Genomic DNA, 144,179 nt, shown 5'->3' on the forward strand with positions numbered 1-144,179 from the left:
GCGGCTGATTGTCCATCATGACGTCCTTGTAGAGATCCTTGTGTCCTTCTAAATACTCCCACTCCTCCATGGAGAAATAGACAGTGACACCCTGACACCTTATAGGAACCTGACACACACAATGATACAGTCACCATCCAGACACATCCCTTGTCTGTTACTGGAGAATGTCCCAGAATTCCCGGCACCGCTCACCTCTCCTGTCAGCAGCTCCATCATCTTCTTGGTGACTTCTAGAATCTTCTCCATGTTGTGTCTCTCAGGGTTTAGGGAGTCACATGGAGGCACTGTGATGGTCATATGATCACCTGACTTCAGAAGAGGAAATCTCTGTATTGAGGAACCAATAGGAATATCATGTTAGACTCCCAGAATCCTCCTCACCTCTCCGGTCAGGTCTGTGTTTTATTAATAGAGATGAGAGTGATGTCATGTGACCTCCCAGAATCCTCCTCACCTCTCCGGTCAGGTCTGTGTTTTATTAATAGAGATGAGAGTGATGTCATGTGACCTCCCAGAATCCTCCTCACCTCTCCGGTCAGATCTGTGTTTTATTAATAGAGATAAGAGTGATGTCATGTGACCTCCCAGAATCCTCCTCACCTCTCCGGTCAGGTCTATGTTTTATTAATAGAGATGAGAGTGATGTCATGTGACCTCCCAGAATCCTCCTCACCTCTCCGGTCAGGTCTGTGTTTTATTAATAGAGATGAGAGTGATGTCATGTGACCTCCCAGAATCCTCCTCACCTCTCCGGTCAGATCTGTGTTTTATTAATAGAGATAAGAGTGATGTCATGTGACCTCCCAGAATCCTCCTCACCTCTCCGGTCAGCAGGTAGATGATCTCCAGGGTGAGGTTTAGTATCTTCTCAGTCATGTGACTCTGGTCCTCCTCCATCCTCATTGGTGGGGTCATGTAATTTTCTCTGTAGATGGATAGCGGTGAATTATCTGGACTGTATTGGTTGTATAATATCAGGATGGGGATATAAGGGGGTAATAGACAGGCTGCTCCCAATGGGAATTGGAACATGTAGATCGGCTTACTTAGTGTTTGTTGTGTTTCCTGCAAGCCTGTAGAAAGCCACAAAATATTTTTTAAACCACTTGTCTACCGGACACTTTCACATTTTCCTTCCCAGGCCAGTTTTCAGTACTGTCGCACTTTGAATGACAATTGCGCGGTCATGCAACACTGTACCCATTTTTTGAGACAGATAGAGCTTTCTTTTGGTGGTATTTAATCACCTCTGAGTTTATTTTTTGCTAAAACAAATCAAAAACAACTGAAAATGTTGAAAAAATAAGTTTTTTTCTCAGCTTCTGCTATAAAATGTTGTAAATAAGTAATTTTTCTCCTTCACTGATGTGCGCTAATGAGGCTGCAATGATGGGCACTGATAGGTGGCACTGTTGGGCATTGACAGGCATCACTGTGGGCACTGAAAGGCAGCACTTATATATGTCACCTATAGGCGGCACTGACTTGAACTGTTAGGTGGCATTGATGGGCACTGGTAGGCGGCACTAATAGTTGGCACTGAAAGGCAGCTCAGATTGGCACTGATATGTGGCATTGATGGGCACTGGTAGGTACTGATATGTGGCATTGATGGGCACTGACAGGTGGCATTGGTGGGCTACACTGATCATCAGTGACCTGATGATCAGTGTAGATGTCCCCTCTGAGGATTGCCGATTACCAACTCTCCTCTCCTCACGAGCTGTCAACGTGACCAGCATTTCCTTATTTACATGCAAACAGCTGTGATTGGACACAGCTGATCACATGACAGAGTCATCGGCTCTTTCCACTGATCGGTGATCCGCTGTGTCCCAGCACTGCGGTTAGAGTGGAAGGACATCATATGACATCCTTCCAGAATGAGAGAACCTCCACCTGTCCGTCATTTCCTGATATGGAGGGCGGGAGGTGGTTAATATAAGAGAAAAGGCTCATCTCTTGTCCTTTGACTGGAGACAGATATGTGTATATGAAGCTCCAACAGGCTAAATACAGAGTCAGAAGCTGCAGACATCACAGGGGGCCCCTATACCTGGTGGGGGGTCTGAGAGCAGCCATGATGTCAGTACATTGGAGTTGGTGATAGTGAAAGGTATTGAGGAGCCAAATGTACCCGGTTCAGTCTAGTTTGTAAATAGAGCGATCTGGGATTCTTTTATCCATACCGGACCCTTGTCCAAGATGAGGATCTGCTATACATGGTAATAGGGAACTGAAACAAGATTGTGTGGGGTCATCCATAAAATCCATAGCAGACCCTTATCCTGGATGGGAGTCTGGTATGGATATAAATGGGGGAAGCCCACACAATAAAGAAGGCTGGGGGTCCTCCCCAGAGCACGCACCCCTCCCCTAAACCATGCCAGCCATGTGCCCTCAACATGGGGAGTATATCTTGCAAAGGACCTCTTCCCCACAACCCTGACCTTGGGGGAGGGGGTCTCTTGGTGGTGTACTTATTGGAATCTGGAATCCCCCTTCAAATAAGAGGGCTCTCAGCTACCTCCCCCACATGAACGCGTAAGGGTACGTATACCCCGGGTTACTCATTCTGAAAGAAATTTTGTAAATAAAAAAAAAAAAAAAAAAAAAAAGGACGTCCACACCACATGACTAGTCCTTTATTAATAAAAAAAGATTTCCCCAATGTAAAATGTCACGGATAAGGCACGCCCATGGTGACTAATCAAAGCGTGGTCCGTGACTGGGGTAAAGAGGGAGTGAGGGGGACTTACTTTGGGCATATAAGACTGATGGTGATACACTTTCACAGCCCGCACTACCTCTGGCCACCACTAGAGGGAGTCTCCACTCCAATCTAGCTGGCTGATCACACACAGACAGATATGAATCTTACATACAATCTGGTGCACTCTAAGGGTGGGGGAGCAGTCTAGCATTTAGCACACTCCTCTAGGATTCCTCCAGCTACCCTACAAGATAGAACCCCAGTGTTAATCACTGTTCCTACTGTATACACACCCCCACACCAGACACACAACTGTCAGGGCTCCGGGAATGACCAGAGGTGTGTGGACCGACACAGGGAAACACAGACTTCAGGTATAGCGTGTAAACAAGATAATTTATTAAGGACAACACAAACATAAATGCAGTGCAACAAACCAAACCCAAAACTAACACAAATACATACAAGGTGAAACAAACCCAAACCTAAACTGATATATATATATATGGAGAACAACGTAGTCAGGGGGGCCGGGTTGGTAGCTAACGGGCAAACAGGGTACCAGGAGCGAGTGGAAGAGTGTTCAGGAATAGCCGAGGTCAGGACAGGTGGAGTTCGTTCAGAGTCAGGTTCAGAGTCAGGATCAAGTCAGGATCAAGTCAGGATCAGGCAGGAAGCAGACAGGATGCAGGTACAGGGGCTCATGGGAAACATACACCAAGGCACTGATCACAGGCCTGGTCCTGCTTAAATACACCTCCTGCAATCAGCCTCAGGTGATGGCCTGATTGCAGGAGTGAGATTCTGGCTGCTGGGAGAACCCGCTGGCCAGCCTTGGTACTGCAGCCCACAAGGCAGGTGAGTCCCATCACCATTGGCGAGTCCATTCCTGACAACAACACACAGTAGCTTGCCATGACCCAACAGTTTGTCCACAGACTGGTCTGCTGGGACACCACACACACACACAGATCTCTGTCCGGCAGATCTGCTACTTTACAATCTGCATTCAATCTGCCAACACACACAGTACAATTGCATACAGATTGGCAATGAACTTAGACCGAGCACATAGACACTACAATACAGATATGAGCTCAAGCTTAGTAAACAGAAGTCACTTATTAATTGTATGACTTAATATCCTGAAAATGGGCAGGGCATAAAATATGTACAAAGAAAAAAAAGTTACCAAGAATACAAAAATACACACAATTGGCTATTCACTATAAACTAAAAGAGAATAAAAACAGAAATAAAACTTTTGCCAAGATTTATCCTGCAGTTGGAGCAAGTCAATGAAAGTCCGCGATTCGCCAGCCAAATAGAACCGGCTCCGTACGAATCACACTGTCCGTATCTCAGGGTACCAAATTTATTGAAAAACGGATGGTGGGTGGGACTTTAACCCTTGGCCAATCAACCCTCAGGGGTGTTCCTGTACCAGCCCACAGGACGTTCTGTGTTTTAAAGTGCGCAATCTTGAATGGACCAGGAACGGTTCAGATCTCTGAGTCAGGGATAGAATTTCCAACACCAGCGCATCAGTCCAATTGCGACAGTACCAATCACTGTTCAGCTCAATCAGGCACCATATAACCATTCTGTGCGTTTCTCTGGGATTCTACAGAGGCTACAAATACAGTTTTACATGTAGATGGAGCCTACAGTGTGTCCAATCAGAAGGAAGTATTTCCATTTCTGTGCAACTAATATTTTAGCTTTTATGAGAGATGAAACAGATTCCTCTTATCTGTGGATGTAAATCAAAGCTGGCAGACATTTCAGAACCTTCTCCTGGTCCACTGCTGTTTCTAGCCAAAATGGCTAGAGCTCTTCTTTTAGAATTCAAGGTGAGAACTGCTTGTCTACTTAGATAGCAAAGCTCCATTGGCATCCAGGTGACACCGCTAGCCTAGAAGCTACTCTGTCCTTCCAGATGCTGATTGGTGAATATACAGTTATGTTCAAAATAATAGCAGTGTGTTGAAAAAAAGTGGATAAAGCTCAAAATCCTTCTAATAGCGTTTATTTCCATCCACACAAATGCATTGGGAACACGACACATTCTATTCCAAATCACAACATGAAGGAAAATAGATCACATTTGTGTTGTTCCTCTAAAAAAATGGAAGAAAAGGTGAATATTAGACGGTTCAAAAAAATCGCAGTGTTTGTATTCTTCTTTACAAACTCAAACATTCACTATATAAACTGAGAAATGTTTGAAGATTTTGCTTTCCTTTGAATAACTTCATGAATATTTGGTTGTAGTCGCACTGTTTCTGAGAACTGCTGTACATCTGTGTTGCATGGAGTCCCCCAACTTCTGGCCCCTGTGATCAGGTATTCCAGCCCAGGATGATTGGACCACATTCCACAGTTCTTCTCTATTTCTTGGTTTGGCCCCAGAAACTGCATTTTTGATGTCACCCCACAAGTTTTCTATTGGATGAAGATCCGGGGATTGGCCTGGCCACTCCATAACGTCCATCTTGTTGGTCTGGTATGCGATAAATAGGCCCAACACCGTAGTATGAGAAACATCCCCATATCATGATGCTTGCACCACTATGCTTCACGGTCTTCACAGTGTACTGTGGCTTGAATTCAGTGTTTGGGGGTCGTCTCACAAACTGTCTCCGCCCACTAGACCCAAAAAGAACAATCTTACTTTCATCAGTCCACAAAATGTTGCGCCATTTCTCTTTAGGCCAGTCAAAGTGCTCTTTGGCAGATTGTAACCTCTTCAGCACGTCTTTTTTCCAACAGTGGGACTTTGCGGGGACTTCTTGCAGATAGCTTGGCTTCACATCGGCGTCTTTTAATTGTAACAGTCCTCACAGGGAACGTCACACCTTCTTTCATCTTCCTGGAGCTGATTGTTGGCTGAGTCCGCCCCATTTTGGCTATTCTTCTATCCATTCCAATGGTAGTTTTTCGCTTTCTTCCACGTCTTTCAGTTTGTTGCCATTTTAAAGCATTTGTGATCATTTTATTTGAGCAGCCGATCATTTTCTGCACTTCTTTATATGTTTTCCCCTCTCCAATCAACTTTTTAATCAAGGTACGCTGTTCTTCTGAACAATGTCTGGAACGACCCATTTTCCTCAGAATTTCAGAGAGAAATGCACTGTAACCAGCATGTACAACATTTGCTGTCTTCCTTCCTTGCCAATAATTGCCACCTGTTTTTCAAAGAATGAATGACCTCACTAATAGAACTCCACACGGCTATTATTTTGAACACGCCCCTTTCAATGAGTGATTCAATGACACAGAATCAGCAGCATGCATGTCATGACTGTTGGATTTCTATGACTCTACTACACCTGCTAGTAAATTATTTGCCATGTAGGAATATCATTTCTACCAAAAACAGTGATTGATCCGGTTAGTGATGTCTGACTGCTAGTATTTTGAACACAACTGTATATCTGTGAGTGAATACTGAACACTGATCTGTAATAACATGGAATGAGACAAGATTGACAATTACATATTTCTACTGATCACCTCACATCTCACCTACTGATATAATGATTCTGCTCTTACATTTACTTTACAGTAAATCCCTCGTCAATCATCCAACAATGCAGATATACATCATTAACCAGTTGCCATCCGGCCAATAGCACAAAGGCAGCCTGGTGAGCAGCACATACCTCCGGGTGGACGCCATATGGCATCCTTTCAGACATGCAGTTTGCCTGGCCACAAAGCCGTGCAGCGTGATCTGTCATCAGCCATGTACCTCAGACATGGCTGATGACAGATCTGTGTACAGGACCCATTGTCAGTACCATGTGACCTGCTGTGACCAATCACTGCAGGTCACATGACAGTTTTATACAATGCATGGCTTCCTTTCATACCATCCATTGTAAACAAGTGTGTCTAGCTGTGAATGGTCACAGCGATCACATGCACAAGCTGGGCCAAATCACAGTTAAGCATTAAACAAAACCCTGAATGAATCGATTTCAGTTAGGTAAATGCTTGCGTATAGGAAAAGAAATTCTTTGCTATAAGAAAATTGTGTAAAAAAAAAAAAATATTGACCACTTCCCCAAAGTAGTACAATATTACTATGGTAACATTATACCAGTTTGCTCATAGTGAAATATGAAAAAAACATCTTAAAAATAGAGAGAAAAATGTAATAAAAATCTATTTTTTTTCATACGGTTACCAGTCAGTATCCCTGACTTGCAGGATATGTGTCCCGTCCTGACATTTGGGGGATAACTGTCCCATCCTGACATTTGGGGGATATGTGTCCCGTCCTGACATTTGGGGGGATATCTGTCCCGTCCTGACATTTGGGGGGATATCTGTGCCGTCCTGACATTTGGGGGGATATCTGTGCCGTCCTGACATTTGGGGGGATATCTGTGCCGTCCTGACATTTGGGGGGATATCTGTGCCGTCCTGACATTTGGGGGGATATCTGTGCCGTCCTGACATTTGGGGGGATATCTGTCCCGTCCTGACATTTGGGGGGATATCTGTCCCGTCCTGACATTTGGGGGGATATCTGTCCCGTCCTGACATTTGGGGGATATCTGTCCCGTCCTGACATTTGGGGGATATCTGTACCGTCCTGACATTTGGGGGATATCTGTCCCGTCCTGACATTTGGGGGATATCTGTCCCCTCCTGACATTAGGGGGATATCTGTCCCCTCCTGACATTTGGGGGATATCTGTCCCGTCCTGACATTTGGGGGATATCTCTACCGTCCTGACATTTGGGGGATATCTCTACCGTCCTGACATTTGGGGGATATCTCTACCGTCCTGACATTTGGGGGATATCTCTACCGTCCTGACATTTGGGGGATATCTCTACCGTCCTGACATTTGGGGGATATCTGTACCGTCCTGACATTTGGGGGATATCTGTACCGTCCTGACATTTGGGGGATATCTGTACTGTTCTCACATTCTTGGATCTCAAGAAATTAGATTGGCTGTCAGTACTTCATGATTGATCAATATTCAGATATCTCCCATAGTTTGTGAACTCTCTAACTTCATTACAGACTAAATAATACATCCTAATTTGGGTTATTTTCACCAAAGACATGTAGCAGAATACATCTCAGCCTAAATTTATGAAGAACAATTATTTATTTGCAAAACTTTTATAACAGAAACAAAGAAAAACGTGTTTTTTTTCAAAATGTTTGGTCTTTTGTTAATTTAGCAAAAAATAAAAACCCCGGCAGTGATTAAATACCACCAAAAGAAAGCTCTAGCTGTGTGAAGAAAACGATAAAATTTTAGATTGTGTACAATGTTGTATGACCGCGCAATTGTCATTCAAAGTGTGAGAGCGCTGAAACCCAAAAAATTGGCCTGGGCAGGAAGGGGGTAAAAGTGCCCAGTATGGAAGCGGATAATAATGAACAATGCCCAATGAAAAAACACATGCTGACCACCAACATGATCCATTTCCAGTGACTACTCACCATGATTGATAACTCACAGTGACTAAGGATGGACATGACAGGGGTTACTGGGTGTAAATAGAAAATAACATCTTATCACCTCCTCTGCTGCCACTTCCACCAATGCCTTCTCTCTACTTCCTACCACATGGAACTTCCTCTCTATATATGTCTGTACCTGACATCACTTCCTGTCTTCCATAGAGACTTCCATTTTGGGTATAAGTGAGATCACCACCTTGTGGAGCTCAGAGGAAATGCAATGTGAGCGATCCCTGCTGAACCAGCTGAATTTCCATGGATCTATGGTCACCTTCAATAACTTCCTCCCCTCCCCCTCATCTCCTTCATGATGGAAGTCATGCTGAGATCATCTCCATTGGCTGAGCAATATTCTCATTTGTCTCTCAGCTCCTTCTTGCTATTCCTCGTCCTGCCTGTTGTTTCCTTGGATTGATTTTCTGTGTAGTGACCCCGGCTTGGTCTCTTGGATGCGCTCGTCTGTTGCTTGCCCTGACCTTTCTCCTGGTTCCTGGATCTCCTACTCATCTTTCCTCCATATCCTCATACACAGCTTTTCTCCACACCTGCAGTGACCCTGGGGGGAGGAGACTTGGCACCAGCATGACGCCAAGTCCTGGTTTGGGGGAACCAATCAGCTCCTGTCTAGTAATTCTCTTTGTCTTTGTATTTTAGTCCATGGCCGGGAGATGAGGAAAACCTCTGAGGATTGTCTCACTTTGTCTCCAGACTGGAAAGTAGAAGATGAGGACATCACACAGTATAGTCCAGGAGAAAACCCAGCTCACTCTAATGTCCATCCGGCACCACCCAGTGTAGATGGACCATCGGATTCCTCGTATCCTGAGGAACCTCAGACTGTGCGGGACCGGGCTGTCTTTTCAACAGGGAAGAGCTTCTCCTGTACTGAGTGCGTAAAATGTTTCCATTCTAAATCCCTTCTTAATAGGCATAAAAGATGTCACATGGATAGAAGCCATATTCCTGTCCTGAGTGTGGGAAATGTTTTACACAACAATCAGTTCTTGTCACACATCAAAGATCTCACACAGGGGAGAAGCCACATTCCTGTCCTGAGTGTGGGAAATGTTTTTCAGTGAAATTCAATTTTTACATACATCAGAGATCTCACACGGGGAGAAGCCGTATTCTTGTTCTGAGTGCGGGAAATGTTTTTTACAGATGTCCAATCTTTACACACATCAGAGATCTCACATGGGAGAGAAGCCATATTCTTGTCCTGAGTGCGGGAAATGTTTTTCAGTGAAGTCCCGTCTTCACTCACATCAGAGATCTCATACAGGGGAGAAGCTGTATTCATGTCCTGAGTGCAAGAAATGTTTTTCAGTGAAGTCCCAACTTAACCCACATCAGAGATCTCACACGGGGGAAAAGCCATATTCCTGTCCTGAGTGAGGGAATTGTTCCTCTCTGAAGTCCTGTCTTCCTGTACATAAGGGGTCTCACACAACCCTGGAGGTGTATTAGTTCCTTGAGTGCGGGAAATGTCTTCTAGATGAATGTTGCTGGACATACCAGCTCTCATGTGGGGAAGAAGCACACCCTGATATACACCTCAGATATACTCCATGGCTGATCTTCATCATGGAAGAAACAGTTCATAAGGAGATCAGAGGTCCCCAAAGACATGGATGAAGTGTGGGGCTGGGTCTGCCATTGATAGCAGAAGAATAAAAATGGAGTCCTGCCCTAGATCACTGGGCTGACTTCTCATTGGGGTGCAGCCTATATGTTAGAGATGGTTTGCACCTAAATGGAAAGGGGTCTGCTGTGCTAGGGGAGGGGTTTATGGGAAGGCTGGAGGTGTATATAAACTAGGATGGAGGGGGGAGGGAGAATTCAATTATAATGGGGTAGACAGATCAGACAGGGGTCAGTACTTATTGGGGGGTGGAATGGGGAAAGATTGGGGGAGGGCTATGACAGATGATAAGAAGGTTCCCATGTTAAAAACAACCAGTGAAATTGGTACCATTTGTATGAAAATAAAAAATACACAAAATTTGTGTGAACAAGGTGTCAGTGAATGAACAAGGTGTCAGTGAATGGACATGGTGTCAGTGAATGGACCTGGTGTCAGTGAATGAACAAGGTGTCAGTGAATGAAAGTGTTTGTTCCCCAATGCCAGAAGTGTGCGCAGCACAATAGGTGAGTTGGAAGGTTTGGTGCATGAAGAGAACTAGGATTGAATTGGTATTGCTGAATCTTGGCTTCATTCCTCACATGACTGGGCCATTCATATTCCTGGCTAGGTTCTCTTTCGGAGAGACGAGGGAAATAGGAAAGGTGGTGGTGTCTGTCTCTATGTGAGAAGTGATCTCAGAGCGAGTGTGAAAGAGGACCTAGATGATGGAGAGTGTGATGAGACTGAAGTATTATGGGTGGAACTGCACATGGGGGGCGGTACTACAAAGGTAATCATTGGAGTTTTGTTATAGGCCTCCCAGTGTTAATGAGGAGGTGGAGACTCAGCTCCTCCCACAGATGGAAAGGGCTGGGACAGTGATAATGGGGATGGTAACTACCTGGAAATTGACTGGAGTAATGGTACTGCAGGGACAGTTAAAGGGCAAAAATATTTAAATCTACTACAGGACAATTTTATGGTGCAGTTCATAGAGGCCCCAACTAGGAATAATGCTCTGCTGGACCCGGTCATCTCCAACCATGCAGATCTTATTACGAATGTCCATATAAAAGAACATCTGGGTAGCAGTGACCATAACATGATTTCATTTATTGTTAGTTGTAAACAGCGAGCACATACAGGAAAAATAAAATCGCTCAACTTTAAGAGAGTTAATTTTCCAAGGCTGAGAGGTGCTCTCCAAGACTTAGACTGGGAGGGAATATTGGCATCAATGAACACAACACAGAAATGGGAGTTCTTCAAAAAGACTGTATGTGACCACACTGCAAAATATATTCCCATGGGCAACAAGTATAAAAGGCTAAAAATCAAACCTACAGTCAGGTCCATAAATATTGGGACATCGACACAATTCTAACATTTTTGGCTCTATACACCACCACAATGGATTTGAAATGAAACAAACAAGATGTGCTTTAACTGCAGACTGTCCGCTTTAATTTGAGGGTATTTACATCCAAATCAGGTGAACGGTGTAGGAATTACAACAGTTTGCATATGTGCCTCCCACTTTTTAAGGGACCAAAAGTAATGGGACAATTGGCTTCTCAGCTGTTCCATGGCCAGGTGTGTGTTATTCCCTCATTATCCCAATTACAATGAGCAGATAAAAGGTCCAGAGTTCATTTCAAGTGTGCTGTTTGCATTTGGAATCTGTTGCTGTCAACTCTCAAGATGAGATCCAAAGAGCTGTCACTATCAGTGAAGCAAGCCATCAGTAGGCTGAAAAAACAAAACAAACCCATCCGAGAGATAGAAAAAACATTAGGCGTGGCCAAAACAACTGTTTGGAACATTCTTAAAAGGAAGGAACGCACCGGGGAGCTCAGCAACATCAAAAGACCCGGAAGACCACAGAAAGCAACTGTGGTGGATGAGCGAAGAATTCTTTCCCTGGTGAAGAAAACACCCTTCACTACAGTTGGCCAGATCAAGAACACTCTCCAGGAGGTAGGTGTATGTGTGTCAAAGTCACCAATCAAGAGAAGACTTCACCAGAGTGAATACAGAGGGTTCACCACAAGATGTAAACCATTGGTGAGCCTCAAAAAAAGGAAGGCCAGATTAGAGTTTGCCAAACGACATCTAAAAAAGCCTTCACAGTTCTGGAACAGATGAGACCGAGATCAACTTGTACCAGAGTGATGGGAAGAGAAGAGTATGGAGAAGGGAAGGAACTGCTCATGATCCTAAGCATACCACCTCATCAGTGAAGCATGGTGGTGGTAGTGTCATGGCGTGGGCATGTATGGCTGCCAATGGAACTGGTTCTCTTGTATTTATTGATGATGTGACTGCTGACAAAAGCAGCCGGATGAATTGTGAAGTGTTTCGGGAATATTATCTGCTCATATTCAGCCAAATGCTTCACAACTCATTGGACGCTTCACAGTGCAGATGGACAATGACCCAAAGCAGACTGCAAAAGCAACCAAAGAGTTTTTTAAGGGAAAGAAATGGAATGTTATGCAATGGCCAAGTCAATCACCTGACCTGAATCCGATTGAGCATGCATTTCACTTGCTGAAGACAAAACTGAAGGGAAAATGTCCCAAGAACAAGCAGGAACTGAAGACAGTTGCAGTAGAGGCCTGGCAGAGCATCACCAGGGATGACACCCAGCGTCTGGTGATGTCTATGCGTTCCAGACTTCAGGCTGTCATTGACTGCAAAGGATTTGCAACCAAGTATTAAAAAGTGAAAGTTTGATTTATGATTATTATTCTGTCCCATTACTTTTGGTCCCTTAAAAAGTGGGAGGCACATATGCAAACTGTTGTAATTCCTACACCGTTCACCTGATTTGGATGTAAATACCCTCAAATTAAAGCTGACAGTCTTCAGTTAAAGCACATCTTGTTCGTTTCATTTCAAATCCATTCTGGTGATGTATAGAGCCAAAAATGTTAGAATTGTGTCCATGTCCCAATATTTATGGACCTGACTGTATGTGGCTTACGGCCAAAGTTACAAAAGCGATAGATAACACTGTTCGACAAATTTTTATTTTTTGCCAGTTTTGGAAACAAAAGGATCCATTTCTTAATGAATTTCACATTCTGAGTTCAAATATAACAATGAAATTTGTCAATTGGCTCTAGTTTTTCTGTAAACGGAAAGTTTTCTACTATAGGCGTAATGACTACATAATGCACAATAATTATATAGATAGATGTCTTTCCACAAATATAAAGCAAGTGATATTGACTACATAACAAAGCCTAAATGGCAGAATATATTGCATAGGATTACCAAGAAAAATTATAGCCATAAGCTAAGTTGAATCATTTTAATACTTCGGATTCTCACTAGTTTTGTCTTCAGTTTGTGTCGGTTTTGCTTCTCTTGGCTTTTCTCTTGTATTTGAGGAAAGGGCTATCTCTTACAACTGTCCAGCAATAGTCAGCAAGCATTGATGGGCTCCATTTACCTTGATATCTTCTTTGCATAGCTGCAATGTCTTGATGGAAGCGCTCTCCGTGTTCATCACTCACTGCTCCACAGTTTGGTGGGAAAAAATCCAGATGCGAATGTAGAAAATGAATTTTTAGAGACATGTTGCAACCCAGATTTCTGTAAGTCTGGATGAGTTTTTCTACCACTTTCTTGTAGTCTGGTGTTTTATTGTTTCCAAGAAAATTTGATGTCACGGATACAAATGCTGTCCAGGCAGCCTTTTCCTTTCCACGCAACATAGAAAGAAACTCATCATCATGAATAAGTTTACGAATCTGTGGCCCAACAAAGACTCCTTCATTTATTTTTGCAGCACTAAGTGCTGGAAATTTGCTAATCAGGTACTTGAAACCTGCTTTATTCTTGTCCATTGCCTTAACAAAGTTTTTCATTAATCCCAACTTGATGTGTAATGGAGGTAATAAGATCTTATTGCTGTCTACAAGTGCTGGATAGTTAACATTTTTTCTCCAGGCTGCAATGACTGGCGTAATGGCCAGTCTCTTTTGGCATAGTGCATTTCTCTCGCACGACTGTCCCACTCACAGAGGAAGCAGCAGTACTTAGTATATCCACCTTGAAGTCCAAGTAGGATAGCAATCACCTTCAGGTCACCACAAATCAACCATTGATGTTCATTATAGTTGATGCACCTTAAAAGCTCTTTCAAGTTTCACCGCAGATATAGCAGAAATTATCTGCTTTATTCACACAAGTTCGAGGCATTACTGAGTAGCCTATATAAGCATAAAACGAAATGTAAAGACGAACTCCAATCAGCTACAGATACTGCAGCTTTTATGCAGTGAAGTGATGCAATTAAAGGCTAATATTGCATCATCTCAGTATACATGCAATTTTCTATTAGTCACCAGTATCAATTGCGCAATATGCAGCTGAAGTTGCATCATAATTTTGAATGGCTTACGTCATTAGATGGGTGAATATATCATGGAAACTAGAGCCAATCAACATTTTTTAGGGTCATTTTCGTTTTCAGCACCACAAAATTATGTAAGATTAGCTAATTTTATGCCCAAAACGTTTTACCTGTTGAACAGTGTAATAAACAATACAAGATAACAGTACAATGATCTAATCCACAATAATGGGGAGAAATACAAGCCAGCAATTACTTCCAAATATTAATGAATTACATCCAACTGTCTGGAAATGTCGTGTAAGAAATCAGTAACTCAGCAACATGTGACAACAGATATACAAATCCCCCCCGTGATCTCTCTACACCCAGATATTCAACGCTCAACGTGTACCTTGCCATGACTTGATCTGGAATCCCATACACAGGCCAATCCAATCCGCTTACAATCTGAGATGAAGATGTAATGTTACATGAAGTAGTCTACCTTGTCATATATATACTGTATACATCCGGATAAACCATTGACTAGAAGCCAGAATCAGCCTACAGGGCACTTCTACCCCCTTCCTGCCCAGGCCAATTTCTAGCTTTCAGCGCTGTCACACTTTGACAATTGAGCGGTCATACAACACTGTACCCATATGAAATTTTTTATCATTTTTTCTGATAGATAGAGCTTTATTTTGGTGGTATTTAATCACCTCGGGGTTTTTTATTTTTTCCTAAACAAACCAAAAACCACTGAACATTTTGAAAAAAAAAATTGTTTTCTTAGTTTTTGTTATAAAATTTTGTAAGTAAGTGAATTTTCTCCTTCACTGATGTGTGCTAATGAGGCTGCAGTGATGGGCGCAGATGAGAAGGCACTGGTAGGTGGCACTGATGGGCACTGAAAGGCAGCACTCATATACAGCACTGATAGGCAGCACTGACTGGCATTGATAGGCGGCACTGATTGGATTGATAGGTGGCACTGACTGGCACTGATTGGTGACACTGAAAGGCAGCTCAAATGGGCACTGAAATGTGGCATTGATGTGCACTGGTAGGCAAATATGTGGCATTGATGGGCACTGGAATGTGTCACTGTTCAGCACTGACAGCTGGCACTGATGGACACTGGCAGGTGGCACTTCTGGGGCCACACTGATCATCAGGGGACACTGATCATCAGGGGACACTGATCATCAGTGCCCAGATGATCAGTGTACATGTCCCCTCTGCAGAATGACGATTACTGGCTCTCCTCTGCTCTGTCAGCGTGACAGCTCGTGAGGAGAGAAATGCCAATAACCGGCATTTCCCTGTTTACATGTGATCATCTGTGATTGAACACAGCTGATCACATGACCAAGCCGACATCTTCAGCTCTTTCCAAGGGACACAGCGCACCGCCGATCGCCGTGCTGCACGCTCCCAGAGCCACACATGCGTGGTGAGAATGGGAGGACATCATATGACATCCTCCCAGAATGAGAGAACCACTTTGCGCCCATCATTGGACTATATGGCGGGCGGGAGGTGGTTAAAATAAATCTTCCCCAGAGGAGTAAACCGAAAATAATTTATACTGCAGGTAAAATGACTTCACATTGTAGCAATCGTGCACACCGAGATGGACACGGTCATCCATCTTCTTAAGAATCTTCCAAGCTGTATCATCTCTACTCCCAAATCAGCTTTCCTCATCCCCCCTCCCTCTCTGTTGAGTGACATGTGGTCTGTTTGATGCAGATCACAGGGAGCAAACTCCATGAGAGGGCATCATGGCTATAAATCCCACAACTGAGCTGGGGCCTAGATGTCTGTTAACTTTGCAATCTGGGCTCGTAAAGCCATAAACCAAGTCCTTCACTGAGTTCAAAAGACATTCCAAGGGGTCGTAAAAACAGACTTACATTTAAAAACTCACTTTTCATATAAGTTTATATCTTCAAATAGGACATAATTACCTAAATATGGAGCCCATATTCGGACAGCTTAATTTAAGACCATTCTGGTATATTACACCCCCCTAGCTGGCATATACAGGAGAGCTGAAAATTACATCTTCTTAACCATTCCAGTGGATATTTCATATTTCATATCTATCCGTTCAGCCAAAGATTCTGCGTAATAATCTACTCGTGGATATGTATCCAGAATAAGTTATGAACCATAATATAATTTTTGCAGGCTTTGGTCATAGCCTAAGGTCTCCACCTACAACTCCCTCCCCAAATGAGGCGATTGGTTTACTGCTCCAGTCAGACACCCTGTGGAGTTGCTAGAAAAAGCTAAGCTAGGCTGAGGTGGGTGAGCGTTGAAGATTCTCCCTTTAACATTGGAACCAACTTTGGGAAAAACGCCCTTTTGCTCAGAAAAGCTGCTTAACCCAAGGCTTTTGGCAAGTACTTTATCCCTCTAAACTCCTTTCCGTTATCTCTTTGCTGTGTTATTGTTCTCTGTATATTTATATATATATTGGCTACATCTTTTTCTGTAAATATTTTTATTGCACCCTTTTGACCTTTTAGTAATAAATCTTACTTTCTGAAAGTGTTGAACTGTTTCTAAAGCTCTTTAATGCAAACTATGTATTCCTGCCTCTGAAGAGCGCTACTGTGTGTGTTTAACCCTCTGTATAACCTGCCTGCGGTGACAGTGGTGTACAGACAATTATTCAACCATCCTAGTGTTATTGCTGATATTGCCGAGTTTTCTCTTTCTCTGTACAAAAAGGAGGTGGTGGCAGTGTGAAGGGTTAATTGTGTAATTAACCTGACCCAGTAACAATCGCTCAGGCTTCCGGTACATCGATTGTGGTCCAGTGAGCTGGAAAATCATTGTGCAGGGTGCAGCTGTGCATGACATTGTTACGCACATGACAGCGCGGTTTTAGATTGGCTAGTCCTTTGGTCATGAGTTTGGTGAGAAGGTCAGGGGTCTGACGCCGCGCCAGTCACATATTGGATGGCAGCGTATGTGGGATAGTTGCATTAAGAGCTTCGGTGAAGTGTTAGGAATTAGCTCTGCACTGAAGGATTGTAACCTTTGTGGAAACAGTCCTTAGAGACAAGCGGTGCATATGTTTCATATACAGTTGTGTTCAAAATAATAGCAGTGTGTTGAAAAAAGTGAATAAAGCTGAAAATCCTTCTAATCCTTTTATTTCCATCCACACAAATGCATTGGGAACACGACACATTCTATTCCAAATCACAACATGAAGAAAAATACATCAAATTTGTGTTGTTCCTCTAAAAAATTTAAAGAAAAGTGAATATTAGACGGTTCAAAAAAATGGCCGTGTTTGTATTCTTCTTTACAAACTCAAACATTCACTATATAAACTGAGAAATGTTTAAAGATTTTGCTTTCCTTTGAATGACTTCATGAATATTTGGTTGTAGTCGCACTGTTTCTGAGAACTGCTGTACATCTGTGTTGCATGGAGTCCCCCAACTTCTGGCCCCTGTGATCAGGTATTCCAGCCCAGGATGATTGGACCACATTCCACAGTTCTTCTCTATTTCTTGGTTTTGCCTCAGAAACGGCATTTTTGATGTCACCCCACAAGTTTTCTATTGGATGAAGATCCGGGGATTGGGCTGGCCACTCCATAACGTCCATCTTGTTGGTCTGGAACCAAGATGTTGCACGTTTACTGGTGTGTTTGGGGTCGTTGTCTTGTTGGAACACCCATTTCAAGGGCATTTCCTCTTCAGCATAAGGCAGCATGACCTCTTCAAGTATTCTGATGGATTCAAACTGATCCATGATCCCTGGTATGCGATAAATAGGCCCAACACCGTAGTATGAGAAACATCCCCATATCATGATGCTTGCACCACCATGCTTCACGGTCTTCACAGTGTACTGTGGCTTGAATTCAGTGTTTGGGGGACGTCTGACAAACTGTCTCCGCCCACTAGACCCAAAAAGAACAATCTTACTTTCATCAGTCCACAAAATGTTGCGCCATTTCTCTTTAGGCCGGTCAATGTGCTCTTTGGCAGATTGTAACCTCTTCAGCACACGTCTTTTTCCCAACAGTGGGACTTTGCGGGGACTTCTTGCAGATAGCTTGGCTTCACATAGGCGTCTTCTGATTGTAACAGTCCTCACAGGGAACGTCACACCTTCTTTCATCTTCCTGGAGCTGATTGTTGGCTGAGTCCGCCCCATTTTGGCTATTCTTCTATCCATTCCAATGGTAGTTTTTCGCTTTCTTCCATGTCTTTCAGGTTTTGGTTGCCATTTTAAAGCATTTGCCATCATTTTAGCTGAGCAGCCGATCATTTTCTGCACTTCTTTATATGTTTTCCCCTCTCCAATCAACTTTTTAATCGAGGTACGCTGTTCTTCTGAACAATGTCTGGAACGACCCTTTTTCCTCAGAATTTCAGAGAGAAATGCACTGTAACCAGCATGTCCAACATTTGCTGCCTTCCTTCCTTAAATAAGGGCAATAATTGCCACCTGTTTTTCAAAGAATGAATGACCTCACTAATAGAACTCCACACTGCTATTATTTTGAACACAACTGTATATAGAGAGAAAGACATATAGCAACAGCTCCTTCCTTTTTCTGCTTCCTATTCTATCTTTGCTTGCAATTATGCCCGGTGACGCAGAATGCAAGAAAATGAGCAAAAGTAATTTGAGTGCTGAATGTGCCTCATGAGGAATGGACATCGGTTGCAAAACTCGTAAAGATTTGATTTGGCACCTACAGGAGCATGATAGCCGAGCAGACCAGAACTCGAGGGAACCTGACCATGATGGGGTTCCCGCCTCCTCAGATCCCAGGGGCTCAGAGATAGCCTCGCAGGATGGGCATACAGAGACTGACACTGGAGTATCATCAAATATTATCTTCACACCACCACCTGAGTGGGCCAGCACCAGAGAGCCTGTAACCAGTAGAGATTCTCCTCAGATGCAGGAAGCCCTGAAATGCATCATGGAGACAGTTCCTGGGGCATACCTAAAGTTCCTTGACTGCCAGGCAGAGAGGAAGGCCTTGGTATATGACATACTCCTGACCACTGCACTCTATACACAGGGCTGTATATGACATACTCCTGACCACTGCACTCTATACACAGGGCTGTATAGGACATATTCCTGACCACTGCACTCTATACACAGGGCTGTATATGATATACTCCTGACCACTGCACTCTATACACAGGGCTGTATAGGACATACTCCTGACGACTGCACTCTGTACACAGGGCTGTATAGGACATACTCCTGACCACTGCATTCTATACACAGGGCTGTATAGGACATACTCCTGACCACTGCACTCTATACACAGGGCTGTATATGATATACTCCTGACCACTGCACTCTATACACAGGGCTGTATATGACATACTCCTGACCACTGCACTCTATACACAGGGCTGTATATGACATACTCCTGACCACTGCATTCTATACACAGGGCTGTATATGACATACTCCTGACCACTGCACTCTATACACAGGGCTGTACATGACATGTTCCTGACCACTGCACTCTATACACAGGGCTGTATATGGCATACTCCTGACCACTGCACTCTATACACAGGGCTGTATATGACATACTCCTGACCACTGCACTCTATACACAGGGCTGTATATGACATGTTCCTGACCACTGCACTCTATACACAGGGCTGTATATGACATACTCCTGACCACTGCACTCTATACACAGGGCTGTATATGACATACTCCTGACCACTGCACTCTATACACAGGGCTGTATATGACATACTCCTGACCACTGCACTCTATACACAGGGCTGTATATGACATACTCCTGACCACTGCACTCTATACACAGGGCTGTATATGACATGTTCCTGACCACTGCACTCTATACACAGGGCTGTATAGGACATACTCCTGACCACTGCACTCTAGGCTGATGACCTGGGAAGGCTCTCAATGTGTCATCTATGAACAATTTATGATGAAGACGTTTGTCACTCACAACACAATTTTGTTTTTTCATTCAATAAACTTTTTATTGTAATTATATTTTTAACAAGATTGTAATCATAGAATCGGGAAATAACAAAGGAAGAAATCTGATTGGTCAAGAAGATCCCTTGTCTGGAATGTGGGGGCGGAGTCATTATTATTGGTGTACAATACAATACACAACGTGTTCCATTATTATAACAAAGTATTGTAGAAAAGATCCCAACATAGAAAATGGGGGAAAGGAGGAAATAAAGGCGGATATGAAGGGGAATCTGTGTACGGGGAACACCTTAACAATCACCACCATTTTATTCTCCAGGGCCTCTGATGTCACAGAATAGATGTTTGGGGGTTTATCTCATCTTCAGGACCAAAATCTGCATTTTCCCATGTGTGCAAAATCATGCAGAAACAGCTCTGGCAGTGAGAGGGTTAATGTGGGCTAGATGGGATCCCTCTGCTGGGGTGACATTAGAGCTCCCCCTAGCTGCAGCCTGGTAATAACATTGCTGGGAGGTCTCTTCATTTCTCTGCTCCATACTTCCCGTCTTTATAGAAACGTCTCCTGACATTTGGGGGTCTATTCATAGAATGTTTGTATAGCAATTCCCTCAGTGAGAGTTCATGTCCATTCCTCCTGTGTGAATGGGGGAACCAATGTTATTAGGATCACATCTGAGCTGCTGGAATGTCTTCCATTCATGGAAAATACATTGAAAACTTCTCCTGCCATCAATGGCCGACCCGGTCCCACACTTCATCCATGTCTTTGGGGACCTCTGATCTCCTTATGGACTGTTTCTTCCATGATGAAGATCAGCCATGGAGTATATCTGAGGTGTATATCAGGGTGTGCTTCTTCCCCACATGAGAGCTGGGATGTCCAGCAACATTCATCTAGAAGACATTTCCCACACTTATTATTATTATTATACAGTATTTATAAAGCGCCAATAGTTCACTCAGTGCTGTACATTACAAAGGGAGACAGAACATGTGACAGAACAATACCAATACAATGCAAAACATGAGGGGATCGAGGGCCCTGCTCTTTCGAGCTTACAATGTAGGAGGGAGGGGATGGTGGCACAGGAGGAGATAGCTGTGGGGGATGGAGTGGTAGGAAGAGTGGAGGAGGTCGGCAAGTTAGCAGGGGGTGGGGTAGGCTTCCCTGAAGAGATGGGTTTTCAGGGTGCGCCTAAAGGAGAGGAGAGTAGGTGATAATCTGATGGGTTGGGGCAGGGAGTTCAGGAGGATGGGTGACACCCTGGAGAAGTCCTGGAGGCAGGCATGGGAGGAGACCAGGGAACTAGAGAGAAGGAGGTCTTGTGAGGAGCGGAGTGTGCGTGTTGGGCGGTACTTGGATATTAGGTCAGTGATGTAGTTCGGGGCAGTATGGTGGACGGCTTTGTACGTCAGTGTTAGGATTTTGAATTTGATCCGTTGCGCAATCGGAAGCCAGTGGAGGGATTGGCAGAGGGGGGTGGCGGAGACAGAGCGGTTGGAAAGGTGGATGAGTCTGGCAGCTGTATTCAGGATGGACTGAAGTGGGGATAGCCTGTGGTGAGGCAGGCCAGTGAGGGGGGAGTTGCAGTGGTCGAGTCGTGATATGATGAGGGAGTGGATGAGCTGTTTAGTGGTTTCTGGAGTTAGGAACGTGCGGATTTTGGCGATGTTGCAGAGGTGGAGTCTGCATGAGAGAAGGTGACCCACACAAATGCATGTTTAGAAACTCTGACCTATTAAAATGGATACATGCTTTATTAATAACATTAAAAAAATGTTGGCCTATAGAACTTAAAGCACTAATACACCTCCAGGGTTGTGTGGGACCCCTGATGTACAGGAAGACAGGACTTCAGAGAGGAACATTTCCCTCACTCAGGACAGCAGAGTGGCTTCTCCCTCGTGTGAGATCTCTGATGTCTGTAAAGATTGGAGTTCTGTGAAAAACATTTCCCACACTCAGAACAAGAATATGGCTTCTCCCCTGTGTGACATCTCTTATGTTTGTAAAGATATCTGTTCTGTGAAAAACATTTTCCGCACACAGGACAGGAATATGGCTTCTCCCCCGTGTGAGATCTCTGATGTGTGTGAAGACGGGACTTCATTGAAAAACATTGCCCGCACTCAGGACAAGAATAGAGCTTCTCCCCCTTGTGAGATCTCTCATGTTTATGAAGAAGGAACTGCCGCACAAAACATTTCCCACACTCAGGACAGGAATATGGCTTCTCCACTGTGTGTGATCTCTGATGTGTGTGAAGATTGGATATCTGTGAAAAACATTTCCTGCACTCAGGACAGGAATACGGCTTCTCCCCCGTGTGAGATCTCTGATGATTATGGAGTTTGTACTTCTCTAAAAAACATTTCCCACACTCAGAACAGAAAAATAACTTCTCCCCCGTGTGAGATCTCTGATGTCTGCAAAGACTGGACTTCACTGAAAAACATTTCCCACACTCAGGACAAGAATACGGCTTCTCCCCCGTGTGAGATCTTTCATGCACCTTAAGCTCTGATTTATGCCAGAAACCCTTCCCACACTCAGAACAGGAATGTGGCTTCTCCCCCGTGTGAGATCGTTGATGTGTGTAAAGATTGGACTTCACTGAAAAACATTTCCCGCACTCAGGACAGGAATAGGGCTTCTCCCCTGTGTGAGATCTTTCATGCACCTTAAGCTCTGATTTATGCCAAAAACCCTTCCCACACTCAGGACAGGAATACGGCTTCTCCCCCGTGTGGGATCTTTGATGTGTGTAAAGATTGAACTTCACTGAAAAACATTTCCCACACACAGGACAGGAATACGGCTTCTCCCCCGTATGAGATCTCTGATGACTATGAAGTTTGGACTTCACTGAAAAACATTTCCCGCACTCAGAACAGGAATACGGCTTCTCCCCCCTGTGAGATCTTTCATGCACATTAAGCTCTGATTTATGCCGGAAACCCTTCCCACACTCAGAACAGAAAAATAGCTTCTCCCCCGTGTGAGATCTCTGATGTGTGTAAAGATTGGACTTCAATGAAAAACATTTCCCACACTCAGGACAGGAATACGGCTTCTCCCCTGTGTGAGATCTCTGATGTCTGTAAAGATTGGACTTCAGTGAAAAACATTTCCCGCACTCAGGGCAGGAATATGGCTTCTCCCCTGTGTGAGTTATTTTATGCCTATTAAGACCAGATTTATAAAGGAACCTCTTCCCACACTCAGTACAGGAGAAGCTCTTCCCTGTTGGAAGGCCGGCCCGGTCCCGCACAGTCTGAGGTTCCTCAGGATATGAGGAATCTGATGGTCCATCTACACTGGGTGGTGCCGGATGGACATTGGAGGGAGCCGGGTTTTCTCCTGGACTATACTGTGTGATGTCCTCATCTTCTACTTTCCAGTCTGGAGACAAAGTGAGACAATCCTCGGAGGTTTTCCTCATCTCCCGGCCATGGACTAAAATACAAAGACAAAGAGGATTACTAGACAGGAGCCGATTGGTTCCCCCAAACCAGGACTCCGCCCACATCAGGCAGCTTGGTCTCTGAGGAGCTTACAATTCCACCCTCAAGGGAACTAGGAAATGGCTCCTCTAATCTCCTACCAGGTCATTTCTTTATTCATGGACCTTAGTCAGAGAGTGAGGAAACAACCAGAACTGTCTTTTATAGGAGGGACAGTGATGAGGGGATTATAGGACGAGGGTCCCCACCCCCTCTATCACTCATCGCCATCTTCCCAACACCAGAAGTACTGCACTTCCTTATTTAGTCCATGATTTAGTCATGAAGAACAGCGGGGCTGAGCCCCACCAGAGGTCAGAGAGTGAGGATGGGGGGAGAACAACCAAGATGAAGACTGGACTGATCCTGAAGACCACCATCATTGGGGTATTGACTCCTCCCTCATTATCACTTTCTGTTTAAGGGTCCAAAGTTGGAGGATGTTATCACATTATTATCACCATGTAAAAGTCTGTGCTCCAATCACATCATCCGATATAAAATGTCCAGCTGGGAGGAAATGGGGGGAACATTAATATAATACATAAGGGGGGATATGATCTCCATGTATAATACATAAGAGGGATATGATCTCCATGTATAATACATAAGGGGGGATATGATCTCCGTGTATAATACATAAGGGGGGATATGATCTCCGTGTATAATACATAAGGGGGGATATGATCTCCATGTATAATACATAAGGGGGGATATGATCTCCATGTATAATACATAAGGGGGGGATATGATCTCCATGTATAATACATAAGGGGGAATATGATCTCCATGTATAATACATAAGGGGGGGATATGATCTCCATGTATAATACATAAGGGGGGGGATATGATCTCCATGTATAATACATAAGGGGGGGATATGATCTCCATGTATAATACATAAGGGGGATATGATCACCATGTATAATACATAAGGGGGGGATATGATCTCCATGTATAATACATAAGGGGGGGATATGATCTCCATGTATAATACATAAGGGGGGGATATGATCTCCATGTATAATGCATAAGGGGGGATATGATCACCATGTATAATACATAAGGGGGGATATGATCTCCATGTATAATACATAAGGGGGGATATGATCTCCGTGTATAATACATAAGGGGGGATATGATCTCCGTGTATAATACATAAGGGGGGATATGATCTCCATGTATAATACATAAGGGGGATATGATCTCCATGTATAGTATATAAGGGGGGGAATATGATCTCCATGTATACTACATAAGGGGGGATATGATCTCCATGTATAATACATAAGGGGGGGGATATGATCTCCATGTATAATACATAAGGGGGGGATATGATCTCCATGTATAATACATAAAGGGGATATGACCTCCATGTATAATACATAAGGGGGGATATGATCTCCATGTATAATACATAAGGGGGGATATGATCTCCATGTATAATACATAAGAGGGATATGATCTCCATGTATAGTATATAAGGGGGGGGGAATATGATCTCCATGTATACTACATAAGGGGGGATATGATCTCCATGTATAATACATAAGGGGGGATATGATCTCCATGTATAATACATAAGGGGGGGATATGATCTCCATGTATAATACATAAGGGGGGATATGATCTCCATGTATAATACATAAGGGGGGATAAGATCTCCATGTATAATACATAAGGGGGGATATGATCTCCATGTATAATACATAAGGGGGGGATATGATCTCCATGTATAATACATAAGGGGGGATATGATCTCCATGTATAATACATAAGGGGGATATGATCTCCATGTATAATACATAAGGGGGGATATGATCTCCATGTATAATACATAAGGGGGGATAAGATCTCCATGTATAATACATAAGGGGGGATATGATCTCCATGTATAATACATAAGGGGGATATGATCTCCATGTATAATACATAAGGGGGATATGATCTCCATGTATAATACATAAGGGGGATATGATCTCCATGTATAATACATAAGGGGGATATGATCTCCATGTATAATACATAAGGGGGGATATGATCACCATGTATAATACATAAGGGGGATATGATCTCCATGTATAATACATAAGGGGGGATTGCTGTAGGAAAGTCCTGGATTCTTTCTTGGATACACAGAATATAACTGGATATAACATTTATAGGGAACGTTGATCCAGGGGATATCCGATTGCCTCTCGGGGGGTCAGGAAGGATTGTTTCCCCTGCAGGAGGAGATCGGATCGCGCTTTTCTGGGTTTTTGCTTTCTGGTGGATCAGCTGTGGGTGTCGGATTATAACTTTTATTTTTATTGGTACAACTAGATGGAATGTCTGTTTTCAGCCAGACTAACTATGTAACTATGTAGGTCCCACACCGCTGCCTCCCATCTCCTGAGACTGCACTCAGTGACTTGGGTCTGAGACACTACAGACATATCCCTCCACCCGGCACAGCCAGCAGATAACAGAGAAGGTCCCCTGGAGGAGTCAGGCACAAGGCAGGAGACCCCAGTCACATGTCCTGGGTGCCTACATTATGCAATGCTTATAGGAAAAATCAACATTTTGCTGCCAGCTGAACCCCAGAACCTCCATAAATCCAGTCTAGAGACATAAATTGTGTCTGCAGCACAGAGAAGGAAGATTATCCGAGAGAAATCCAGGAATACAGGACGGGGAACACAGCTCAGGAAAGTGACCAGGGGATTACAGGCTGATATCACCCAGTCCCCGCCCTACTCTGGACCAATCAGTGAGCAGTATGGGTGGAGGAATGGATTTAGTGTTCATGACCCACCTGTGCTGATCTCTGTAGGAGTGTCCTCCTCTATAAATGTCCCCGTTATTCCATCCTCCTCCATAGACTGCTGATCATCCCTCACATACGCCTCTTCTTCTTCTGCTTTCACCTCAAATTCTATATCGATTGGATCTCCACTCTAAATCAAGGAAATGAGAGAAAATATCATCTGTAAAATTTAAGGTCACATACACTTCCACATATCATCTCCACAAGTCCATGTTCTAGATGCTCCATCCCACCAACCTTGCAATGGTGAGGGATGGTGTGACCTTCCTGTGTGGAATCCCGGGAATACAGAGGACGGGGACATCTCTCTGGTGGGTTCCCATGACTGGATCCATCTGTAGGAAACACACACACTGACTGAATCCATTGTTTCTATGTGTTTATCAGATGATGGGGGATCTAGGTGGATCCTCCGTACTGCTCTCTCCTTTACAATAAAGTCTCCTCTTACCCGGTGATGTGAGGGGCGGCTGATTGTCCATCATGACGTCCTTGTAGAGATCCTTGTGTCCTTCTAAATACTCCCACTCCTCCATGGAGAAATAGACAGTGACACCCTGACACCTTATAGGAACCTGACACACACAATGATACAGTCACCATCCAGACACATCCCTTGTCTGTTACTGGAGAATGTCCCAGAATTCCCGGCACCGCTCACCTCTCCTGTCAGCAGCTCCATCATCTTCTTGGTGACTTCTAGAATCTTCTGTGTCTTCTGTCTTGTAGGGATCAGGGATGGAGGAGGGGGGATGGTGATGGGATTCTGGATTCTCGAGGATCTTGTGGTCATACGATGAGATCTCCTTCTGGTGTCATTGTCGGTAGATTTCTTCATGACTCCTGTACAGTTCTGTGTGATACAAAGATAAATCTCACTCTCCCATAATCCCTCACTTCTATGGTCAGCTCTAGATTTATTCTCCAGGGATTGGCCACAATGTGCCGACTCAGCAAAGGACAGACATCTCCATCCAATGATATGATGACAATGGGGTCAGATTTATAGCTCCTTCTAGAAGTCATATAATAGAGTCACTAATGGTTTACTAGTAAGGCTCACTGACCCACCAGGAAATGTCACCCATGGATTTAGTGGTCAGTGGGCGTGGCATGCTGGTAATCATGGGTCTCTCTGATTGGACTAAAGCTGAGATTGTTCTCTTCTATAACCAATGCCGCCATCTTGTGCTATAACCAAATCTCATAGAGTCCGGACACTTTATGTATTCATAGTACTTGTGTGGATGTCGTTATTGATTACAGAACATCAGAAGACTTCAAGTGACTCTGAATCCCTCCCAGTGTACAGCCGAGTCAGATTTAACCCCTTCATTACACTCACCTCTCCAGTCAGCAGGCTGAGGATCTCCAGGGTGAGCTTCAATATCGTCTCATTCCGGGGAAATTCCTTCCTTACAATCTTCACAAAACCCAAAGTCTGCTGATTGTCCATCATGACGTCCTTGTAGAGGTCCTTGTGTCCTTCTAAATACTCCCACTCCTCCATGGAGAAATAGACAGTGACACCCTGACACCTTATAGGAACCTGACACACACAATGATACAGTCACCATCCAGACACATCCCTTGTCTGTTACTGGAGAATGTCCCAGAATTCCCGGCACCGCTCACCTCTCCTGTCAGCTGATGGACCATCATGGTGGTCAGTTCCAGAATCTTCTGCTCTTTCTCCCTCTCAGGTATCAGAGAATGAGATGGAAGCACCATGGTGAGGCTCCGGGTTCTGCTCCATCGTCCTGAGATTGGCTCCCCACTAGACTTCTTCTTTACAACATAATCCTACAGATCAGGAGACAAATAAAACAATATCAACCACCTGACATCATCTAAATGTGTGCAAAAATAAAATGGTCTATTGACCAGAATAGACAAGAGTGATGTCATGTGACCTCCCAGAATCCTCCTCACCTCTCTGGTCAGGTCTGTGTTTTATTAATAGAGATAAGAGTGATGTCATGTGACCTCCCAGAATCCTCCTCACCTCTCCGGTCAGGTCTGTTTTTTTTAATACAGATCAAAGTGATGTCATGTGACCTCCCAGAATCCTCATCTCTCCTGTCAGGTCTGTGTTTTATTAATAGAGATAGAAGTGATATCATTTGACCTCCCAGAATCCTCCTCACCTCTCCGGTCAGGTCTGTGTTTTATTAATAAAGATAAGAGTGATGTCATGTGACCTCCCAGAATCCTCCTCACCTCTACGGTCAGGTCTGTGTTTTATTAATAGAGATAAGAGTGATGTCATGTGACCTCCCAGAATCCTCCTCACCTCTCCGGTCAGCAGGTAGATGGTCTCCAGGGTGAGGTTTAGTATCTTCTCAGTCATGTGACTCCGGTCCTCCTCCATCCTCATTGGTGCCATCATGTGATCTATACAGGTCTCCTTGTAGACGGATAACTTTGGGAAATGAAAGTAAGAATGATTTGGATGGTATTGGTCACACAATAATAGGATGTGGATGTGAGGGGGGAATAGGAGGGTTGCTGGACATTGAAGAACTACTCCCCCCATGGGAAGACATTTTGTTTGGACTGTTTAGTGTTTACTACAATTTTGAGGTCCGGGGCCCCTTTTCTCTGTTGGGTTTGTTTGGTCTCTGAACTGGTTTTGATGAGTTTTAGATCTGCAGACAAGGAATGATAAATCTGATCCTTCTTTTGACTAGTTTGCTCTGAGGCAGTGCTGTGAGGTCAATGTCGGCTCATCATGCAGGGATGGTCACTTTACATCACCCGACGCCCGGGACATGTAGTTCTGGGGGCCGGGCAAGTATTGTATTTAATCTTTATCCCTGCTGAGGGCAAGCCGCAGGGCTCTCCTTTCAGGTGCCAGCCTCTGCCACCCCGTGTGTGTGATCCTCTCCTGTACCTACTATGCTTCCCCGGCTCTGCTTGCCCATCTGTGGGCCCGGGTCAGCGGGTGTCGGAGGGTAGAGGGGATGGAGGAGAGCGGACATGTTCACTCCCTTCTTGTCCTGACCCAGAAGTGACTTTATGACAGATTTCCCGACCATCGAGGCCAGCAAAGAATGTAATGCGGTGCGATGTGCACTACATTACATCCAATGGAGTACAGGGGAGACATTGGGGGTCTTTTAGACCTTGGATGTCTCAATAAAGAGAACCTGTCATCAAAAGTCATCTCATAGAGGATTTTGTCCCCTTAAGCAAAAATGCTTTTTTTTAATTGTAAAGAATTAAAGTTACACCCAAGTACATAACTCCTCCCCTTAAAAAATTTTGAGGCCCCCCCCCACCCCCACATATATGCACGCCCAAATGTAAGAGCACACGCTGGAGCGCCTACACGTGATAACATTGATTGTGATACACGTTACATATCGCCGGTCACACCAGAATGAGAGGATAATTCTAGGAGCAGACCTCCTCCGTACTCTATACTGATGACCTAGAAGGGGCTATAAATGTGTCCCCTATAGATAATAACGGGGACTAAAGGTTGTCACCATTTCAGCACACACAACTTAAGGTTTGACATGTTGGATATCTATTTACTCGCTGCAACCTCGGCTTTTATATTTTTACACATAAATGGGTCATTTATTGCTTTTTTGTGCCCTGAAATCAGCTTAAGTGTATTTTTTAATGAAATTTTGCATTTCCTAGACTTTGTGATAATATTTTGTGACATAAAATATTGGAACTGCCGCTATTTTATTCTCTAAAGTCTCTACTTTCAGAAAATCGATATTTTGGGGGTTTTGCGTCATCTTTAGGCCCAAAATTATTTTTTAAACGTGTGCAAAAAAATGCAAAAACGGCTCTGGGAGTGAAAGGATAAGCAGGACACTCCCCTTTCCTGAGGAGCAGCCAATCGGTTCTCATTACACTGCAAGGTCTCTCCCCTCCCTGCTAGTCCCCGGGTGCGGTGCTGGAGACAGGCGGGGGAGGGGAGGAGGAGATAAACAGCACAATGTTACACATATTACACATTTAAGTTGCTATAAAGCCCCTTTCATTTTTTAAAGCCCCAACATTCCTAAAAGAGCCTCAGATTTATATACATTTGTTGTAAATAGGAAATAACATCTTATTACCTCCTCTGCTGCCACTTCCACCAACGTCTCCTCTATACCTCCTCCTGCCTCACCTCTCATCTGAAACTTCCTGTCTGTGCCTGACATCACTTCCTGTTTGTACCTGACATCACTTCCTGTCTGCAACTGACATCACTTCCTGTCTGCATTCCATAGAGACTTCCTGTGTGAGTATAGGTGAGATCAGCACCTTGTGGAGCTCAGAGGAACTGCAGCCCCGAGATCCATCCCATAATCCCCCTTCCTGTATAATATGTACCTTACAGGGATACTACGGGAGATGAAACATTACTGAATAAAGGAAGAAGAAATAAATGTAACTCTTATGTAACCAACTGTTCAACAAACATCTCTTATTACATATAGAAAAGTCTTACAAACACAGAACACAAAATACAAATGTATAGCTAATGAGAGCGATCCCGCCAAACCTGATCCTTCTGGGGGGGACAATGCAAAAATATATATCAATCCACTCATAATGACATCATCTTCTGGGAGTGTCTGCACATCCATCCATTTCATACACATTTCACTGTCTCAGCAGATCCCCTGCAGCCTATTATCACCCATTTCCCTCTCTATGTCTCAGCAGATCTCCTGCAGCCTATTAGCACCCATTTCCCTCTCTATGTCTCAGCAGATCTCCTGCAGCCTATTGGCACCCATTTTCCTTTCTATGTCTCAGCAGATCTCCTGCAGACTATTAGTGCCCATTTCTCTTTCTATGTCTCAGCGGATCTCCTGCAGCCTTTTAGTGCCCATTTCCCTCTCTATGTCTCAGTGGATCTCCTGCAGCCTATTAGCACCCATTTCCCTTTCTACGTCTCAACAAAATGGTGCAATTAAAATATTTACAGAAAAAGATGTAACAAAGATATAAAGAACAATAAAACAGCAGAGAAATAAAAGAAAGGAGTCCTGAAGGCAGAATACTTGCAATATCCTTGGTTTAGCAGAGTCCAATTGTCCGAACAAAAGGATTGCCTTGGCTCTCAAGTCTCTGAGATGGTTCCTGATTGATGTTACACGAGAGCTGTCTTCTCCAGGCTGTCAGTCTTTTTCTATCATATCAAAGGGGTGTCTCCTGAGAACAAATGACCAATCATCCAGTTTGGGGAGGGGTGTTAGGCGGTAACCAAGGTTATGACCAAATCCCTTCCAATTTCATACTAAGGTCAATAACCTCCAATAGGTACAGGCAGCATCCTAGCAACTGGCAGATTAATATTCAGAATTATATTCCAAACACAAAGATACCAAACATAGCGCACCCTTGTCACCCAGGAGGGAAGAGACTGCTTCTTCTCTCTTGTAGGTACTAATATAGTGATGTAAGGTCTTGTGTGACTCACATTAAAGTGATCTATCTGTATATATACTTCATATTAATGTGCCCAGTTCCTGCTGAAGTGTATGAATTGTATGAAAAATTACTGTTGTGGAATGTACGTTTTATGGCACGCTCTGCCCTAATGGCCTAACAGGTCATGACTGACTGAGTTATTGTTTTATGATCCAGCAGAGGAAAGTGATTTTCCAGCAGACCCCCTGGAACCAGACTAATTCGAGGTTTACAGCCCTGGAGATGATCTATCTGTGTTTTATTTAGGATAAGAGATCCTGTTGACCTCCGTTCAGCTTGTAGCAATGCATTCCATGGACAAAGGAGGGGGGAGGACAGAAGGGAACATGGCTGAGACCTAACAAGATGGCTGTCATGTACAGCGTCCATGCCTCTATGGCGCACATTCGTCACAGAAGGAGGTCCTGATTCCTCTATATAGATCTTTATATCACTAGAGGGGTCACCGGCAGGAGGAAGGGGGGTCCCGATTCCTCTATATAGATCTTTATATCACTAGAAGGGTCAGCGGCGGGAGGAAGGAGGTCCCGATTCCTCTATATAGATCTTTCTATCACTAGAGGGGTCACCAGCAACCTCATGTAGAATACTGTGTCCAGTTCTGGAGACCTCACTTACATAAAGGTATTGATAAGATAGAACGAGTCCAGAGACGGGGAATACAAATAGTGATATCAGGAGAGACTTCAGGAACGTAACATGTCCAGTCTGGAGGAGAGAAGGGAAAGGGGAGACATGACTGAAACCTTTACATACAACAAGGGAGTGAAGAAGGTTCAGGAGGGCAGGATTTTCAATATGAAACCAAAATGAAGAACACGAGGACATGACCTCCAACTAACTGGAAGAAAGTTCACAACTAATCTCAGAAAATATTATTTTACTGAAAGAGTAGTTGATGCTTGGAATAAATTTCCAGTAGAGGTAGTGAGCCAGTGACAAATCACAGAGATCATCACAATTGTACACAATGGATGGCTATGAATGAAAGCCATTCATTGTGTACAACTGTCATGTGATCACTGTGATTGGTCATAGCAATCACATGGTACTGGGCTGGCCTGGTACAATGATCTGTCATCTGGTGGACACAGCAGGTGACATATCAAGATACAGCAGAGCCACTAGACTTGGAGGACTTCATATGATGTCCACCCAGGATGGGAGAGATCCCGCTCAGCTGTCATTCTGCTATAGGCCTGGTGGGAAGCAGTTCATTACAGGGGACACTGTACAGGTTCTATATGTAGTCTCGGGGTCCCTGTGGAAGTCCATGTGTGGACATGTCTACCTATGATAAATGACAGGCTAAACCCACCTGGAGACTTTCTCCACACCTGGAGTGTGCTGAGTTCTTGGAGAACGTCTACACAGTGTTTCCAGATTGGCTTTATCACCCCAACGAGCTCGCTCCAGTTCATGGATGTCATCATTATGTTTGGAGGATCTCACCAGTCAGGAGCCTTTCCTGTCATCCTACATGTTCCCTTCTGAGGATTGTTCTATCCTTCCAAACAAATGTATGAAATCATGGATGAGTCCTCCTTCTATGTGATCTAGAAGATCTTCAATCACAATGTCTTTATGGATGAAGTGGATGGCCCAGTTTATATATTATTTATTGCTTTACAGCTTTATTCCCTCCAGGATTCATTCTTTATTTATAGAACCATTCAAGGAAGTGTTCTTACTGTGAGAGATCTCCACCACCATTCCTCTGTGACCATTACATCCTTGTCATTTATGTCTGACATCTTCATTATGAGTGGATTGATATTTATTTTTATGCTTTTGGATGTATTTTTGCATATTTTTTTACCCAAAAACATCTGTTTTGGAGGTCTCTGTTTTATTATGTATACCTTTGTTTTTATCTTGTGTTCTGTGTCTTTAAGTCTTTTCTATCTGTAGTAAAATATCTTTTTTAAACAGTTGGTTGCATAAGAGTTAGGTTTATTGTTTCTTACTGTTTTTTAGTTCTTTTTGATCTTCCCTGGTATCTCTGTAAGGTAGATACAATGCAGGAATGGTTAGTAGGGGACATTTCTCGGGCTGCAGTTCCTCTGAACTCCACAAGATGGTGATCTCATTTCTCCCCAGACAGGACTTCTCTATGGAATACAGACAGGAAGTGATGTCAGGTACAGACAGGAAATGATGTCAGGTACAGACAGGCCATTCCGAGAGGTGAGTTGGGAGGAAGCAGAGCAGACATTTTGCGGCACTTGGCAGCAGAGGAGGTAACAAGATGTTATTTCCTATTTACACCCACTAACCCCCGTCACATCCGTCCTCTTCCTCCATCATCATGTCCGTCCTCTTTCTCCATAGTCACGTCCGTCCTCTTCCTCCATAGTCACATCCATCCTCTTCCTCCATCATCACGTCCGTCCTCTTCCTCCATAGTCACGTCCGTCCTCTTCCTCCATAGTCACGTCCGTCCTCTTCCTCCATAGTCACGTCCGTCCTCTTCCTCCATAGTCACGTCCGTCCTCTTCCTCCATAGTCATGTCCGTCCTCTTCCTCCATAGTCATGTCCGTCCTCTTCCTCCATAGTCACTGTGACGTCTTTTATCTCCAGCAGATGATGATACACACATATATAGTGTGGGAACCCAGATGAACCCCTTCAGGGGCAGAACATTCCCCCACTTCCGGGGCCGGAACATTCTCCTCATTGTGGAGATAAATTCTAGTAATATGGTCCTCTAAACAAACAGCACTGACAATAAATAGACAAGACAAGGACCATCCTGACCATACATGGCCTACAAAGGGCAATGATGACACTACACAGGCAGCCAATGGGCAATCATTACACTATGCAGCCAACACAATGATGGAGTGCCGGGGTCAGGAGTATGGAGCATAGAGCCCCTTACATTGCTGCTCAGGAGGAAGGAAACATTCCTTTTTAACAGAAAATGTATATAAATCTGAGGCTCTTTTAGGAATATCTGGGGGTTTAAAAAATAAATGGGGCTTTATAGCGACTAAAACATTTAATATGTGTAACATTGCACTGTTTATCTCCTCCTCCCCTCCCCCGCCTGTCTCCAGCACCGCACCCGGGGACTAGCAGGGAGGGGAGAGACCTTGCAGTGTAATGAGAACTGATTGGCTGCTCCTCAGGAAAGGGGAGTGTCCTTCTTACCCTTTCTCCCTTTCACTCCCAGAGCCCTTTTTGCAAACATTTAAAAAATCATTTTAGCCCTAAAGATGACATAAAACCCCCAAAATATTTTGTGAAAATAGAGACTTTAGAGAATAAAATAGCGGCAGTTCTAATTTTTTATGTCACAAAATATTATCACAAAGTCTAGGAAATTCCAAATTTCAGTAAAAAATACACTTAAGCTGATTTCAGGGCACAAAAAAGCAATAAATGACCCATTTATGTGTAAAAATATAAAAGCCGAGGTTGCAGCGAGTAAATAGATATCCAACATGTCAAACCTTAAGTTGTGTGTGCTGAAATGGTGACAACCTTTAGTCCCCGGTATTATCTATAGGGGACACATTTATAGCCCCTTCTAGGTCATCAGTATGGAGTACGGAGGAGGTCTGCTCCTAGAATTTAATGGTGTGAACCTCCTGCACTCCTAACTCAATACTGATGACATAAAACTCCTAATAAGAGGAAGCTGCTGCCATCTATCATATACCTTATGACAGGGAAATAACCAAAAACATAATAAATTGATGCAGCGCTACCTAATATATAAATAATAAGTGAATAGAAATACTGAATATACAAACATATACTAATGAGTGATCATCATAGAATTATATACAGTGAAACCAATACATGTGTAGAAGTGACGGGATCCTCTAGGGATCCAATGAAAGTGAATACAGATCCACTAGGGGATCTAATGTGATATCAATAGCATGAAGTGTATTCACACATACAGAAATAATAATGATGTGTACGTGAAGTGATCCACTTCATGGATCTAACAGTGATAATCAGATAAGAGATCATTTCAACCAATAGGTGAGAACATAAAACCTGTCCAAATGGGACTATATAATGAGCACTGTCACTAACAGACTGAGGACTGGAGGAACCACACAGATGTCAAGGAAAAACATCCTTAATTGGATGTGAGCAGTCACTCCCCCACAAATAAAAAAACAAACGCACATAAAAAAACTAGTGACATAAAAAAACAGTGGAAAAAAATATATACCACGTGACAGAAAAAACAAAAAATGTGAGTGAGAATTTGTGAATCGGGATCTGTTTTTTACTCAATTAAAGAGGTATTACTCTATGGGAGATTGTGTTTATGTCTTTTAATGGGTAATTGCCCATACTCACCCTTGTCTCTATTAATGAAACAGACCTGACCGGAGAGGTGAGGAGGATTCTGGGAGGTCACATGACATCACTCTTATCTCTATTAATAAAACGCAGACCTGACCGGAGAGGTGAGGAGGATTCTGGGAGGTCACATGACACCACTCTTGTCTCTATTAATAAAACACAGACCTGACCAGAGAGGTGAGCAGGATTCTGGGAGGTCACATGACACCACTCTTGTCTCTATTAATAAAACACAGACCTGACCAGAGAGGTGAGGAGGATTCTGGGAGTTCACATGACATCACTCGTATCCCTTAATAAAACACAGACCTGACTGGAGAGGTGGGGAGGATTCTGGGAGGTCACATGACATCACTCATCTCTATTAATAAAACACAGACCTGACCGGAGAGGTGAGGAGGATTCTGGGAGGTCACATGACATTACTCTCATCTCTATTAATAAAACACAGACCTGACCGGAGAGGTGAGGAGGATTCTGGGAGGTCACATGACATCACTCTCATCTCTATTAATAAAACACAGACCTGACCGGAGAGGTGAGGAGGATTCTGGGAGGTCACATGACATCACTCTTATCTCTATTAATAAAACACAGACCTGACCGGAGAGGTGAGGAGGATTCTGGGAGTCTAACATGATATTCCTATTAGTTCCGCAATACAGAGATTTCCTCTTCTGAAGTCAGGTGATCATATGACCATCACAGTGCCTCCATGTGACTCCCTAAACCCTGAGAGACACAACATGCAGAAGATTCTAGAAGTCACCAAGAAGATGATGGAGCTGCTGACAGGAGAGGTGAGCGGTGCCGGGAATTCTGGGAAATTCTCCAATCACTGATAGTATCATTAGGATCTGTACATTATCTGCATTGTTACCATTGATGGCATTTTTATTATATATTCAGAGTGGAAACCTGAGAGATCCTAAAGTTGAGGTTAAAGAAGAGATAAAAGAGGATGAGGATGAGGATGGGGGGATGGAGGAGTCAGAGCTTCTAAAAGAACACAAAGATCTGTACCAGGATACCATGGTGGAGTCATCCAGCTACAGGAACCCACCAGAGAGATGTCCCCGTCCTCTGTATTCCCGGGATTCCACACAGGAAGGTCACACCATCCCTCACTATTACAAGGTTGGTGGGATGGAGCATCTAGAACATGGACTTGTAGAGACAATGTGTGGATTGTTTATGTGACCTTACATTTTACAGATGATATTTTCTCTCATTTCCTTGATTTAGAGTGGAGATCCAATCGATATAGAATTTGAGGTGAAAGCAGAAGAAGAAGAGGCGTATGTGAGGGATGATCAGCAGTCTATGGAGGAGGATGGAATAACGGGGACATTTATAGAGGAGGACACTCCTACAGAGATCAGCACAGGTGGGTCATGAACACTAAATCCATTCCTCCACCCATACTGCTCACTGATTGGTCCAGAGTAGGGCGGGGACTGGGTGATATCAGCCTGTAATCCCCTGGTCACTTTCCTGAGCTGTGTTCCCAATCCTGCACATTAGATATTTTTCTTTCTGAGACTGTATTTATGTACATTATGTAGATTCAAGTTGCTAGCAAAATGTTGATTTTCATCATAAGTGAAATATATCATTTATATTTCATTTTACATTCCCCTGACCCCTGCACTACACACTTTATGCTGTGCATTACATAATTCTGATACTATATAGACCTAACTGTTATTCTCTTTTGTTCCCCCCATTTCCTCCCAGCTGGACATTTTATATGGGATGATGTGATTGGAGCACAGACTTTTACATGGTGATAATAATGTGATAACATCCTCCAACTTTGGACCCTTAAACAGAAAGTGATAATGAGGGAGGAGTCAATACCCCAATGATGATGAAAAAAAACTCCTGCGCTCAATGGAACACCTATTAATAAGCAGCACACACTCACCTCAACCACAAGGAAAGAACATAAAAATACAAAAAAATACAAAAAATAGTGCAGCGCTAACAACCTATACTAAAATACAAATGAGATAAATGGAAATATCACATATAGAATGCACAATAAATATTCAGTGTTAGGTGCTCATAAAATGAATACTATGTTCAGCAGTCCATCAATGCCAATAATGGTGAAAAATCACAGCAAAACTCCGTGAGGTGATCACAGTGCCACTCAGTGTGCGGTCAATCCACAGATGGCCAAGATGGCCCCTCACCTCCTTGATGCGACCCACTGGGCCAAACAGCTATGTAGGTGACCTTATACACCCAATAAGGTATCATCAAAGGATGGAACGTATGGACAGATCCCTCCAATATCTTCTCCTATCTCCTAGGTACTCGATTCCAGTAAGTCACTTACTCTGAGGAAGTCACGTGGATCGTGACGTAAACGCGTTAAGGTACGCACTTTCTTAGCATGAGAACCATGGAAACACACCCATGATATGGGAAAAAGCTGATCTTTGTCATTTTACATGTGAGTGGGCATTTTATTTATATTCATGTTATTATTAAAACTGGATTACACTATGGAGAATCTTCTTTGTTTTTAATGGTATCTTAAACGGTTTTGTGGAATCAAGTACCTAGGAGATAGGAGAAGATATTGGAGGGATCTGTCCATACGTTCCATCCTTTGATGATACCTTATTGGGTGTATAAGGTCACCTACATAGTTGTTTGGCCCAGTGGGTCGCATCAAGGAGGTGAGGGGCCATCTTGGCCATCTGTGGATTGACCGCACACTGAGTGGCACTGTGATCACCTCACTGAGTTTTGCTGTGATTTTTCACCATCATTGGCATTGATGGACTGCTGAACATAGTATTCATTTTATGAGCACCTAACACTGAATATTTATTGTGCATTCTATATGTGATATTTCCATTTATCTCATTTGTATTTTAGTATAGGTTGTTAGCGCTGCACTATTTTTTAATAGCCCAATGATGGTGGTCTTCAGGATCAGTCCAGTCTTCATCTTGGTTGTTCTCCCCCCATCCTCACTCTCTGACCTCTGGTGGGGCTCAGCCCCGCTGTTCTTCATGACTAAATCATGGAGTAAATAAGGAAGTGCAGTACTTCTTGTGTTGGGAAGATGACGATGAGTGATAGAGGGGGTGGGGACCCTCGTCCTATATTATTATTATTATTATACAGTATTTATAAAGCGCCAATAGTTTGCTCAGTGCTGTACATTACAAAGGGGGACAGAACATGTGACAGAACAATACCAATACAATGCAAAACATGAGGGGATCGAGGGCCCTGCTCTTTCAAGCTTACAATCTAGGAGGGAGGGGATGGTGGCACAGGAGGAGATAGCTGTGGGGGGATGGAGTGGTAGGAGAGTGGAGGAGGTCCGCAAGTTAGCAGAGGGTGGGGTAGGCTTCCCTGAAGAGATGGGTTTTCAGGGTGCGCCTAAAGGAGAGGAGAGTAGGTGATAATCTGATGGGTTGGGGCAGGGAGTTCCAGAGGATGGGTGACACCCTGGAGAAGTCCTGGAGGTGGGCATGGGAGGAGGAGACCAGGGAACTAGAGAGAAGGAGGTCTTGTGAGGAGCGGAGTGTGCGTGTTGGGTGGTACTTGGATATTAGGTCAGTGATGTAGTTCGGGGCAGTATGGTGGACAGCTTTGTACGTCAGTGTTAGGATTTTGAATTTGATCCGTTGCGCAATCGGAAGCCAGTGGAGGGATTGGCAGAGGGGGGTGGCGGAGACAGAGCGGTTGGAAAGGTGAATGAGTCTGGCAGCCGTATTCAGGATGGACTGAAGCGGGGATAGCCAGCGGCGAGGCAGGCCAGTGAGGAGGGAGTTGCAGTAGTCGAGTCGTGATATGATGAGGGAGTGGATGAGCTGTTTAGTGGTTTCTGGGGTTAGGAACGTGCGGATTTTGGCGATGTTGCGGAGGTGGAGTCTGCATGTTGCGGAGGTGGAGTCTGCACGAGTTTGTTAATGATTGGACTTGGGGCTGGAAGGATAGGTTGGAGTCCAGAATGACACCAAGTACTCTGGCCTGCGGGGCGGGTTTGATGGTAGCGTTGTTGGATGTGACGGAGAAATCAATGGGGGGTGGTGTCTGGGCTGGGGGGAAGACAAGAAACTCGGTTTTGGAGAGGTTCAGTTTAAGGAAGTGGAACGACATCCAGTCAGATATGTCGCTCAGTAGGTGTGTGATTCGGGCAGAGACCAAGGGGGTGAGGTGGGGGGTTGAGAGATAGATTTGTGTGTCGTCGGCATAGAGGTGGTAGTTGAAGCCGTGAGAGTGTATGAGTTGGCCAAGGGAGGAGGTGTAGATGGAGAAGAGAAGGGGCCTAAGGACGGAGCCTTGAGGGACCCCAACAGAGAGGGGGAGTGAGGGGGAGGTGGTAGCATTATAGGTAACGCTGAAGGAGCGTTGTGACAGGTAGGATGAGAGCCAGGAGAGAGCAGAATCTCTGAGGCCGAGGGAGTGTAGTTTTTTGAGGAGGAGGGGGTGGTCAACTGTGTCGAAGGCCGCAGAGAGGTCAAGGAGTAGGAGCACTGAATAGTGGCCATTAGCTTTGGTGGTTAGCAGGTCGTTGGAGAGTTTGAGTAAGGCAGTTTTGGTGGAGTGTAGGGGACGGAAGCCGGACTGTAGGGGATCGAGGCGGTTGTTGTCATTGAGGTGAGAGCATAGGCGGGTGTAGACTAGGCGCTCGAGGAGTTTAGATGTAAATGGGAGCAGGGAGATGGGTCTGAGGTTGATCGGGTCATTGGGGTCCAGGGAGGGCTTTTTAAGTATGGGGGTGATGTGTGCATGTTTCAGAGGGGAGGGGAAAGTGCCGGAGGGGAGGGAGAGATTGAAGATGTGGGTGAGGGAGCGTAGGATGGAGGAGGAGGGAGGTCGTAGGAGTTGTGAGGGGATAGGGTCGAGGGGGCAGGTGGTGAGGTGGGCATCAGAGAGGATCTTGGAGACTTCCTCGATGGTAGTAAGGTCAAAGGTGCGGAGTGTTGGGGGAGCTTCAGTATGAGGAATGTAGGGTGGGGTGGAAGAGGAGGTCAGAGCAGTGGTGGGGCCGTGGGAGAGGGGTGAAGAGGGGGTAGCTGAGTGAGGGTGAAGGGGGTTGGAGAGAGTTTGAGCAGCGACGAAGTCCCTGCGGGTTATGTCGAGGGGGAGGGGGGATAAGAGGGTAGCTGTGTGAGAGGGAACGGGTTGAGAGGGTGTGTGAGTTGCGGCAATGTCCTTGCGAATTGTGTCAATCTTGTTTTTGAAGTGATTGGCAATCTCAAGGGCAGTGAGTGAGGTGCTGGGTGGAGGTGGGGGTGGAGAGAGTAGAGAGTTGAAGGCAGAGAAGAGTCGGCGGGGATTGGAGGAGAAGGCCTTGATGAGGGTCAGGAAGTAGGCTTGTTTGGCAGCATGGAGGGAGGAGGTGTAGGTGCGGAAGGCAGATTTGTAGCGGGTGAAGGCTTGTTGGGATTTGGTTTTGTGCCATAGTCGCTCCAGGGCACGACTGTGTCGTTTGAGGGTTTTGGTGTGATCAGTCTGCCAGGGCTGGAGCGGTCGGGGTCTGATGTTGCGTGTGGTTAAAGGCGCTAGTGAGTCAAGGGCTGTTGAGAGCGCATTGTTGTAGGCGGTCAAAGCCAAGTCGGGGCAGGACAGGGGGAGGATGCGGTCGTAGAGTTGATCAGCTGCAGAGTGGAGGGGGGCAGGGTTAAGGTTGCGGAGGTTACGGCTGGTAGTAGTGAGACATTTGGAGGGGTAGGCGTTGGAGGACGAGGAGATAGAGAAGGTGATCAGGTTGTGGTCAGAGAGAGGGAAGGGGGTGTTAGTGAGGTTGTGGGGAGCGCAGCGGTTGGAGAAGACAAGATCAAGGATATTACCGTCGGAGTGGGTGGTGGATTGTATGCACTGTGCAAGTGCAAAGGAGGAGGTTAAGTGGAGGAGACGGGCTGTGTCTGGGTTGTCGAGGTTGACAGGGATGTTGAAATCCCCAAGGATGATGGTGGGTAGCTCAGAGGAGAGGAAGAAGGGTAGCCAGGAGGAGAAGTCATCCAGGAAGCGGGGTATGGATCCAGGAGGCCGGTATATCACAGCAATCTTCAGGGGGGTTGGGGAGAATAGTCGGATGCAGTGGGCCTCGAAGGAGGAGAAGGATAGGGAGGGGGGGTTTGGGAGGACTCGGAAGGTGCTCTGCGGTGACTGGAGCAGACCAACCCCACCACCTTTACGACCGTCAGGTCTGGGTGAGTGGGTCCAGGTGAGACCTCCATAGGAGAGTGCAGCAGGGGAGGTAGAGTCAGTGGGCTGGATCCAGGTTTCCGTGATCGCTAGGAGGTTGAGGGAGCGGGAAACAAAGAGGTCGTGGATGGCGGTAAGCTTGTTGCACACCGAACGGGCGTTCAGGAGTGCACATGAAAACGGGGGGGAGATTTTAGGGAGCAGGGGGACAGATACTAAGTTGCGGGGGTTGCAGTAGGACGTGGAGGCGGGAGGGTGTTGTGCGGGTGAGGGAGGTGGTGGAGGGCCAGGATTCGGGGAGATGTCCCCCGCGGCTAGGAGGAGGAGAAGGGTGAGAAAGGTGGCATGGGAGCGGGATGTGCAGGAGCGTGAGAAACCACTAGTGGAGGTGTTCGGGTCAGTGGGAGAGTGGAGTAATAGGAGGAAGTGGTGGGTGCCGTAGGGGGGAGAAGGAAGCAGTGAGGACACAATATACAATTGTTTGGGAGGAGCAGAGGGATATAGTGAATGGATTTTGGGAACGGAGGAGAGGAAAATGATCCCCTCATCACTTTCCCTCCTATAAAAGACAGTTCTGGTTGTTTCCTCACTCTCTGACTAAAGTCCATGAATAAAGAAATGACCTGGTAGGAGATCAGAGGAGCCATTTCCTAGTTCCCTTGAGGGTGGAATTGTAAGCTCCTCAGAGACCAAGCTGCCTGATGTGGGCGGAGTCCTGGTTTGGGGGAACCAATCAGCTCCTGTCTAGTAATCCTCTTTGTCTTTGTATTTTAGTCCATGGCCGGGAGATGAGGAAAACCTCCGAGGATTGTCTCACTTTTTCTCCAGACTGGAAAGTAGAAGATGAGGACATCACACAGTATAGTCCAGGAGAAAACCCGGCTCCCTCCAATGTCCATCCGGCACCACCCAGTGTAGATGGACCATCGGATTCCTCGTATCCTGAGGAACCTCAGACTGTGCGGGACCGGGCCGGCCTTCCAACAGAGAAGAGCTTCTCCTGTACTGAGTGCGGGAAGGGTTTTCCTTCTAAATCCCATCTTAATGTGCATAAAAGATCTCACACGGGAGAGAAGCCGTATTCCTGTCATGAGTGCGGGAAATGTTTTTCACAGAAGTCCCATCTTTACATACATCAGAGATCTCACACTGGGGAGAAGCCGTATTCCTGTACTGAGTGTGGGAAATGTTTTTCACAGAAGTCTCATCTTTACACACATCAGATATCTCACACAGGAGAAAAGCCGTATTCCTGTCCGATGTGTGGGAAATGTTTTTCACAGAAGACCAGATTTTACTCACATCAGAGATCTCACACAGGGGAGAAGCCGTATTTCTGTCCTGAGTGTGGAAAATGTTTTTCATGGAAGTCCAGTCTTTCCAAACATCAGAGATGTCACACAGGAGAGAAGCCGTATTCTTGTCCTGTGTGCGGGAAATGTTTTTTAGATAAGTCTGGTCTTTACAAACATCAGAGATCTCACACAGGAGAGAAGCCATATTTTTGTTCAGAGTGTGGGAAATGTTTTTCAGACAAGTTCAGTATTCAGAAACATCAGAGATCTCACACAGGGGAGAAGCCATATTCCTGTCTTGAGTGCGGAAAATGTTTTTCAGACAAGTCCTGTCTTAACAAACATCAGAGATCTCACACAGGGGAGAAGCTGTATTCCTGTCCAGAGTGAGGGAAATGTTTTTCACAGAATTCCAGTCTTTGCAAACATCAGAGATCTCACACAGGAGAGAAGCCATATTCCTGTCTAGAGTGTGGGAAATGTTTTTCAGACAAGTCCAGTCTTCACACGCATCAGAGATCTCACACAGTGGAGAAGCCATATTTCTGTCTTGAGTGTGGGAAATGTTTTTCATGGAAGTCCACTCTTTCCAAACATCAGAGATGTCACACAGGGGAGAAGCCGTATTCCTGTCCTGAGTGCGGGAAATGTTTTTTAGATAAGTCCAGTCTTCACAAACATCAGATATCACATACAGGTGAGAAGCCGTATTCCTGTCCATAGTGTGGAAAATGTTTTTTACGGAATTCCAATCTTTCCAAGCATCAGAGATGTCACACAGGTGTGAAGCCGTATTCCTGTCCTGAGTGTGGGAAATGTTTTTCAGACAAATTCAGTGTTCACAGACATCAGAAATCTCACACAGGGGAGAAGCCGTATTCCTGTCCTGAGTGCGGGAAATGTTTTTCAGACAAGTCCAGTCTTCACAAACATCAGATATATCACACAGGGGAGAAGCCGTATTCCTGTCCAGAGTGCGGTAAATGTTTTTTACAGAATTCCAGTCTTTGCAAACATCAGAGATCTCACACAGGAGAGAAGCTGTATTCCTGTCCAGAGTGTGGGAAATGTTTTTCAGACAAGTCCAATCTTCACACACATCAGAGATCTCACACAGGGGAGAAGCCATATTTCTGTCCTGAGTGCGGGAAATGTTTTTCACAGAAGTCCCATCTTTCCAAACATCAGAGATCTCATGCAGGGGAGAAGCCACTTTCCTGTCCTGAGTGAGGGAAATGTTCCTCACTGAAGTCCTGTCTTCCTGTACATCAGGGGTCCCACACAACCCTGGAGGTGTATTAGTACCTTGAGTGCGGGAAATGTCTTCTAGATGAATGTTGCTGGACATCCCAGCTCTCATGTGGGGAAGAAGCACACCCTGATATACACCTCAGATATACTCCATGGCTGATCTTCATCATGGAAGAAACAGTTCATAAGGAGATCAGAGGTCACCAAAGACATGGATGAAGTGTGGGACCGGGTTGGTCATTGATGGCAGGAGAAGAATAAAAATGGAGTCCTGCCCTTTCATTGGCTGAGTACATTTTGTGGTGGGAGATTTCACAAACACTTGGAGGTCTTGTCACACGTCTCTCTAACACAGGTAGTCGGACGCTATATCTGGCTTCTGTGGTCCTTACCTATAGCAGCCCCTTTCCCATAAGGTAGGCAGGCCTACTGGTACTCGGTGCCCCCAGGACTGATACACAATGCTATAGTGCCTGGCTACCACACCAGGGCAGGTGCAAACTGAGCACAGCAACAGGTACTTGTGATTGGCAGACAGGCAGAATGGTTCAATGACAGTCCAGGTACAAGGTGAGTTCATCTCCCGAAATGCATCAGTTTTCCCAACCAGGCAGTATTTGGGACAGGACTCCATTGTCCGGGACTGAAGATCTGGCTCTATGTCTGTTTTTATGGTCGGCTTACGAGATTCTATTTGTGATCTTTTAATAAATTTGGTATTACGGTAATGCACCCTCTTGTGTGTTGTCTTTGACAGTTCCCAGATTCCCCCATCTGTGGAGGGCTGAACCCCATCAAGTGACAGATACCGTGTGGAATTGTGACGCACCAAGATTTGAGCGCTGTTGTGTTTGGCAACATTTGATTGACAAGGCAGGCAATATTCAGAGTAATCAGGGTCCAATCCCTGGTCCAAAGACAGGCAGAGTTCAGAGAGTAATTGATATCTGATCCAAGGTCATAAACAGAGGAATCCAAACAGCAGAGCAGGACAGACAGACAGGGAGCTTAAACACGTATTACACACACTATCACCCACGGACCCTTAAATGCATGCTGGGCATCCGGCACAGGACCATCAGGCTGGGCATAGGACAAAGGACCATCAAGCTGGACTTCCGGCAAAGGAGTATCATGCTGGGCAATGGTCAGGGGATCAGCAAAGTCAGGTTGGTTAGCAGGCAGAGAGTTTATGGAGCCAAACTGGACAGCAGAGAACCTGTAACATCAGGTTAGATAGCAGGTGACATGGTACTGAATGCAGGCTGGATGCAGTGTGGCCTGAAGAAAAAGTTGCGGGCCCCAAATGGCTGAATGAGGCGGTTTATCCAAAGGCTGGATGGAAATTCTTAGACAGGTTTAAGTAGATGCAGTTGCAGTAGGGTGAGGCCCGGTTACTGAAAGCCCCAAAAATGCGGTTCGGTGTCACGTACCCGATGGGAGACTGAAATGACGAGGTCGACCTCACTTGTGTCACTAGTCCTGACCCCGCTGGAGTAGGAACAGAGGGTGTCTAGGACCCAGGGGAACAAGAGTGCCAGTAGTTGTTTGCAGCTCTTGCTGAAGAATATCTTGAAAGGCTGATGATCCTCTGATTTTGGCACAGTAGTAGTAGGCAGAGCGGGTCCTGTAGATTGCCAGGCGTGCACCTGAGCAAGGCAGGTAGTGAGGACAAGAGATAGGAGCAATGTCATGGAATAGCCAGGGTCGTCAACAGTCGGGCAGCGCGGTACAGAATCAGAAGGAAAAGCCAAGGTCAGGAGCAGAGCCGAAGTCAGGAAACAGTATCAGGAGAGCAATCAGAGTCAGGTGAGGAACAAGCTGGGTCAGCAACAAAGGAATCATACAGGAACAAGCAGGACACAGGGGGGAGCTGAAGACCAGTCAGCACTCAACATGAGCAGAGACAGTCCTTAAATAGGCTGTCTGGTGCCAATCTTCACCATGTGTGTGCGCGATCGTGCATTTCCAGTCACAATTCGTCTTGCTGGAAATCCCTTACATTGCCCCCCCTTAGGGGCAGCCTCCGGCTGCCCACTAGGGCTTCTTTTTCAGGGTGACGACAGAGATAGGCTTGAACTATCCGTGGGGCATGGACATTAGTAGACGGTTCCCAGGAGTTATCCTCTGGTCCATAACCTTTCCATTTGATGAGGAACTGGGTCTGTCTGCCCCTCTTTCTACAATTCAAGATTGCCTCCACCTCGTACTCTTCATTTCCCTCAACCAGCAGTGGAGCGGGCGCCTCCGAATTCCGGTTGGGAAACCCACTTGGGATATATGGTTTTAACAGGGAGCAATGGAATACCGGGTGAATCTTCATGTTAGCAGGTAGTTCCAATTCAAAGGCCACAGGGTTCACCTTTCTCTTGATAGTGAATGGTCCCAGGTATCTTGGACCAACTTTCTTTGATGGACAACTTAATTTCAGATTAGCCGTGGATAACCAGACTTTATCCCCTTGTTTCAGTTTCAAGTTGCCCCTTTTCTTTCTGTCAAAACATTTTTTGTTACTCGCCTTTAGAAATCATCTTCTGTAATACTTCCCCGTTCCTCCTGAGGAACTCCATCCTTTCTTGTACTGCTGGAACAGCGGCCTCCACTGGTATTTCTGGAAGAAAGGAGGGATGGTATCCGTAGTTAAGAGTAAAAGGGAGATTGCTTGGTGGTGGAATGAATGGAATTATTGTATGCAAATTCCGCTAATGGAAGGAGCGATGCCCAGTCATCCTGTGAATATGAGGAGAAGCATCGGAGGTATTGCTCCAGAGTTTGGTTTGTCCATTCGTTTGTGGGTGATAATCAGAGGAGAAGCGTAACTTGATCTCTAATGCCTCACACAGAGCCTTCCAGAATTTGGATGTGAACTGCACTCCTCGATCAGACACAATATTCAGGGGAATGCCATGTAGTCTTACGATCTCCTTGATGAAAGCGGAGGCAGTTTCTGTGGCAGAAGGAGTCCCTTTCAAGGAATGAAGTGGGCCATCTTGGACAGGCGATCAATTACTACAAAAATAGTGGTGAATCCCTCTGATGGGGAAAGTTCAACAATAAAGTCCATGGAGATCATACTCCAAAGTTTTTCCAATACGGGCAAGGATTCCAACAGGCCCCAAGTCTTGGATTTATCAGACTTGTTCCTCAGACAGACTGTGCAAGATTTCACATAGTCCTGGAAATCCTTTATTGCGTTTGGCCTTCAGAAAGAGTGAGAGACCAAATCTAAAGTCTTGTGAATCCCAAAGTAACCTGCTAAGGGATGGTCATGACATCTCTGGAGAATAACAGTCCAAAGTTTTTCGGGCATAAATATCTGTTCCTTGTGGAAGTACAGACCGTCCTTTAATTGCAGGTATATGGGAGGTGGATGATTATCCACGGCTTCTTTTATATCCGTTACAAGGTCTGTCTGGGGAAGTAAGAAGTTCTTGGCTGGCAAAATCGTGTCGGGTTCAGACTGCACAATTGGGTCAGGAAACATACGGGAGAGTGCGTCAGGTTTACCGTTTTTTGATCCAGGATGGTACGTCAGATGGAAGATGAAGAGAGAGGAAAAATAATGCTCATCTTGCTTGTCGTGGCCTGAGGCATTTTGCGGTCTTTGGTACTCTAGGTTTTTATGATCCGTGAAGATGAGAATAGGATGGGATGCTCCCTCCAGTAAGTAGCGCCATTCTTCCAATGCTACCTTGATGGCTAGTAATTCTCTGTCTCCCACATCATAATTCCTTTCCGAAACACTTAATTTCCGGGAGAAGAAAGCGATAGGGTGTAGAAGGGATTTGAGTCTCTGTCTTTATGACAATATGGCTCCTACCGCATTTTCCGAAGCGTCCACTTCAAGGACAAAGGCTACGATGCTTCAGGATGGGTGCGGACATGAACATGGTTTTCAATTGCTCAAAGGCTGTTTTGGCCTCAGGAGTCCACTTGAAGGGAATATTCTGCCTGGTGAGCTGTCTCACTGGTGTGATGATTCCAGAGAAGTTTTTGATAAATTTCCTATAGAAATTTGCGAACCTTATAAAGCGCTACACTGCTTTCCCGTCTCCTGGAATGGGCCATTCTAAGATGGCGGACACCTTTTGGAGGTCCATAGAGATGCCCTCAGAAGTGATCACAAGCCCAAGGAACTGGATGGATTGCCTCTCGAATTCACATTTCTTGGCCTTGGCGTAGAGATGATGCTGGCGTAGTCTATCCAGAGTTTTCTTTACGTGAACCCGATGACTTTCTATGGAACTGGAGAAAACCAGGATGTCGTCCAGATAAACGATTAGAAATAGATCCAGATAATCCCGAAATATATCGTTTACCAGGTGTTGGAAGGTTGCTGGGGCATTACAGAGACCAAAAGGCATTACCAGATATTCAAAATGCCCAAATTGGGTTCGAAAGGCCATTTTCCATTTGTCACCTTCCCGGATTCTCACTAGTTTGTAAGCGCCCCTCAGGTCCAATTTTGAGAAACAACATGCTCCTCGCAGCCTTTGAAATAATTTGGGGATCAATGGAAGGGGATAACGATTCTTGACCGTTATCTTGTTTAGGTCACGGTAGTCTACACAAGGTCTCAGGGTGTGATCCTTTTTCTCAACAAAGAAGATGCCGGCTCCTGCTGGTGATGTAGAAGACCGAATAAACCCTTTTTCCAAACTTTCGTCTATATACCCCCCGGAGGACCTCTAATTCGACTTCGGATAGTCATAGGAGCAATGAGGAGGGAGAGTGTTGGCACTCTTTTTATTGAACACGTCCAGATACTCGTGATATACCATAGGAATGAGTTTCATGGTCTCAGGATCAGAGTGAATACTGAGAAGAGGAGTTGTCACACTTGTCTCTAGAGGAGTACAGTGAGTCAGACAATATTCTGAAGGGAAAGAGATTTCTCCAGACAACCAATTGATGGTTGGATTGTGTGCTCTTAGCCAAGGCATGCCATGAATAACTGGAAAAATCGGGGAGGTGATAATATCCAGACAGAAATTCCTGGTGCCCTGAAGGAGAGTAGCAGAATATTGGCATGGTTTCCTGTGTTAAAGGGCCAGAACTGATACCAGACCCGTCTGCCATATGAACTGCAAGTCTTTGTGCTTTGGTACGGAGTGGAATCTGATTCTGAGTACCGAAGTGAGCATCCATAAAACAACTAAAAGCCCCTGAGTCTATGATGGCTGGGACCGTGATTGTCCTTTTGGCCAGTTGTAGTTGCAATTGAAAAGAGAGGTGTGCCCGGCTTGTTCCTTGAGGTTTCATCATGTAAAAACAGTTGGGGGAGGGCTTATGAGGTCTTATTGGGCAGGTAGCCATGACATGACCCACATCACCACAGTAGAGGCAGAGCTTGGACTTCTGCCATCAAAGACGTTCTGCTATGGATAATTGTGGTCTCCAAAAGCTCCTCCGAGCTGGATTGGTGGGTGATTTTGATGAATCAACATTCGTAGAGGGCCCAATTTCAGAGCATATCAGAATCTTTCCGTTAGTCCTCTCATCCTGTCTTTCCTGAATCCAACGGTCAATATGGATCGCCAGGTCTATCAGACTCTCCAATCTGGTAGGTACCTCCAGTCGGGCCAGCTCATCCTTCAGGGTATCAGAAAGACCAAGACTAAACTTATAGTGGAGAGCAGACTCATTCCACTGAGTATCCGAACTCCAGATGCGGAAATCAGTAACATATTCTTCCACAGGCCTCTGGCCTTGCTGTAGTCTACTGAGCAAAGCTTCCGCGGTTTGGCGCCGGAAGGGATCAGCATAGATTTGTGCCATTGCGGTAAAAAATGAGTCCATTGAGGTTAGGGCTGGATCATGTTGTTCACGGAGATGGTAGGCCCAGGACTGAGGTTCATTTCTAAGAAGTTTGATGATAAATCCCACCTTGGTATTTGATGAAGAGAAGGTCCTGGGGAGCAGGGAGAAATATAACTCACAGGAGTTTCGAAAAGTCCTGAACTTCCGGCGGTCTCCTGTAAAGACCTCAGGCGTAGGCACCCGGGGTTTCGGTAGGGCAGAGGTTTCAAGGATCATACTGGTCTCTGTTTGAGTGGCTGAATTGAAGGCTGCCGTGAGATCTGTGTCTGTGAGGGCATTAGAGTCGGTTAGCAGTTTACTCTCCAGATGTTCGAAGTTTCTCTGCAGGTCGTGTATCACGTTATACAAGGTAGTTACTGCTTGGCGAATGTCCCCCATTGCGTGTGCATGTGCACGTGCGTGCATTCCTGCGTGCATGCACACAACCAGCAATTCTGCAGGAATTCCTGTGCGTAAGCATGTTCCCGATCGTGATTCTCCTTGCCGGAAATCCCTTACAACAACTCTACACAAGGGAGCTTTTCTGGTGAAGCTTTGAGATGTCAGATCCATCAAGCCTCACCCTCCACGAATTTTGGAGAGACCATTTTGACATCGTGAGCTGTCTACAGATTATCACCATTGCCTGGGCCGGGGTCAGCCCGAGAAACCTAAATTATGCTTGGCGCAACTTGTGGCCAGATTGTGTTGTGACACCTGACTCCGATGCTTCTGCACCTGCACCAGAGTCAACAGTGTTGGAGGAGATTGTTTCCTTGGGGAGAACCACGGGGCTGGAGGTGACTGAGGAGGATGTCTGCGAGCTGGTGGAGGGACATGACCGTGAGCTAACCACAGAGGACCTGGTGGAACTGCAGAAGGAGGCAATGGTGAAGTGGATCTCATTTCACAGGAGGAGGAAATGAGTGAGGAACAGCTCTCTTCCAGGGAACTGAAGGAGGCATGACAAATGTGGGTAAACCTACAGACTTTAGTACAGCAGCACCACCCAGATAAGGCTCTAGCCCAGTGAACAGTTTTGACACCGACGTCATCTCCACTTTCCGAGGGATGCTTAAAAGGCACCAGAGGCAGCAGACAATGGAAAGGTTTCTATCAAAACAGCCTAGACATGAAAAAGAACCTGCTTGTGTTAGTGCTGCCCAGTTGCCCTCCTCCTCCTCCTCCTCCTCTTCCAAAAAGTATTGAAATTGTTTTGAAAAGGTTTTTAAACGTTGAACAGTTGAAGTTTGCCATGTTTTCCCTGTTGAAGTGTGATTTATGTAGCGTTGACGTGTACTGTGCCATGTTTGAAATGTTTGCCATGTTTTAAAGTTGAATTTGGATGTTTGAAATGTTATTGCTTGATTAATCATGTCCCTGTAGGATTGATGCCTTTAAAGTGTATTTTATAAAGAGTTTTGAACAGATAAAAGACTCTTTTTGACTTTTTTCTGACCTCGGGAATGGATTAATTGGTTTTCAATTCATTCCTATGGGAAACCGCGTTTCAGTTTACAAATTTTTCACAATATGAAAAACATTCTGTAGAATGCATTAAATTTGTAAACCGAGGGACCACTGTATATTCAAAAAGACATTGTGGTAAAAGAATTATCAGCTTTATTACATACGCATTATTTGTATAAAATACATAATATTCTAAAGGAAACATCACTCTGACAGTGTTCTTACAAAAAGACTCTTTGCACAAGGTCAAAGGCCACACAGATAGGAAACAAACTTACCCCAACGTGTTTCGATCATTCCGCATTTTAGATCTTCAGGGGGCATAAAGACAAGGAAACTTTCTAGTAAACATGTAAACAGTAATAGGTAAATATACCAGAAAATAAACAAATGGTCAATAGAATTTTTATCTCATATCCCAAAATAATACTTACAACAACATATGTCAGAGCAATATGTAAAATAGATGACATCTAAGATGAGAGACATGATTCCAGGTCCCGGAGGAATGTACCATCCAAGAAAGCAAGAGTGGTCAGATGTAAATCACCAGGAACCAAGGGCAACTAGGGAGCACCAAAACAACCCCCAATGGGACTGTAAGTAGTATAGAGAACAAAGTAAATTAGATTTCAAAAAATCAAACCAATTGAATAGACCTGATAAAAATACATTCAAAATGGTCCATAAAGAATATACCAAAAAGTGGAACTGACCAAATTAATAATACAAAAAACAAACAGTGAAAATGATTATCAATCCGAGCACCGGATGTTATCAATTAGCGTGTATCAAGTATCTGGTGTTATCAATTAGCGTGTATCAAGTATCTGGTGTTATCAATTAGCATGTCGAGTATCAGTATTTGTCCCAGAATGATGTGTGTTCTGTACAGGAATTTCAGTATTTGGGACAGGATCTTCAACAGTTAGGGTGTACAGTTATATTTTCAGAGGTCTTACCTGTCCATAAAGGACAACAAGAGGAAGTACTTGGTATAGCAGAGTCCAATGTTTGGTGAAAGGATTGGTGCAAAGCTGAAGGTTTTGGTTCTGTTAGTCATGATGCCATCAGGTGGTCTGACATTGAGCTGTACAATAGAGAGGGTCTGCATCCCTCACACAAGGGCGCTCAGCTCCTTACTATGGAATTTAGGAGGTTTTTGGACATGCATTTAAACTGAGAAATGGGGGCAGAGATGTCGTTGTTGAGAATCATTTCTGTCCCCAGCAGGCTGAAAAAAATGTGAGGTTGGTGTTGCTCAGGACATAGCATAAGGAGAACATTAATTCAAACAACAAATGAAATACTGGAAACCCTCTGGGTCTGCCTTCCAACCAGAGAGGGATCTTCCCTTAGAATTGGTGTCATATACAGACCCCCAGGACAGGCTGAAGATTAGGAGGACTTCTTGATTGATGAGATAACTCAAATGGCAATGAAGGGGGAGGTTTTCATTATGGGTGACGTCACCACGCCTGACATTATCTGGAAATCTCAAACTGCTATTACAAGCAGGAGCAGGGATGTAATGGAAGCACTGAATGGGGCTTCTCTAAAACAGTAAAAAGTCCAACCCAAGGCGATCATATTCTAGACCTAGTACTGACAATTGGGGATCGACTGTCTAATATATAACTCATGCCGGAATGTAGTAACTGAGCGGGATCTCACCACATACTCAGATGCTGGAAGATACTGCTTCGTACAGTATATTGTTCATGTTAAAAGTTTGTGGTTGAACACTCTGTAGGTTTGGATGTTCGATTGTGAACCAAACAGGGGGGTGTTCAGTCCATCACTATTCAATATCCTTTCCATGAATTTCCTCCCATAGGGCAACATAATCTCAGATCTCTATGCTCCTTTCTGGAGAGCTGGGACCAAGCTTTATTCAGTCCATCACAATGATCATCTTGTCTATTGTTTCTAGAATGTAATGCTTTCAGGGCCAACATACCGGCAAATAAATACAAATCTTTAACTGCTTCCAAGCACTTTGGAAAGGTCAATGATTTTAAAATCACTTTCCTATATTGTTTATCCACCCTGTGCAAATCTTGTTCTCCCCGGACTCTTGTGCCTGGGGCCTCCCTGTCCACTCTGTGCTGTGTGGTTACACTTCGAGTGAATACCCCCAATTGTGGAGAACCCCCCTCCCCCTTACTTCTTATACCTACTCCTTGACTAAGGTCTTTCCTCTTTCTCCTTCTTCTATTCCTCCCCCCTCCCCTCCCCCATGCTCCCATTTATTGTGAGTGATCCACCAATACCAACTTGGTGCTTATGTGCAAAAAATGAACAATGTGACTGGATTGAAGTTCCTTCAGTCTGAAGTTCCATGACAGTGAGTGGGCTTTTATATCTTTCTGTGGTCATGTGCTTTATGGACTCCTAGTAATATGGGTGATGTCCAAGCCATGCATAGATGGCATTGATGGTCCCTGTAAATCCATATATATGGACATTTGTGCATTATTAATTACAGGATAAATCCACTTGGAGACCTGGGGACACTGTACAAGTTCTATATGTAGTCTCGGGGGTCCCTGTGGAAGTCCATGTGTGGACATTTCTACCTATGATAAATAACAGGCCAAACCCACCTGGAGACCTGGGGACACTGTACAGGTTCTTTATGTAGTCTGGGGGTCCCTGTGGAAGTCCATGTGAGGACATGTCTACCTATGATAAATGACAGGCTAAACCCACCTGGAGACTTTCTCCACACCTGGAGTGTGCTGAGTTCTTGGAGAACGTCTACACAGTGTTTCCAGATTGGCTTTATCACCCCAACGAGCTCGCTCCAGTTCATGGATGTCATCATTATGTTTGGAGGATCTCACCAGTCAGGAGCCTTTCCTGTCATCCTACATGTTCCCTTCTGAGGATTGTTCTATCCTTCCAAACAAATGTATGAAATCATGGATGAGTCCTCCTTCTATGTGATCTAGAAGATCTTCAATCACAATGTCTTTATGGATGAAGTGGATGGCCCAGTTTATATATTATTTATTGCTTTACAGCTTTATTCCCTCCAGGATTCATTCTTTATTTATAGAACCATTCAAGGAAGTGTTCTTACTTTGAGAGATCTCCACCACCATTCCTCTGTGACCATGACATCCTTGTCATTTATGTCTAACATCTTCATTATCAGTGGATTGAGATATATTCTTATACTTTAGGATTATTTTTGCATTTTCTTCAACAAAAGGATCAGTTTTGGTGTTATCTGTTTTATTAACTATACATTTGGCTTTTGTGTTCTGTGTTTTAAGACTTTTCTATATGTAATAAAATATCTTTATTAAACATAAGAGCTATTTATTATTATTATTATTATTATTATTATTATTGAACTTCCCCAGTAGTCCTGTAAGGTAGATATAATACAGGAATGGATATTCTGAGATGTTTCTGCAGTTCCTCTTTGCTTGAGATGATTGTAGCCGTATTAGTGCACTTGTGACAGAAACAATTGAGTACTGTCTGTGATACTTTTTTTATTTGCACTAACATACAATTTTGAGGACAAGCTTTCGGGGTATGTCCCCTTCTTCAAGGTCCAAGCAGTGCTGCTCGGACCTTGAATAAGGGGACATACCCCGAAAGCTTGTCCTCAAAATTGTATGTTAGTGCAAATAAAAAAAGTATCACAGACAGTACTCAATTGTTTCTGCAGTTTCTCTGAAATCCACAAGGTGGTGATCTCACTTATATCCAAACAGAAGGTCTCTATGGAATACAGAAAGGAAGTGATGTCAGGTACAGACAGGAAGTGATGTCAGGTACAGACAGGAAGTCATCTGGAATAAAGACAGGAAGTTCCATACAGTAGGAACGAGCAAGAAGACGGTGGAAGTGGCAACAGAGGAGGTAATAAGATGCTATGTTCTATTTACACCCAGTAACCCAACGTCATATCCGTCCTCTTCCTCCATAGTCATATCCGTCCTCTTCCTCCATAGTCATGTCCGTCCTCTTCCTCCAAAATCATGTCCGTCCTCTTCCTCCATAGTCATGTCCATCCTCTTCCTGCATAGTCATGTCCATCCTCTTCCTCCATAGTCATATCCGTCCTCTTTCTCCACAGTCACATCCATCCTCTTCCTCCATAGTCACGTCCGTCCTCTTCCTCCATAGTCACATCTGTCCTCTTCTTCCATAGTCATGTCTGTCCTCTTCTCCCATAGTCATGTCCATCCTCTTCCTCCATAGTCACGTCCATCCTCTTCCTCCATAGTCACATCCATCCTCTTCCTCCATAGTCACATCCATCCTCTTCCTCCATAGTCACGTCCGTCCTCTTCCTCCATAGTCACGTCCGTCCTCTTCCTCCATAGTCACGTCCGTCCTCTTCCTCCATAGTCACGTCCGTCCTCTTCCTCCATAGTCACGTCCGTCCTCTTCCTCCATAGTCATGTCCGTCCTCTTCCTCCATAGTCACTGTGACGTCTTTTATCTCCAGCAGATGATGATACACACATATATAGTGTGGGAACCCAGATGAACCCCTTCAGGGGCAGAACATTCCCCCACTTCTGGGGCCGGAACATTCTCCTCATTGTGGAGATAAATTCTAGTAATATGGTCCTCTAAGGGTTCTGATGGATGAAGGGGAGCTGAGGGATCTCTTTGGGGGTACAGAGGATGGAGGACTTTGGGGCCCCTTGGAGGATAGTGGATCCCAAGTTCTCTGAGGGGGTAGAGTAGCTGAAGGACTTTGGGTCCTTGATAGGAGATCTCTGAGAGAAGAGGACTTACTATGGCTCAGGGAATCGCTGAGTTAGGGAGGGGGCTGTTGGTCTATGATGGTCCTCCTACCTGAACTTACTTTCAGACCTCCTTACAGAACTCCAGCCAAGAAAAGAAGGCGACCTTCACCTTCTTACCATCTCACCGGTCAAATAATATTGTCCAAGTGGAATGAAGGTCAGTCTTCACCCCTTGGTGGGCACTTGTTTCTAAAGGAGGTCTGTATGCTCAGCATAGACTAACAGGTAGTCAGGGGTCAGTGCTATACATCTTTCAGAGACAGTCCTATACCTTCCCATGACACAGGCCCTGGCAGTGCCCGGTGCTGAAATTCAGAGCCCCAGGAACCCACCACCACTCTGTACAATGTCCTGGATATTACAGTGTATTTGGCAACCAAAGGTCTTCCCCCTGTTGTCCTCCTCCTACCCACACTGAGCTGCCATTGGAGGGAGGAGAACAGAGTCCTCCCCCAAAGCTCTCCCTGCTCTACCAGCAGCGTCCTCCTGCTATCCAATCCAATCCCTTCTCTTACTGAAGAGAGTGACAGTGACATCACTCCTGTCAGTCAGCAGGCTGCCGGAGATTGTAGCCTTGCAGCCGGATATCGGGCAATTATCCTGATTATCCAGCAACTCCAGGCAGAAGTCATCAAGTTCCCCTTCCTGGACCTCATGATGAGCCGACATTGACCTCACTGCACTGCCTCAGAGCAAACAAGTCATAGGAAGGATCGTATTTATCATTCCTTGTCTGCAGATCTAATACTCATCAAAACCAGTTCAGAGACCAAACAAACCCAACAGAGAAATGGGGATTTCTGATCCAGCAAGCCGAGGACCCAGGACCTTGGAAATGTACTAAACGTTAAGCAGTCCCAGCGATGTGGAAATTTTTCAAAAAACTATTTGTCCAAGGGACTAAATCGGGGTCCCAAACTACTTGTCCCTCATGACAATCTACTTGTCCTGATAAAAATAATAATTGAACCCAAACCATATATAAATCCGGTGTTTATTGTTCTACTATTACTGAATGAGACGTTTTATCACGAAGGACTGTCAATGGATGGATGTCCCTATAAAGCATGAAATGACTTTGCCAGGGTGGAGAATATGAAGGTTGATGCACATGGGAGCACTTGGGTGCTCAGTACAAGCACATGCTGAGCAGACAAATCAAGCTCCAGTGTCCTCCAGGATTGGATCATTTTGTTTTCTGTTCAGCCCACTGATTGGATGAACAATATGAGTAATGTATGGACTGCCTTAATGAGCCGACCTTAAAGAAGAATTTCATTCCAACCAGCAACTGTTGGGACAATGAACATCTTAGTCAGGTCTACATACAACATAATGTATAGAGTGCAGGGGCCAGGAGTAAGTACAAACACAACATAGAGAGTGCAGGGGCCAGGAGTAAGTACAAAACACAACATATAGAGTGCAGGGGCCAGGAGTAAGTACAAAACACAACATAGAGAGTGCAGGGGCCAGGAGTAAGTACAAACACAACATATAGAGTGCAGGGGCCAGGAGTAAGTACAAAACACAACATATAGAGTGCAGGGGCCAGGAGTAAGTACAAAACACAACATATAGAGTGCAGGGGCCAGGAGTAAGTACAAAACACAACATAGAGAGTGCAGGGGCCAGGAGTAAGTACAAACACAACATATAGAGTGCAGGGGCCAGGAGTAAGTACAAAACACAACATAGAGAGTGCAGGGGCCAGGAGTAAGTACAAACACAACATATAGAGTGCAGGGGCCAGGAGTAAGTACAAAGACAACATAGAGAGTGCAGGGGCCAGGAGTAAGTACAAAGACAACATAGAGAGTGCAGGGGCCAGGAGTAAGTACAAAGACAACATAGAGAGTGCAGGGGCCAGGAGTAAGTACAAAGACAACATAGAGAGTGCAGGGGCCAGGAGTAAGTACAAAACACAACATAGAGAGTGCAGGGGCCAGGAGTAAGTAGAAAACACAACATATAGAGTGCAGGGGCCAGGAGTAAGTACAGAAACACAACATAGAGAGTGCAGGGGCCAGGAGTAAGTACAGAAACACAACATAGAGAGTGCAGGGGCCAGGAGTAAGTACAGAAACACAACATAGAGAGTGCAGGGGCCAGGAGTAAGTACAAAGACACAACATAGAGAGTGCAGGGGCCAGGAGTAAGTACAGAAACACAACATATAGAGTGCAGGGGCCAGGAGTAAGTACAGAAACACAACATAGAGAGTGCAGGGGCCAGGAGTAAGTACAAAACACAACATAGAGAGTGCAGCAGTCAGGATGAGCACCATGTTCACATAAGAGTCCCCCCTTGCATAAAAGTCCCCATCTTTACCCCTTATGTCAGTGTCCAGCGGAGTGCCCCCCTTATGTCAGTGTCCAGCGGAGTGCCCCCCTTATGTCAGTGTCCAGCGGAGTGCCCCCCTTATGTCAGTGTCCAGCGGAGTGCCCCCCTTACGTCAGTGTCCAGCGGAGTGCCCCCCTTACGTCAGTGTCCAGCGGAGTGCCCCCCTTACGTCAGTGTCCAGCGGAGTGCCCCCCTTATGTCAGTGTCCAGCGGAGTGCCCCCCTTACGTCAGTGTCCAGCAGAGGCCCCCCCTTACATCAGTGTCCAGCAGAGTCCCCCCCCTTATATCAGTGTCCAGCAGAGTCCCCCCCCTTATGTCAGTGTCCAGCAGAGTCCCCCCCCTTATGTCAGTGTCCAGCAGAGTCCCCCCCTTATGTCAGTGTCCAGCAGAGTCCCCCCCCGTATGTCAGTGTCCAGCAGAGTCCCCCCCCGCATGTCAGTGTCCAGCGGAGTCCCCCCCTTACATCAGTGTCCAGCGGAGTCCCCCCTTATGTCAGTGTCCAGCAGAATCCCCCCTTACGTCAGAGCTCAGCGGAGTCCACCCCCCTTACGTCAGAACTCAGCGGAGTCCCCCCTTACATCAGAGCTCAGCGGAGTCCACCCCCCTTACATCAGAGCTCAGCAGCTAACTGGACATGGAATAGTGAAGTGTGAAGCTCCTGGAAGAACAGGGAGGGGGGAGGTAGATAAGGAGAGAAGGGGAGGAGGTGGGGAAAGCTCCATGGTAGAGCAGAGATCGCTCACCCCCAGGCTGCTCTCTGCAGGCTCAGACATCGCCAATTGTACAACCAGATGGATCTTCAAATTTCCCGCCCACGGGGCAGTCACAGAGCAGAGGGGTGGGAAGAAGCGGAGCAAAACAGAATCTCTCTCCTCCCCCATCTATGCGGGGAGGGAGGGGGGAAGTGTGCTGTCTGAGCAAGTGTCACAGACACTGAGCGTGCCCAGCTGCAGCCCGCCCCCCCCCTGGAGTCTACCAATCACTTTCTTAAGTAAGCCCTGCTGCTTGCCTGCAACAGGGATAAATGTAAGAACACAACCTGCACAGCGCCCAGAACTACATGTCCCGAGAGTCGGGAGATAGGATTTGTAAATCCCTGAGTCCAAACTAAATATCTTCCCATGGGGGGAGTAATTCTTCAATGTCCAGCAACCCTCCTATTCCCCCCTCACATCCACATCCTATTATTGTGTGACCAATACCATCCAAATCATTCTTACTTTCATTTCCCAAAGTTATCCGTCTACAAGGAGACCTGTATAGATCACATGATGGCACCAATGAGGATGGAGGAGGACCGGAGTCACATGACTGAGAAGATACTAAACCTCACCCTGGAGATCATCTACCTGCTGACCGGAGAGGTGAGGAGGATTCTGGGAGGTCACATGACATCACTCTTATCTCTATTAATAAAACACAGACCTGACCGGAGAGGTGAGGAGGATTCTGGGAAGTCACATGACATCACTCTTATCTCTATTAATAAAACAGACCTGACCGGAGAGGTGAGGAGGATTCTGGGAGGTCACATGACATCACTCATCTCTAGTAATAAAACACAGACCTGACCGGAGAGGTGAGGAGGATTCTGGGAGGTCACATGACATCACTCTTATCTCTATTAATAAAACAGACCTGACCGGAGAGGTGAGGAGGATTCTGGGAGTCTAACATGATATTCCTATTGGTTCCTCAATACAGAGATTTCCTCTTCTGAAGTCAGGTGATCATATGACCATCACAGTGCCTCCATGTGACTCCCTAAACCCTGAGAGACACAACATGCAGAAGATTCTAGAAGTCACCAAGAAGATGATGGAGCTGCTGACAGGAGAGGTGAGTGGTGCCGGGAATTCTGGGACATTCTCCAGTAACAGACAAGGGATGTGTCTGGATGGTGACTGTATCATTGTGTGTGTCAGGTTCCTATAAGGTGTCAGGGTGTCACTGTCTATTTCTCCATGGAGGAGTGGGAGTATTTAGAAGGACACAAGGATCTCTACAAGGACGTCATGATGGACAATCAGCCGCCCCTCACATCACCGGGTAAGAGGAGACTTTATTGTAAAGGAGAGAGCAGTACGGAGGATCCACCTAGATCCCCCATCATCTGATAAACACATAGAAACAATGGATTCAGTCAGTGTGTGTGTTTCCTACAGATGGATCCAGTCATGGGAACCCACCAGAGAGATGTCCCCGTCCTCTGTATTCCCGGGATTCCACACAGGAAGGTCACACCATCCCTCATCATTGCAAGGTTGGTGGGATCGAGCATCTAGAACATGGATTCATAGAGACAATGTGTGGATATTTTATGTGACCTTACATTTTACAGATGATATTTTCTCTCATTTCCTTGATTTAGAGTGGAGATCCAATCGATATAGAATTTGAGGTGAAAGCAGAAGAAGAAGAGGCGTATGTGAGGGATGATCAGCAGTCTATGGAGGAGGATGGAATAACGGGGACATTTATAGAGGAGGACACTCCTACAGAGATCAGCACAGGTGGGTCATGAACACTAAATCCATTCCTCCACCCATACTGCTCACTGATTGGTCCAGAGTAGGGCGGGGACTGGGTGATATCAGCCTGTAATCCCCTGGTCACTTTCCTGAGCTGTGTTCCCCATCCTGTATTCCTGGATTTCTCTCGGATAATCTTCCTTCTCTGTGCTGCAGACACAATTTATGTCTCTAGACTGGATTTATGGAGGTTCTGGGGTTCAGCTGGCAGAAAAATATTGATTTTTACTCTAAGCATTGCATAATGTAGGCACCCAGGACATGTGACTGGGGTCTCCTGCCTTGTGCCTGACTCCTCCAGGGGACCTTCTCTGTTATCTGCTGGCTGTGCCGGGTGGAGGGATATGTCTGTAGTGTCTCAGACCCAAGTCACTGAGTGCAGTCTCAGGAGATGGGAGACAAGCCACCCTTTAAGGACCTTTAATTATTGAATAACAATATTATCAGTCCTGACCCCTGCACTATATAATTTATATTGTACATTACATACTCCTGACCCCTGCACTATATACTCTATGTTGTACATTACATACTCCTGACCCCTGCACTATATACTCTATGTTGTACATTACATACTCCTGACCCCTGCACTGTATACTCTATGTTGTACATTACATACTCCTGACTTCTGCTCTCCCCCTTCCCCCCACTGCTATATATATACTGTTAGGAATGGACTGGCCAGCAATGGTGGGACTCACCTGCCTTTTGATCTGCAGTACCAGGGCTGGCCAGCGGGTGCTCCCAGCAATCAAAGACTCAACCTTTCAGCCAGCTAACACCTGGAACTGATGATGCTGGGGTATTTAAGGGATGGCCAGACCCACAGACTCTGCCTTGGTGTTGTGTTTGTCCTGGGCCCTGTATCTGTCCTGCATCCTGTTTCTGTCCCTCTGCCTGACCCTCTGTACTACGCTGCTTGTTACCTGTTTTGATCTCTGGCTTGTGACCCTGACCATCCCTCTGCCTGACCCTCTGTACTACGCTGCTTGCTACCTGCTGAACCTGGCCTGTGACCCCGACCATTCTCTGCTTGCTCCCCCTGTACCTACCTGCCCAATTGATATTGACCCGGCCTGCCTGACGACGCTTGCTTGTATGTACTGTTATCTGTGGGTGGTTTGGTTTGGTTTGTTTGCACTGTATTATGTTTAGTATTGCACTGCGTTTATGTTTGTATTGTTAGTGTTAATAAATTATATTGTTTATCACATATCTGAGGTCTGCGTTTCCCTGCATCAGTCACACACCTCTGGTCATACCTGGGAGCCCTGACATATACACAATATGGATTCTCTTTGTTACACCCATTTCCTACGAGCTGGACATTTTCCAACTTTGAACCCTTAAACAGAAAGTGATAATGAGGGAGGAGTCAATACCCCAATGATGGTGGTCTTCAGGATCAGTCCAGTCTTCATCTTGGTTGTTCTCCCCCCATCCTCACTCTCTGACCTCTGGTGGGGCTCAGCCCCGCTGTTCTTCATGACTAAATCATGGACTAAATAAGGAAGTGCAGTACTTCTTGTGTTGGGAAGATGGTGATGAGTGATAGAGGGGGTGGGGACCCTCGTCCTATAATCCCCTCATCACTGTCCCTCCTATAAAAGACAGTTCTGGTTGTTTCCTCACTCTCTGACTAAGGTCCATGAATAAAGAAATGACCTGGTGGGAGATCAGAGGAGCCATTTCCTAGTTCCCTTGAGGGTGGAATTGTAAGCTCCTCAGAGACCAAGCTGCCTGATGTGGGCGGAGTCCTGGTTTGGGGGAACCAATCAGCTCCTGTCTAGTAATCCTCTTTGTCTTTGTATTTTAGTCCATGGCCGGGAGATGAGGAAAACCTCAGAGGATTGTCTCACTTTGTCTCCAGACTGGAAAGTAGAAGATGAGGACATCACACAGTATAGTCCAGGAGAAAACCCGGCTCCCTCCAATGTCCATCCGGCACCACCCAGTGTAGATGGACCATCGGATTCCTCGTATCCTGAGGATCCTCAGACTGTGCGGGACCAGGCCGGCCTTCCAACAGGGAAGACATTCTCCTGTACGGAGTGTGGGAAGGGTTTCCTTTATGAATGCCGTCTTAATGTGCATAAAAGGTCTCACACGGGGGAGAAGCCATATTCCTGTGCTGAGTGTGGGAAATGTTTCAGTTATAAATCCCATCTTAATGTGCATAAAAGATCTCACATGGGGGAGAAGCCATATTCTTGTCCTGAGTGTGGAAAATGTTTTTCAGAGAAGTCCAGTCTTTACAGACATCAGAGATCTCACACGGGGGAGAAGCCTTATTCCTGTTCTGAGTGTGGAAAATGTTTTTCACTGAAGTCCCAACTTTACACACATCAGAGATCTCACACGGGGGAGAAGGCATATTCCTGTCCCGAGTGTTGGAAATGTTTTTCACTGAAGTCCAATCTTTACATACACCAGAGATCTCACACGGGGGAGAAGCCATATTTATGTCCTGAGTGCGGGAAATGTTTTTCACAGAAGTCCCATCTTTACACACATCAGAGATCTCACACAGGGGAGAAGGCATATTCCTGTTCTGAGTGTGGGAAATGTTTTACAAGGAAGTCCAATCTTTACATACACCAGAGATCTCACACGGGGGAGAAACCAGTTTCCTGTTCTGAGTGTGGAAAACGTTTTTCAGAGATGTCCGGTCTTCATAAACATCAGAGATCTCACACGGGGGAGAAGCCGTATTCCTGTTCTGAGTGCGGGAAATGTTTTTCACAGAAGTTCAGTCTTCATCAACATCAGAGATCTCACACGGGGGAGAAGTCGTATTCCTGTTCTGAGTGTGGGAAATTTTTTTCACAGAAGTCCACTCTTTACAGACATCAGAGATCTCACACGGGGGAGAAGCCGTATTCCTGTTCTGAATGTGGGAAATTTTTTTCACAGAAGTCCACTCTTTACAGACATCAGAGATCTCACACGGGGGAGAAGCCGTATTCCTGTCCTGTGTGCGGGAAATGTTTTTCACAGAAGTCCAGTCTTTCCACACATCAGAGATCTCATGTGGGGAAGAATCCACTTTCCTGTCCTGAGTGAGGGAAATGTTCCTCACTGAAGTCCTGTCTTCCTGTACATCAGGGGTCCTACACAACCCTGGAGGTGTATTAGTGTCTTCAGTGCGGGAAATGTTTTCTAGATGAATGTTGCTGGACATCCCAGCTCTCATGTGGGGAAGAAGCACACCCTGATATACACCTCAGATATACTCCATGGCTGATCTGCTTCATGGAAGAAACAGTTGTTAAGGAGATCAGAGGCCCCCAAAGACATGGATGAAGTGCAGTAAATGTCGGGGTGCAGAGTGGTCAGTAGATCCTGGAAATGAAGGACACAACTTCAGCCCTTCTTGGGTGTCGGAGTTGCGTTTCCTGATAATGATATAGCGGGTTACAGAGCTAGAAGCCGGGAGAGCCCAGATCTCGTTATCGGGGAACTTTACACAGACAACAAGAACTTCTGAAGTTGATGTCCTTCATTTCAAGGCTCTACAGAACAGTGGTGACCCCGAAGCGTCTCTCTGTCTTCAGTCCATCCTTCTCCCATCCCCCAACAGGAGGGAAGGAGAACTCCGCCCCAAACTAGGGGGGAACTTTCCTCTCATTATTTCCCTTGGCTTCTGTGTGGGTTTGGGTGGTTGGAGGAGTGCGGCACAAGAGAGAACACAGCCTGTTGTTCTATGTCTACATATGGGGTCTGGGTAGAGGGGATCCACCGGAAAATATTTCTACTCTTTGATTTTCTGCAAATCGTTTCTGTTTTCACTTTGAAGGGCGATATTGTGTGGTTTGTAAAAGGGATTGGCCCAATAGATACCGCCCACTTAGAGAATAGATGAACTAATATGACCAGCATTCATTCAGCCATGTCACATGTTGGGATCTTTTCTACAATACTTTGTTATAATAATGGAACACGTTGTGTATTGTATTGTACACCAATAATAATGACTCCGCCCCCACATTCCAGACAAGGGATCTTCCTGACCAATCGGATTCCTTATTTTACTGTTTCCTGATTTTTTTCTGCAATCTTGTTAAAAGTGAAATTATAATAAAAAATGTATTGAATGAAAAACAAAATGGTGTGTGTGTGCAATGATGACAAAGCTGTGTATCCAGAAACGGCTGGTCGGTGACACTTCCATATACAGCCCAATGAAGTGACAAGGAAGCCCTAGAACCCTTTGGAGGAACCCTGGCTGAGAAAGGCTGGACTAGGCAGTCACATATCTCTGCCCCCCTTGCAGGGTTCCCAACCCTCCGTGACTTTTATTACTGACACCACATGAACATTTACTGACGGAGGACATGTTTTTACTGACATCCTGAAAAATGACAGAACTCCTGTTAGGATGTCAGACGATGGATATTGAATCCATATAACAGGACATGTGATCACTGACAATCCCCAGAACAAGCCATCTGCCTGGTTTACACCTAATAATTCAATCCATGGTGACCACAAATCAGCCCAACGCAGACACATGAAAACCAAGTTCTGCTCGGCATGTCATGGAGAGTAATGGGCACGGTCAGATGGGAGGGCTTAGAAGAGGATGATGTTACAGACCCGCCCCCTGATCACCTACCTCTAAATGAAGAAAGCAGCTGATTGGGTGAGTACACATTGCTGTGACCTCCATGCTTAGCTTCACAGTGCGGCAATGTTACCTTCACATGCCGAGTCTCACAGGTGGCACCGCCTGTCATACCATTGTGCTGAAATGTCATTGCAGCAACTCAGAATGGTCCTCAGTAGTCTGTGTGGCCCCCATGTGCTTGTATTCATGCCTGACAACGTCGGGGGAGGCTCCTAATAAGATATCACCAGCAAGACTCCAATCATCCATCCACTACACATCTGCATCAGAGGCTGGTCAGGAGCTCTGAGGAAAGGGATTCATCCCCAAAACGCGTCAGCCATTTGACCGCACTGACACTTGGAACACCTTGCTTGCCGTTGTGGCCATCGTCATTATGCAAATGATTTTTAGATACATGCTTCACCTGTGAGTCTGGTTTTATTTTTCACTCCTTCCAATAAACCTTGGATAATGCACAAGGTGTGTGCGCACCTGTTTATTCTCTATCTAGTGGCTGATCTCCCCGTCTGAGGAGGGCTGCACCCCTGAAGCATTTCCTTTGGTTGTCGCTGTCCTGGTTCCCTTGGCTTCCCTTTTGGCTGTGCATATCCTGAGGCGCTGGAGAGTACATACGATATCCGGTTTGGTTGCAACCTGGTGGCGTCGGATGGACCAAAACATGATATCCTAGAGGTGTTCTGTTGGATTTAGGTCAGGTAAGTGAAAGGATTGATTTTCTTATCCCCTCAGAGACCCCCGGTCTGTGGAGAGATTCCTGGTTTATCAGCAGAATTCTGGGAACACCCCTTGAACACGGAAATAATGGCAGCTTATGTTCAGAGATGTTCAAAGTTTATTAGACATTACTAAGATTATATAGGATACAGAAATAATAAGGGGGGGGGGAGCGAGTTCTAGAACTGTAATTGTAAGTTTCCATCATGAGCTGACTACATGAAACATGACATATACATTTCTTGGTATAAACTGTTTTTGCTAGCTTTCTGAGAAATAGCCGGGCAAGGAAAACTTCAGGGTCATGTTATCTTTTGTTGATACATCCTTCACCAAACTAAAACAGTTCCATTAAACTTCTAATATATCTGCAAAAACCTAACTTAATACTTAAAATGGCGTACATCAACACAATGGAGGTTCTCTAGATCCTTTCAATCCCCTCTTAGATCATGAACATGATCTCAATTCTTTACCTCATTCATCAGATAACCTTCATTTGTATTTTGCGGCTTGGTAGCTCTAGCAATGCAATATAATAAGCATTTAAAACATAGATATAAAAATAAAACAAAAAACAATATCATGACTATGATTACAGCGATACCTTTCATCCATGAAAAGACGGAACCAAATCCTGATCCTAGCCAATCAAAAGGAGTCCATCCATCTTTTCCTATAGCTCTAGCTTCTTCCATCAAACCATCTACCTGTTCCCTGTGTTGCTTTATTATTTCATAATAATCTGGAACAGTCATTGTGGTATTATATATCCAAGTACAACATTCAGAATCCTCTGTCATCTCACACAGACCTGTCAGAGCAGCACTCATGCTTTCAATAGGTAATTCTTGCATCTCCAGCTGTTCTCTAATAGCTGTGGTCTCAGTATTTAGCAACCCCGTGTCCTTAGAGTTCCTCTCCAGTATATCATCAATAATGTTTGTGTAATTATTTATTTTGTCCATGAGTGTTATTCCCCATCCCGTGTAGGTAGGGAACCATGACCAAACCTTATCCCCTGTAGAGAATAGATCTACCTTTTCTTGTTTGGTTTCCCTTCTCTGTCTCAGAGTTAGTTGGTGTTTTGGGTATGTACTGGCTTTTACCTGGTGTTCCTTCTGGTCTATAGCTGCCATGATTGGCACTAATTGGGCTACATAGCACCAGCCCTGGACATTACTCGGTATCCAAGGGTAACAGATCTTACCACAACAGATATAGGTATTGTTTCCCAAGGAGATCGGCAATTTTTGTATTGCAGAGCGAAATTCAGGGGTGACAACAAGTGTGAAATAAAAAAGAAGTTTTCCAAACCTAGTTTTCCCCACATTGTCTTGTATCCCTTCTAAACTTTCATTCAGGGCTCTACCATTTACTTGCCAGAGACAATAACAGAGCCAATTTACTTACCACTAGGCAAAAGATCCTGACTGAGAAATTTTGCTCTTTCATCACCAACTTTTCCACCCAATATAGGGACATAGCCAAGATCATTAAGAGAAACTGGTCTATTCTCAAGAATGACCCCATTATAGGGAAACACTTACCCGAAATCCCCGATATTACTTACCGCAAGGCACCTCCTCTGAGAAACAGGCTGGCTCCAAATATAGTCAACCCACCTAAGCAGCCATCTTTCTTTTTTGATCGGAAAGGGTTTTTCCCTTGTAATAGGTGCATGTTATGTACTCACAACGGTATTCATAAAAACCCAATCAAGACTTTCCATTCCAACACCACCGGGAGAACATATGACATTCAATCTACTATAACCTGCAACAGCACGCATGTTGTATACCTCTTAGAATGCGCATGCGACAAACAATATGTCGGTAGAACGACTAGAAGACTTCGTGATAGATTACGGGAGCACTTAAAAAATATAAAAAAGGGATTCAGAGAACACTCACTCTCCATGCATTTCCGCCAAACGCATAACAATAATCCACACTCCCTGAAATTCATAGGAATTGACATGATTCAAAGACATTGGAGAGGAACACACAAACGTAGGGCAGTCTCAAAGATAGAAACCAAATGGATTTTTTCTACTTAAAACATTTGCCCCACAAGTGTTAAATGTGGACTTGGATCTTAACTGCTTTTTAGACACTAGTTAATGGTCTTTTATTGATTGATTTTATGGCATTTTAGTCTATGTCTTTGGATTTTACCAAATTTCATTGGTACCGTGTTTGATCAACCCACGGTGCCTAGCATGAGTACCAGACACCTAAGGCCCAGATCGAATTGTTCCACTTAACATTTTATTTTATTTACCTAACCTATCTTACATTGGTTGGTGTATTTTGAGTGTTTATTGTGTTGCCACCCTTCGGCCACATTTTCTGTATATTCACACCAGCACTATTACTTATATTTTATATTTTTAATTGCATTTACATTTCATGCATGTGATGTTATTTCATGTATTTTTACATATGCATATATATTTTTATATATATTTATATATGTATATATTTTTATATGGTTACCTGTATAAGAACTACACGTGGTGTCACCTGTATAAGAATTATATGGGGTGTCACCACAATTACTTATGAAGATCGGTTTTGCAATAAATCAAAGACCGATTCTCTGCTAATAAATTATATATGAATGCCAGGTGACGCCTATATTCCTATATATATGTATTGTGTAATTTTAATATATATTACGCATTTTTTGTTAATTTATTTTTCATCAGACTATGCTATTTCTATACACATATGTGTAGTTGAATATAATCTGCCTGTATTAACATGCTTCCAACAAGGACTTATTTGCCGAATGCCTCCAATTGAGCAACCTATCCTGGGACTTGCAGTCCCACTAATTTCACCACAGGATGACTATGCTCTTGATTTCTATAGTGGCTGTGATCTATTTCTGACATTCCCTGAGTACACTAAAATCCGGTGGTCACTATAAACAATAGCCCTTTATACCGCACTGAATCTTTCCCCCTAGGTTGGTCTGTCATCCTAGACAGCAACCATAGATTGTACTTTTCCCCCTGGTAGTTCTGTCCTTAGAGGCAGTATCCATAGACTTGGACTCCATGAAAATGGCCGCCGAGCACGATCTGCGCATGCGTGGAAGATTAGCGATGACGTGATAGCGTCAGACTCCGCATGCGCGAGGCACCCGATCTGCACATGCACAGTAGTGGTAATTTGCCGCGATTAGCGTCCTCAAGCATTTTAGGCACTACACTATAAATAGGTGGCCTCTAACAGTAGCTCACTCCCTTTGACAACGTGCAATTGTCACGAAACGCATTAGGTAGATGCTACTTAACCTACCACTACTACCCACATGGTCCACATCTTTGGAATTGTGTATTGCACCATGTAAGTGCTTTATTTGTCTATTACTCCTTAATAAAAGTTATCACACTATCGGAAGCCTCTCTTTTGGGTTTATTTCTGAGCCCTGAAGGTGATTCCTGTTCCTTGAGCGCACACCGTACCCCTGGAGGTCGCTGACATAAGGATTCCACTACATACTGGATGATCGTTTATTCCACTGGACACCTGGGAATTCCACAATTGGAGAGGACGCAGACGATTCTGGTGACCACAGCAGAGACGACCACCACTCCAGCAGGTTCCCTGATCCATTGACCAGGAGTAGGTCATTTTACTCCAATGCGCTAATATCTGCGCTATCTGGTTAGTGCATTCTACAGCCACACTTCCTACCACAGATGTCACAGATTTATTTACGTCACTCCTATGATATATTGACTTTGACACCTATATCACCATTTACACCTTCTTAACCATGAGAATGTTGTAGTATTGGTTGCTTAGACCATTACCTTTATGCTAGCTGCGTTTATACCCAATTAGGTGGTCACACTTTATCGTGAGAAAGATCTTTATACTCTAGCGCTGCATGTTTTTTGTATGTGAAGAGAATAGATCTACATTTCCTTGTTTGGTTTCCCTTCTCTGTCTCAGAGTTAGTTGGTGTTTTGGGTATGTACTGGCTTTTACCTGGTGTTCCTTCTGGTCTATAGCTGCCATGATTGGCACTAATTGGGCTACATAGCACCAGCCCTGGACATTACTCGGGATACAAGGGTAACAGATCTTACCACAACAGATATAGGTATTGTTTCCCAAGGAGATCGGCAATTTTTGTATTGCAGAGCGAAATTCAGGGGTGACAACAAGTGTGAAATAAAAAAGAAGTTTTCCAAACATAGTTTTCCCCACATTGTCTTGTATCCCTTCTAAACTTTCATTCAGGGCTCTACCATTTACTTGCCAGAGTTTCACAGAAGAAGTTCCATCCCTCCTTCCAGGATCAGATATATTTAATATGGACTGAGAGCACATTCCCCTTCCCTTGTGAGAAGTATTCCCCAGTCTAAAACACCAATCGGGGAGCTGAGTGACTCCCAGAGTTGGAAAAGATATGGCGGCATCTGAAGTAATATTGGTCAAACCAATACTTACATTCCCTTTTATTAACAAAAATATTTTGCCTGGAGCGGCCAGAAGAGGAATTTCCTATGTGCTCGGATGTAACTTACTACATATCCAACATTTATCAGAACCTGACTTTTGAGCATAAGCAGATTTAAACTGCATCATCAACATTTTCCTGAAAAAGGATTGTTCTCTTCAAAACTTCTTTTTGACTTTCTTTCACTTTTGGTTATCTGGGTCTCATTTAAATCTAGTCCTTGACCACAGATACCTTTTATTAGGCCCAAGTCCTCAGGGTGATAAATACAGTTAGTTATGATCCATACTGGCAGGAAAAAGAGCAGTCAGTGTGCCCAATAGGACCCAGATCTTCAAAGCACCATGAGGGGCAGTAAAAAATGTCATCTTCAGGGCCTTTTTCACTGACTTCACCCGCTCTTCGAGGATTTTCCTCTCATACTTCACCTCCTTTTTCCATCTCGTGTTTCTCAGGTGTTTGGTTCACCTTCTTCACTCGACTAGCATGGATCCAGGACTGGGAATTCTCCACCAGAACAACCGTTCTGGTAACCGCTATCACCGTAGTAGGGAACGGTCTTCCATTAATATTTCAAAAGGAGATAACCCTGTAGTCTTATTAGGTGTCATTCTTACCTCTGCTAGAATTGCAGGTAACATCTTCTTCCAGTGGGTATAGGTTCCTCCAGTGGCCTTCCTCAACTTATCCTTGTCCTGTTCATCCTTTCTACTATACCCCAACTTTGAGGATGATAGGGAATATGACATTTCCAATCTAAGTACTTTTACCAGGTCTTGGCATACCTTGGCCACAATGGCTGGTCCGTTATCAGAATTTATCTGCAGCGGACATCCCCATCTGGGTATTATCTCCTGTGTAAGAATTCTGACTACAGTCTGTGCATCTTCTTTATTAGTGACAAATGCTTCCACTCATCTGCTGAACATATCCACCATTACCAACAAAAACTCTTGCCTCTGTCCTGTTTTTGGCATGTGGGTAAAATCTATTTGTAAATGGGTGAAAGGTGTAGTTGGGTACACTAGATGCTGGTGTTGTGATTTCTTTGGGTTCTGTGGATTGTTCCTTATACATGTAATGCACCTGGAAACATATTCTTTCACCAACCTAGATAAACCTGTAATGTACAAATCCTGCAATAATGTTTCACACGTCGTTTTCCATCCTCTATGTCCTAGACCGTGGTACTGTGCAATGAACAATGGGGCACTTGACATGGGAATGCATGGTTTCCCCTCTAAGCACACTAGACCAGAAGCTGGATCTAGTTGTGCTCCAGAACCATTCCAGTCTGCTAGATCGATTTTTGTAGCAAATGTTTGTAAATCTGCATACATCTGGTCATGTGGGGTGGTTGTGACGCCTGAAGTGGGCATAGACATCTGTTCACTGGCCACCTGTTGTAATGCGGCTTCCTTTGCTACCTTATCTGCTAATGCATTTCCTTTGGCAATATGATCTCTGCGATTTGTATGTGTCCTGCAATGGAGAATGGCTAATGTTTTCGGTAACTGTATGGCTTTGAGTAGTTCAGATATCAAAGAAGAATGAGATATGGTTTTGCCATCAGCAGCAATGAATCCTCTTCTCTCCCAAATGACCCCAAAATCATGTACAGCACCATGGGGGTACTTGGAGTCTGTGTAAATGTTGACATCCTGTCCTGCAAATAATTGACATGCTCTTGTAAGGGCAATCAGTTGGGCTGCTTGGGCTGACTGATATGGGATTGGCTTTGCCTCGAGTATTTTGTCAGGAAGTTGCACAATGGCATCTCCTGCATGGTAAGTATTATCATTTGGCCTAGAACATGAACCATCTACAAACACATCTGGGGCCCCATCAAGAGCCACAGCTGACATGTCGGGCCTAGGGGAAGTGTCTTGCTGTATGTGGGTTATACAGTTGTGTTCTGGTGCCACTTCATCCTGTTCCCCCTTTAGCCCCAGTAGGGCATTCAGAATTGGAGTAGGACCTGAATTTGCTGAAGAATATTTAATAATCAAGTTGGGATCAGATAGAAGAATCACTTCATATCCGCTCAACCTTTGTGCTGACATGTGTTGAGTGTGTATGTTTTTCAGTAGTAAGGACACTTGGTGTGTGGTGTGTAGGGTAGTTTCATGTCCCAATGTGAAAGAAATAGCCATCTCCACCACCATCACGCAGGATGCAACAGCTCTCAGACAAGCAGGCATGCCCTGAACCTGAGTTGGCACTACTTTGGGAAAAAAAATCTACAGGGCGGAGCTTGCCTCCATGTTCCTGAGCCAGGACCCCCGCCATGGTTGTACAATTTTCCCCCGCATACAGATGAAACATATTCTTATAGTCAGGTAGTCCAAGACCAGGGGCCGTTACCATAGCATTCTTCAGGTACACAAAGGCATCAACCATTTCATTTGACCATGTGAGAATGTCAGGTGATTCTGAAAGTGTGGCAGACCTCAGAGTGTGATCATAGAATGAACAATCAGGTATCCATTGGCGGCAGTAACCAATCATACCAAGAAAAGTTAGCGTGTCCTTTTTTGTTTGTGGGCGGGGCAGACCCACGAGAGCCGCAGCTCTTTTGTGACTGACATTCCTCTCACCATGACTTAGAGTAAAACCAAGGTACTCAACCTGTTTTTGGCACCATTGCAGTTTTTTTTAGATGCTTTGTGACCATTCGCTGACAACCATTCTAACAGAGACCAACTATCCTCCTGACTGGCCGCCTGACTTGAACTACAAATCAATAGGTCCCACATATTGTAGGAGGACCGAACCATTGGGAGGGGTCCAGGACCTCAGTGTGGTCTGGAGGGCAAGTGAGCAGACTGCAGGTGAATCTACAAAACCCTGGGGCATGCTACACCAGCTCATCTGGCGATTTCAGAATATAAATACAAATAGCGTCCTCGTCTGGTGGTCCACAGGAACCAAAAAAAATGCATTTGTTAAATCAATCACTGTAAAATATTCTGCATCGGATGGAATGGAGGTGAGGAGTGATGGCACGTCAGGCACTATTGGGGCTATTGGAACCACCAAATTATTTATGGCCCTCAAATCTTGTACAAACCTGTAAGAGCCATCCGGCTTCTTAACAGGATTAATAGGTGTGTTGTAAGGAGAAACCGTTTCTTCTAAAATACCTGTCTCTAAAAATCTTTCCACTAGAGGAGCAATTCCTTCCGCCTTCTCTGGCGTCAATTTGTATTGCCTCTGTTTGTAGGGCAATGCCTCTTCCTTGAGTGTGACTGTGTATGGTGTACATGAAATTAATCCTACATCCATAGAATTTGTGGCCCAAACTGGATGTGTATCAGGAGGGGGTGTAATGTGTGAGGGATGACTCTCATCATTGAAATAGGTGGGTATAATGGGTACTTTGGAGGATCTGGCAACAATACCTCCTTCTGATGTTACTCTCAGAGAAATCCCTAAAATTCCCATAAAATCTCTCCCTCTCTGGAATGGGTCTGTACTTCCCATGGCTTCTGTCCAGCCTGCCATACAATCCACCCAGGGATTGATTAAATAATCCATTCCACAAACTCTAGCAACATAATCCTTACAATTTTCTCTTTTCTGGGGGACCTGATGGGTAACTACCTCCTTGACCCATATTTAGACAGTGGATAAGATTCTTACCTTTTTATAATCTTATTTTGTTCCACACAACAAATTATCTTATACTTCTACGCAGCAGAAAGAAAAAGCAAAAGACAGATAAACCAGAATCTGCTCCACAGACTTATTAACCTTTTGATAACTTCCCAAAAGTTATCTCTTCACTGTTCTACCTGTTAGGAATGGGCTCAGCAAAGGTGGTGCTGGGGCTCACCTGCCTTGTGGGCTGCAGTACCAGTGCTGGCCAGCGGGTGCTCTCAGCAGCCAGAATCTTACTCCTGCAATCAAGCCATCACCTGAGACTGATTGCAGGAGGTGTATTTAAGCAATGGCCAGGCCTGCAGTCAGTGCCTTGGTGTTTGTTCCCATGAGCCCCTGTACCTGCATCCTGCCTGATATTCCTGCCTGATCGTGACTCTGCTAGAACTCTGCCTGCACCGACCCCGGCTATTCCTGACCACTCTCCTGCCTGCTCCTTGGTACCTTGTCTGCTCGATAGTTACCGACCCTGCCTGACTGCGTTTGTGTTCCCGCACATATTGTTATTTATTGAAGGTTTGGTTTTTGCACTGTGTACTGTATAATCTTAATAAATTATATTGTTTTATACCATACTTGAAGCTTGCGTTTCCCTGTGTCAGTCCACACATCTCTGGTCATACCTGGATCCCTAACACTACCAAAGGACAGTGTGTTCTACCAAAGAACAATCTGTGTTTTACCAAAAACACTCTTTTTTTTATATATATATAGTGCACTCTTTTGTAACTCTACCAAAGAGTTAAGTCTGCTTACCAAAAGCAGCTACAGGTTATCACGGGTCTATATAGACAATACAGAATGATTCAAGACCTTCCCTCAACACAGGGCAAGAAAGAGCTTTTGGTCATAAAAAGACAAAAGGTTTACTTACCAAGTGAGGTGGGTGGTCATCCCGGGCCGAGCCCCCAGCTGAAAGGAATGATTTTCTTATCCCCTCAGAGACCCCCGGTCTGTGGAGAGATTCCTGGTTTATCAGCAGAATTCTGGGAACACCCCTTGAACACGGAAATAACGGCAGCTTATGTTCAGAGATGTTCCAAGTTTATTAGACATTACTAAGATTATATAGGATACAGAAATAATAAGGGGGGGGAGCGAGTTCTAAAACTGTAACTTGTAAGTTTCCATCATGAGCTGACTACATGAAACATGACATATACATTTCTTGGTATAAACTGTTTTTGCTAGCTTTCTGAGAATTAGCCGGGCAAAGACATTGTCAGGGTTGTGTTATCTTTTGTTGGTACATCCTTCAGCAAACTAAAACAGTTCCATTAAACTTTTAATATATCTGCAAAAACCTAACTTAATACTTAAAATGGCGTACATCAACACAATGGAGGTTCTCTAGATCCTTTCAGGCAGGATTCCATTTTTATTCTTCTCCTATCCATGGCCAACCCGGTCCCAGACTTCATCCATGTCTTTGGGGACCTCTGATCTCCTTATGAACTGTTCCTTCCATGATGAAGATCAGCCATGGAGTATATCTGAGGTGTATATCAGGATGTGCTTCTTCCCCACATGAGAGCTGGGATGTCCAGCAACATTCATCTAGAAGACATTTCCCACACTCAAGGCACTAATACACCTCCAGGGTTGTGTGGGACCCCTGATGTACAGGAAGACAGGACTTCAGTGAGGAACATTTCCCTCACTCAGGACAGGAAAGTGGCTTCTCCCTGAAAGGAATGATTTTCTTTTCCCCTCAGAGACCCCCGGTCTGTGGAGAGATTCCTGGTTTATCAGCAGAATTCTGGGAACACCCCTTGAACACGGAAATAACGGCAGCTTATGTTCAGAGATGTTCAAAGTTTATTAGACATTACTAAGATTATATAGAATACAGATAGAATAAGGGAGGGGGGAGCGAGTTTCAAAACTGTAACTTGTAAGTTTCCATCATGAGCTGACTACATGAAACATAACATATACATTTCTTGGTATAAACTGTTTTGGCTAACTTTCTGAAAAACAACCAGACAGAAACATTGTCAGGGTCATGTTAGCTTCTGTTGATACATCCTTGAGCAACTAAAACAGTTTCATTAAACTTCTAATATATCTGCAAAAAACTAACTTAATACTTAAAATGGCGTACATAATACAAAATGGAGGTTCTCTAGATCCTTTCAATCCCCTCTTAGATCATGAACATGATCTCAATTCTTTACCTCATTCATCTTTTTGTACATAGCCAGATAACCTTCATTTGTATTTTGCGGCTTGGTAGCTCTAGCAATGCAATATAATAAGCATTTAAAACATAGATATAAAAATAAAACAAAAAACAATATCATGACTATTCTTACAGCGATACCTTTCATCCATGAAAAGACGGAACCAAATCCTGATCCTAGCCAATCAAAAGGAGTCCATCCATCTTTTCCTATAGCTCTAGCTTCTTCCATTAAACCATCTACCTGTTCCCTGTGTTGCTTTATTATTTCATAATAATCTGGAACAGTCATTGTGGTATTATATATCCAAGTACAACATTCAGAATCCTCTGTCATCTCACACAGACCTGTCAGAGCAGCACTCATGCTTTCAATAGCTAATTCTTGCATCTCCAGCTGTTCTCTAATAGCTCTGGTCTTGGTATTTAGCAACCCCATGTCCTTAGAGTTCCTCTCCAGTATATCATCAATAATGTTTGTGTAATTATTTATTTTGTTCATGAGTGTTATTCCCCATCCCGTGTAGGTAGGGAACCATGACCACACCTTATCACCTGTAGAGAATAGATCTACCTTTCCTTGTTTGGTTTCCCTTCTCTGTCTCAGAGTTAGTTGGTGTTTTGGGTATGTACTGGCTTTTACCTGGTGTTCCTTCTGGTCTATAGCTGCCATGATTGGCACTAATTGGGCTACATAGCACCAGCCCTGGACATTACTCGGTATCCAAGGGTAACAGATCTTACCACAACAGATATAGGTATTGTTTCCCAAGGAAATTGGAAATTTTTGTATTGCAGAATGAAATTCAGGGGTGACAACAAGTGTGAAATAAAAAAGAAGTTTTCCAAACATAGTTTTCCCCACATTGTCTTGTATCCCTTCTAAACTTTCATTCAGGGCTCTACCATTTACTTGCCAGAGTTTCACAGAAGAAGTTCCATCCCTCCTTCCAGGATCAGATATATTTAATATGGACTGAGAGCACATTCCCTTTCCCTTGTGGGAAGTATTCCCCAGTCTAAAACACCAATCGGGGAGTTGAGTGACTCCCAGAGTTGGAAAAGATATGGTGGCATTAGAAGTAATATTGGTCAAACCAATACTTACATTCCCTGTTATTAACAAAAATATTTTGCCTGGAGCGGCCAGAAGAGGAATTTCCTATGTGCTCGGATGTAACTTACTACATATCCAACATTTATCAGAACCTGACTTTTGAGCATAAGCAGATTTAAACTGCATCATCAACATTTTCCTGAAAAAGGATTGTTCTCTTCAAAACTTCTTTTTGACTTTCTTTCACTTTTGGTTATCTGGGTCTCATTTAAATCTAGTCCTTGACCACAGATACCTTTTATTAGGCCCAAGTCCTCAGGGTGAGTAATACAGTTAGTTATGATCCATACTGGCAGGAAAAAGAGCAGTCAGTGTGCCCAATAGGACCCAGATCTTCAAAACACCATGAGGGGCAGTAAGGAATGTCATCTTCAGGGTCTTTGTCACTTACTTCACCCGCTCTTTGAGGATTTTCCTCTCATACTTCACCTCCTTTTTCCATCTCGTGTTTCTCAGGTGTTTGGTTCACCTTCTTCACTCGACTAGCATGGATCCAGGACTGGGAATTCTCCACCAGAACAGCCGTTCTGGTAACCGCTATCACCGTAGAAGGCGGTCCAAAGGGGTAGCCTTGCTTCTTGTCTTTAGGGAGTTGGCGGACCACTACGACATCTCCCACTTGGAAAAGGTGTGTTGGTTCCTGAAAAGATAAAGGAGAGGTGTGAGTAACATTTCTTTCAATCTGATCTAAAGTCTGAATCAGTTTTCTCACATATTCTTGTTCCAGGTCAAGGTCCCCTCTTTCTAACATAAGTGGCTGTCTAGCCCAAGGAGTGGGGAACGGTCTTCCCATTAATATTTCAAAAGGAGATAACCCTGTAGTCTTATTAGGTGTCATTCTTACCTCTGCTAGAATTGCAGGTAACATCTTCTTCCAGTGGGTATAGATTCCTCCAGTGGCCTTCCTCAACTTATCCTTAATTGTCCTGTTCATCCTTTCTACTATACCCCAACTTTGAGGATGATGATGAGGGAATATGACATTTCCAATCTAAGTACTTTTACCAGGTCTTGGCATACCTTGGCCACAAAGGCTGGTCCGTTATCAGAATGTATCTGCAGCGGACATCCCCATCTGGGTATTATCTCCTGTGTGAGAATTCTGACTACAGTCTGTGCGTCTTCTTTATTAGTGACAAATGCTTCCACCCATCTGCTGAACATATCCACCATTACCAACAAAAACTCTTGCCTCTGTCCTGTTTTTGGCATGTGGGTAAAATCTATTTGTAAATGGGTGAAAGGTGTAGTTGGGTACACTAGATGCTGGTGTTGTGATTTCTTTGGGTTCTGTGGATTGTTCCTTATACATGTAATGCACCTGGAAACATATTCTTTCACCAACCTAGATAAGCCTGTAATGTAAAAATCCTGCAATAATGTTTCACATGTCGTTTTCCATCCTCTATGTCCTAGACCGTGGTACTGTGCAATGAACAATGGGGCACTTGACATGGGAATGCATGGTTTCCCCTCTAAGCACACTAGACCAGAAGCTGGATCTAGTTGTGCTCCAGAACCATTCCAATCTGCTAGATCGACTTCTGTAGCAAATGTTTGTAAATCTGCATACATCTGGTCATGTGGGGTGGTTGTGACGCCTGAAGTGGGCATAGACATCTGTTCACTGGCCACCTGTTGTAATGCGGCTTCCTTTGCTACCTTATCTGCTAATGCATTTCCTTTGGCGATATGTTCTCTGTGATTTGTATGTGCCCTGCAATGAAGAATGGCTAATGTTTTTGGTAACTGTATGGCTTTGAGTAGATCAGATATCAAGGAAGAGTGAGATATGGTTTTGCCATCAGCAGCAATGAATCCTCTTCTCTCCCAAATGACCCCAAAATCGTGTACAGCACCATGGGCGTACTTGGAGTCTGTGTAAATGTTGACATCCTGTTCTGCAAATAATTGACATGTTCTTGTAAGGGCAATCAGTTGGGCTGCTTGGGCTGACTGATATGGGATTGGCTTTGCCTCGAGTATTTTGTCAGGAAGTTGCACAATGGCATATCCTGCATGGTAAGTACTATCATTTGGCCTAGAACATGAGCCATCTACAAACACATCTGGGGCCCCATCAAGAGCCACAGCTGACATGTCGGGCCTAGGGGAAGTGTCTTGCTGTATGTGGGTTATACAATTGTGTTCTGGTGCCACTTCATCCTGTTCCCCCTTTAGCCCCAATAGGGCATTCAAAATTGGAATAGGACCTGAATTTGCTGAAGAATATTTAATAATCAAGTTGGGATCAGATAGAAGAATCACTTCATATCCGCTCAACCTTTGTGCTGACATGTGTTGAGTGTGTATGTTTTTCAGTAGTAAGGACACTTGATGTGTGGTGTGTAGGGTAGTTTCATGTCCCATTGTGAAAGAAATAGCCATTCCCACCACCATCACACAGGATGCAACAGCTCTCAGACAAGCAGGCATGCCCTGAACCTGAGTTGGCACTACTTTGAAAAAAAAAGCTACAGGGCGGAGCTTGCCTCCATGTTCCTGAGCAAGGACCCCCGCCATGGTTGTACAATTTTCCCCCGCATACAGATGAAACATTTTCTTATAGTCAGGTAGTCCAAGACCAGGGGCCCTTACCATAGCATTCTTCAGGTACACAAAGGCATCAACCATTTCATTTGACCATGTGAGAATGTCAGGTGATTCTGAAAGTGTGGCAGACCTCAGAGTGTGATCATAGAATGAACAATCAGGTATCCATTGGCGGCAGTAACCAATCATACCAAGAAAAGTTAGCATGTCCTTTTTTGTTTGTGGGCGGGGCAAACCCACGAGAGCCGCAGCTCTTTTGTGACTGACATTCCTCTCACCATGACTTAGAGTAACACCAAGGTATTCAACCTGTTTTTGGCACCATTGCAGTTTCTTTTTAGATGGTTTGTGACCATTCCCTGACAACCATTCTAACAGAGACCAACTATCCTCCTGACTGGCCGCCTGACTTGGACTACAAATCAATAGGTCATCCACATATATAATGAGGACCGAACCATTGGGAGGGGTCCAGGACCTCAGTGTGGTCTGGAGGGCAAGTGAGTAGACTGCAGGCGAATCTACATAGCCCTGGGGCATTCTACACCAGGTCATCTGGCGATTGCGGAACGTAAATGCAAATAGCGCCCTCAGCTGGTGGTCCACAGGAACCGAAAAAAAATGCATTTGTTAAATCAATCACTGTAAAATATTCTGCATAGAACAGAATGGAGGTAGGAGGAGGAGCCTAACCATGGCGGTAGGGGAGAGGGCGATGTGAGCGCTCTCCGCGGGATGGCTTCCCTCCTTCCTCAAATGTTCCCTGTGTAATGCTGCGGAGGAGCCTGGCTAAAACCTACGGGTGAGAGGGGGTTCCAGAGGAGAAGCGGAGAGAACGGAGCTGCAGGAGTCCATGATAGTGGGACGGCCGGGAACCTCCCGCTCGAGGCTGCTGGGAACGCAGGTGACGCGAGGCGGTCACGTGACCTCCCAAAAGGGAGCTCTGGGAGACAGAGAAGCCGGCTGGCTTCCTGAGCCAGGAGGAGACGCCGGCTCTCTAACAGCACACGAGGATTCGGTTCAGTGACCCGGTTCAGCGGGAGGAGAAGGAGAGAGAGCTGGCTGGCATCCTATGGAGTCGGAGAGATGCCGGCTAAATAGAGAGGCACTCCTGTTTGACGATTACCTGTGAGTAAGGTGGACGGAGAAGGAGGAAAGACACTTGGAGAACCCCCCCCTCCCAATCAAGGGGAAGAGGAGCACAGCCACATCAAAGGATAGAGATCCTAAAGGAGAGCCTCCCTGGAAAAACAGCTGGAAGGAGGGTGAGTGAGAGTGGCTGGACTGTGTATTAAATCTGCTTATGGACAGTACTTTGATACAGCAGGAGAAATATATATAGAGAAATAGGGGGGAACTCCAATTAGGTTGAAGAAATTAGAACTTCTCTAAAGGATTCATTTCAGCATATACCCTAAAGTTTAAAAGAAGAGGGTCTGGATATATATAGAAAATATGAAGAGTAAAAATAGTAAAGGGAGTGGTCCCAAGCACTCCCAAACTGGAACAATTAGAAAATTTACGTCTCAAGGTAATGTGACCCCAGAAAGATCTCAGGGGGCAGGTGAAAAAAGTATAATGGAAAACAGTATGGATAAGAGCACCAGGTCTCCTGTGGAAATGGATAACAATAGCCAACAAATACTAGGAGGAATAAACCTAAGAGAAAATGAAGGAGAACTACAAATCCCGAATAAAAAGGAGATGGCAGAAATATTTAGAAATCTGGAAAAATCAATTAAACAAGAGATGGGAATTATTCGGAAAGACCTGGAACATCTTTTGACCAGAGTAGAAGAAACAGAAGAAAAAATTAAAAAACACGCTCAAGTCATTCCTGAACTGAGAAATCAGATAATGGAGATTAGGCAAGAACAGAAAAAATTGGGGTATAAGTTGGAGATACAAGGTAACATACATAGGAAAAATAACCTCAGGATAAAAGGAATTCTGGAGCTTCCACAAGAAAAAGATTTAAGAGAGACAATACATAAAATCCTAAACTCCATTATGGGTAGATCCAGAACTGAGACATTCCTATTAGACAATATATACAGGTTAGGAAGGTTCCAACGAGATCGGGTGGAAGAGAGACTGAGAGATGTAGTGGTACAATTTAATAAAAATGGAGAGAGAGAAGAGATATGGAAGAAGATAAAAGGAAGATCTAGTATTGAGTATGAAGGGAAAAATTTACAAATCTTTGCAGACTTGACACCTGAGACATTATTGAGAAAGAGATCATTGAGACCACTAATAGAACAGATGAAAAAACAGAATATACAATATAGATGGAGTGGCTCAATGTGTCTAATTGGATGGAAGAATGGAGTTACTGCATACTTGAGATTTCCTGAGGATTTGAGAGACTTTTTTGATAAACTTAATATTCCAAGAGTAGAGATTCCAGGTTGGGCGGAAGAAGAAGGAGGGATATATGCTGAGGGAAAAGAGGAGTGGCAGCAAGTTAGAAGAAAGAATAGAGAATGGAAGGAAAGGGGAGCATTTGGGGAAATGGAGGGAAGCTGAATCGTACAAGGTTAGAGATCCACCTCAGGGTTAAGATCCGAACGTGGCATTAGGCTCACAAAGGATTAGATGGCAAAGAATAGGCCTAATGGGGGAGGGGGGGTTGGAGGGGGATGAGAGGATTGTTGAGGGGGGGGGGTGGGTGTTGGGGAGGGGGGAGGAGAGAGGGAGGAGAGAGGGGAGGGGTATAGTAATAGAAATATGAGTAGTAGAAATATGGAAGATATACGATTTATAACATATAATGTAAAGGGGTTGAATAGTCCTGGGAAGAGATTTAAGCTATTTAAAGAATTACAACATAGAGAAGCTTCGGTAGTTTTTTTGCAAGAGACACATTTTGAGATTAAGTCAAATATTAAATTAATCACCAGAAATTATCCAACATGGTTTTATGCAGACTCCCCAATTAAGAGAGCTAAGGGGGTGGCAGTTGGGTTTGCAAAAAACGTAAGGTGGGAGGTGGAGGAGAGAGAGACGGATCCTGAGGGGAGATTGCAGGAAATGGAGTGTACAATAGCAAATATCTATTGCCCAAATAAGAGACCAGAGGTATACCTGAAAGGGATATTAAGTAAATTGATGGATTTTAAAAAGGGAAGATTGATAGTGGCAGGGGATTTGAATCTATGCTTGGATCAACAGATGGACACAACTTCTTGTGTGCAACGAGAGGGAGGTAGGTCTCTGAGGACCTTAAAGAAGGAGATACATGAGGGTCAACTAGTGGATATATGGAGAGTAATGCATGGAAAGGAAAGAGACTATACCTTCTTCTCTAATGCACACGAGATTTACTCGAGATTGGATTATTTAATGGTAGATCATCAACTTATTGAGAGGGTGGTTAAAGTAGAAATAGAGACAATGACTCTCTCAGACCATGCCCCGGTTATAATGAAGGTAAGATGGGGGAGGCAGCTGACAAGGGGGTTAGGATGGAGGTTAAATGAGGCTCTTCTACTAGACCAAGAGATTGATCAGCAGATTAGAAAGTAGAAAGGAGATGGAAAGATACTTTCAGGAGAATGAAACAGGGGACGTGTCAGTGGCCACTGTTTGGGAGTCCCATAAGACATATATTAGAGGTATATTAATCGCGCTAGGGGCAAAAAAGAAAAGGGAAAGGAGTAAGAAAATGACGGGGCTTTTAAAAGAAATATATGACCTGGAACAGATCCATAAAAATAGAACAAGTGAGATAAGACAGAAGGTAATAAAAAAGAAGAAAGAACTGGAAATATTAATGGAAGAAGAGAGGAGGAGAGTATTTCATAAAGTAGCAGGGGAGAGGTATAGATGGGGAGATCGACCAGGAAAATATTTAATGAAAGCCCTGAGAAAAAAGAAAAATAGAAATTATATAGAAAAAATAAGAAATCCCAAGGGAGAAAAGGTGTTCAAGGAATATTATAGTAAGTTGTATAATATTAATCCTCAGGATTTAGTAAATAATAGTGAAAATGAGAATAGAGAAAAAAGAAGGGCATACTTAAAAAATGCAGGATTACCAAAGTTAGATGAAGATCTATTGAAATCCCTGGAATTAGAAATCACACAGGAGGAAATAAAAATAGCATTAAAAAACACTAAAGTGGGGAAAAGCCCTGGCCCAGACGGATATACTGTGAGGTATTATAAAAAAATATAGTGAACTGTTAATACCTAAATTGAAGGAGTATATGAATACCCTAGGTGGAGAAATGGAGATTAGACAGGAATCCCTACAAGCACATGTAACACTTATACATAAGGAAGTGAAGGACGCTACTCAATGTTCCAGTTATAGGCCAATCGCACTTCTAAATGTAGACACGAAGTTATATGCAAAGGTCTTAGCAAATAGGATGAAAGATTTAATGTCAGAATGGATCCAGGGAGATCAGGTTGGTTTTGTATCAGGGAGAGAAGGTAGAGATAATGGAATCAGAACTATGTTGTTGATCCAGAAAGCTAAGAAGGGGAAAACCCCGGCAGTGGTGCTCTCGATCGATGCGGAAAAGGCTTTCGATAGAGTAAATTGGAATTTTATGATGGACACCCTGGAGTTTATGGGGGTAGGTGGTAGAATGAGGGAGTGGATAGGAAAATTGTACAAAGCGCCCTCTGCGGTTATTTTGGTTAATGGTGAAAAATCTGAGCCCATAGGGATGTCAAATGGGACAAGACAGGGATGTCCGTTGTCCCCATTGTTGTATGTGTTATCATTAGAACCCTTGCTGGAAACAATTAGGAAGAACGTAGACATAAAGGGAATACAGATAGGGGAAACTGAACATAAGGTGGCAGCTTTTGCAGACGACCTGTTGTTTTATGTGGGAAATCCTAGGATAACACTCCCGAATTTAATAAAAAGCCTAAAAGATTATGGGGAATTATCAAATTTAAAAATCAACCCAACAAAAACTGAGATCTTAAATGTAAATCTTCCAAATAGTGAGAAAGAAAAGATAAAAAAAAATGCCCTTTTATATGGAGAGATAGAGAGATAAAATATTTAGGGGTTAAACTTACTGCTTCATATGCAAAATTGTATAAATTAAACTATATTGTTCTTCTAAATGAGATTAAGGAGGAACTGAAGAAACTGGGAGGAGGAACCCCCTCCTGGATAGGACGTATAAATCTGATAAAAATGATAATTGTACCCAAAGTTTTGTATAAATTTCAGATGATCCCAATTAGACTCCCAGAGGCCTTTTTTAAAGAAATTAAAAAGATGATAAAATTTATATGGAAAAATAAAAAATCTAGAATATCCTATGATGTGATGAGTAGAAGTAAAGAGAGGGGGGGATTGGGAGTGTCAGATTTCAAGAGATACTATAATGCTGTAGTCCTAACTAGAATTTATGATTGGACACACAATATAGAGGGGAAAAGGTGGGTTAAGATAGAGAACGATCTGAGTGGAGTTGATTTGAGTAGAAACATATGGGCACCCGCACAATACAGAGGTTTAAAAGATACCACGAGTGTATATACACTTAGTGTTTTAAAGGTTTGGGATAATTTACATAAGTGTATGAAATGGGATTTTAACTCACAATTAATGTCACTAAGGAATATGGAGTATTTTCCACCAGGTATAGAGGGGAGTATGGGAAAATGGATTAAAAAGGAAGACATTCAACTAAGGGATATTATGGATGGACAGAAATTGAATACATTGAAGGATTTAAAGAAAGGTGGAGGGGAACTTTTTGTTAAGATTGATGAGTGGAAATTTCACCAATTAAAACACTTTGTTGAGGGTCTTCCAAAACCCATGAGAGGGAGAAAGGAGTGGAATTTGTTTGAGAGGTTGTTGGAATCACGGGGAGATGGAAAACGGGGTACGGCAAAAATTTAAAGGATTCTCACAGAGTTAAGCACGGAAGCAAAACCAATGTACATAGAAAAATGGGAAAAGGATTTGGGGATAGAGATATATGAGGATAAACAGAGGAAAATATATAGACTTACACACAAAAACATTAGTATGAGAGAGGTGGAGGTAAATTATAAGTGTTTGGTAAGATGGCACATCACACCGACTGTTGAACATAAAATGGGTGTAGAGAGAACACAAGAGTGCTGGCGGGGGTGTGGAAAGATTGGTACGTGGTTTCATATATGGTGGGAGTGCCCAATGATCCAAAGCTTTTGGGAGACAACGGTCAACCTAATAAAGAAAATCTCAGGGATAAAGATAGGATTAGATCCAGAAGTGTGTTTATTACATAAAACAGAGTTACCAGTGAATAAATACAAAGACTTGGGTATATGGTACTATGTAAATGCAGCAAAGGGTTTGATACCTAAGTTCTGGCATAGCTCAGAGGTGCCGAGAGAAAAGGATTGGGTAGAGAGAGTAAATCAGATTATTAGGATGGAGAAATTGTACTATATCCAAGAAGACAAGATGGAGATATATAATAGGAGATGGGGAAATGGGAAGATTTTGTACATCAAATGAATATATGTGAAGCACTGGGAAATGATAAGAGAAGTTTCTTGATTTTATAGGGAAGGATGTAAGAGAGTAATGCAGAGTGGGAGGGGGGAGGGACGTGGTAGGGTGTAGGGGTGGAGGGAAGGGATATAAAAAGGGGGAAATAGAAGGAGATAGGATTAAGAATTGTATATATTATATGAGATTGTTGAAGAAATATATTGTTATGTTCTTCTTTCCTTTTTTTTATATGTATGTATAAATATGAAAAATTAATAAATATTTGAATTAAAAAAAAAAAGAAAGAATGGAGGTGAAGAGTGATGGCACATCAGGCACTATTGGGGCTATTGGAACCACCAAATTATTTATGGCCCTCAGATCTTGTACAAACCTATAGGAGCCATCCGGCTTCTTAACAGGATTGATAGGTGTGTTGTAAGGAGAAACCGTTTCTTCTAAAATACCTGTCTCTAAAAATCTTTCCACTAGAGGAGCAATCCCTTCCTCCTTCTCTGGCAACAATTTGTATTGCCTCTGTTTGTAGGGCAATGCCCCTTCCTTGAGTGTGACTGTGTATGGTGTACATGAAATCAATCCTACATCCATAAAATTTGTGGCCCAGACTGGATGTGTATCAGGAGGGGGTGTAATGTGTGAGGGATGACTCTCATTGAAATAGGTGGGTATAATGGGTACTTTGGAGGATCTGACAACAATACCTCCTTCTGATGTTACTCTCAGAGAAATCCCTAAAATTCCCATAAAATCTCTCCCTCTCTCGGGAATGGGTCTGTACTTCCCATGGCTTCTGTCCAGCCTGCCATACAATCCACCCAGGGATTGATTAAATAATCCATTCCACAAACTCTAGTAACATAATCCTTACAATTTTCTCTTTTCTGGGGGACCTGGTGGGTAACTACCTCCCTGACCCATATTTAGACAGTGGATAAGATTATCTATCTTACCTTTTTATAATCTTATTTCATTCCACACAACAAATTAACTTATACTTCTACGCAACAGAAAGAAAAAGATAAACAAGAATCTGCTCCACAGACTTAACCTTTTGATAACTTCCCAAAAGTTATCTCTTCACTGTTCTACCTGTTAGGAATGGGCTCAGCACAGGTGGTGCTGGGGCTCACCTGCCTTGTGGGCTGCAGTACCTGTGCTGGCCAGCGGGTGCTCTCAGCAGCCAGAATCTTACTCCTGCAATCAAGCCATCACCTGAGGCTGATTGCAGGAGGTGTATTTAAGCAATGGCCAGGCCTGCAGTCAGTGCCTTGGTGTTTGTTCCCATGAGCCCCTGTACCTGCATCCTGCCTGATCGTGACTCTGCTAGAACTCTGCCTGCACCGACCCCGGCTATTCCTGACCACTCTCCTGCCTGCTCCTAGGTACCTTGTCTGCCCGATAGTTACCGACCCTGCCTGACTGCGTTTGTGTTCCCGCACATATTGTGATTTATTGAAGGTTTGGTTTTTGCACTGTGTACTGTATAATCTTAATAAATTATATTGTTTTACACCATACTTGAAGCCTGCGTTTCCCTGTGTCAGTCCACACATCTCTGGTCATACCTGGATCCCTAACACTACCAAAGAACAATCTGTGACTTACCAAAAACACTCTTTTATATATATATATATATATATATAGTGCACTCTTTTGTAACTACCAAAGAGTTAAGTCTGCTTACCAAAAGTAGATACAGGTTATCACGCGTCTATATAGACAATACAGAATGATTCAAGACCTTCCCTCAACACAGGGCAAGAAAGAGCTTTTGGTCATAAAAGACAAAAGGTTTACTTACCAAGTGAGGTGGGTGGTCATCCCGGACGAGCCCCCAGCTGAAAGGATGATTTTCTTATCCCCTCAGAGACCCCCGGTATGTGGAGAGATTCCTGGTTTATCAGCAGAATTCTGGGAACACCCCTGGAACACGGAAATAACGGCAGCTTATGTTCAGAGATGTTCAAAGTTTATTAGACATTACTAAGATTATATAGGATACAGAAATAATAAGGGGGGGGAGCGAGTTCTAAAACTGTAATTGTAAGTTTCCATCATGAGCTGATTACATGAAACATGACATATACATTTCTTGGTATAAACTGTTTTTGCTAGCTTTCTGAGAAATAGCCGGGCAAAGAAAACTTCAGGGTCATGTTATCTTTTGTAGATACATCCTTCAGCAAACTAAAACAGTTCCATTAAACTTCTAATATATCTGCAAAAATCTAACTTAATACTTAAAAAGGCGTACATCTACACAATGGAGGTTCTCTTGATCCTTTCAGGCAGAACTCCATTTTTATTCTTCTCCTGCCATCAATGACCAACCCGGTCCCACACTTCATCTATGTCTTTGGGGACCTCTGATCTCCTTTCGAACTGTTTCTTCCATGATGAAGATCAGCCATGGAGTATATCTGAGGTGTATATCAGGGTGTGCTTCTTCTCCACATGAGAGCTGGGATGTCCAGCAACATTCATCTAGAAGACATTTCCCACACTCAAGGCACTAATACACCTCCAGGGTTGTGTGGGACCCCTGCTGTGCTGGAAGACAGGACTTCAGTGAGGAACATTTCCCTCACTCAGGACAGGAAAGTGGCTTCTCCCCTGTGTGAGTTCTCTGATGTCTGCAAAGATCGGACTTCTGTAAAAAACATTTCCCGCACTCAGGACAGGAAAACGGCTTCTCCCCTTTGTGAGATCTCTGATGTCTGGAAAGACTGCACTTATGTGAAAAACATTTTACACACTCAAGACAGAAATATGGTTTCTCCCCCGTGTGAGATCTCTCATGTCTGGAAAGATCGGACTTCTCTAAAAAACATTTTCCGCACTTAGAACAGGAATACGGCTTCTCCCCTGTGTGAGATCTCTGATGTTTGTGAAGAATGTACATATGTGCAAAACATTTCCCACACTCAGGACAGGAATACGGCTTCTCTCCTGTGTGAAACCTCTGATGTGTGTAAAGATTAGAGTTGTTTGAAAAACATTTTCCGCATTCAGGACAGGAATATGGCTTCTCTCCCGTGTGAGATCTCTGATGCCTGGAAAGATAGGACCTCACTGAAAAACATTTCCCGCACTCAGGACAGGAATACGGCTTCTCCCCCGTGTGAGATCTCTGATGTTTGTGAAGACTAGACTTTTCTGAAAAAAATTTCCCACACTCAGGACAGGAATACGGCTTCTCCCCCGTGTGAGATCTCTGATGTGTGTAAAGATGGGACTTGTCTGAAAAACATTTCCCACACTCAGGACAGGAATACGGCTTCTCCCCTGTGTGAAATCTCTGATGTGTGTAAAGATTGGACTTGTCTGAAAAACATTTTCCACACTCAGGACAGGAATACGGCTTCTCCCCCGTGTGAGATCTTTTATGCCTATTAAGATTGTTGTTAGAACTAAAACATTTCCCGCAGTCAGTACAGGAATACGGTTTCTCCCCCATGTGCAATCTCTGATGTGTGTAAAGACTGGACTTTACTGAAAAACATTTCCCGCACTCAGGACAGGAATACGGCTTCTCCCCTGTGTGAGATCTCTGATGTTTGTAAAGAATGGACTTGACTGAAAAACATTTCCCACACTCAAGACAGGAATAAGGCTTCTCCCCTGTGTGAGATCTTTTATGCAGGTAAAGATAGGACTTCTGTGAAAAACATTTCCCGCACTCAGGACAGGAATATGGCTTCTCCCCTGTATGACATCTTTTATGAAGGTAAAGACTAGAGTTATGTGAAAAACATTTCCCGCACTCAGGACAGGAATATGGCTTCTCCCCCGTGTGAGATCTTTTATGTACATTAAGCTCTGATTTACGCCGGAAACCCTTCCCGCACTCAGTACAGGAGAGCCTCTTCTTTGTTGGAAGGCCGGCCCGGTCCCGCACAGTCTGAGGTTCCTCAGGATACGAAGAATCCGATGGTCCATCTACACTGGGTGGTGCCGGATGGACATTGGAGGGAGACGGGTTTTCTCCTGGACTATACTGTGTGATGTCCTCATCTTCTACTTTCCAGTCTGGAGACAAAGTGAGACAATCCTCGGAGGTTTTCCTCATCTCCCGGCCATGGACTAAAATACAAAGACAAAGAGGATTACTAGACAGGAGCTGATTGGTTCCCCCAAACCAGGACTGGCTGAGCCCCACCAGAGGTCAGAGAGTGAGGATGGGGTGAGAACAACCAAGATGAAGACTGGACTCATCCTGAAGACCACCATCATTGGGGTATTGACTCCTCCCTCATTATCACTTTCTGTTTAAGGGTCCAAAGTTGGAGGATGTTATCACATTATTATCACCATGTAAAAGTCTGTGCTCCAATCACATCATCCGATATAAAATGTTCAGCTGGGAGGAAATGGGGGTAAAAAAAGAGAATCCATATTATGTGTATATATAGCAGTGGGGGGAGGGGGGAGAGCAGAAGTCAGGAGTATGTAATGTACAACATAGAGTATATAGTGCAGGGGTCAGGAGTATGTAATGTACAACAGAGTATATAGTGCAGGGGTCAGGAGTATGTAATGTACAACATAGAGTATATAGTGCAGGGGTCAGGAGTATATAATGTACACCATAAAGTATATAGTGCAGGGGTCAGGAGTATGTAATGTACAACACAGAGTATATAGTGCAGGGGTCAGGAGTATGTAATGTACAACATAGAGTATATAGTGCAGGGGTCAGGAGTATGTAATGTACAACATAGAGTATATAGTGCAGGGGTCAGGAGAATGTAATGTACGACAGAGTATATAGTGCAGGGGTGAGGAGTATGTAATGTACAACATAGAGTATATAGTGCAGGGGTCAGGAGTATGTAATGTGCAACATAGAGTATATAGTGCAGGGGTCAGGAGTATGGAATATACAACATAGAGTATATAGTGCAGGGGTCAGGAGTATGTAATGTACAACATAGAGTATATAGTGCAGGGGTCAGGAGGATATAATGTATAACATAGAGTATATAGTGCAGGGGTCAGGAGGATGTAATGTACAACATAGAGTATATAGTGCAGGGGTCAGGACTATGGAATATACAACATAGAGTATATAGTGCAGGGGTCAGGAGTATGTAATGTACAACATAGAGTATATAGTGCAAGGGTCAGGAGGATGTAATGTACAACATAGAGTATATAGTGCAGGGGTCAGGAGAATGTAATGTACAACATAGAGTATATAGTGCAAGGGTCAGGAGGATGTAATGTACAACATAGAGTATATAGTGCAGGGGTCAGGAGGATGTAATGTAAAACATAGAGTATATAGTGCAGGGGTCAGGAGAATGTAATGTACAAAATAGAGTATATAGTGCAGGGGTCAGGAGTATGTAATGTGCAACATAGAGTATATAGTGCAGGGGTCAGGAGTATGGAATATACAACATAGAGTATATAGTGCAGGGGTCAGGAGTATGTAATGTACAACATAGAGTATATAGTGCAGGGGTCAGGAGGATATAATGTATAACATAGAGTATATAGTGCAGGGGTCAGGAGGATGTAATGTACAACATAGAGTATATAGTGCAGGGGTCAGGACTATGGAATATACAACATAGAGTATATAGTGCAGGGGTCAGGAGGATTAAATGTATAACATAGAGTATATAGTGCAGGGGTCAGGAGGATGTAATGTACATCATAGAGTATATAGTGCAGGGGTCAGGAGGATGTAATGTAAAACATAGAGTATATAGTGCAGGGGTCAGGAGGATGTAATGTACAACATAGAGTATATAGTGCAGGGGTCAGGAGTATGTAATGTACAACATAGAGGATATAGTGCAGGGGTCAGGAGTATGTAATGTACAACATAGAGGATATAGTGCAGGGGTCAGGAGTATGTAATGTACAACATACAGTATATAGTGCATGGGTCAAGTTGTAATATAAATTATATAGTCCGTAGCACCCTCCTAGACAGGTTTTTTAGATAGCCTAGGCACCTTTAGTCCTTTTTTGCTCCCCTGTAATCAGTGATTGAATGTTTTGGACTGTTCTAGGCTTCACTGGCTTCAGGTTCAACTGCTTCCCCTGCCTTCTGGAGTAATATAAAATATAGTGGGCTGGAAAAGGCAGATTCACAGCCTTCATATTTATTTTGTCTCAGCCAATCCCTGGAGGAGGATGCCCAGTAGGTGGCCAGGGAGTGCATAAATAGTCCAGGGTCTGAGGCAGCCCTGTTCTTGTCCAGGAGGAGAAGTTCCCAGCCTGAAGAGCTGCTTCCATTCTGGGCAGTCCAGCTGGTGTCTTCATGTCACTCAGTCCATTAGTTGTTGCTGGAAGGACCGTTCTGAGAAGTGTGAGAAAGTCATAGTGTCCCCATGTTACTACACTACTACTGGAGTACCCAACAGCCCCCCTGCACCATATCCCAGGTCACCCCATAATACATCATCTATAAAGGGATATTCCTAGACTGTTCATGGAGACAGAAGAGTGACTGGGATGGAACAAGAACTGAAATTGAAGCACCACACCACTGCTAAGAGGTCCAGATACAACTTTATTCATTAACAGTTAGGGGTACAATCCAAGAAGTAGCCAACGTGATTCGAGGGTCCGAGCGCTGCCTTCATCAGGGCTTGACTGGCATCAAAGTGAACTGGACCTACAATAGTGTTTTTGGTGCATTGTGAAATACAAGCATCTTGTGTGGCCGCCAAACCTCTGGTTTGTTCCCATTGTTGGAAGTCAAGCCCTGATGAAGGCTGCGCTCTGACCCCCTAAACCGGCTTTTACTGGAATTAAAATTGTATCTGGACCTCTTAGCAGTGGTGTGGAGCTTCAATCTCAGTTCTCGTTGCCTTACACTACAAGCCAGGGGGATGAAGATGTGGAGATCCTCGGGGGTGTAGAAGTCACCTGCCCAGAAACCGGATCATTTACACCAACATCAATGCCTTCATAGAAAAATACCAGGAAGATAACCCTACGGGTCCAGCGCCATCTTTCCATCTTGTGTGCCTGGCTGCCACTGGGCGAGCTTTGAAAAAGAGCCTGAGGAAATATCAGCTGGCCCATCCGGGGTGAGCGCTACAAGTGTGATGTTGTCCAATAATCAGTGGTGGCTTAATGTGGCTCTAAAGGCTGAAAAATGCATGAAGGTAAAAAAAAACAGATATCACCCAGGCTGCTATCACCCAGTCCCCACCCTACTCTGGACCAATCAGTGAGCAGTATGGGTGGAGGAATGGATTTAGTGTTCATGACCCACCTGTGCTGATCTCTGTAGGAGTGTCCTCCTCTATAAATGTCCCCGTTATTCCATCCTCCTCCATAGACTGCTGATCATCCCTCACATACGCCTCTTCTTCTTCTGCTTTCACCTCAAATTCTATATCGATTGGATCTCCACTCTAAATCAAGGAAATGAGAGAAAATATCATCTGTAAAATGTAAGATCACATAAAAATTCACATATAGTCTCTACAGGTCCATGTTCTAGATGCTCCATCCCACCAACCTTGCAATGGTGAGGGATGGTGTGACCTTCCTGTGTGGAATCCCGGGAATACAGAGGACGGGGACATCTCTCTGGTGGGTTCCTGGTATTAGGTGGCTCCATCATATCCTTGTGTCCTTCTGAAAACTCCTCCATCACTCCATACTCCTCATCCTCCTCTTTATACTCTTCTTTAACATCAATATTCTCATCCCCGAGGATTCCACTCTGAAAGATATAATAAAACATTCATTGTAACAAACATGCTGTGTATAAATCACAACTACCAATAATTGTCATCATCTACCTGATGATGGTGAGGGATGGTGTGACCTTCCTGTGTGGAATCCTGGGAATACAGAGGACGGGGACATCTCTCTGGTGGGTTCCTGTAGCTGGATGACTCCACCATGGTGTCCTGGTACAGATCTTTGTGTTCTTTTAGAAGCTCTGACTCCTCCATCCCCCCATCCTCATCCTCCTCCTCTTTTATCTCTTCTTTAACCTCAACTTTAGGATCTCTCAGGTTTCCACTCTGAATATATAATAAAAATGACATCAATGGTAACAATGCAGATAATGTACAGATCCTAATGATACTATCAGTGATTGTTCCTCATCTACCTGATGAAGGTGAGGGATGGTGTGACCTTCCTGTGTGGAATCCCGGGAATACAAAGGACGGGGACATCTCTGTGGTGGGTTCCCATGACTGGATCCATCTACCTGATGATGGTGAGGGATGGTGTGACCTTCCTGTGTGGAATCCCGGGAATACAGAGGACGGGGACATCTCTCTGGTGGGTTCCCATGACTGGATCCATCTGTAGGAAACACACACACTGACTGAATCCATTGTTTCTATGTGTTTATCAGATGATGGGGGATCTAGGTGGATCCTCCGTACTGCTCTCTCCTTTACAATAAAGTCTCCTCTTACCCGGTGATGTGAGGGGCGGCTGATTGTCCATCATGACGTCCTTGTAGAGATCCTTGTGTCCTTCTAAATACTCCCACTCCTCCATGGAGAAATAGACAGTGACACCCTGACACCTTATAGGAACCTGACACACACAATGATACAGTCACCATCCAGACACATCCCTTGTCTGTTACTGGAGAATGTCCCAGAATTCCCGGCACCGCTCACCTCTCCTGTCAGCAGCTCAGTGATCTCTCTGGTGACTTCTAGAATCTTCTTCTTCTTTCTCTCTTCTATCAGGGAGGGAGGTGGAGGCAATGTGATGTCATATGATCTCCAGACTTCACAGGAGGAAAACTCTACATCTGAACACAAAGAGTCACATCAAATGATATTCCCAGAATCCTCCTCACCTCTCCATTCAGGTCTCCATTTTATTAAAGCCCCACTTCAGGCTGAGGTATAATTCCCCCCCACAGGACCCCCACACTACGCAGGGTATAGGCTTGTTGCAGCATTCTGATGTCATTACATACAACGCAGGACCAACAGTCCCACTTTACATGTGAGGATACCAAGGAGCCCCCACATCCTAAGAGCATCAGAAAAATGCCAGATGGAGGGACATTGGGAGGAGGAGCTGTGAGGTCAGTGTGATGTCATAGGATTCTCTGACTCTGGATGGAGGGACATTGGGAGGAGGGGCTGTGAGGTCAGTGTGATGTCATAGGATTCTCTGACTCTGGATGGAGGGACATTGGGAGGAGGGGCTGTGAGGTGAGTGTGATGTCATAGGACATACAGACTCTGGATGGAGGGACATTTGGATGGGGAGATTTGAGGGGTCCTCTATATGAGGCTCCCACACAAACCAAATCATTGTTCCTGGGTGCGTCCTACCTCTCCTAAACTGAAGAGTGACCTTTGACCTTTACCATCCAGAAATCTGTCCAGAATCTGTGGAAGTAAGCTGTCATGTGATCAGGTGACGTGCGGAGGAACGGAGTGTAAATAGCAGACAATTGTCTCCAGAGCCCCTAATGGTGGGGATGGATTTGGCGGCGTGCTGGTGCCAAGTTTCCTCCCCCCAGGGTCACTGCAGGTGTGGAGAAAAGCTGTGTAAGAGGATATGGAGGAGAGATGAGGAGGAGATCCAGGAATCAGGAGAAAGGTCAGGGCAGGCAACAGACAAGTATGAAGACAAGGCGGTTGGCCCCACAAGCAGTGATGTAGTGTATAAAATCCTTTATTGGAATCCTTTACACACAATGTAGTAACACATGACAGCTCCAGGACAGAGCAGAGGAACAGAAGACGCGTCACACCAATACAGGCTTAGTCATTACTGATTTTTATTTGTCCAGAACAGCTTTAAATAACATGTAACAGCTGATAAGGATTTGTCTGGAATCCGGGATAACAAAGTATACAACAACATGACATCATTAATATCATGACACATAAAGTGACAACAATCCCTGTAATATATGTGGTTCCTCGGACAGGTCACAGATATATGAAATGGAAACCAGCATGATAAGGAAGGATGAGTGACACCTTTTATTTGTTCAGTCCAAGCAGGGAGGTGGAGTCACCCACAATATAATGAGACAATAAATGAAACAATCCTACATAAACATGATAACATCCCACTCGGCACTCAGCCCTGGAGGGAGGTGTCTGCAAATGACAAATCCAAATCCTTCCATTTACATAGAACATGAAAGCCTGTATTGGTGTGACGCGTCTTCTGTTCCTCTGTCCTGTCCTGGAGCTGTCATGTTATTACTACATTGTGTGTAAAGGATTCCAATAAAGGATTTTATCTCCTACATCACTGCTTGTGCAGCCAACCGCCTTGTCTTCATACTGCCCCTGTGACCACGGATCAGGCCGGCACCTACGTGTCTGTGGAGGGGTCATACACATTCCGCACTCACTTACAGACGTCTTTTTGTTTTTCCTGTAAGTCAGCTTTGGGAACAAAATATATTATCATCAACTCCTCCCCCTGAAGGGGTTCATCTACGTATTACCTCCTCTGCTGCCAGATCCAGGAATGTCTCCTCTCTGCTTCCTCATTCATGGAACTTCCTGCCCGTACCTGACATCACTTCCTGTCTGTACCTGACATCACTTCCTGTCTGTATTACATAGAGACTTCCTGTCTGGGTAGAAGTGAGATCCTCACCTTGTGGAGCTCAGATAGGTCCAAAACCCCTCCGCTGAGCAGTCATGTATTTCTGTCCCCCTTGGTGGGAGTGGAGGTGACCCCTCTATAAGGATCTACAGTCCATACACACCCAGCACAAGGCCGGGGTCACACTACCAGACGCTTCTCGGGGCTGCAGTTCCTCTGAGCTCCACAAGGTGGGGATCTCACTTCTACCCAGACAGGAAGTCTCTATGGAAGACAGGAAGTGATGTCAGGTACAGACAGGAAGTAGAGAGGAGCCATTGGTGGAAGTTGCAGCAGAGGAGGTAATAAGATGTTATGTTCTATTTACACCCAGTAACCCCCATCATGTCCGTCCTCTTCCTCCATAGTCATGTCTGTCCTCTTCCTCCATGGTCACGTCCATCCTCTTCCTCCATAGTCACGTCTGTCCTCTTCCTCAGTAGTCATGTCCGTCCTCTTCCTCCATAGTCATGTCCGTCCTCTTCCTCCATAGTCACTGTGACATCTTTTATCTCCAGCAAATGATGATACACACATATATAGTGTGGGAACCCAGATGAACCCCTTCAGGGGCAGAACATTCCCCCACTTCCGGGGGCCGGAACATTCTCCTCATTGTGGAGAGGTGGTCTTCTCATAGGAGTGAGCTGAGCTCTCCTGGGTTCGGTTCCAGTGTTGCTCAGTGAACTGGCTGAACTCAAACCTTCCTGAAGTCAATGGCAGCCAATGCACAATAGTTGGGCTAATAGACAAGGGGGTGTCAGACAATCACCCTGAGGGACATGTACAATGCAGGAATCCAGTTGGCCGGGAGCAGGGAGGTTTTAAATAGTTAAAGTGAAACATTATAAATGTCCAACACCTTTAAATGGCATTTCTGGGGAGTGTCCTAATCTTGGGGGGTTTCCTAATAATAGGTGTGTCCTTATCCTGGGGGGTGTTCTTAATCTGGGGGAGTAGCCTAACCCTGGTGGATGTCCTACTCCTGGGGGGGTTGTCCTAATCCTGGGGGGGTTGTCCTAATCCTGGGGGTTGTCCTAATCATGGGATTGTCCTAATCCTGGGGGTTGTCCTAATCATGGGAGTGTCCTAATCCTGGGAGGTGTCCTAATCCCCCCTGTGAAGGGACATCTCTCTGATGTACAGAAAGTGCTGCAGCAGCGCTGACACTTACAAAGGGAAAAGTGTTTAACCATTTGCCTGCCAGCATCTTCCTGGTTTACAGGAGTGCACGCTGCCCCTTGCTGCTCACGCTGTGGTTGGACACAGCATGAGTTTGTCATCAGGCTTGCAACCAATGATTGTGGCTGTGAACCTGCTGATAATTGTGGCCAACCACAGCACAGAGATCAGGGTGTTAGTGATCACACATGAAGATCTGGTTGCTTCTTCTCCCTGATCTCACTTACCATTCAGAGCTGAGATCAGGAAGAAAATCCATCCAGTCTGGGAGTACAATCAGCACACATACACTTGTTAGGCACACAGTGAACCCCTTGATTGCCTTCCTGATCACCCCCGTCACCCAGACAGAGTCATTAGTACAGTGACAGTGTACAGTATTATCACAGATCTCTGTATTAGTGTCACTAATGACATCAGTTAGTGTCCCCCCCAGTCAGTGTCAGTTACTGCCAGTCTCTGATTGGCTGCCACATTATCACAGTCACACTATAAATTGCTGATCACTAGTATAGTGTTTCTCTGGACTGGTATCCTGGTCACGGTCAGACCAATACTAGTGTCCCCGATGGAATGGTAGAAATTCTGAAGGGCCCCTCTGCACACTGCTATATACCCTTCAAGCAGACTATGCAATAAATAGGGACATTTAGTTCACACATATTGCAATACATGCTTAAGCTGCCAACTGCATCAAAGTGATCCCTCTATGGCCAGTCCTACTCTGCTCTGCCTACGCAAGTGCTACTGTGGACACAATGCTAGCATAGGGGAAAAGACACAATGGGGAGAGCTACAAGGTAAAGGTCTGGCTACTGACCCAACAATACAACAAACAAGAGATCCATGTGCTCAAATCCCAACAGCTAGTGTGTGCTCAAATCCAAACAGCTAGTGCATGCACTAGCTGTTGGGATATGAGCACATGGATCTCTTGTTTGTTGTATTGTTGGGTCAGTAGCCAGACCTGAACCTTGTAGCTCTCCCCATTGTGTAGGACTGGCCATAGAGGGATCACTTTGACACAGTTGGCCAGTTTAAGCATGTATTGTAATATGTGTGAACTAAATGTCCCTATTTATTGCATAGTCTGCTTGAAGGGTATATAGCAGTGTGCAGAGGGGTCTCAGTATTTCTGGTGTTAATATGTGGTTACACCCCTTTAGCACCTGATGGATAGATGCATGCACTAGCTGTTGGGATTTGAGCACAGGGATCTCCTGATGGAATGGTGTCCCCATAAATGCAGTGTTAGCAGGATCAGCCCCGATCACTGCCACCACTTGCATTTAGCCCCCCCAACAAATGCAATGTCAGTATAATTTTTCAGATCACTGCCATCTCTGATACATTGTCTGCAAAACCAGAGTCAGCAACATCTGAGCCTGATCTCTCCTACCACCAGCAGATCATTTCATTTCTAGCACACAAGCAGTCCCTGATTGCTAGCCAGGAGCTCTTTTTCCCATAGCTGCCACTATGTACCCATAAATTTAGTGTCCAAAAAAAAGTTCCCTAGAGAGGTGTACAGGATTCCCAGCATGACAGATGAGAGTGAAGGGGAAGCCTCACTATCAGAAACAGGCTCAGATTATGGACCTGTAGAGAGCAGTGACACCCCAGCAGGTAGGTCTGATGATGGTGAAGAGGACCCTGCTAAGATCAGGCACACCCAACCCCATTCCCAGGTTGCTGAGGTGCTAGAAATGCAGGATTATTCTCATATGCAGCACAGTGACAGCACTAACACTGCACTACCTTTTGCTGGATTGACAAGCACCAGTGGCCTAGTACTTCCTAGCCTTTTATACATCAGCACTGCAGTATTTCATGGTGACGTGGTGAGTCCCAAGTGCAGTACAAGCTGGTGATGTGGCTAGGACTCGTAGCATTATGCAACTGCATCCACCAAGAATTCAAGCACAGGCCTGTAGAGCCCATGGTGTCCTCCCAGAGGTGCCTGCAAACCCTGAATGGTTTCCCCCAGATTCAGCAGCATCCATCATCCCCCCATTCACAGCCCCGGGTTCAGGTGGAAACAGAGAACTTAACAACGCCCCTTGATTTATTTTAGCTGTTTTTCACTGAAGACCTCTACAATTTGATTGTGCACCAAAGCAATCTTTATACCCAACAATACATCTCTGCCAACTCAAATTCAAAGTGTGCCAGCCTATTCGAGTTCAAACCTGTCACGGTTTCTGAATTTAAAGCTTTTTTGGGCCTAACCCTTAACATGGCCCTTACAAAGAATGAATTGTGCTCATATTGGTCAACAGACCCGATTCATCATATGTCCGTGTTCTCTGCTGCAATGGCCCCGATGTCCAGACTACATGGAGAGCAGTGGTAAGATAGTGTGGGACTTGTCACCCTTGTTGAATATGGGGTACCATTTGTACGTGGACAACCTTTATGCTAGCATGCAACTTTTTAGACATTTGTTCCTTCAAGAAATTGGCTGCTATGGCACCATGCGATCTAATCACAAAGGCTTTCCCCAGTGGCTTGGTAACACCCCACTTAGAGAGGGGAAGAATTCTGCTTTTGCATGAAGAACTACTCGAGTAAAATGGAAGGACAAATGTGATGTATTTATCCTGTCTTCCATTCAGACACAACAGTCCAAATTTACATGGCCTCTGGTGTTGTTGAAAGGCCTATCTGTGTCAGCGTCAGAATACACCGATCAATGCTGCAGCTGACTGGTGTTCCTGCAAAGCAAATAACAGTTAACAATAACAAAGTAACAATATAACATTATTTAAAAAATATATATATTTTTCCTGACTACCTATGATCTTTAGAGACCTGTCCTGTGCTGAATTGTGTGGACCCCTACACTGTGCCATGCTGTACTCTGGAGTTTCTCCCCTTATTCCATGTTTACCAGACACATCATTTTTGGGGCGACTTTTGTGTTGAGGTAGGTGGGAGGACATCAGGAAAATGCCTCTCATGCAGCCGGCTAACTGCATCTGGATTTGGGCTTTGGGCCGCAGTGCCTTCTGGATACTAAAAGGCAGTGATGATCTCCTCCTGATATTTAGGAAGGATCCGATTCTTCCAGTAGCTTTGTAAATAACAAAAGCATTGTATAGAGCCAATTGACATTATTAAATGTCATTATTTAATGATAAATATATAGACACTTTTTTGTACCAATGTCTAGCTCTGCAGGTGGTTAACAATGGCTTCATTATTTGGTAGTTGAAGTCTACACCTCCCAGGCTTTTGGAAAATGAAAAAAAAAAATATTTTTTATTTTAATCTTTCATTCCTCAAAACCTTGTGACAATAAAATGAGATCTGCAAAATACTCAGCATGCCGCTGGTTAAATACCTTGGAGTGTCGACTTTCCAAAAAAGGGTCATTTAGGGGTGTTTGTACTATTGGGGCATTTTAGAGTCTCCAAAACTGTGATAGGTATTCAGGACATCCAATGAATAATTAATGCCCCTTGAAAGCCTGAAGGTGCTGATTGGATTTTGGGCCCTGTACATGGATAGTCTGTACTTGTTTGGGGCTGTAATTACACATATACCCATGGGATGTGTGAGAAATATCTCATTAAAGTGACAACTTTGTGTAAAGAAAAATACAATTTTTGTCATATCCCAAATACTTGTGGCAAAAAATAAAATCTTCCATGGATTCAACATGCCTCCCAGAAAATACCTCAGACTGTCTACTTTCCAAAAATGAGGTAATTTAGAAACATAGAAAAGTGAAGGCAGAAAAAACTGTGTGGCCCAGCAAGTTCTTTTGGGGGGGAGGTGGGTGGGGGTTTGTTTGGTAACGTTTTGTCTGAGTATAGAGCTATGCTTATCCCAAGCATGTTTGAAGCTATTTACTGCTGACTGGCTCACTACCTCTGCTGGAAGTTTACTCCAAGCATCATCTACTCTTGTGTGTACTGTCCTGGCATTTTAGCACCTCAAGAAATGTGATAGGCAGTAGGAAAGTCAGAGCTGCTTAAAAGATGCGTAGATTCTAGTATATATCCCGTAGTTTGTAGACTCTATAACTTTCACACACAACAATTAATATACACTTACTGGGGATTGTTTTCCAAAGACAAGTAGTGGAATACATTTTGGCCTAAATTTATGAAGAAATGTGATTTGGTCAGATATTTTTAATAACAGAAAGTAGAAAATATTGTTTTTTTTTTAATGTTGGTCTTTTTTCATTTATATGTAGCACTACCCCCTCAAGAGTCGCTGAGTATTTTGGGTTCCCTGTTCACTTCTGAGCCCTGGCTGGTGCACATCCCCTGCTGACACCATTGTAATACCTTGGCCAGGTGTCCCCCCTGGCTATAACACACAATAATCACATAGCATTGAATGAATAGTAAATCAGTCTGTATTAGAGTCAGATTAGCAGCAATATACACACAAAGAATCGATGACTAATGTGAGAAACTATGAACCGTTCAGGAGAAATAAACAACATATTACAGCACAATACCACGTTAAATAGACCGAATTGTCCTCCAGGACTCAGAGTTTTATTGTTTCTCTCCTACCCAGAGAACTTTCCCCAAACAGGCAGAAAAGGGGAGATTAGGAATGTTAGGCTCGCTCCCTTGTGGGCTCCCAGTAAACAGAGCCAGTGCTTAACTCTCTGAGGGTTTGGACAAGCAGAAAGTCCCATATAAACCCCATCACCCAATGCAGGAAAGACTCTTCTGCTGGTTTGGTGGAGCTCTTTACGTTGGTGTACAGTGGAGGGGTCATCCCTTTTCTTCATGAGAAAATGTCCCTTCCCTGGTGATGAGGACACAGCAAGCAGAGTTCCCCTTTAATAAAGGCAGCAATCTAGGAGTTTACTTGGGTCTGGTGGTTACTCAAACTGAGGAGGGTGAGAGCAGACTTCAGCAGAAGTATGTCCCTTTAGTGTGAGACTTGGCTGGTGGAACTTTGTGTAGAACAGGCCGGAGGTAATAGGATTTTACCTTTTTCCAGTTCCTGCCAATCAGGCAACAGAATCTATTAGGGCTGATATACTGTGTGTGATACTTCAATGGGCTTCTGGTGTAGATAGGCCGCAGCACTGATTGGGCTACAGAGACTGTGTCTCTATGTGGCAGTCTGCATTGTAAGAATCCTGGACTTAGTAACCGGCAACAACTATGGACCCTGTATCACATGGTGGTGTGGTGTGGGTTAGGAACTCTCTCACCAGTCCTTCAAAGTAGTGGTGTGACATGATGTCCTTGTTGCTGGGGGCCCCTTTTCTGGCTGTCTTCCCATGGAGATAGTGGTGCCGATGACTCGATCCACCTACATGCAGGATTGACTATCCTGCCTCTCTGTACAATCAACAATCTGGAAATTCCCTTCTCCATCCTCTGATTCAGTCTGATCCAGCCTGAGGCCTCCTGGATCGGCACTCTGTTCTCACACGCACCCTGCCTCTCTTCTCCTCTCCTCCTGGGCTTTTCCCCTTTTATACGCTCCAGCCCCTTTACTCACTGACTTGGGATCTGTAGTTCTATGTCAGCTGCACTGAATGAAGAAATCCTGCTTGCAGCATACAAGTCCCAGCATTCTCAGCGTTGCTGTACAATTTCCGGTATCAGCTGAACTGCAGAGCACAGCCATCTTGTGGCCATTTAACAATCTGCAGTTAGTAACAATGCAGTGTGTTACAAACATACAAAACCCCCAGTGGTGATCAAATACCACCAAAAGAAAGCTCCATTTGTGTGAAAAAATTATATCAATTGCATTTGGGTTCAGTGTTGCATGACCGAGCAATTTGCCGTTAAATTAGTTCAGTGCTGAACAGCAAAAAATAACCTGGTCATAAAGAGGTAATACCTTCTGGAGGTCAAGAGGTTAAACTGTGTGTTAGGTTCTTTACTGTTAGAGCGGTAAGGATGTGGAACTCCCTTCCACAGTTGGAGTGTCAGCGGGGAGTGTAGATACATTCACAAACCTTTCTTAGGGAACACAATGTAAGGGATATGGAAGAGGATGGTGCCATAGACACGCAGATACACACAATGCGGCTGAACTGGAGGGACGAGTGTCTTTAGTCAACCTTACCGACTATGTAACCATTTATCATTCCTTGTCTGCAGATCTAAAACTCATCAAAACCAGTTCAGAGACAAAACAAACACAACAGAGAAAAGGGAATTTCTGATCCGGCAGACCAAGAGAGTTCTGGGGTCTAAACACTAAACAGTCTAAACTAAACATGTTCCCGTGGGGGGCGGTAATTCTTAAGGTATAACTAAAGGGAAAACTTTTTTTTTTAGGTTTAGATTAGAGAGGAATTAGAGCATCTGTCAGTTTTCATTGTGGTTTCTGCCCCCATTTGTCCCGCTGACCATTATAACCAAGAGTGAAAGAGAGCCCCAAATTTTGGGTTGACATCAGAACACTAATAGAGGGTAAATCCTCCAATGGGGAAACTAGTTCTGGTGACACCAGAATTCCCTCACTTTTGGTGGGGATTTCCTCTCACTTGTTTTGGCTATGGGACAGGAAGTGAAGGGAAATATCCCCAATGGGACACAGATGGCAAAAACAACTGACAGAGGTTATAACCCTCCCTTACTCTATCCAAAATGAAACAAGTGGTTGTCCAGCAACCCTCCTATTCCCCCCTCACATCCACATCCTATTATTGTGTGACCAATACCATCCAAATCATTCTTACTTTCATTTCCCAAAGTTATCCGTCTACAAGGAGACCTGTATAGATCACATGATGGCACCAATGAGGATGGAGGAGGACCGGAGTCACATGACTGAGAAGATACTAAACCTCACCCTGGACATCATCTACCTGCTGACCGGAGAGGTGAGGAGGATTCTGGGAGGTCACATGACATCACTGTTATCTCTATTAATAAAACACAGACCTGACCGGAGAGGTGAGGAGGATTCTGGGAGGTCACATGACATCACTCTCATCTCTATTAATAAAACTCAGACCTGACCGGAGAGGTGAGGAGGATTCTGGGAGTCTAACATGATATTCCTATTGGTTCCTCAGAGATTTCCTCCTCTGAAGTCAGGTGATCATATGACCATCACAGTGCCTCCATGTGACTCCCTAAACCCTGAGAGACACAACATGCAGAAGATTCTAGAAGTCACCAAGAAGATGATGGAGCTGCTGACAGGAGAGGTGAGCGGTGCCGGGAATTCTGGGACATTCTCCAGTAACAGACAAGGGATGTGTCTGGATGGTGACTGTATCATTGTGTGTGTCAGGTTCCTATAAGGTGTCAGGGTGTCACTGTCTATTTCTCCATGGAGGAGTGGGAGTATTTAGAAGGACACAAGGATCTCTACAAGGACGTCATGATGGACAATCAGCCGCCCCTCACATCACCGGGTAAGAGGAGACTTTATTGTAAAGGAGAGAGCAGTACGGAGGATCCACCTAGATCCCCCATCATCTGATAAACACATAGAAACAATGGATTCAGTCAGTGTGTGTGTTTCCTACAGATGGATCCAGTCATGGGAACCCACCAGAGAGATGTCCCCGTCCTCTGTATTCCCGGGATTCCACACAGGAAGGTCACACCATCCCTCACCATCATCAGGTAGATGATGACAATTATTGGTAGTTGTGATTTATACACAGCATGTTTGTTACAATGAATGTTTTATTATATCTTTCAGAGTGGAATCCTCGGGGATGATAATATTGATGTTAAAGAAGAGTATAAAGAGGAGGATGAGGAGTATGGAGTGATGGAGGAGTTTTCAGAAGGACACAAGGATATGATGGAGCCACCTAATACCAGGAACCCACCAGAGAGATGTCCCCGTCCTCTGTATTCCCGGGATTCCACACAGGAAGGTCACACCATCCCTCACCATCATCAGGTAGATGAGGAACAATCACTGATAGTATCATTAGGATCTGTACATTATCTGCATTGTTACCATTGATGTCATTTTTATTATATATTCAGAGTGGAGACCTGAGAGATCCTAAAGTTGAGAAAAAAGAAGAAATAGAAGAAGAGGAGGATGAGGATGGGGTGATGGAGGAGTCAGAGATTCCAGAAAAACACAAAGATCTGTACCAGGACACCATGGTGGAGTCATCCAGCTACAAAAATCTACCAGAAAGATGTCACTGTCCTCTGTATTCCCAGGATTCCACACAGGGGGGTCACACCATCCCTCACCATTACAAGGTTTGTGTCAGGTCCAGACTGGCCATAGGGCACACTGGGTATTTGCCTGGTGGACAGGGGCTTCCGGACAGGGCCAGAACTCTGGGAACTCTGCTGCATTTCCTTAGTACCCTGTGATGTCTGGGGAGGGAGTGAGGCAGACAGCTCTGGAGCCCCGGAGCCATGGGGGACTAAGCCAGGGGGCAGGGTAACCTTGCTGCTCTGATTCCATTGTTAGTGGCCCCAGGAGGCTGGACTGCGGCTGCCCAGTGGCTGCAGGGCTCTGAGCTGAGAGAGTCTCTCTCTTACAGCCCAGAGCCATCAATGACATTCCACCCCTTTTCCCACGTGGACAGTTGAGAGAGAGAGAGCTGGTTCTGTTCCTCCTCCTCCCTCCCTCTCCTCCTGTGTCTGCCTCACCTACACCCCCCGGCAGTGTTGTGCCTCAGAGATGGAGATATGTGGGTGGAAAGTTTTCTTTTTCTACATTGTGCGGAGGATTACACTGGGCTGCTCAGTCTAAAATGCCTGGGACAATGTTTTTGGCCCAGTCTGGGCCTGGCTGGTGGGATGGAGCATCTATAAGATGGACTTGTAGAGACAATGTATGGATTGTGTGTGTGATGTCACAATAATAAAGCTCATATTTTACAGATGATATTTTCTCTCATTTCCTTGATTTAGAGTGGAGATCCAATCGATATAGAATTTGAGGTGAAAGCAGAAGAAGAAGAGGCGTATGTGAGGGATGATCAGCAGTCTATGGAGGAGGATGGAATAACGGGGACATTTATAGAGGAGGACACTCCTACAGAGATCAGCACAGGTGGGTCATGAACACTAAATCCATTCCTCCACCCATACTGCTCACTGATTGGTCCAGAGTAGGGCGGGGACTGGGTGATATCAGCCTGTAATCCCCTGGTCACTTTCCTGAGCTGTGTTCCCCGTCCTGTATTCCTGGATTTCTCTCGGATAATCTTCCTTCTCTGTGCTGCAGACACAATTTATGTATCAGTTCTGGTTGTTTCCTCACTCTCTGACTAAGGTCCATGAATAAAGAAATGACCTGGTAGGAGATCAGAGGAGCCATTTCCTAGTTCCCTTGAGGGTGGAATTGTAAGCTCCTCAGAGACCAAGCTGCCTGATGTGGGCGGAGTCCTGGTTTGGGGGAACCAATCAGCTCCTGTCTAGTAATCCTCTTTGTCTTTGTATTTTAGTCCATGGCCGGGAGATGAGGAAAACCTCCGAGGATTGTCTCACTTTGTCTCCAGACTGGAAAGTAGAAGATGAGGACATCACACAGTATAGTCCAGGAGAAAACCCGGCTCCCTCCAATGTCCATCCGGCACCACCCAGTGTAGATGGACCATCGGATTCCTTGTATCCTGAGGAACCTCAGACTGTGCGGGACCGGGCCGGCCTTCCAACAGAGAAGAGCTTCTCCTGTACTGAGTGCGGGAAATGTTTCCATTCTACATACCATCTTAATGTGCATAAAAGATCTCACACAGGGGAGAAGCCCTATTCCTGTCCTGGGTGCAGGAAATGTTTCAGTTCTAAATCCCATCTTAATGTGCATAAAAGATCTCACACGGAGGAGAAGCCACATTCCTGTCCTGAGTGTGGGAAATGTTTTTCACAGAAGTCCAGTCTTTACACACATCAGAGATCTCACACGGGGGAAAAGGCATATTCCTGTCCTGAGTGTGGGAAATGTTTTTCACAAAAATCCATTCTTTCCAGACATCAGAGATCTCACACGGGAGAAAAGCCATTTTCCTGTCCTGAGTGCGGGAAATGCTTTACACAGAAGTCTAATCTTTATGTACATCAGAGATCTCACACAGGGGAGAAGCCGTATTCCTGTCCTGAGTGCGGGAAATATTTTTCAGACAAGTCTAGTCTTTACAAACATCAGAGATCTCACATGGGGGATAAGCCGTATTCCTGTCCTGAGTGCGGGAAATGTTTTTCAGAGAAGTCCAGTCTTTCTAAACATCAGAGATCTCACACGGGGGAGTAGTCACTTTCCTGTTCTCAGTGTGGTAAATGTTTTTCACAGAAGTCTGATCTGTACACACATCAGAGATCTCACACGGGGAAAAGCTGTATTCCTGTTCTGTGTGCAGGAAATGTTTCATATATAAATCAGCACTTGTTACACATCAGAGATGTCACACGGGGGAGAAGCCGTATTCCTATCCTGAGTTTGGGAAATGTTTTTCAAGGAGCTTCAATCTTTCCAGGCATAAGAAATCTCACATGGAGGAGAAGCCACTTTCCTGCCCTGAGTGAGGGAAATGCTCCTCACTGAAGTCCTGTCTTCCTGTACATCAGGGGTCCCACACAACCCAGGAGGTGTATTCGTGCCTTGAGTGTGGGAAATGTCTTCTAGATGAATGTTGCTGGACATCCCAGCTCTCATGTGGCGAAGAAGCACACCCTGATATACACCTCAGATATACTCCATGGCTGATCATCATGGAAGAAACAGTTCATTAGGAGATCAGAGGTCCCCAAAGACATGGATGAAGTGTGGGACCGGGTTGGCCATTGATATCAGGAGAAGAATAACAATGGAGTCCTGCCCTGTGATTGGCTGAGTCTATAAATTGTTGACTGAATGGACCGTCATTCACCCAGACGTGACCAGTTTGGTCCATACTTAAAGGAGAAGTTCCCCTTTTCAGGCAGAATTTCCCTCCCATAATACACAGAAGCGTTCTCTGATGCCATCTCTGGCCCGGCCATCCCAATGGGCTTTCCTCTCCCCTCATCCACAGGACCATCACTTGTCTGTCAGTTTATTGGAACGTTGGAACGGATTTTCAGATTGCATCATTTCCTGTCCATGATATCTCAGCATTCACTTCCTGTAGGCCACTTCCCAGAAGCCTTCACTTCCTTGTTGCATCACAGAAGGGGGTGTGACAGGGCGTTTTCACCGCTCGGGACCACACCTCCCTCATTATAATACCTTCCTATACAATCTGATTGGACAATCTCCTCTAGATCTCCCCCCAGCTATGTAGTACAAGGGCAGACAAAGTCCAGGGTATGGAATGTGTGACAATTTATATTGGGAACTTGTGAGGCCTGGGGGCTGCAAATGCATTAAGATGTACCAAGGGTTCCGGGGGGAGCGCAGATTAGTAACGTTTGTAACCGTTTTAGGATCACCCAAAAGAGGACAGAGAGGCAAGTGAGGGGATATGAAGTTGCTGGAATATTGAATAGAGTTCCAGGTGCAGAGTGTGTGACCCATCAAGAGGCTGATAGACGTAGGTCTGGATTTAGGAGGACGCCATGGGAGTGAATGGTGAGAAGTTTGAGAACAGAGCAATGCTTCTAAGTCAGCCCATAAGGAGCCATGTATTGTGGTGTAAAGGGGGGTTAGTGGGGTAATCTGGGCACCAAGAAATATTTAGTAACATTTGGAACACCCAAACCTCCTTGTTCCTTATGTATATACATAGCATGTCTTGGGATTCGTGGCCCTTTGGCTGCTCAGTAGAATCACAAGACCTGATTTAAAAAGATTTCAGAGTATAGGAGGAGATGGGGATTGGTGGGGGTGGGGATGGGGAAGAGTACAGGACAAGTAAAGGAGTTTTGGTAAAATTGCCAATTTTCCATCGCTGATCCTCCCTATCCAGGAGAGGTGAAGATGAGTCCAGGACAGAAGTAGGACTCTCAAGTATTTGAAAGTGGGGATGTAGTTGGCCTCATGGAGTGTGTTGTACGAGCGAGGGAGATGAATGCCCAAATAATCCAGGTAGGAGGTGGGCCAAGGAAACTATCATTCTGTTTTACAGAGGAAAGGGAAATGTATGGAGTACAGAGAATAGGACTGGCAGGGAGGTGTTGGGTTGGACCAAAGTAAGTAAAAGATCATCGGCAAACAATCTGACTTTACCCAGTTCAGGACCGACCACCACACTTATACTGCGGCAGGGCAGTCCCTCTGTTCCAGATCACATACAGTACATGTACACGTGTGAGCCCACCGCCCTGACTGTGCTGTCATTCAGTACACCACAAGCCGATTATCAGGTCCAGGCCAATGATTTCTGGACTGGACCTGCTAATCACCTGGACCTGCTGATCACCTGTACAGAATCAGAGATCATTCTGTGTCCATATTTATAAACACAGGAACTGGAAAGGTACACTAGTGAAGAGGAGCACAAATAATACAAAGTATTCCCACAAGCAGCTAAAAAAGGTGATCAATAATCAATAAACCAACTTATCAGTGAATTCAACTAAAACAACGCTGCCCACACCTAAACATACTCATATAAATGTGCAAAAATGTCAATAAATAGAAATACAGCTTTCCTTAACCACTTTAGGTCCGCCCTATAATAGAAATACTGCCACAGGGCGGACTCCCTGCACAAAATCATGTGTATATGATAGCTATGCCCAATAGAAATTGCGGTTACTGTCTGTGTCCCCATTAGGGAGATTAACTGTCTCTATTTGTCCTGTTTTCATTGTGAACATAAAAAAAATCCCACACTTTGGGTTGTCCCCAGAAAAGTAATAGAAGAGAAATCTTCCAATGGGGACGCTGGTTCTGGTGGTCACCAAGGAACTTCCTTAATTGGGAAGAATTTTCTCTCACTTCCTGTTTGGCTGACACAAGAAGTGAAGGGAAATCTGCACAATGGTGCACAGATGTAAAAAAAAACCTGACAGTGTATTTTTTGTTGCATTCAGTAAAAAACAAAGAAAAATGAACAAATAGGAACACATTTTATTAAAAATAAAGAGTACAGTGTTAAAGTTTATACCTTTGACTGTATTTTGCAAGATGACTTTTATGCATAGGGGATCTTACCCATTTCTAATCTGTGTACTCTGGAAATATTGAACTGCTCTGTGAGTGTGGAATTGTCTCTATAAATAAAGAATTTGAAAAAAAATAGAGAGTACATACACATTCATTTTTGTTGCATTTAATAAGAAAAAGAAAAATGAATAAATAGGAACAATTTTTAATGGTATTTTCATTTTTTTTTTTTTTGTTGCATTTAATAAAAATATTTGCACAGTGGCTAAATGGTTAGCACTTCTGCCTGGCAGCACAAGGATCATTGGTTCAAATCCCAACCACAGCATCACCTGCCTGGAGTTTGCATGTTCTCCCTGTGCCTACATGGGTTTCCTCTGGGACTCCGGTTTCCTCCCACACTCCAAAGACATGCTGGCAAGTTAATTGAATCCTGTCTAAAATTGGCCCTAATATAGTATGAATGTAAGTTAAGGACTTGAGATTGTACGCCCCTTGAGGGTTAGGGACTGATGTGAATGTACAATATATATGTAAAGAGCTGCGTAAATTGATGACGCTATATAAGTAATGGAAATAAATAAGAAAAAAGGAAAAAATGAATAAACAGGAACACATTTTATAAGAAATAAAAAGAGTACATGCAAAAGTAACAATTTTACTTTGTACTGTGTGTACATATATGTATGTTTACGTATATATATATATATACATACATACACACACACATTCCTGAATATCCATGCATAGACTGGTGACAAGTCCATTTACATATTAAAAGGGAATTCCTGAAGAGCGATAGACTATGGGGACTATTCTGGTGCTAATTCTATTTAAAAGGCAAACTGTATCTGTGTGACTGTAATGAGAGAAATGGTAATGGGTCCAATGGACAATAGTATACTGTCCTGTCCTGGGTGACCAGGGTGGGAAACAATTGTCCATTTCAGCAATTAACATTTTCATGATTAGATGTTTGGTCAAAAAATCAGAAATCCCTCCAGCAGGTATTAATCTGTATATGAAGGGAAGATTAACAGCTAAAGACTTTATACCCACATGGTAGGAAGATATATTTAAATATATTCTAAAAATATTCTTCCCAATATTTTGACATATATTTGAAATACCACAATTTTGGCCGTATATATATGCTGCATGTTAAAATGAGTTTTTTATATATTCCAAAATATATTAAAAATATCTTTAAAAATATATATTTTTAAAATGTATTCTTCAGATTTTTTTTAACATATAAAAAAGTAACTTTAACATATATTTTTACATATATTTGTAAATGCATTCCAAAAATGTAGATTAAATGTATATACAAAGGCATACAGTATATATGTAAATGTATTTTTAAAAATATGTTTCCTATATTTTGTAATACAAATGCATTTCAACATACAATATATATATATTTATTGAAATATCTTTAGAAATATATTGCATATGACCAAAATTGTAGTATTTCAATAAATTTTGGAAGAATATTTTTAAAATATATTTAACCACTGGACATCCTGAGGATTTACCGCCCTTCCTGTTTTTGCTGTTCGGCGCTGCACTATTTCAACTGACAATTGCGCAGTCATGCAATGCTGCACCCAAATGAAATCTACAGCCTTTTTTTCATACAAATACAGCTTTCTTTCATTGGTATTTGATCACCTGTGTGATTTTTATTTTTCACACCATAAACAAGAAAAAGCCAAAATTTTTGAAGAAAAAGGATATTTTTTACTTTTGGCTATAAAAAAATATATAGTAAACTCAAAGTTCGTTATACATTTAGGCCAAAATGTATTCTGCTCCATGTTTTGGTAAAAAAATCCCAATCAGTGTATATTGATAGTTATAGTGTCTACAAACTATGGGATAGATATTGGAATTTACACAGCTTTACTTTCTGACTGCCCATCACATTTCTTGAGGTGCTAAAATACCAGAGGAGTACAAACACCCCCAAATACCAGGATAGTACAAACACCCCCAAATACCAGGACAGTACAAACACCCCCAAATACCAGGATAGTACAAACACCCCCAAATACCAGGACAGTACAAACACCCCCAAATACCAGGACAGTACAAACACCCCCAAATACCAGGATAGTACAAACACCCCCAAATACCAGGACAGTACAAACACCCCCAAATGACCCCTTTTCGGAAAGTAGACACCCTAAGCTATCTGCTGAGAGATATATTGAGTTCATGGAAGGTTATTTTTGTTCCACTACTTTTTGGAAAATGACAAAAATATATATTTTTTTTACACAAAGTTGTCATTTAAGTGATATATTTCTGGCATGAGCCATGGGCATATGTGGAATTATATATATAGACTTTTTGGGAGCCTAGCCACATACAGGAGCCTGAAATCCAATGACCACTTTGAAAGCCTGAAGGTGCGTAACTTCCTCATTTCACTTCCTCACTACCTATCACAGTTTTGGAGGCCCTGACATGCCAGGATAGCACCAAACCCCCCAACCCCAAATGAACCCTTTTTGGAAAGTAGACACCCCAAGGAATTTAAAAAGAGGCATGGGGAGTATTTTTCAGATCTCATGTTTTTCACAAGGTATTGAAATATTCAAAAAGAAAAGAAATATGTTTTTGTTTTTTTTCTTCATTTTATAAAAACTTGTGGCAACAAATGAGATCTGCAAAATACTCACCATGCTTCTTATTAAATTCCTTGGGGTGTCTACTTTCCAAAAAGGGGTAATTTGGGGGGGGGGGGGTTTGGTGCTATCCTGGCATTTCAGGGCCTCCGAAACTGTGATAGGTAGTCTGGAAGTGTAATGAGGAAATAAAGAACTTTAAAAGCCTAAAGGTGCTTATTGGATTTTGGGGTCCTGTACTTGGCTAGACTGCCAAAATGTCTCTCACATGTGGTACCCCCATACTCGGGAGAAGTAGCAGAATGTATTTTGGGGTGTAATTCCACGTATACCCATGGCTTGTGTGAGCAATAAATCATTTAAATGACAATTTTATGTAAAAAAAAAAATTTTGTCATTTTCCAAAAACTTAAATTCTATGACTTCATGATCTTCAGTTGAGTGATATGCAGGACCCAACTTTGGTAACTGGATCTTGGTGTGTGGGGTATATACCTGGGATAATATTTCAGTTTAGATATATGCCACACTTATTTTGTAATTTTTTTTTGTAATTAAATGAAGCAAATCTTTCTTTTGAGCCGAGTGCAAAGTTCCAGGAGAGATGACATAGGAAGCCTCTAGGTACTAGAACTCTTGTGTGATCATTAGAGAACACATCCAGATGGAGATTAGTGAGAAGTTTGACTCACTATAATTGAGTTTCCTGGAGACCTACAATTGACTTTAATCCAGATATCTCCTGGCTTTCCATAGACAATGGTGCTTGTTTAGATAACACACATCTGCGAGGTCCTGTGAGAACCGGAGTCACTAAGGTTCAGTCCCACCGTTGTCATTGTACGGTATCTTGTGTTTGATCATCTGCGAGGTCTTGTGAGAACCAGAGTCACTAAGGTTCAGTCCACCATTGTCATTGTACGGTATCTTGTGTTTGATCATCTGCGAGGTCTTGTGAGAACCGGAGTCACTAAGGTTCAGTCCACCATTGTCATTGTACGGTATATTGTGTTTGATCATCTGCGAGGTCCTGTGAGAACCGGAGTCACTAAGGTTCAGTCCCACCATTGCCATTGTACGGTATTTTGTGTTTGATCATCTGCGAGGTCCTCTGAGAACCAGAGACACTAAGGTTCAGTCCCACCATTGTCATTGTACGGTATCTTGTGTTTGATCATCTGCGAGGTCCTGTGAGAACCAGAGTCACTAAGGTTCAGTCCACCATTGTCATTGTACGGTATCTTGTGTTTGATCATCTGCGAGGTCTTGTGAGAACCAGAGTCACTAAGGTTCAGTCCACCATTGTCATTGTACGGTATCTTGTGTTTGATCATCTGCAAGGACTTGTGAGAACCAGAGTCACTAAGGTTCAGTCCCACCATTGTCATTGTACGGTATCTTGTGTTTGATCATCTGCGAGGTCTTGTGAGAACCAGTCACTAAGGTTCAGTCCCACCATTGTCATTGTACGGTATCTTGTGTTTGATCATCTGCGAGGTCTTGTGAGAACCAGAGTCACTAAGGTTCAGTCCACCATTGTCATTGTACGGTATCTTGTGTTTGATCATCTGCGAGGTCCTGTGAGAACCAGTCACTAAGGTTCAGTCCACCATTGTCATTGTACGGTATCTTGTGTTTGATCATCTGCGAGGTCTTGTGAGAACCAGAGTCACTAAGGTTCAGTCCACCATTGTCATTGTACGGTATCTTGTGTTTGATCATCTGCGAGGTCCTGTGAGAACCAGTCACTAAGGTTCAGTCCACCATTGTCATTGTACGGTATCTTGTGTTTGATCATCTGCGAGGTCCTGTGAGAACCAGTCACTAAGGTTCAGTCCACCATTGTCATTGTACGGAATCTTGTGTTTGATCATCTGCGAGGTCCTGTGAGAACCAGAGTCACTAAGGTTCAGTCCACCATTGTCATTGTACGGTATCTTGTGTTTGATCATCTGCGAGGTCCTGTGAGAACCAGAGTCACTAAGGTTCAGTCCACCATTGTCATTGTACGGAATCTTGTGTTTGATCATCTGCGAGGTCCTGTGAGAACCAGAGTCACTAAGGTTCAGTCCACCATTGTCATTGTACGGTATCTTGTGTTTGATCATCTGCGAGGTCCTGTGAGAACCAGAGTCACTAAGGTTCAGTCCCACCATTGTCATTGTACGGTATCTTGTGTTTGATCATCTGCGAGGTCTTGTGAGAACCGGAGTCACTAAGGTTCAGTTCACCATTGTCATTGTACGGTATCTTGTGTTTGATCATCTGCAAGGTCTTGTGAGAACCAGAGTCACTAAGGTTCAGTCCACCATTGTCATTGTACGGTATCTTGTGTTTGATCATCTGCGAGGTCTTGTGAGAACCAGTCACTAAGGTTCAGTCCCACCATTGTCATTGTACGGTATCTTGTGTTTGATCATCTGCGAGGTCTTGTGAGAACCAGAGTCACTAAGGTTCAGTCCACCATTGTCATTGTACGGTATATTGTGTTTGATCATCTGTGAGGTCCTGTGAGAACCGGAGTCACTAAGGTTCAGTCCCACCATTGTCATTGTACGGTATTTTGTGTTTGATCATCTGCGAGGTCCTCTGAGAACCAGAGTCACTAAGGTTCAATCCACCATTGTCATTGTACGGTATCTTGTGTTTGATCATCTGCGAGGTCCTGTGAGAACCAGTCACTAAGGTTCAGTCCACCATTGTCATTGTACGGTATCTTGTGTTTGATCATCTGCAAGGTCCTGTGAGAACCAGAGTCACTAAGGTTCAGTCCCACCATTGTCATTGTACGGTATCTTGTGTTTGATCATCTGCGAGGTCTTGTGAGAACCGGAGTCACTAAGGTTCAGTCCACCATTGTCATTGTACGGTATCTTGTGTTTGATCATCTGCAAGGTCTTGTGAGAACCAGAGTCACTAAGGTTCAGTCCCACCATTGTCATTGTACGGTATCTTGTGTTTGATCATCTGCAAGGTCCTGTGAGAACCAGAGTCACTAAGGTTCAGTCCCACCATTGTCATTGTACGGTATCTTGTGTTTGATCATCTGCGAGGTCTTGTGAGAACCAGTCACTAAGGTTCAGTCCACCATTGTCATTGTACGGTATCTTGTGTTTGATCATCTGCGAGGTCTTGTGAGAACCAGAGTCACTAAGGTTCAGTCTACCATTGTCATTGTACGGTATCTTGTGTTTGATCATCTGCGAGGACTTGTGAGAACCAGAGTCACTAAGGTTCAGTCCCACCATTGTCATTGTACGGTATCTTGTGTTTGATCAACTGCGAGGTCTTGTGAGAACCAGTCACTAAGGTTCAGTCCCACCATTGTCATTGTACGGTATCTTGTGTTTGATCATCTGCGAGGTCTTGTGAGAACCAGAGTCACTAAGGTTCAGTCCACCATTGTCATTGTACGGTATCTTGTGTTTGATCATCTGCGAGGTCCTGTGAGAACCAGTCACTAAGGTTCAGTCCACCAATGTCATTGTACGGTATCTTGTGTTTGATCATCTGCGAGGTCTTGTGAGAACCAGAGTCACTAAGTTTCAGTCCACCACTGTCATTGTACGGTATCTTGTGTTTGATCATCTGCGAGGTCCTGTGAGAACCAGTCACTAAGGTTCAGTCCACCATTGTCATTGTACGGTATCTTGTGTTTGATCATCTGCGAGGTCTTGTGAGAACCAGAGTCACTAAGGTTCAGTCCACCATTGTCATTGTACGGAATCTTGTGTTTGATCATCTGCGAGGTCCTGTGACAACCAGAGTCACTAAGGTTCAGTCCACCATTGTCATTGTACGGTATCTTGTGTTTGATCATCTGCGAGGTCCTGTGAGAACCAGTCACTAAGGTTCAGTCCACCATTGTCATTGTACGGTATCTTGTGTTTGATCATCTGCGAGGTCCTGTGAGAACCAGAGTCACTAAGGTTCAGTCCACCATTGTCATTGTACGGTATATTGTGTTTGATCATCTGCGAGGTCCTGTGAGAACCGGAGTCACTAAGGTTCAGTCCCACCATTGTCATTGTACGGTATCTTGTGTTTGATCATCTGCGAGGTCTTGTGAGAACCGGAGTCACTAAGGTTCAGTCCACCATTGTCATTGTACGGTATCTTGTGTTTGATCATCTGCAAGGTCTTGTGAGAACCAGAGTCACTAAGGTTCAGTCCACCATTGTCATTGTACGGTATCTTGTGTTTGATCATCTGCGAGGTCTTGTGAGAACCAGTCACTAAGGTTCAGTCCCACCATTGTCATTGTACGGTATCTTGTGTTTGATCATCTGCGAGGTCTTGTGAGAACCAGAGTCACTAAGGTTCAGTCCACCGTTGTCATTGTACGGTATCTTGTGTTTGATCATCTGCGAGGTCTTGTGAGAACCGGAGTCACTAAGGTTCAGTCCACCGTTGTCATTGTACGGTATATTGTGTTTGATCATCTGCGAGGTCCTGTGAGAACCGGAGTCACTAAGGTTCAGTCCCACCATTGTCATTGTATGGTATTTTGTGCTTGATCATCTGCGAGGTCCTCTGAGAACCAGAGACACTAAGGTTCAGTCCCACCATTGTCATTGTACGGTATCTTGTGTTTGATCATCTGCGAGGTCTTGTGAGAACCAGAGTCACTAAGGTTCAGTCCACCATTGTCATTGTACGGTATCTTGTGTTTGATCATCTGCGAGGTCTTGTGAGAACCAGTCACTAAGGTTCAGTCCACCATTGTCATTGTACGGTATCTTGTGTTTGATCATCTGCGAGGTCTTGTGAGAACCAGAGTCACTAAGATTCAGTCCCACCATTGTCATTGTACGGTATCTTGTGTTTGATCATCTGCGAGGTCTTGTGAGAACCAGAGTCACTAAGGTTCAGTCCACCATTGTCATTGTACGGTATATTGTGTTTGATCATCTGCGAGGTCCAGTGAGAACCAGAGTCACTAAGGTTCAGTCCACCATTGTCATTGTACGGTATCTTGTGTTTGATCATCTGCGAGGTCCTGTGAGAACCAGTCACTAAGGTTCAGTCCACCGTTGTCATTGTACGGTATCTTGTGTTTGATCATCTGCGAGGTCCTGTGAGAACCAGAGTCACTAAGGTTCAGTCCACCGTTGTCATTGTACGGTATCTTGTGTTTGATCATCTGCGAGGTCTTGTGAGAACCAGAGTCACTAAGGTTCAGTCCCACCATTGTCATTGTACGGTATCTTGTGTTTGATCATCTGCGAGGTCCTGTGAGAACCAGAGTCAATAAGGTTCAGTCCCACCATTGTCATTGTACGGTATCTTGTGTTTGATCATCTGCGAGGTCCTGTGAGAACCAGAGTCACTAAGGTTCAGTCCCACCATTGTCATTGTACGGTATCTTGTGTTTGATCATCTGCGAGGTCTTGTGAGAACCGGAGTCACTAAGGTTCAGTCCACCATTGTCATTGTACGGTATCTTGTGTTTGATCATCAGCGAGGTCCTGTGAGAACCAGAGTCACTAAGGTTCAGTCCACCATTGTCATTGTACGGTATCTTGTGTTTGATCATCAGCGAGGTCCTGTGAGAACCAGAGTCACTAAGGTTCAGTCCACCATTGTCATTGTACGGTATCTTGTGTTTGATCATCTGCGAGGTCCTGTGAGAACCAGAGTCACTAAGGTTCAGTCCACCGTTGTCATTGTACGGTATCTTGTGTTTGATCATCTGCAAGGTCTTGTGAGAACCAGAGTCACTAAGGTTCAGTCCACCATTGTCATTGTACGGTATCTTGTGTTTGATCATCTGCGAGGTCCTGTGAGAACCAGTCACTAAGGTTCAGTCCACCGTTGTCATTGTACGGTATCTTGTGTTTGATCATCTGCGAGGTCCTGTGAGAACCAGAGTCACTAAGGTTCAGTCCACCGTTGTCATTGTACGGTATCTTGTGTTTGATCATCTGCGAGGTCTTGTGAGAACCAGAGTCACTAAGGTTCAGTCCCACCATTGTCATTGTACGGTATCTTGTGTTTGATCATCTGCAACGTCCTGTGAGAACCAGAGTCACTAAGGTTCAGTCCCACCATTGTCATTGTACGGTATCTTGTGTTTGATCATCTGCGAGGTCCTGTGAGAACCAGTCACTAAGGTTCAGTCCACCATTGTCATTGTACGGTATCTTGTGTTTGATCATCTGCAAGGTCCTGTGAGAACCAGAGTCACTAAGGTTCAGTCCCACCATTGTCATTGTACGGTATCTTGTGTTTGATCATCTGCGAGGTCTTGTGAGAACCAGTCACTAAGGTTCAGTCCACCATTGTCATTGTACGGTATCTTGTGTTTGATCATCTGCGAGGTCTTGTGAGAACCAGAGTCACTAAGGTTCAGTCCCACCATTGTCATTGTACGGTATCTTGTGTTTGATCATCTGCAAGGTCCTGTGAGAACCAGAGTCACTAAGGTTCAGTCCCACCATTGTCATTGTACGGTATCTTGTGTTTGATCATCTGCGAGGTCTTGGGAGAACCAGAGTCACTAAGGTTCAGTCCACCATTGTCATTGTACGGTATCTTGTGTTTGATCATCTGCAAGGTCCTGTGAGAACCAGAGTCACTAAGGTTCAGTCCCACCATTGTCATTGTACGGTATCTTGTGTTTGATCATCTGCGAGGTCCTGTGAGAACCAGAGTCACTAAGGTTCAGTCCACCATTGTCATTGTACGGTATCTTGTGTTTGATCATCTGCGAGGTCCTGTGAGAACCAGTCACTAAGGTTCAGTCCACCATTGTCATTGTACGGTATCTTGTGTTTGATCATCTGCAAGGTCCTGTGAGAACCAGAGTCACTAAGGTTCAGTCCCACCATTGTCATTGTACGGTATCTTGTGTTTGATCATCTGCGAGGTCTTGTGAGAACCGGAGTCACTAAGGTTCAGTCCACCATTGTCATTGTACGGTATCTTGTGTTTGATCATCTGCGAGGTCTTGTGAGAACCAGAGTCACTAAGGTTCAGTCCACCATTGTCATTGTACGGTATCTTGTGTTTGATCATCTGCGAGGTCCTGTGAGAACCAGAGTCACTAAGGTTCAGTCCACCATTGTCATTGTACGGTATCTTGTGTTTGATCATCTGCGAGGTCCTGTGAGAACCAGTCACTAAGGTTCAGTCCACCATTGTCATTGTACGGAATCTTGTGTTTGATCATCTGCGAGGTCCTGTGAGAACCAGAGTCACTAAGGTTCAGTCCACCATTGTCATTGTACGGTATCTTGTGTTTGATCATCTGCGAGGTCCTGTGAGAACCAGTCACTAAGGTTCAGTCCACCATTGTCATTGTACGGAATCTTGTGTTTGATCATCTGCGAGGTCCTGTGAGAACCAGAGTCACTAAGGTTCAGTCCACCATTGTCATTGTACGGTATCTTGTGTTTGATCATCTGCGAGGTCCTGTGAGAACCAGAGTCACTAAGGTTCAGTCCCACCATTGTCATTGTACGGTATCTTGTGTTTGATCATCTGCGAGGTCTTGTGAGAACCGGAGTCACTAAGGTTTAGTCCACCATTGTCATTGTACGGTATCTTGTGTTTGATCATCTGCAAGGTCTTGTGAGAACCAGAGTCACTAAGGTTCAGTCCACCATTGTCATTGTACGGTATCTTGTGTTTGATCATCTGCGAGGTCTTGTGAGAACCAGTCACTAAGGTTCAGTCCCACCATTGTCATTGTACGGTATCTTGTGTTTGATCATCTGCGAGGTCTTGTGAGAACCAGAGTCACTAAGGTTCAGTCCACCATTGTCATTGTACGGTATATTGTGTTTGATCATCTGTGAGGTCCTGTGAGAACCGGAGTCACTAAGGTTCAGTCCCACCATTGTCATTGTACGGTATTTTGTGTTTGATCATCTGCGAGGTCCTCTGAGAACCAGAGACACTAAGGTTCAGTCCCACCATTGTCATTGTACGGTATCTTGTGTTTGATCATCTGCGAGGTCTTATGAGAACCAGAGTCACTAAGGTTCAGTCCACCATTGTCATTGTACGGTATCTTGTGTTTGATCATCTGCGAGGTCCTGTGAGAACCAGTCACTAAGGTTCAGTCCACCATTGTCATTGTACGGTATCTTGTGTTTGATCATCTGCAAGGTCCTGTGAGAACCAGAGTCACTAAGGTTCAGTCCCACCATTGTCATTGTACGGTATCTTGTGTTTGATCATCTGCGAGGTCTTGTGAGAACCGGAGTCACTAAGGTTCAGTCCACCATTGTCATTGTACGGTATCTTGTGTTTGATCATCTGCAAGGTCTTGTGAGAACCAGAGTCACTAAGGTTCAGTCCCACCATTGTCATTGTACGGTATCTTGTGTTTGATCATCTGCAAGGACTTGTGAGAACCAGAGTCACTAAGGTTCAGTCCCACCATTGTCATTGTACGGTATCTTGTGTTTGATCATCTGCGAGGTCCTGTGAGAAGCAGAGTCACTAAGGTTCAGTCCCACCATTGTCATTGTACGGTATCTTGTGTTTGATCATCTGCGAGGTCTTGTGAGAACCAGTCACTAAGGTTCAGTCCCACCATTGTCATTGTACGGTATCTTGTGTTTGATCATCTGCGAGGTCTTGTGAGAACCAGAGTCACTAAGGTTCAGTCCACCGTTGTCATTGTACGGTATCTTGTGTTTGATCATCTGCGAGGTCCTGTGAGAACCAGTCACTAAGGTTCAGTCCACCATTGTCATTGTACGGTATCTTGTGTTTGATCATCTGCGAGGTCCTGTGAGAACCAGAGTCACTAAGGTTCAGTCCACCATTGTCATTGTACGGAATCTTGTGTTTGATCATCTGCGAGGTCCTGTGAGAACCAGAGTCACTAAGGTTCAGTCCACCATTGTCATTGTACGGTATCTTGTGTTTGATCATCTGCGAGGTCCTGTGAGAACCAGTCACTAAGGTTCAGTCCACCATTGTCATTGTACGGTATCTTGTGTTTGATCATCTGCGAGGTCCTGTGAGAACCAGAGTCACTAAGGTTCAGTCCACCATTGTCATTGTACGGTATCTTGTGTTTGATCATCTGCGAGGTCCTGTGAGAACCAGAGTCACTAAGGTTCAGTCCCACCATTGTCATTGTACGGTATCTTGTGTTTGATCATCTGCGAGGTCTTGTGAGAACCGGAGTCACTAAGGTTCAGTCCACCATTGTCATTGTACGGTATCTTGTGTTTGATCATCTGCAAGGTCTTGTGAGAACCAGAGTCACTAAGGTTCAGTCCACCATTGTCATTGTACGGTATCTTGTGTTTGATCATCTGCGAGGTCTTGTGAGAACCAGTCACTAAGGTTCAGTCCCACCATTGTCATTGTACGGTATCTTGTGTTTGATCATCTGCGAGGTCTTGTGAGAACCAGAGACACTAAGGTTCAGTCCACCATTGTCATTGTACGGTATATTGTGTTTGATCATCTGCGAGGTCCTGTGAGAACCGGAGTCACTAAGGTTCAGTCCCACCATTGTCATTGTACGGTATTTTGTGTTTGATCATCTGCGAGGTCCTCTGAGAACCAGAGACACTAAGGTTCAGTCCCACCATTGTCATTGTACGGTATCTTGTGTTTGATCATCTGCGAGGTCTTGTGAGAACCAGAGTCACTAAGGTTCAGTCCACCATTGTCATTGTACGGTATCTTGTGTTTGATCATCTGCGAGGTCCTGTGAGAACCAGTCACTAAGGTTCAGTCCACCATTGTCATTGTACGGTATCTTGTGTTTGATCATCTGCGAGGTCCTGTGAGAACCAGTCACTAAGGTTCAGTCCACCATTGTCATTGTACGGTATCTTGTGTTTGATCATCTGCAAGGTCCTGTGAGAACCAGAGTCACTAAGGTTCAGTCCCACCATTGTCATTGTACGGTATCTTGTGTTTGATCATCTGCGAGGTCTTGTGAGAACCGGAGTCACTAAGGTTCAGTCCACCATTGTCATTGTACGGTATCTTGTGTTTGATCATCTGCAAGGTCTTGTGAGAACCAGAGTCACTAAGGTTCAGTCCCACCATTGTCATTGTACGGTATCTTGTGTTTGATCATCTGCGAGGTCTTGTGAGAACCAGTCACTAAGGTTCAGTCCCACCATTGTCATTGTACGGTATCTTGTGTTTGATCATCTGCAAGGTCCTGTGAGAACCAGAGTCACTAAGGTTCAGTCCACCATTGTCATTGTACGGTATCTTGTGTTTGATCATCTGCGAGGTCTTGTGAGAACCAGTCACTAAGGTTCAGTCCACCATTGTCATTGTACGGTATCTTGTGTTTGATCATCTGCGAGGTCTTGTGAGAACCAGAGTCACTAAGGTTCAGTCCACCATTGTCATTGTACGGTATCTTGTGTTTGATCATCTGCAAGGACTTGTGAGAACCAGAGTCACTAAGGTTCAGTCCCACCATTGTCATTGTACGGTATCTTGTGTTTGATCATCTGCGAGGTCTTGTGAGAACCAGTCACTAAGGTTCAGTCCCACCATTGTCATTGTACGGTATCTTGTGTTTGATCATCTGCGAGGTCTTGTGAGAACCAGAGTCACTAAGGTTCAGTCCACCATTGTCATTGTACGTTATCTTGTGTTTGATCATCTGCGAGGTCCTGTGAGAACCAGTCACTAAGGTTCAGTCCACCATTGTCATTGTACGGTATCTTGTGTTTGATCATCTGCGAGGTCTTGTGAGAACCAGAGTCACTAAGGTTCAGTCCACCATTGTCATTGTACGGTATCTTGTGTTTGATCATCTGCGAGGTCCTGTGAGAACCAGTCACTAAGGTTCAGTCCACCATTGTCATTGTACGGTATCTTGTGTTTGATCATCTGCGAGGTCCTGTGAGAACCAGTCACTAAGGTTCAGTCCACCATTGTCATTGTACGGAATCTTGTGTTTGATCATCTGCGAGGTCCTGTGAGAACCAGAGTCACTAAGGTTCAGTCCACCATTGTCATTGTACGGTATCTTGTGTTTGATCATCTGCGAGGTCCTGTGAGAACCAGTCACTAAGGTTCAGTCCACCATTGTCATTGTACGGAATCTTGTGTTTGATCATCTGCGAGGTCCTGTGAGATCCAGAGTCACTAAGGTTCAGTCCACCATTGTCATTGTACGGTATCTTGTGTTTGATCATCTGCGAGGTCCTGTGAGAACCAGTCACTAAGGTTCAGTCCCACCATTGTCATTGTACGGTATCTTGTGTTTGATCATCTGCGAGGTCTTGTGAGAACCGGAGTCACTAAGGTTCAGTCCACCATTGTCATTGTACGGTATCTTGTGTTTGATCATCTGCAAGGTCTTGTGAGAACCAGAGTCACTAAGGTTCAGTCCACCATTGTCATTGTACGGTATCTTGTGTTTGATCATCTGCGAGGTCTTGTGAGAACCAGTCACTAAGGTTCAGTCCCACCATTGTCATTGTACGGTATCTTGTGTTTGATCATCTGCAAGGTCTTGTGAGAACCAGAGTCACTAAGGTTCAGTCCACCGTTGTCATTGTACGGTATATTGTGTTTGATCATCTGTGAGGTCCTGTGAGGACCGGAGACACAAAGGTTCAGTCCCACCATTGTCATTGTACGGTATTTTGTGTTTGATCATCTGCGAGGTCCTCTGAGAACCAGAGACACTAAGGTTCAGTCCCACCATTGTCATTGTACGGTATCTTGTGTTTGATCATCTGCGAGGTCTTGTGAGAACCAGAGTCACTAAGGTTCAGTCCACCATTGTCATTGTACGGTATATTGTGTTTGATCATCTGCGAGGTCCTGTGAGAACCGGAGTCACTAAGGTTCAGTCCCACCATTGTCATTGTACGGTATTTTGTGTTTGATCATCTGCGAGGTCCTCTGAGAACAAGAGACACTAAGGTTCAGTCCCACCATTGTCATTGTACGGTATCTTGTGTTTGATCATCTGCGAGGTCTTGTGAGAACCAGAGTCACTAAGGTTCAGTCCCACCATTGTCATTGTACGGTATCTTGTGTTTGATCATCTGCGAGGTCTTGTGAGAACCAGAGTCACTAAGGTTCAGTCCACCATTGTCATTGTACGGTATCTTGTGTTTGATCATCTGCAAGGACTTGTGAGAACCAGAGTCACTAAGGTTCAGTCCACCATTGTCATTGTACGGTATCTTGTGTTTGATCATCTGCGAGGTCTTGTGAGAACCAGAGTCACTAAGGTTCAGTCCACCATTGTCATTGTACGGTATCTTGTGTTTGATCATCTGCGAGGTCCTGTGAGAACCAGTCACTAAGGTTCAGTCCACCATTGTCATTGTACGGTATCTTGTGTTTGATCATCTGCGAGGTCTTGTGAGAACCAGAGTCACTAAGGTTCAGTCCACCATTGTCATTGTACTGTATCTTGTGTTTGATCATCTGCGAGGTCCTGTGAGAACCAGTCACTAAGGTTCAGTCCACCATTGTCATTGTACGGAATCTTGTGTTTGATCATCTGCGATGTCCTGTGAGAACCAGAGTCACTAAGGTTCAGTCCACCATTGTCATTATACGGTATCTTGTGTTTGATCATCTGCGAGGTCCTGTGAGAACCAGTCACTAAGGTTCAGTCCACCATTGTCATTGTACGGAATCTTGTGTTTGATCATCTGCGAGGTCCTGTGAGAACCAGAGTCACTAAGGTTCAGTCCCACCATTGTCATTGTACGGTATCTTGTGTTTGATCATCTGCGAGGTCTTGTGAGAACCGGAGTCACTAAGGTTAAGTCCACCATTGTCATTGTACGGTATCTTGTGTTTGATCATCTGCAAGGTCTTGTGAGAACCAGAGTCACTAAGGTTCAGTCCACCATTGTCATTGTACGGTATCTTGTGTTTGATCATCTGCGAGGTCTTGTGAGAACCAGTCACTAAGGTTCAGTCCCACCATTGTCATTGTACGGTATCTTGTGTTTGATCATCTGCGAGGTCTTGTGAGAACCAGAGTCACTAAGGTTCAGTCCACCATTGTCATTGTACGGTATATTGTGTTTGATCATCTGTGAGGTCCTGTGAGAACCGGAGTCACTAAGGTTCAGTCCACCATTGTCATTGTACGGTATCTTGTGTTTGATCATCTGCGAGGTCCTCTGAGAACCAGAGACACTAAGGTTCAGTCCCACCATTGTCATTGTACGGTATCTTGTGTTTGATCATCTGCGAGGTCTTGTGAGAACCGGAGTCACTAAGGTTCAGTCCACCATTGTCATTGTACGGTATCTTGTGTTTGATCATCTGCGAGGTCTTGTGAGAACCAGAGTCACTAAGGTTCAGTCCACCATTGTCATTGTACGGTATCTTGTGTTTGATCATCTGCGAGGTCTTGTGAGAACCAGTCACTAAGGTTCAGTCCCACCATTGTCATTGTACGGTATCTTGTGTTTGATCAACTGCGAGGTCTTGTGAGAACCAGAGTCACTAAGGTTCAGTCCCACCATTGTTATTGTACGGTATCTTGTGTTTGATCATCTGCGAGGTCTTGTGAGAACCAGAGTCACTAAGGTTCAGTCCCACCATTGTCATTGTACGGTATCTTGTGTTTGATCATCTGCGAGGTCCTGTGAGAACCAGTCACTAAGGTTCAGTCCACCATTGTCATTGTACTGTATCTTGTGTTTGATCATCTGCGAGGTCCTGTGAGAACCAGAGTCACTAAGGTTCAGTCCACCATTGTCATTGTACGGTATCTTGTGTTTGATCATCTGCGAGGTCTTGTGAGAACCGGAGTCACTAAGGTTCAGTCCACCATTGTCATTGTACGGTATCTTATGTTTGATCATCTGCAAAGTCCTGTGAGAACCAGAGTCACTAAGGTTCAGTCCACCATTGTCATTGTACGGAATCTTGTGTTTGATCATCTGCGAGGTCCTGTGAGAACCAGAGTCACTAAGGTTCAGTCCACCATTGTCATTGTACGGAATCTTGTGTTTGATCATCTGCGAGGTCCTGTGAGAACCAGAGTCACTAAGGTTCAGTCCACCGTTGTCATTGTACGGTATCTTGTGTTTGATCATCTGCAAGGTCTTGTGAGAACCAGAGTCACTAAGGTTCAGTCCACCATTGTTATTGTACGGTATCTTGTGTTTGATCATCTGCGAGGTCTTGTGAGAACCAGAGTCACTAAGGTTCAGTCCCACCATTGTCATTGTACGGTATCTTGTGTTTGATCATCTGCGAGGTCCTGTGAGAACCAGTCACTAAGGTTCAGTCCACCATTGTCATTGTACTGTATCTTGTGTTTGATCATCTGCGAGGTCCTGTGAGAACCAGAGTCACTAAGGTTCAGTCCACCATTGTCATTGTACGGTATCTTGTGTTTGATCATCTGCGAGGTCTTGTGAGAACCGGAGTCACTAAGGTTCAGTCCACCATTGTCATTGTACGGTATCTTGTGTTTGATCATCTGCAAGGTCTTGTGAGAACCAGAGTCACTAAGGTTCAGTCCCACCATTGTCATTGTACGGTATCTTGTGTTTGATCATCTGCGAGGTCCTGTGAGAACCAGAGTCACTAAGGTTCAGTCCACCATTGTCATTGTACGGAATCTTGTGTTTGATCATCTGCGAGGTCCTGTGAGAACCAGAGTCACTAAGGTTCAGTCCACCGTTGTCATTGTACGGTATCTTGTGTTTGATCATCTGCGAGGTCTTGTGAGAACCAGAGTCACTAAGGTTCAGTCCACCGTTGTCATTGTACGGTATCTTGTGTTTGATCATCTGCAAGGTCTTGTGAGAACCAGAGTCACTAAGGTTCAGTCCACCATTGTCATTGTACGTTATCTTGTGTTTGATCATCTGCGAGGTCCTGTGAGAACCAGAGTCACTAAGGTTCAATCCACCATTGTCATTGTACGGTATCTTGTGTTTGATCATCTGCGAGGTCCTGTGAGAACCAGTCACTAAGGTTCAGTCCACCATTGTCATTGTACGGTATCTTGTGTTTGATCATCTGCAAGGTCCTGTGAGAACCAGAGTCACTAAGGTTCAGTCCCACCATTGTCATTGTACGGTATCTTGTGTTTGATCATCTGCGAGGTCCTGTGAGAACCAGTCACTAAGGTTCAGTCCACCATTGTCATTGTACGGTATCTTGTGTTTGATCATCTGCAAGGTCCTGTGAGAACCAGAGTCACTAAGGTTCAGTCCCACCATTGTCATTGTACGGTATCTTGTGTTTGATCATCTGCGAGGTCTTGTGAGAACCGGAGTCACTAAGGTTCAGTCCACCATTGTCATTGTACGGTATCTTGTGTTTGATCATCTGCAAGGTCTTGTGAGAACCAGAGTCACTAAGGTTCAGTCCCACCATTGTCATTGTACGGTATCTTGTGTTTGATCATCTGCAAGGTCCTGTGAGAACCAGAGTCACTAAGGTTCAGTCCCACCATTGTCATTGTGCGGTATCTTGTGTTTGATCATCTGCGAGGTCTTGTGAGAACCAGTCACTAAGGTTCAGTCCACCATTGTCATTGTACGGTATCTTGTGTTTGATCATCTGCGAGGTCTTGTGAGAACCAGAGTCACTAAGGTTCAGTCTACCATTGTCATTGTACGGTATCTTGTGTTTGATCATCTGCGAGGACTTGTGAGAACCAGAGTCACTAAGGTTCAGTCCCACCATTGTCATTGTACGGTATCTTGTGTTTGATCATCTGCGAGGTCTTGTGAGAACCAGTCACTAAGGTTCAGTCCCACCATTGTCATTGTACGGTATCTTGTGTTTGATCATCTGCGAGGTCTTGTGAGAACCAGAGTCACTAAGGTTCAGTCCACCATTGTCATTGTACGGTATCTTGTGTTTGATCATCTGCGAGGTCCTGTGAGAACCAGTCACTAAGGTTCAGTCCACCATTGTCATTGTACGGTATCTTGTGTTTGATCATCTGCGAGGTCTTGTGAGAACCAGAGTCACTAAGTTTCAGTCCACCATTGTCATTGTACGGTATCTTGTGTTTGATCATCTGCGAGGTCCTGTGAGAACCAGTCACTAAGGTTCAGTCCACCATTGTCATTGTACGGTATCTTGTGTTTGATCATCTGCGAGGTCCTGTGAGAACCAGTCACTAAGGTTCAGTCCACCATTGTCATTGTACGGAATCTTGTGTTTGATCATCTGCGAGGTCCTGTGACAACCAGAGTCACTAAGGTTCAGTCCCACCATTGTCATTGTACGGTATCTTGTGTTTGATCATCTGCGAGGTCCTGTGAGAACCAGTCACTAAGGTTCAGTCCACCATTGTCATTGTACGGAATCTTGTGTTTGATCATCTGCGAGGTCCTGTGAGAACCAGAGTCACTAAGGTTCAGTCCACCATTGTCATTGTACGGTATATTGTGTTTGATCATCTGCGAGGTCCTGTGAGAACCGGAGTCACTAAGGTTCAGTCCCACCATTGTCATTGTACGGTATCTTGTGTTTGATCATCTGCGAGGTCTTGTGAGAACCGGAGTCACTAAGGTTCAGTCCACCATTGTCATTGTACGGTATCTTGTGTTTGATCATCTGCAAGGTCTTGTGAGAACCAGAGTCACTAAGGTTCAGTCCACCATTGTCATTGTACGGTATCTTGTGTTTGATCATCTGCGAGGTCTTGTGAGAACCAGTCACTAAGGTTCAGTCCCACCATTGTCATTGTACGGTATCTTGTGCTTGATCATCTGCGAGGTCTTGTGAGAACCAGAGTCACTAAGGTTCAGTCCACCGTTGTCATTGTACGGTATCTTGTGTTTGATCATCTGCGAGGTCTTGTGAGAACCGGAGTCACTAAGGTTCAGTCCACCGTTGTCATTGTACGGTATATTGTGTTTGATCATCTGTGAGGTCCTGTGAGAACCGGAGTCACTAAGGTTCAGTCCCACCATTGTCATTGTATGGTATTTTGTGTTTGATCATCTGCGAGGTCCTCTGAGAAACAGAGACACTAAGGTTCAGTCCCACCATTGTCATTGTACGGTATCTTGTGTTTGATCATCTGCGAGGTCTTGTGAGAACCAGAGTCACTAAGGTTCAGTCCACCATTGTCATTGTACGGTATCTTGTGTTTGATCATCTGCGAGGTCTTGTGAGAACCAGTCACTAAGGTTCAGTCCACCATTGTCATTGTACGGTATCTTGTGTTTGATCATCTGCGAGGTCTTGTGAGAACCAGAGTCACTAAGGTTCAGTCCCACCATTGTCATTGTACGGTATCTTGTGTTTGATCATCTGCGAGGTCTTGTGAGAACCAGAGTCACTAAGGTTCAGTCCACCATTGTCATTGTACGGTATATTGTGTTTGATCATCTGCGAGGTCCAGTGAGAACCAGAGTCACTAAGGTTCAGTCCACCATTGTCATTGTACGGTATCTTGTGTTTGATCATCTGCGAGGTCCTGTGAGAACCAGTCACTAAGGTTCAGTCCACCGTTGTCATTGTACGGTATCTTGTGTTTGATCATCTGCGAGGTCCTGTGAGAACCAGAGTCACTAAGGTTCAGTCCACCGTTGTCATTGTACGGTATCTTGTGTTTGATCATCTGCGAGGTCTTGTGAGAACCAGAGTCACTAAGGTTCAGTCCCACCATTGTCATTGTACGGTATCTTGTGTTTGATCATCTGCGAGGTCCTGTGAGAACCAGAGTCAATAAGGTTCAGTCCCACCATTGTCATTGTACGGTATCTTGTGTTTGATCATCTGCGAGGTCCTGTGAGAACCGGAGTCACTAAGGTTCAGTCCCACCATTGTCATTGTACGGTATCTTGTGTTTGATCATCTGCGAGGTTTTGTGAGAACCGGAGTCACTAAGGTTCAGTCCACCATTGTCATTGTACGGTATCTTGTGTTTGATCATCTGCGAGGTCCTGTGAGAACCAGAGTCACTAAGGTTCAGTCCACCGTTGTCATTGTACGGTATCTTGTGTTTGATCATCTGCAAGGTCTTGTGAGAACCAGAGTCACTAAGGTTCAGTCCACCATTGTCATTGTACGGTATCTTGTGTTTGATCATCTGCGAGGTCCTGTGAGAACCAATCACTAAGGTTCAGTCCACCGTTGTCATTGTACGGTATCTTGTGTTTGATCATCTGCGAGGTCCTGTGAGAACCAGAGTCACTAAGGTTCAGTCCACCGTTGTCATTGTACGGTATCTTGTGTTTGATCATCTGCGAGGTCTTGTGAGAACCAGAGTCACTAAGGTTCAGTCCCACCATTGTCATTGTACGGTATCTTGTGTTTGATCATCTGCAACGTCCTGTGAGAACCAGAGTCACTAAGGTTCAGTCCCACCATTGTCATTGTACGGTATCTTGTGTTTGATCATCTGCGAGGTCCTGTGAGAACCAGTCACTAAGGTTCAGTCCACCATTGTCATTGTACGGTATCTTGTGTTTGATCATCTGCAAGGTCTTGTGAGAACCAGAGTCACTAAGGTTCAGTCCCACCATTGTCATTGTACGGTATCTTGTGTTTGATCATCTGCAAGGTCCTGTGAGAACCAGAGTCACTAAGGTTCAGTCCACCATTGTCATTGTACGGAATCTTGTGTTTGATCATCTGCGAGGTCCTGTGAGAACCAGAGTCACTAAGGTTCAGTCCACCATTGTCATTGTACGGTATCTTGTGTTTGATCATCTGCGAGGTCTTGTGAGAACCAGAGTCACTAAGGTTCAGTCCCACCATTGTCATTGTACGGTATTTTGTGTTTGATCATCTGCGAGGTCCTCTGAGAACAAGAGACACTAAGGTTCAGTCCCACCATTGTCATTGTACGGTATCTTGTGTTTGATCATCTGCGAGGTCTTGTGAGAACCAGAGTCACTAAGGTTCAGTCCCACCATTGTCATTGTACGGTATCTTGTGTTTGATCATCTGCGAGGTCTTGTGAGAACCAGAGTCACTAAGGTTCAGTCCACCATTGTCATTGTACGGTATCTTGTGTTTGATCATCTGCAAGGACTTGTGAGAACCAGAGTCACTAAGGTTCAGTCCACCATTGTCATTGTACGGTATATTGTGTTTGATCATCTGTGAGGTCCTGTGAGAACCGGAGTCACTAAGGTTCAGTCCCACCATTGTCATTGTACGGTATTTTGTGTTTGATCATCTGCGAGGTCCTCTGAGAACCAGAGACACTAAGGTTCAGTCCCACCATTGTCATTGTACGGTATCTTGTGTTTGATCATCTGCGAGGTCTTGTGAGAACCAGAGTCACTAAGGTTCAGTCCACCATTGTCATTGTACGGTATCTTGTGTTTGATCATCTGCGAGGTCCTGTGAGAACCAGTCACTAAGGTTCAGTCCACCATTGTCATTGTACGGTATCTTGTGTTTGATCATCTGCGAGGTCCTGTGAGAACCAGTCACTAAGGTTCAGTCCACCATTGTCATTGTACGGTATCTTGTGTTTGATCATCTGCAAGGTCCTGTGAGAACCAGAGTCACTAAGGTTCAGTCCCACCATTGTCATTGTACGGTATCTTGTGTTTGATCATCTGCGAGGTCTTGTGAGAACCGGAGTCACTAAGGTTCAGTCCACCATTGTCATTGTACGGTATCTTGTGTTTGATCATCTGCAAGGTCTTGTGAGAACCAGAGTCACTAAGGTTCAGTCCCACCATTGTCATTGTACGGTATCTTGTGTTTGATCATCTGCGAGGTCTTGTGAGAACCAGTCACTAAGGTTCAGTCCCACCATTGTCATTGTACGGTATCTTGTGTTTGATCATCTGCAAGGTCCTGTGAGAACCAGAGTCACTAAGGTTCAGTCCACCATTGTCATTGTACGGTATCTTGTGTTTGATCATCTGCGAGGTCTTGTGAGAACCAGTCACTAAGGTTCAGTCCACCATTGTCATTGTACGGTATCTTGTGTTTGATCATCTGCGAGGTCTTGTGAGAACCAGAGTCACTAAGGTTCAGTCCACCATTGTCATTGTACGGTATCTTGTGTTTGATCATCTGCAAGGACTTGTGAGAACCAGAGTCACTAAGGTTCAGTCCCACCATTGTCATTGTACGGTATCTTGTGTTTGATCATCTGCGAGGTCTTGTGAGAACCAGTCACTAAGGTTCAGTCCCACCATTGTCATTGTACGGTATCTTGTGTTTGATCATCTGCGAGGTCTTGTGAGAACCAGAGTCACTAAGGTTCAGTCCACCATTGTCATTGTACGTTATCTTGTGTTTGATCATCTGCGAGGTCCTGTGAGAACCAGTCACTAAGGTTCAGTCCACCATTGTCATTGTACGGTATCTTGTGTTTGATCATCTGCGAGGTCTTGTGAGAACCAGAGTCACTAAGGTTCAGTCCACCATTGTCATTGTACGGTATCTTGTGTTTGATCATCTGCGAGGTCCTGTGAGAACCAGTCACTAAGGTTCAGTCCACCATTGTCATTGTACGGTATCTTGTGTTTGATCATCTGCGAGGTCCTGTGAGAACCAGTCACTAAGGTTCAGTCCACCATTGTCATTGTACGGAATCTTGTGTTTGATCATCTGCGAGGTCCTGTGAGAACCAGAGTCACTAAGGTTCAGTCCACCATTGTCATTGTACGGTATCTTGTGTTTGATCATCTGCGAGGTCCTGTGAGAACCAGTCACTAAGGTTCAGTCCACCATTGTCATTGTACGGAATCTTGTGTTTGATCATCTGCGAGGTCCTGTGAGATCCAGAGTCACTAAGGTTCAGTCCACCATTGTCATTGTACGGTATCTTGTGTTTGATCATCTGCGAGGTCCTGTGAGAACCAGTCACTAAGGTTCAGTCCCACCATTGTCATTGTACGGTATCTTGTGTTTGATCATCTGCGAGGTCTTGGGAGAACCAGAGTCACTAAGGTTCAGTCCACCATTGTCATTGTACGGTATCTTGTGTTTGATCATCTGCAAGGTCCTGTGAGAACCAGAGTCACTAAGGTTCAGTCCCACCATTGTCATTGTACGGTATCTTGTGTTTGATCATCTGCGAGGTCCTGTGAGAACCAGAGTCACTAAGGTTCAGTCCACCATTGTCATTGTACGGTATCTTGTGTTTGATCATCTGCGAGGTCCTGTGAGAACCAGTCACTAAGGTTCAGTCCACCATTGTCATTGTACGGTATCTTGTGTTTGATCATCTGCAAGGTCCTGTGAGAACCAGAGTCACTAAGGTTCAGTCCCACCATTGTCATTGTACGGTATCTTGTGTTTGATCATCTGCGAGGTCTTGTGAGAACCGGAGTCACTAAGGTTCAGTCCACCATTGTCATTGTACGGTATCTTGTGTTTGATCATCTGCGAGGTCTTGTGAGAACCAGAGTCACTAAGGTTCAGTCCACCATTGTCATTGTACGGTATCTTGTGTTTGATCATCTGCGAGGTCCTGTGAGAACCAGAGTCACTAAGGTTCAGTCCACCATTGTCATTGTACGGTATCTTGTGTTTGATCATCTGCGAGGTCCTGTGAGAACCAGTCACTAAGGTTCAGTCCACCATTGTCATTGTACGGAATCTTGTGTTTGATCATCTGCGAGGTCCTGTGAGAACCAGAGTCACTAAGGTTCAGTCCACCATTGTCATTGTACGGTATCTTGTGTTTGATCATCTGCGAGGTCCTGTGAGAACCAGTCACTAAGGTTCAGTCCACCATTGTCATTGTACGGAATCTTGTGTTTGATCATCTGCGAGGTCCTGTGAGAACCAGAGTCACTAAGGTTCAGTCCACCATTGTCATTGTACGGTATCTTGTGTTTGATCATCTGCGAGGTCCTGTGAGAACCAGAGTCACTAAGGTTCAGTCCCACCATTGTCATTGTACGGTATCTTGTGTTTGATCATCTGCGAGGTCTTGTGAGAACCGGAGTCACTAAGGTTTAGTCCACCATTGTCATTGTACGGTATCTTGTGTTTGATCATCTGCAAGGTCTTGTGAGAACCAGAGTCACTAAGGTTCAGTCCACCATTGTCATTGTACGGTATCTTGTGTTTGATCATCTGCGAGGTCTTGTGAGAACCAGTCACTAAGGTTCAGTCCCACCATTGTCATTGTACGGTATCTTGTGTTTGATCATCTGCGAGGTCTTGTGAGAACCAGAGTCACTAAGGTTCAGTCCACCATTGTCATTGTACGGTATATTGTGTTTGATCATCTGTGAGGTCCTGTGAGAACCGGAGTCACTAAGGTTCAGTCCCACCATTGTCATTGTACGGTATTTTGTGTTTGATCATCTGCGAGGTCCTCTGAGAACCAGAGACACTAAGGTTCAGTCCCACCATTGTCATTGTACGGTATCTTGTGTTTGATCATCTGCGAGGTCTTATGAGAACCAGAGTCACTAAGGTTCAGTCCACCATTGTCATTGTACGGTATCTTGTGTTTGATCATCTGCGAGGTCCTGTGAGAACCAGTCACTAAGGTTCAGTCCACCATTGTCATTGTACGGTATCTTGTGTTTGATCATCTGCAAGGTCCTGTGAGAACCAGAGTCACTAAGGTTCAGTCCCACCATTGTCATTGTACGGTATCTTGTGTTTGATCATCTGCGAGGTCTTGTGAGAACCGGAGTCACTAAGGTTCAGTCCACCATTGTCATTGTACGGTATCTTGTGTTTGATCATCTGCAAGGTCTTGTGAGAACCAGAGTCACTAAGGTTCAGTCCCACCATTGTCATTGTACGGTATCTTGTGTTTGATCATCTGCAAGGACTTGTGAGAACCAGAGTCACTAAGGTTCAGTCCCACCATTGTCATTGTACGGTATCTTGTGTTTGATCATCTGCGAGGTCCTGTGAGAAGCAGAGTCACTAAGGTTCAGTCCCACCATTGTCATTGTACGGTATCTTGTGTTTGATCATCTGCGAGGTCTTGTGAGAACCAGTCACTAAGGTTCAGTCCCACCATTGTCATTGTACGGTATCTTGTGTTTGATCATCTGCGAGGTCTTGTGAGAACCAGAGTCACTAAGGTTCAGTCCACCGTTGTCATTGTACGGTATCTTGTGTTTGATCATCTGCGAGGTCCTGTGAGAACCAGTCACTAAGGTTCAGTCCACCATTGTCATTGTACGGTATCTTGTGTTTGATCATCTGCGAGGTCCTGTGAGAACCAGAGTCACTAAGGTTCAGTCCACCATTGTCATTGTACGGAATCTTGTGTTTGATCATCTGCGAGGTCCTGTGAGAACCAGAGTCACTAAGGTTCAGTCCACCATTGTCATTGTACGGTATCTTGTGTTTGATCATCTGCGAGGTCCTGTGAGAACCAGTCACTAAGGTTCAGTCCACCATTGTCATTGTACGGTATCTTGTGTTTGATCATCTGCGAGGTCCTGTGAGAACCAGAGTCACTAAGGTTCAGTCCACCATTGTCATTGTACGGTATCTTGTGTTTGATCATCTGCGAGGTCCTGTGAGAACCAGAGTCACTAAGGTTCAGTCCCACCATTGTCATTGTACGGTATCTTGTGTTTGATCATCTGCGAGGTCTTGTGAGAACCGGAGTCACTAAGGTTCAGTCCACCATTGTCATTGTACGGTATCTTGTGTTTGATCATCTGCAAGGTCTTGTGAGAACCAGAGTCACTAAGGTTCAGTCCACCATTGTCATTGTACGGTATCTTGTGTTTGATCATCTGCGAGGTCTTGTGAGAACCAGTCACTAAGGTTCAGTCCCACCATTGTCATTGTACGGTATCTTGTGTTTGATCATCTGCGAGGTCTTGTGAGAACCAGAGACACTAAGGTTCAGTCCACCATTGTCATTGTACGGTATATTGTGTTTGATCATCTGTGAGGTCCTGTGAGAACCGGAGTCACTAAGGTTCAGTCCCACCATTGTCATTGTACGGTATTTTGTGTTTGATCATCTGCGAGGTCCTCTGAGAACCAGAGACACTAAGGTTCAGTCCCACCATTGTCATTGTACGGTATCTTGTGTTTGATCATCTGCGAGGTCTTGTGAGAACCAGAGTCACTAAGGTTCAGTCCACCATTGTCATTGTACGGTATCTTGTGTTTGATCATCTGCGAGGTCCTGTGAGAACCAGTCACTAAGGTTCAGTCCACCATTGTCATTGTACGGTATCTTGTGTTTGATCATCTGCAAGGTCCTGTGAGAACCAGAGTCACTAAGGTTCAGTCCCACCATTGTCATTGTACGGTATCTTGTGTTTGATCATCTGCGAGGTCTTGTGAGAACCGGAGTCACTAAGGTTCAGTCCACCATTGTCATTGTACGGTATCTTGTGTTTGATCATCTGCGAGGTCTTGTGAGAACCAGTCACTAAGGTTCAGTCCCACCATTGTCATTGTACGGTATCTTGTGTTTGATCATCTGCGAGGTCTTGTGAGAACCAGAGACACTAAGGTTCAGTCCACCATTGTCATTGTACGGTATATTGTGTTTGATCATCTGTGAGGTCCTGTGAGAACCGGAGTCACTAAGGTTCAGTCCCACCATTGTCATTGTACGGTATTTTGTGTTTGATCATCTGCGAGGTCCTCTGAGAACCAGAGACACTAAGGTTCAGTCCCACCATTGTCATTGTACGGTATCTTGTGTTTGATCATCTGCGAGGTCTTGTGAGAACCAGAGTCACTAAGGTTCAGTCCACCATTGTCATTGTACGGTATCTTGTGTTTGATCATCTGCGAGGTCCTGTGAGAACCAGTCACTAAGGTTCAGTCCACCATTGTCATTGTACGGTATCTTGTGTTTGATCATCTGCAAGGTCCTGTGAGAACCAGAGTCACTAAGGTTCAGTCCCACCATTGTCATTGTACGGTATCTTGTGTTTGATCATCTGCGAGGTCTTGTGAGAACCGGAGTCACTAAGGTTCAGTCCACCATTGTCATTGTACGGTATCTTGTGTTTGATCATCTGCAAGGTCTTGTGAGAACCAGAGTCACTAAGGTTCAGTCCCACCATTGTCATTGTACGGTATCTTGTGTTTGATCATCTGCGAGGTCTTGTGAGAACCAGTCACTAAGGTTCAGTCCCACCATTGTCATTGTACGGTATCTTGTGTTTGATCATCTGCAAGGTCCTGTGAGAACCAGAGTCACTAAGGTTCAGTCCACCATTGTCATTGTACGGTATCTTGTGTTTGATCATCTGCGAGGTCTTGTGAGAACCAGTCACTAAGGTTCAGTCCACCATTGTCATTGTACGGTATCTTGTGTTTGATCATCTGCGAGGTCTTGTGAGAACCAGAGTCACTAAGGTTCAGTCCACCATTGTCATTGTACGGTATCTTGTGTTTGATCATCTGCAAGGACTTGTGAGAACCAGAGTCACTAAGGTTCAGTCCCACCATTGTCATTGTACGGTATCTTGTGTTTGATCATCTGCGAGGTCTTGTGAGAACCAGTCACTAAGGTTCAGTCCCACCATTGTCATTGTACGGTATCTTGTGTTTGATCATCTGCGAGGTCTTGTGAGAACCAGAGTCACTAAGGTTCAGTCCACCATTGTCATTGTACGTTATCTTGTGTTTGATCATCTGCGAGGTCCTGTGAGAACCAGTCACTAAGGTTCAGTCCACCATTGTCATTGTACGGTATCTTGTGTTTGATCATCTGCGAGGTCTTGTGAGAACCAGAGTCACTAAGGTTCAGTCCACCATTGTCATTGTACGGTATCTTGTGTTTGATCATCTGCGAGGTCCTGTGAGAACCAGTCACTAAGGTTCAGTCCACCATTGTCATTGTACGGTATCTTGTGTTTGATCATCTGCGAGGTCCTGTGAGAACCAGTCACTAAGGTTCAGTCCACCATTGTCATTGTACGGAATCTTGTGTTTGATCATCTGCGAGGTCCTGTGAGAACCAGAGTCACTAAGGTTCAGTCCACCATTGTCATTGTACGGTATCTTGTGTTTGATCATCTGCGAGGTCCTGTGAGAACCAGTCACTAAGGTTCAGTCCACCATTGTCATTGTACGGAATCTTGTGTTTGATCATCTGCGAGGTCCTGTGAGATCCAGAGTCACTAAGGTTCAGTCCACCATTGTCATTGTACGGTATCTTGTGTTTGATCATCTGCGAGGTCCTGTGAGAACCAGTCACTAAGGTTCAGTCCCACCATTGTCATTGTACGGTATCTTGTGTTTGATCATCTGCGAGGTCTTGTGAGAACCGGAGTCACTAAGGTTCAGTCCACCATTGTCATTGTACGGTATCTTGTGTTTGATCATCTGCAAGGTCTTGTGAGAACCAGAGTCACTAAGGTTCAGTCCACCATTGTCATTGTACGGTATCTTGTGTTTGATCATCTGCGAGGTCTTGTGAGAACCAGTCACTAAGGTTCAGTCCCACCATTGTCATTGTACGGTATCTTGTGTTTGATCATCTGCAAGGTCTTGTGAGAACCAGAGTCACTAAGGTTCAGTCCACCGTTGTCATTGTACGGTATATTGTGTTTGATCATCTGTGAGGTCCTGTGAGGACCGGAGACACAAAGGTTCAGTCCCACCATTGTCATTGTACGGTATTTTGTGTTTGATCATCTGCGAGGTCCTCTGAGAACCAGAGACACTAAGGTTCAGTCCCACCATTGTCATTGTACGGTATCTTGTGTTTGATCATCTGCGAGGTCTTGTGAGAACCAGAGTCACTAAGGTTCAGTCCACCATTGTCATTGTACGGTATATTGTGTTTGATCATCTGCGAGGTCCTGTGAGAACCGGAGTCACTAAGGTTCAGTCCCACCATTGTCATTGTACGGTATTTTGTGTTTGATCATCTGCGAGGTCCTCTGAGAACAAGAGACACTAAGGTTCAGTCCCACCATTGTCATTGTACGGTATCTTGTGTTTGATCATCTGCGAGGTCTTGTGAGAACCAGAGTCACTAAGGTTCAGTCCCACCATTGTCATTGTACGGTATCTTGTGTTTGATCATCTGCGAGGTCTTGTGAGAACCAGAGTCACTAAGGTTCAGTCCACCATTGTCATTGTACGGTATCTTGTGTTTGATCATCTGCAAGGACTTGTGAGAACCAGAGTCACTAAGGTTCAGTCCACCATTGTCATTGTACGGTATCTTGTGTTTGATCATCTGCGAGGTCTTGTGAGAACCAGAGTCACTAAGGTTCAGTCCACCATTGTCATTGTACGGTATCTTGTGTTTGATCATCTGCGAGGTCCTGTGAGAACCAGTCACTAAGGTTCAGTCCACCATTGTCATTGTACGGTATCTTGTGTTTGATCATCTGCGAGGTCTTGTGAGAACCAGAGTCACTAAGGTTCAGTCCACCATTGTCATTGTACTGTATCTTGTGTTTGATCATCTGCGAGGTCCTGTGAGAACCAGTCACTAAGGTTCAGTCCACCATTGTCATTGTACGGAATCTTGTGTTTGATCATCTGCGATGTCCTGTGAGAACCAGAGTCACTAAGGTTCAGTCCACCATTGTCATTATACGGTATCTTGTGTTTGATCATCTGCGAGGTCCTGTGAGAACCAGTCACTAAGGTTCAGTCCACCATTGTCATTGTACGGAATCTTGTGTTTGATCATCTGCGAGGTCCTGTGAGAACCAGAGTCACTAAGGTTCAGTCCCACCATTGTCATTGTACGGTATCTTGTGTTTGATCATCTGCGAGGTCTTGTGAGAACCGGAGTCACTAAGGTTAAGTCCACCATTGTCATTGTACGGTATCTTGTGTTTGATCATCTGCAAGGTCTTGTGAGAACCAGAGTCACTAAGGTTCAGTCCACCATTGTCATTGTACGGTATCTTGTGTTTGATCATCTGCGAGGTCTTGTGAGAACCAGTCACTAAGGTTCAGTCCCACCATTGTCATTGTACGGTATCTTGTGTTTGATCATCTGCGAGGTCTTGTGAGAACCAGAGTCACTAAGGTTCAGTCCACCATTGTCATTGTACGGTATATTGTGTTTGATCATCTGTGAGGTCCTGTGAGAACCGGAGTCACTAAGGTTCAGTCCACCATTGTCATTGTACGGTATCTTGTGTTTGATCATCTGCGAGGTCCTCTGAGAACCAGAGACACTAAGGTTCAGTCCCACCATTGTCATTGTACGGTATCTTGTGTTTGATCATCTGCGAGGTCTTGTGAGAACCGGAGTCACTAAGGTTCAGTCCACCATTGTCATTGTACGGTATCTTGTGTTTGATCATCTGCGAGGTCTTGTGAGAACCAGAGTCACTAAGGTTCAGTCCACCATTGTCATTGTACGGTATCTTGTGTTTGATCATCTGCGAGGTCTTGTGAGAACCAGTCACTAAGGTTCAGTCCCACCATTGTCATTGTACGGTATCTTGTGTTTGATCAACTGCGAGGTCTTGTGAGAACCAGAGTCACTAAGGTTCAGTCCCACCATTGTTATTGTACGGTATCTTGTGTTTGATCATCTGCGAGGTCTTGTGAGAACCAGAGTCACTAAGGTTCAGTCCCACCATTGTCATTGTACGGTATCTTGTGTTTGATCATCTGCGAGGTCCTGTGAGAACCAGTCACTAAGGTTCAGTCCACCATTGTCATTGTACTGTATCTTGTGTTTGATCATCTGCGAGGTCCTGTGAGAACCAGAGTCACTAAGGTTCAGTCCACCATTGTCATTGTACGGTATCTTGTGTTTGATCATCTGCGAGGTCTTGTGAGAACCGGAGTCACTAAGGTTCAGTCCACCATTGTCATTGTACGGTATCTTATGTTTGATCATCTGCAAAGTCCTGTGAGAACCAGAGTCACTAAGGTTCAGTCCACCATTGTCATTGTACGGAATCTTGTGTTTGATCATCTGCGAGGTCCTGTGAGAACCAGAGTCACTAAGGTTCAGTCCACCATTGTCATTGTACGGAATCTTGTGTTTGATCATCTGCGAGGTCCTGTGAGAACCAGAGTCACTAAGGTTCAGTCCACCGTTGTCATTGTACGGTATCTTGTGTTTGATCATCTGCAAGGTCTTGTGAGAACCAGAGTCACTAAGGTTCAGTCCACCATTGTTATTGTACGGTATCTTGTGTTTGATCATCTGCGAGGTCTTGTGAGAACCAGAGTCACTAAGGTTCAGTCCCACCATTGTCATTGTACGGTATCTTGTGTTTGATCATCTGCGAGGTCCTGTGAGAACCAGTCACTAAGGTTCAGTCCACCATTGTCATTGTACTGTATCTTGTGTTT

General features: G+C 44.5%; 1 protein-coding gene and 1 long non-coding RNA gene across 2 annotated transcripts; one reads left to right on the top strand and one right to left on the bottom strand.

The window, feature by feature from the left end:
* Positions 1-20,187: 20,187 nt before the first annotated feature.
* Positions 20,188-95,107, bottom strand: LOC149461959 (uncharacterized). Its single transcript, XM_089677709.1, has 6 exons — positions 90,326-95,107; positions 53,223-53,350; positions 50,364-51,316; positions 49,141-49,327; positions 46,027-46,210; positions 20,188-23,389 (listed from the first exon to the last, which is right to left on the bottom strand). The coding sequence occupies exons 1-6, from the start codon at positions 91,799-91,801 to the stop codon at positions 22,043-22,045; spliced, it is 4,275 nt and encodes a 1,424-aa protein (XP_089533835.1). The 5' UTR covers positions 91,802-95,107; the 3' UTR covers positions 20,188-22,042.
* Positions 95,108-98,287: 3,180 nt separating this feature from the next.
* LOC149461960 (uncharacterized) lies at positions 98,288-106,626 on the top strand. Its single transcript, XR_016312757.1, has 3 exons — positions 98,288-98,600; positions 106,172-106,300; positions 106,496-106,626. It is a non-coding gene; the product is annotated as an uncharacterized LOC149461960 (long non-coding RNA).
* Positions 106,627-144,179: the final 37,553 nt, after the last annotated feature.

This window comes from Staurois parvus, unplaced genomic scaffold (genome assembly GCF_062004578.1).
Source record: "Staurois parvus isolate SC_StPar_1 unplaced genomic scaffold, SC_StPar_1.0 ptg000191l, whole genome shotgun sequence".
NCBI classification, from domain to species: domain Eukaryota; kingdom Metazoa; phylum Chordata; class Amphibia; order Anura; family Ranidae; genus Staurois; species Staurois parvus.

Excerpts from the sequence above, each read along its gene's own strand:
- LOC149461959 (XM_089677709.1), bottom strand. The coding sequence starts at position 91,801 with ATGAGGAAAACCTCCGAGGATTGTCTCACTTTGTCTCCAGACTGGAAA. Across the intron at positions 46,211-49,140 it reads AAGAAATGTGAATTCGAGAG|GTTCTCTGCTGTCCAGTTTG; the intron begins GCAATCCATCCA and ends CTGATGTTACAG. Across the intron at positions 23,390-46,026 it reads ATGCATTTAAGGGTCCGTGG|TGTGGGAAGAGGTTCCTTTA; the intron begins GTGATAGTGTGT and ends TCCTGTACTGAG.